The sequence below is a fragment of the Ascaphus truei genome, chromosome 5, assembly GCF_040206685.1.
Source record: "Ascaphus truei isolate aAscTru1 chromosome 5, aAscTru1.hap1, whole genome shotgun sequence".
NCBI classification, from domain to species: Eukaryota; Metazoa; Chordata; class Amphibia; order Anura; family Ascaphidae; genus Ascaphus; species Ascaphus truei.
This window is the reverse complement of record NC_134487.1, coordinates 49,452,445-49,596,623: the sequence shown is the minus strand read 5'-3', so window position 1 is coordinate 49,596,623 and position 144,179 is coordinate 49,452,445.

Here is a 144,179-nt window from a genome sequence, read left to right as displayed (position 1 = left end):
CAGACTCTCCTTCAAATGAAGCAGATCGAGTTCAGCTGCTATTCAGAAGCAACAGAAATTGTCATATCCTCTTATTGGGAGTAAAGTACCCCATATGACTAAATCAGAGAGAGAGCTACTAGATAGCTAGTATTAGTGAGTAGCAACCCTATTTCTTTGTCGGGTGTGGAGTAATCACGTCTACTCACAAGAATTCACCGTTCCCCTCTCCTCATGCCCATGCAGTGCACTTAGAAGAAGTATTCTGCATCCCCGTGCAGCGTTTCTCCGATAGCCATGAACTCCATCAAAAACAGAAGATCAGAAGAACAGCTGCTCCTTAAAGAAGTAGAACTCACCAGCCGAAAAAAGACATTTAAAGGAGGCGCATGCGCGATGGTGAGGGGAACGGTTGCCTAATCGTATAGCTCCCACCCCCGCCAAAGCATTTTTCAAAATAAAGCTAACCAAAACTACCAAATCTATTTAAAAAGAACGTTTACCGACGCCGGAATACACCGCGATGGCCCCGCCATCAACAAAAAAAAATCAACAAAAGATACCTGCGGAGGTATCTGAGTAGATCCTCATCCAGAGATGGGAGGGCAGAAATGGCGCCCGGCTCGGCATCAGGATCGGGATCGGAACGAGAGGAGGACCGGGAGGAGACACCAGAGCAATGGCCAGTACGGCGGTGCGATTTCGACCGGCTGTACAACGACATGAAGTCGTTATTTAGAGCCGAAATTCAAGAACTCCGACAGGAGGTACAGGGCCTGGGAACAAGAACTGGGGCCCTGGAGGACAAAATGGTGGCGGTCTCCTCCACAATTAAAAAATCAGACAAACGTGCTGCATACCTGCAAAACCAGATCACAGAGCTGGCCGAGAGACAGGAGGATGCTGAGAACCGGGACCGGCGGAGCAACATTCGCATCCGAGGCATACCAGAGGAAATAACAGAGATTGAAGATTTCCTCACAAGATGGATGACGAGTTTGCTCCCTGACACTCCAGCAGCTGAACTAATGTTAGATCGATGCCACAGGGCCCTACGGAGCAAACCGCTGGCGAATGCGCAACCCAGGGATGTGATCGCCAGGTTACACTACTATCGCACCAGGCAGGCAGTTTTTACGAAAGCCCGGGGGGAGGAAGCCTGTAAATTCGAGGGTATCTCGATACAGCTTTTTCAGGATCTGTCCCCCCTGACCCTGGCCAGACGCCTGAAGCTACAGCCCATAACCCGCCTCCTCAGGGACAAAGCCATCCGATACCGGTGGACCTTTCCGTTCGGCTTACTAGTCATCAGGAACAGAAAGGCCACCTCAATGAAAAACCTGGAGGAGGGGGAGGAATTCCTGCGTAGGCTGGGAATAACGACCGGAGAACCCAGGAGCCCCCGGGCAGAGAGAGAGCCGGGCAATGAGTGGCAGCAGGCGGCACATCCCGGAAGACTCGAGCCTCCAGCGAGCCGGAGAAGGAGTGAAAAAGCAAATAAAAAAAAAGAATGCTCAGCTCCAATAAAATGTTTTGTTACCAGTTTTGGTTGCCTACAAGTTATGGCCTACAGTTGGGACTCTCAGGACTGCTAACAGCTAGATGCGCTAGGTAGCGGAGTAGGCATAAGTAATGCCACAGCCTCACCTATCTAAGGCGGGATAAGCAGATTCTATTCCACGGGGTCAGACCTAAACCTGCAAAACAAAAGACTTACCAGAAATTCCGGTGACAATGGCTGCCCCGCAACCCGGAAGAGACGCGTGACACGCACCTAGGAAAGATGGAGGCATCGCGACTCGTGACGAGACAAAGGAACTGCACGGCCGGAGGAGGATGATCCCAGCGCGGGAGGACGTCCACTTCCGTCGACATCCGGCGGTGAATGAGCCAGGACCGGAAGGACGTCACTGGATATGGCCGTGCGGCCATCTTGGTAGAGGCGCCCAAGAGGGAAAGGAGGATCTACGTCACGAGACGGCGCCGGAACAGCCCCGAGACCGGAGAAACCGGATGTCCGCTGCAGCACACAAAAGAAGGCACAGCCCCACGGACAGATGAGCAGTGTCGCCCTGCCCGCAGACTCACCGGCCGCAGACTCCCCTTTTGAGGACACCCCGGCCCCGCTTGCAGACGCCCCCCCGATGGACAGGGCCAATACCTACCCATAACATAGACACGGGGATAGGACATGTCGAGGGAAGTAGGGGGAGGGAGGAATACCCAAGTGAGGCAAGGCAGGGTGGAGTAACACCACACAGCGGACAGCAGTAACGCCACTAATTAAAGGGGAGCAGGACCACCTAGTCTTATGCTCCAAAGTGGGGGGCCAGTAAGGAAGGGGCTCGGAGAGAGCTAGCATGTAAAAACGGCCGTAAAACACCGTGGGATAGATAGTGGCCACAGGGCACAGAGACACCACACACCACATAAAAGCTAAGGAATGGGAAAAGTCCCCCACATAGATAGGGTACACATGTATACCGAATCAGCTTGCAGTCCTGAAGACGCCGGACGTTCACACTGACTATAAAGAGTTGCCATAAGCATGGTTAAAATCTGATGGGGGGGGGGGGTAGCCTCCTTCTTGCCGTCGCCATGAGTCTCCTCATGGATACCTGGGGGATAGACCCCAGGAGATTCATGCAAGACCCCGGTGGGCCGGGGAAAATGGGTAAGGCTCAACCTCACGTGATCAGAGGTGGGCCCGCTCGAACCGGAACCCCACGTGGGGCAGTTCAGGTGCCCAGGGGATCTTGGTCCTCTGAGGTCACCGAAAGTTATCAAAGTTTATTTGTTGTCTCCCCAATGTTCCCATTGTGTTTACCGCAGTGTTTCTCCCCTGCGCAGATGAGCAGTATACAAAGCAGTTCACAAGATCATACTCTGAGGAAGTTCATGTCCCCACTAGAAAGAGGTAAAGCAGCAATTCCTATTGAAAACACCAATGGGTAAGGATTTTACTATCTTATCACACAACACAAAAGGTTTTAATAGCCCCCTGAAAAGAAAACTTGCATTCACAGACTACCGGAGGCAAGACCCCGACATAATACTACTCCAAGAGACCCACTTCTCAAGGACCAGTTCCCCCAAGTTCCTAGATAGCAGATATAGAACGTGGCTCTCCGCACCAGCAAACGTAAAAAAAAGAGGGGTAGCAACCCTATTACATAATCGCCTGGCATTCAATATAACTCTAACAAAAAAGGATAAGAATGGTCGCTTCCTGATAGTAGTAGGCGAGATGGGAGGACAGCCCCTCACAATTGCCAACGTATACGCCCCCAACGAGGGAGCCGATACCTTCTTCACGAAATTCTTCACCATCTTACATAGAGTGGCACAAGGCGGTATAGTTTTAGGGGGCGATTTCAACCTGACATTAGATCCCAACGCCGACAGGTGCACACCCAAGGCACCGAAGCACACACAAAGCAGAGCAATCTGGAACCAAGGCCTTAAGACAAATAGGTTGGTAGATATATGGCGGGAACAACATCCAGGAGCAAAAGAGTACACGTTCTATTCGCACCCACATGACAGATACAGCAGGATAGACTACCTCTTTGTGTCTAACAGAATGGTTTCGCATATCTCCCATACGGGCATCCATGATATTTCATGGTCAGATCATGCGCCAATTGAGCTGCGGTGCACAGACTTCAGACTAGACAGACCAGGAGCGACATGGAAGCTTAATGAATGCTTGCTAAAAATCCCTGAAATTGAAACAGAAATAAGGGATAAAATCAGGGTCTATTTTGAGGAGAATGTCGGTAGCGTGACATCCCAATCCACCCTATGGGAGGCCCATAAGGCAACTCTCTGCGGAGAACTCATAGGGATAGCCAGTAGGCGGAAAAAAGCAAGGGAAAAGAAAATTCTGATCCTCCAATCCGAGCTATCAGCCCTCTCCGCCCTACACAAAACTACCAAACAAGCGCAGACCTTACAGGCCTGGCGTGACACTAAAACTAAATTGCATCTGTTGATGTCCTCCCGAGCTGAAAAGGAGCTGACCTGGACTAGGCGACAATTCTATGAGAAAGCAAACAAGCCAGATACCCCACTTGCCAATAAACTCAAAAATTGTAACCGCAACTTCCATATCCAATCCATTCGAACCAAGAACGGTGACCTTACTTCTGATCCTAAACTAATTGTAGAGGAATTCAAAAAGTACTATGAGACCCTGTATGACGGGGCGAAGGTCTCCCATTGTGAGAACACTCATAGGCAGCTGAGGACGTTTCTAACTGAGGCAAAACTACCCAGCCTGGGCAGATTGGAAAGGGAGGCATTACAGGAAGACTTCTCAGGTGAGGAGATATCAGAGGTAATAAAAGCACTAAAGCCATCCAAAGCCCCGGGCCCGGATGGCTTCTCCAACCTGTACTATAAAAAATTCAGAAAAACCTTAGTACCTCACCTGGCCCGATTATTCAACTCGTTTTTAGATGGTGCCCCTATTCCTAGCCAAATGCTCCAGGCGTCTATAACAGTGATCCCCAAACCACGAAAGGACCCAGCAGACTGTAAAAGTTACCGGCCAATATCTCTCATCAATTCAGACACTAAGGGGCCTATGCAGAGAGAAGCGCCAATAAAAGTCTCCATTGTTACAAAAGCTCAAAATTTTGGCGTGTTTATTGTACCAAATGCAGAAACGACAAATGGCAATAAAATCGCAATGTTTATTAATGGCGAGTATTACCCTGTGCTAATGTCGCCATGAAGAATGGAGGTACCTAGATTTGGCGAAGATTACTTTGAAAAATATATTCACGCACGCACGCACGCACGCACGCAAACACACACACATATTATATATATATATATATGTGTGTGTGTGTATATATAATGTGTATTTGTGTGTGTGTATATGTGTGTTTATATATAATGTGTATTTGTGTGTGTGTATATGTGTATGTATATATATATATATAAATATATATATATATATATATATATATATACATATACACACACACAAATACACATTATATATACACACACATATTATATATACACACACACACACATATATATATATATGTGTGTGTGTGTGTGTATATATAATATGTGTGTGTATATATAATGTGTATTTGTGTGTGTGTATATGTATATATATATATATATATATATATATATTTATATATATATATATACATACACATATACACACACACAAATACACATTATATATAAACACACATATACACACACACAAATACACATTATATATACACACACACACATTTATATATATATATAATATGTGTGTGTGTTTGCGTGCGTGCGTGCGTGAATATATTTTTCAAAGTAATCTTCGCCAAACGTGTGTATATGTGTATGTATATATATATATATATATATATATATATATATATATATATATACATACATACATACATATACACACACACACACACACAAATACACATTATATACACACACACACATATGCACACAATGCAAACACACACACACACACACACACAGATGCACACACATGCATACATGCATACACACACATGCACACATACACACACATGCATACACACACATACACATGCATACATGCATACACACACATGCACACATACACACACATGCATGCATGCATGCATACACATACACACACACAATGCAAACACACACACACACAGATGCACACACATGCATACATGCATACACACACATGCACACATACACACACATGCATACATACACATGCACACATACACACACATGCATACATGCATACACACACATGCACACACACACACACACACACATGCATACATGCATACACACACATGCACACATACACACACATGCATACATGCATACACACACATGCACACATACACACACATGCATACATGCATACACACACATGCACACATACTCACACATGCATACATGCATACACACACATGCACACATACACACACACATGCATACATGCATACACACACATGCACACATACACACACATGCATGCATGCATACACATACACACACACACACACAATGCAAACACACACACACACACACACAAGGCACACAATGCACACACACACACACACAGGAGACAGGGACCGGAGCAGAAGGGGGGCAGGGACCGGAGCAGAAGGGGGGCAGGGACCGGAGCAGAAGGGAGACAGCGATCGGGGCAGGAGGGGGGCAGGGACCGGAGCAGAAGGGAGACAGCGATCGGGGCAGGGACCGGAGCAGAAGGGGGGCAGGGACCGGAGCAGAAGGGGGGCAGGGACCGGAGCAGAAGGGGGGCAGGGACCGGAGCAGAAGGGAGACAGCGATCGGGGCAGGAGGGGGGCAGGGACCGGAGCAGAAGGGAGACAGCGATCGGGGCAGGGACCGGAGAAGAAGGGGGGCAGGGACCAGGTCAGAAGGGAGACAGCGATCGGGGCATCACACACACACACCCCACCTTCTGTCTGGAAATGACGGCTCTGTAGGGAACCGGCTGCAGACCTATTGGATGGGAGCGGTCACGTGACCGCTCCTCCGCTTCCCCTTACTAACTGACAGCACTTTCCAGTGAACTGGACGGCTACTGCCGTTTTTTCCTGGCGCGCACAATTGGCGACTTCAGCGCTGAGAATTCAAGCACACATGCCGAATACCACACTTTGCCCTTCCCTGCATATGCCGAACCTAGAAACATGGCTAAATTTTTAAAAAACACGCTTCTCGCCAACACATTGGCGGGATGCTGCCGCCTAGCAAATCTCCTGGCGAAAATTTCAAATTTCGCCACTCAAGGAAGCCTCTGTGCATACGGGAAGCAAATTCTGCCGAATACATGCCGAATGGCATGTATTCGGACGACTCTGCATAGGCCCCTAAAATCTTCTCCAAACTATTAGCCAACCGTCTGAATTCAGTCATGCCGAAGCTGGTCCACCCCGATCAAGTAGGGTTTATATGCGGAAGGCAAGCTACGGACAATACCAGACGGATAATAGATTTAATTGATTTGGCACAGAAAAAACACATCCCGTCTATGGCATTGAGTTTAGACGCTGAAAAGGCCTTCGACCGCATTGATTGGCCCTACCTTACAGAGACGCTGCGAGTGTTCGGCATAGGGGGGAGAATGTTGGGCGCTATTCTGGCTCTCTATAGGGAACCAAGGGCGAAGGTCAGACACCAGGGCTTCCCCTCGGAAGACTTTCCAATAAAGAGCGGCACCAGGCAGGGATGCCCCCTGTCCCCACTTATTTTTGCACTATGTATAGAACCCCTAGCGGCACATATCCGCAACTCCCCAGATATAACAGGTATACAGATAAAAGATCAGTCACACAAAGTGGCCCTGTATGCAGATGACATTATACTAATGTTGTCCAAACTCCTTACCTCCCTGCCAAATGTCTTCAGCTTACTAGACGAATTTAATAAGATATCGGGGTTCAAAATCAATCAGACAAAATCAGAAGCATTAAACATCAACCTGCCAAAGGTCACAGAAAAATTAATAGAACTGAATTTTAATTTCAAATGGCAAGCATCCTCCATTAAATATTTAGGTATCTATATCACTAAAGAATATTCAGCCCTATACAAAGCCAATTACCCCAGACTAATTAGGACTTTGAGGGAGGATCTTCGGATCTGGTCAGGCCACACAATCTCGTGGATCGGCAGGATCCAGTGCCTTAAGATGAATCTCCTACCCCGAATCTTGTATCTGTTTCAGACCCTCCCGATACAAGTGATCAGGGATGACATCCTCCGCTTACAGTCCTCTATGGTGAAATTCGTCTGGGGTAATAAAAAACCACGAATAAAAAGTAGCATTCTCACGAGGCCAACAGTTAGAGGAGGGTTGGGGGTACCTTGCTTGATATCATATTTCAAAGCGGCACAATTAACCCAAATTATTCAGTGGCACATGCACCCAAGCCTGCGCAGATGGGTGGAGCTGGAAAAAGCATGCTGTGACCCTGTAGAGATACAAGACCTAATTTGGCTACCCAAAAAGACATATCTGACAGTGAGTGAGCCGCTGGCCGCAGTGAATAGCTCGTTGGCGACTTGGGAGAACACCAAACACAAGTGTGCACTGACAACCAAGCACACACTTATGACCCCGATTACGGGGAACCCTGATTTCGCTCCGGGTCTCTTACGCAAGAACCTTGCAGTCTGGAAAGCAAAAGGTATCACTAGATTACTACACCTGGAGAGACACCAAACTATTAAATCATTCGAACAAATCCGATCAGAAACAGAGATGCCCCACTCAGAATTTTTTAGATATCTCCAGGTGAGAGCATTTTATGCTAAAATCCCCAAACGCCCCAAACGCACAAATTTTGAGCAGCTGTGTTCCAGAGGCACGGACACCACGGGACTCACTTCTCGGATATACAGAGAGGTGGTCTGTCCTGGACGAGACGTAGACATTAAATTAGCGTATAGAATCAGATGGGAAACGGACTTAGGGGAGACATTAGAAGACAAGGACTGGTCCACTATAGTACTGGCAGCAGCGAAAAGCTCCATATGCACCACCTTGAAGGAGAATGCATATAAAGTCCTAATGAGGTGGTATCTCACCCCTACACGATTAGCAAAGTTTGTCAAAGGTTACCCCCCATTGTGCCCAAAACAATGTGGGGAACAGGCAGACTTGCTTCACATGCTGTGGGGTTGCCCCAAAGTGGCTCCTTTATGGGAGGAAATCCAAGATTGGCTAACGAGTATTCTCGGACAGTCGGTCCCCCTGGACCCTTGGCTGTTCCTGCTGGGCAGGCGCACTCGGGGAATAGGCAGACCGGCTCAAAAATTGATTGCACATTTTGCAACAGCCATGCGGTGCGAACTCGCAGCCTTGTGGAAGCTCCCAGACTTACCCACCATTCCGAAAATTCGAAAGAGAATTTGGTATATTTGCCGGATGGAGCAGTTGACAAGTCTGGTCAACGACACCGGCACAAATTTCCTTAAAATCTGGACCAAGTGGCTAGACCACTCCGATATTCCAGGGGTGAATACCACCACCATCATGCCATAATACACCTAAATGCATTCTCCTACGATGAGCCAGTACAGTCGGCGCGCAATAGGGGTACAGGTAGGGAAGACATCCATGGAACTCCCGCAGCTGAGAGCTGCTCCTAAGTAGGACAGCAAGAGTTGAGACGGTGAACAGGCAGAAGACACTGAGCTCCCCTCCCCCCCCCCCCTCCCCCACCTTCCCTTTTCTATGTTTGTGTGACGTGTTAAGTATGTGAGTTGGTCTACCCAGTATGTCTTTGTAAGAACGGAGGAAGGTGGAAACGAGAAAAGTTGGGTGTTGGTACATTAAAGAATGACATTGGGTTGGTAGACACTGTATGCAATGTACTGTTGCCCAACAATAAAAACCTTTTTGTGGGAAAAAAAAAGAGATTTAAAAAACTTTTTCTTTTAAATTACAATAAAAAGATACTAAAAGCGACAGAGAAGCCCAATGCTACATCCAATAGGACAAAAATACACAGTAAAATACTTATATATTCTCTTGAAAAAGGGTAATTTAGTTTAACCCTTTGGCCAAAGCATTGTAAGCCTGCGAGCCACGACAAAGCAGACTCAGTTCGCAAGTCCTAACACTACCAGATAAAATACTAATATACGTGTACCTCCATTAGGATTACAATTCTCATTTACCTCTATTAGGAGGGAGAAAGACCAACATTGGATCTATATCCAGTAGAATGAAAAAGACATACTGTACTGACTTGGGAAAAAGAGGAGGGTTCTTTTTGTCCGTGGATGCTCTATCTTTATTATGTTGTTAAAAAAAAAATCTTTATTATTTTCTCTAAGGAGCAGCTGTTCTTCTGATCTTCTGTTTTTGCTAAATTGTACCCTACTCTAAACGGGGAGAGACATGCTGTGCTAGTAGCTGCGTCCTCTCCTTCCCTCTGTAGCAAATCGACTTCAGCTGCTTTAAGAAGCAGCAGATATTGTCGTAGCCTCTTATCGGAAGTAAAGTACCCCGTACGGCAAAATCAGAGTTAGAATTACCGGGTAATTAGTACTAGTGAGTAGCGAAATCAAAACCTTAATTGTCAGTAATATAGCGGATCAATACTTATACTGTAATATGATATTATTAAATAAATGCTGTAAAGGTTTGAATGTTCATGGTAAACTGTACCTTGCTCTAAATTCTGAGAGATGTGCTATGCTGGAAGCTACGTCTTCTCCCTGCCTCTGTACTGACGTCACTCCTAAACTGACACGCACCTACGTTCAGTTTATCTCAGACAGTCAGCCTCTTTGACTGGTTGTGTTATTTACTTATTATTGTTACTAAATTACTTCTTCAGGGTCAATCCCCACTCATTGCTACTAGACTAGTGGCAGTGGGCATTGAATCACACAGATATAATAACACTCACAAGAGTGCTGTTCACAGGGTAATAATTATTGTGAGCAAAATAAAAAGGAGCATGTCCTTGTTTTTGCCCTCCTTCCCACCCGTTTATTACCGAGAGATGGAACAGTAGCTAGTTTAGGACACACTGTACATCTATTAAACACAAGTCAAGTACTGTGTCAATACAATCTCCAGTAGATGTTACATAATTGGTGGCTGGCTTGTTGCCATTTCCAACCTAGATATTATGGTGTGGCACTAACATGCATAGAAACATGGATGCTGGCTTGTTTGGGCCCCCAAATAAGAAGATGGTCAAAATAAAATATAAATACTTTTTGCCATATTTGCATGTTTCTGCAATGGATGTTGTGGTGGAGTAGATGGTGGCCGCATTGGCCAGTACCACTAGTACTAGTTGTACTAATTGACAACATCTCTATATGGGCATGGATACTGGAGATGGGCAGACCATTACTATTGCATTGTCTTTTTTAGGTGATACACTGGCGACACACTTTATTCGAGCTTGGCTAGTCCCACGAATTCGGGTATACCCGGGTGTATTGAGGTTTGTGACTGTTTTCTGCCCGAGTGCATTGAGGTATTTTCCAGGCAGGGATTGAAGCATTTTATTCCTGCTGGCTGCAATACTGCACAGTATATATATATATACTGCATTACAATTCATGAATTTATGCCATCTGGTAGACACGCGAAGCATTGCAGCCTATTAAATCCTAATCATTATCATTTAACAGATCAGCCACCCGTCAGCCAGGCATGAACCCAGGCTGGGAAGGCAAACGCAACGGGGCTTGTCAGAGGTGAGGAGCGGCGCATTCCAGGTATCTGCCAGGTACATACTGGGTATTTGCTCGAATAAAGTGTGTCGGTGCAGTATACTGTAGTTGTGGGAAAGTGGTGGCACTAATAGTGTTGTAATCGTAGTAATTAGCCCACTCCTGAGCCTCTTAAATGCTTAGTGCAGTGGCTATATGTTTTTGAGGAATCAGATGTTAATCCATCTTGATTAAAGTGAGCCTTTCCACAATACCACAGGACCGTTTATTCCTGTGGTCACTTATGATTGAACCAGCAGCACTAAACACTAACTCTGATAACACACTTGTAACAGGAAATATCAGTCACTGCACTGCCACCCTTGCAAGATCATGCCATGTTCTGTTTTAGCAGCCCAGTATTTAAGAGGTGAAAATACAGGGGCGCAAATTTCATCCATGAAAATAGAAAATATATATAACAAGAATAGTGCAACACTGTATAACAATCTTAAACAGTTTAAGTTAATCTTTGAATGTTAGACTCACGTGTTCCACGTGACAAACACGCAGTTTGGTTATATAGAGTGACCAACTCTGAATTCATCTAGGTAAATTGTTCACACCATCACAGATGATATCCCAAATGATCCACAAGAAAAAAAGAGGGAGGTGAACCCCACATACAAGACGAAAAAGCAAATATAGTGTAAAATGCTATAATAATAAAAAAAACACAAAGTAAAGCACTTGTCTTTGAGGTAGGCATTCAGACCACCCTGGGTCACAACACAGGAGCTAGACAGACAGCACTCCCAAAACAGCCCTAGATCCTGCTACATGGCCTATAAGCAGTCACTGGGACATTTTCTGGAGTGCTGTTTAAATGTGTGACCCAAAAAACACAAGATTCGCATTCAGCTGTAGCAGTTACTGCACCCTCTGGCGCATGCCAGCCGGTACAATAGCCCCGCTCTTTCTCTGCTTGTGGCTAATCCTTTTAAACAGTATCTGCTCCTGCTGCAGCGTTGTGTGTCCTGCTGCAAAGTGCCAGTAACTAGTATTTAAGAGGATCAGTGTCAGGAGGCAAGAATTAACTATCACCAACATATGCCTCCAACATGTCCATAGCACTAGTTGCATTAGAGGTCATGGTGATGATGGAGGGTTTCTGATAGTGATGGGGCTCCTTGATGAGTTCTGCTGCTGTTACTGCTTCGGCCACTGCCACCACCACTACCCCTATTATTTAAACCAGGGGTGCGCAAATTTGGGGGCACTCCCCACAGGGGGGGCAGGAGATTTGTCTGGGGGTGCAGGTGGTTGCAGAGGTCCCGCACTATTCCCCCAGGCATTTCAATTAAATGCTGGTGGACCGCGTGAGGCCTCTGCAACAATAAAACTTACTGGGATTCAGATGATGTGACGTGTTTCCATGGCAACGCAGTATCAAATGATGGAGCGGGGTCATGTGACATGAAGTCACAGGCGTCAAATGACGCCACGGGTCACATGACCCTGGAGCGTCTTTTGATGCAGCTGCAAGGTAGGAGGGGGGTGCGAGCTCCGGAGCAGGCAGACAGGGGGGTGCAGCAGGAAAAGTTTGCTCTCCCCTAATTTAAACCACCAAAAGCAACTTGACAAGTCAATGTGCATTGCTATTTTATTAATATAATAACTCCCGTGTAGACCCTGAATAGGGGCAAAAACATGTTCATCCTCTTTCTCCAACTCTTCCATTATCAACATTTTTGCTATTTTTTTAGGGTCTGAATGTGGGTTATAATATTGGATAATCGCCTGTAAAACTAAAAATTGGTGGTGGAAATGTGGGATTTCAGCTCTTTAAAATCTGTGACTGCCTTTTGTATAGTTTTGCACACATCTACCATATATGTTATTTCCTCAATAAGGTTGTCTGGTTTGGAAAATCTGAAAATATTGGACAGTCATTTCCATGCCTTGTTGCCATACTTAAAAAAAATTATTGTAGTGCTTCCTATTTATATGTGTAGCCTGTGTAGTTTTGAGGTTACATGCCTTTCTCATCCTGTGCAATAATCCCTGTTAAGGGCAGGTTTGCCAGGAGTAATCATGGGGTTTACGCTCACATTCCTGTGGTGTGTAGTATCTGGGGAAGGTAGTGTCATCAGGCTCTGTGCCCAATTACAGTGACACAGGGGTGGTGCCTATTGGAGCTATTTAGTGCACAACACTTCCTGTATTTAGCAGTGTGCCTCACCACCTATGAGTGAGGTGAGTCTGTCCAGCCAACTGTCAGGGCTCTGGCAGGTTTTGTGGCCCTCCCTCAGGGGAGTGATGTGGAGGACCGTTCCTATTACTCTATCAGGGAGTAAGGGAAGGGCAAGACCTGCTTTCAGTGCCCTTGCCTGGGAGTGTACGGTCTGGGACTTCCTTTGGGTTGGCAACCTATAATGAGCGGCTGAAGACCAGGCTGCAATGATGGGCAGTCTGCCATTGTCTGATAAAATAAAGTATGCTGTTGCCAAAGAACCCTTCTTGCCTAAGAGTGGAGTCATTCAGGGAGAAGATGCACATAGAGGTTCTCTTTCAGAGACTCCTCCCTACTACACTGGGGGTCTGGAAGAGATGGAGGCGCTGTACCATGAGTGAGTATAACTCAGCACTACCTCATAAGCCAGTCCTGATGCCATTCCCCATACCATCGCAGGAGACTCAGGGATTCTGTAAGCCAGCAGGTGCATCACACGGCACTTCATATAACAGGGGTCAGTTTCCACAGAAGGGGGTCAATATGAGATGGGCCTGGGCAAATACTGGTACATTTGGAGGCGCTGCTGAGATCAACAGGACAGGCTTTCAGCTAGGCAAACTGATATAGAGATATGTATGCTTCCAGGAAAGTGCTGCAGAGAGGAGGGAGCCTAGGGTAGTCAACGGTAGGATGTCTACTCGCAAAGCACACCCTAGATGCCCTGTATGGTGTGATATAGATCTGGAGACAGGGCTATTGCTGTGTGGTCACCTTGAGGCGGGTAGTCGCTTCATTCCTAAGGGGGTAGCCTTTTAACATGGTCAGGAACTTCTGGTAATGTCAGCACTATGTGTAACCGATGATAGGTGACGGGTTAAGTACAGTAGGGCAGATCCTAAGCACTTCTAGCCAGTAACCAGACTATACACCGCAGAGCACTTATACTGGACTGATACCGTGTGCAGCATACACAAGAGAGAGTTTAGCCTAGCATGAGGTAGTGCATTACAACTGAGGCATATACACTTGAGATACATACAGATGTGCACACTGGCATACTTTGTTGCATCAGCATGGCGGCGGCCCAGCAGAAGAGCACCATGTGTGCAGTGAGAAAAGAGATAAAAATGGCGGCTATGTGTGATGTGGTCACACGCGGTGCGGAGAGCCCACAATGGTGGTTCGCGCCAGAAATGAGAAGTGCATGTGCTGTGTGGACAGCGGAGGAATCGTGTGTGGAGACGCCTATAATGGGTAGGCTGTGGAATGGTGCAAAAACTATGGCCACGCCCCTTTTTGTCCTGCCTGAATTCTCTGGGTGCATCAGAGGAGGAGACCAGTGAGGACATTGTGATTGTGTGTGAGATGGCAAATGAAGTACCTGATTGCCAGTCGGTGATTACTACACAAGTCGAAGCTACTGTGAGTATGGACTGCAGAGTGATCCAAAATGGCGGCTCCCGCCAACCTGGGAGACCACGTTTTGCAGGGACTTGGCTGGGTAGTGCTGAGAAAGCTGTAGCCGTGCCCCCTGTACTGTGTTAGGCTCAGAGCCGATTCTGAGTCCTGACGTGCAGCTGAGTGACCCTTCTCTAAACTCCACCAGAGGGAGGGGTCACTGCACGAACCAATCAGAGCAAGCTACATTGAGTGAAGGAGGAGCCGATGTGAGCTCCCTCTCCTTCAGTTGCGCAAGCCTGGCGAGCGAGAGAGACTATTGTGATGTGTGTCTCCCTTTCCAAGCACAACTATTGACAATAGTATGGCGGACTTTGACATTCACACCTTCCAACTTCCAGAAGGCTTCCTGGTAGTGAAGACAGGTGGACGAGGAGTTCTCCGGTGTCATCATGCAGTGTAGACTACCGGGAGGCGAAGCCAGTACGACGGCGAGATGCCCACAATGCGGAATCCACTACTTGTGGGCCATGGAGCCATTTGTACCAGGGCACGCAGAGGCGGGAGGAGCTACAGCCATGCTGACGGTCGTAAAACCGCCAAAGATTAAAGAAGAAAAGGCTGATCCCGGAGAGTGGGGATCGCTGCTAATAGTGGCACCTGAGAAGGATGGTGTGGAGTGGAAGGAAAGAAGATCCGGCGCCACTGCGAGTGACAAACATCCAGGCTACTTCCAGGTAAGTTGAAAAAACTTTATTGGCACATTACACACACAAGTCTTGGAAGACGAAGCGCTGTTCCATAGCGTGAAACGCGTTGAGGGGGAGATCGTGTTGTAGCCTTGTGTGTGTAATGGCCCAATAAAGTTTTTTCAACTTACCCGGAAGTAGCCTGGATGCTTATCACTTGCAGTGGCGCCGGATCTTCTTTCCTTCCACTCATCTTCTCAGAAGGCTGCACGCAGGATACCGGAGAGCAGAGGAAAGCAGGACCCAGATCGGAGAGTCTTCATAGGTAAGGGATTTCCCTCCCAGCTCCGATTTACCTAGAGGTCCCCTACTGCACCCTCATTCTCCATCCTCTAGTTACTACCCCGACACCTACGGGTGCTTAGACCAACCACCGGAGCGCAGGACAGTCTCATTCTTTTAAGGATTCTGTGGAGGCCTGCAACCGCAGAGAGAACCTGGAACCTCGCTGTCGGTCACCTGCGGAGGTACCCTTACCTTCATCCCCATCATCATCGTCGGACAACGAGAATGTAAGCGGTGCATCGGTTGTGATGCGCCCACCGGCGGACCACTACAGCGGTGCTGCGGAAGAAGAAGAGCGGCTTACCAGTGACCTGGGCCCGCTGCACATTGACATCCCTCGGCAGAAAGCGCTGGTGAGGCCGGAACCACGAAAGAGTCCCACGGCTGTGGCGTATCCCAGTGCGGCAGAGGGACATCCGGAGATGGGACCGGAGGAAGAGGAATCCATTGCAAGCCAGCGGAGTGGTGAGGAACCTCCTTACTCCCTACAGGCTCCAATGGAGGCGGCCGTAGGGAAGGCCCCGACCAAGGCCCAAGCGGAGACGAGAAATGTTGCTGGACATCCGGTGCCTGACGTAGAGGTAGAGGAGGAAGTTCAAGGATGGGACGACCCCACCCAAGATGGCGCCACCTCGTGAGAGGATGGTGACGTCACTTCCGGTATCTCCAGCGGAGCCGACCGGAAGCGTCCGACAGCGGCATCCAACAGCACTAGTCTGTCCAGGGCACAGACGGACAGATAAATGCAGACTGTGCTGGGCCGCGGGAAGAATACAGCGGGTGAGTCGGCCACATCCAAAGCAACAACAGGTCGTGGCATTGCTAAATTACTACTCCATTTGCTGAAAAGTAAGGACACTTCCCCATTCCCATTGCCCAAGGCCAATGCCCCTGCCCCTGTCTTGCCTCCTGCGGGGTCACGTTCTAGCCAGGGTGGGTCAGTGGAGTCCCGAGATACATCGGAGGAATGGCCTGTGTCCACTAGAGACTGGGGGGACTGTATTACCTCGGATGAGGGATCGGGGAGGGAGGTGGTGCCCTATGTAAAACCGCCCAAAATGAATCCCACCATTTATACCCACATAGTCAGAGGGAGGTCAAAGCGCTATGGGGCTTCTACCCGTTATAGAGCTACGTCTGGGGTCTCATCTGGTGGGGATATGGAAGGGCATGAGACTGCTCTGGTTGGGAGAAATAAATTACAGGAGCATAGTACCAAGTGGTGGGCTCCTTTATATGAAGGCTATTCAGGTTTCCTGGACCGCACTTGATTTATCCTCATGCGGGGAGAAGTGGTTTATCATTGGTGGGATGTGGGGGTGTACTCGGCTGAGGAAGCCCAGGAGGAGCTAGTGAGAAGATGGTATGAAATTCAGAAAGGGATAGTTGTGCCCAAAGGATCTTCTATATTATATGATATTATAGCACCAGAAAAGCCTCTGTCCTGGGTACTGCCAGGTAAGGCAGGAAACAAGAAACTCATCAGGGTGAGCCGGGCAGGGAGAGCCATAGTAGCCCGGTATAAGCAATCGCATGGGATTGAGAATCCCTATCTCCCTGAACCCATTATGCAGGAGATTGAGGATAATAGGGACACCTGGCTAAGGGAAGCCATAGAGATTATCTAAAATCAAAAGTTGTTAGTCACTCTGCTTACCGCACAGAAGAGAGGGTGTGCTATTTGATGCGCATTTGGAGTATAGGCCGGAAAACACTTATAAGCAGAAGCTGGAGTACCAACCGGAAAGCGGACCGCCCAGATCTTATTTTATCACTATTGTAGATCACAACGGGTGAGAGGTGAAGAAACCTGATCCCAGGCACTATTATTAAAATTGGATTCTCTATTGGGAGTAATCCTAGGATGTGGGATGAGCCTCTGTATACAGTAATGCACTTATGATGTATTATGTATTTGTAATTGTAATTTTGTATTGATGTATAACTGTTGTACTGTTATGTTTTGCAGGTTGTTCATTTGAAGGAAGGCCCAGCAAATTTAGGACCAAGTGGGGAACATTTGATCCACCAGAGGGAGAGTGTAGCCCTGTGTAGTTTTGGGGTTACATGCCTTTCTCGTCCTGTGCAAAAATCCCTGTTAAGGGCAGGTTTGCCAGGGGTAATCATGGGGTTTGCCCTCACATTCCTGTGTTGTGTAGTATCTGGTGAAGGTAGTGTCATCAGGCTCTGTGTCCAATTACAGTAACACAGGGGTGGTGCCTATTGGAGCTATTTAGTGCACAACACTTCCTGTATTTAGCAGTGTGCCTCACCACCTATGAGTGAGGTGAGTCTGTCCAGCAAACTGTTAGGGCTCTCACAGGTTTTGTGGCCCTCCCTCAGGGTAGTGGTGTGGAAGACTATTCCTCTTACTCCATCTGGGAGTAAGGGAAGAGCTAGACCTGCTTTCAGTGCCCTTGACTGGGAGTGTACGGTCAGGGACTTTCTTTGGGTTGGCAACCTATAATGAGCGGCTGAAGACCAGGCAGCAATGATTGGCAGTCTGCCATTGTATGACAAAATAATGTATGCTGTTGCCAAAGAACCCTTCTTATCTGAGAGTGGAGTCATTCAGGGAGAAGATGCACATAGAGGTTCTCTTTCAGAGACTCCTCCCTACTATGCTGGGGGTCTGGAAGAGATGGAGGCGCTGTACATGAGTGAGTATAACTCAGCACTACCTCATAAGCCAGTCCTGATGCCATTCCCCATACCATCACGGGTGACTCAGGGATTCTGTAAGCCATCAGGTGCACCACACTACATTTCATGTAACAGGCGTCAGTTTCCACAGAAGGGGGTCAATATGAGATGGGCCTGGGCAAACACTGTTGCATATATTTAAAACTAAGACGTTTTCCCGACCCCCCAGTGCTCCCCACCACCCCACAAAAGTACTATTCAATAATGAGTTCAAAGTTTTATTTTCTATTTGAAGCTCTACTTTAGTTATGTCTTCATTTGACCTAGGGACTTTTTACTAATCTTTTGTTTCCTCTGAGAAACAGAAAATCAGTGAACCGCTCAACACAGCTTTTGCTGTTTCCCAAAAAAGAAACAGATTTGAGATATGTTGTATATTGTTGCTCAAATATAGTTTCCATTTGTTTAAAAATAAATAAAATGTTTGAGATTGACATTGGTTAATAAATATCTTGGAACCTGGAACCCCCACATGATCCAGTACTACCCGCCCCCCCTCCCCAAATCAATATAGACCAAAATTGGAGCATGATCTGAGAGGATTACATCTTCAATCTTAGCTTCCAATACTTTCAGAACAATGAGGATTTGGCTAAGAGATAGTCAATTCTGGACATATACTGTGCATTAGGTCTGTCTATGTATGATAGACACAAAATAACTCTTATCAAAGATATTAATGACATATAGGTTGCATATGTCTACTCTGGTATCAAAGATCTTAGCTTCTATTATGAGAATCCTTCCCTGATCGCCAGTGTATTTTGAAATACTGTACAATCAAATGCCCAATCTCTCTTCAATGTTTCATGTTCTACAGCTGAGAGATGCATCCCTTGTAGTAAGGCTATATAGGTTTTGAGCTTTTTAAGATTGGATAAGATCTTTCTTCTTTTATCTGGAACATTAAAGCCAACTACATTTCAAGAGATAATTTTAGCAATTTATATTAACCAGGGAGCCAGGGGTCCAAAGAAGAAAAAAAGATTCAAGTAGAATAAAAAAAATAAAATTTCTCAACACATCTGTGATCTGCAGCCCAACAATATTAAATCCAATATTATCCTCAACCTGCATTCTATTATTACAGAGAAAAAGGATGTTATTTTCAATTGTAAGATTGAAAACTGAAATACAATATTTCCCATCAAAAATAAAATAACAAAATAAAATATAAATACAAATAAATATAAAGTCGTCATTTTAAAAGAGGAACACATATTTGTGGTAACAACCAGACTTTACCATTTGAGAAAGTAGGTGATCCCTGCCTGCTCTATAAATAGATAGCAAACAAGGAAAAAGCTGCTTCTACTGTAACTTACCCTACAATGTACAGTATTGACCCCTCATTTAACCACCTCCCCTTTATTCCCACTGTTTACGATTCCTATACAAAGAGCCAACATACAGCTTAAGTCAAATGATAAAACAACAAACATTTATCTGTATTATACCGAAGATTCTCAGATATAGAAGCTATCATATTTGCGTTCCAATTAGAGTTTCCAGAAATGCAGCTTGTAGTACAGCTAAAAAGAAAATAAAGAACACACGTTTCACTAATAATAACTGTCTGGTCTGCTTTTGAATAATTGACGCTCAGCTTCACACGGTATATCCCGAATCTGATTGGTTGTAGTAAACCATATGACAGATTCTATTTTTTTTAAACGATGTGACGTCACTCCCTTGCAATGACGTCACATCCTTTGAAAAAATGAAATCTGTCACATGGTTTACTACAACCAATCAGATTGTGGATATACCATGTGATGCTTCACATGGTATATCTCACAATCCGATTGATTGGAGCAACGTGATGGCAGCCATCTTGTTTTTGGTGACATCATCTTAAAGGGAGGGAAGCACAGCCTTCCTGAATGGCTGGCTTCCCTCCCTTTACATGATTTCACATACTTTAAAAAAAGAGTCACGTGGTACACCATCCAATCGGATTGGAGGTGTATTATTTGACAGTCAAATGTGACTTCACAGGCCTTATATAAGGCCTGTCCTGTCTCATTTGACCTCAAGAAGACGGCTGGACAACATCCGCCTATGTAAACCTTTAACAAAGCAAGAAGACTGAAGAAAGAAGAGAAGAACAGAAGAAAGAAGAACAGAACTTACATGAAGTTGAGGATCATTGCGTCGTGGATCGAGATGGTTCCAGATACATCGGGAATCGGAGGGTGAAGACATCTATGTACATTGTATGTATGTAATTTTTATTTTTCAGGTAATTTGATAGAATTTTTTCCTTTTTATTTTGTTGCTTGTCCATTGACTACCAATGTCTTTATCTATGCCTCTTTAGGGCTATAGATAAATACAGTGACATGCAATGAACTTTTGGGCAAGTGCTTTGTTTTATATCTTTTATATGTACTTTTGTTAATTTGTTTGTATAATTATTGTTTTTTGTTGCTGATTGTTTATTGCATAGTTGTTTAATTTTGGTGTTTGGGTTTAATTGTTGTTTTTTTCTGTTTGCTTGCTTTAATTTTGTTTGTTTTTTGGTGCTTGCTTTATTTAATTCTGGTGGTTTTTTTAGTGTTTGCTTATTTTATTTCTGTTTTTTTGTGTTTGCTTTTTTATTGTTGTTCCTTTTTGGTGTTTGGTTTATTTAATTGCTGTGTTTTGTTTGGTGATATGATTTAATTTTGTATTTTTGGTGGTTGTGTATTTTTTAGGTTACCCATTTATTGCTATAGTGGCAAAGCATGCCCATATTATATGGGCATGCTTCAACACTGTGCCAATCAATGGGTAGCGAGGATGGAGGTGAGGGTAGTTGCCCCGGGGAGGGTGGTTAGGCCTCCAGGGTGGGTTGTGGGGGAGGGGTGTTAACCCCTTAATTATAATAGTGATTACTAACCGCTAAGGTGATTAAGGGGTTAGTGGTCATTAGAATGTATTTTTTTATTGTTATGTTGCTGTCAACGGAAGGCAAGGATGGCAGGGGTAAGTGCAAGTTGTATTTACTTATGCTGGCTGGCTTTATTTTAAATGGGCAAATGTGCTATTATCCATACCTGGATAATAGTAATTGTACCCATTACTGTACTGTATGTGTTGGGGGGGGGTCATGGGGGTTGTATTTATTTTAATGTATTGCACTGACATTTTTTTTAATGGGTAAAAGCGCTAATAGCCATCTTTGGTTAATAGCACTTTTACCTATTCCTGTTGTTGGTACAGAGAGTCGGTGAAGTTACTAGTTACTCCAGGATGGTGTTTATGTATTGCGGGAGGGTTGTGCGAGGGGTTAACCCCTTCAATACCTTAGCAATTGTAACCATTAAGGTAATGAAGGGTTTAACTTCTACTGCCACCCAACTGCAAGACCTAAACACCCACCCTGGGCCAACTACAAGCTTCACCCACCCCCTGTACCAAGACCAAATCAGTTCCTGCTTTTTAACCCTTTCATTACCTTAGCAGTTAGCCGACAAGGTAATGAAACTGTTTGCAATAATTTTTTTCTAGATATGGATAATAGATTATTTGCCTATTATTAAACACAACATTATCCATGCAGCAATAATAAAGGGAATAAAACAGTTCTACTTACCCCATGCAATATGAAGGGCGTCCCCATCAGCATACTGCAGGTCCATGTCCTCCGTTGCCAGAATAAACATAGCAAAATACATTCTAATGGCCCCTAGCCCCTTAATCACCTTAGCGGTTAATAACGGTTATAATAATTAGGGGTTAACCCACCCTGCCCGCCTACCCACCCGTGAGGCCTAAAGCCCGCGTCACATGATCGGGATATTTCCATTCATAGGAGGAGGTACCGGCACCCCATACCGGGGCCTGTTTCTTGGGAAGAAGGGGATCCCCAGAATTGAAACTAATGTACGGTTCAGCTCCGGAGACCCCCTGCTACATTACTGTAATGTTTGAAATTAAATACTCCCCCCCCCCGTGAAGTGAGAGGCACGCAGTTAGTAACTGATTCAGCCTCTTATTGCGCGTCTATTACAGAGTGGCAGACCCCGGTAGGAATCACACAGCAGGGACCCCTGTTGTGTTAATCCGATGGCCCATTATGTCTGCAGCAGCAAAACTTGTGAATATATTGCAGCCCTCAAACAGCACAACACAAAATGAACCCAGGCAAATGTTTGTTCTGTAGCGCTTTAAGGGCATTTATCGTGCATTAAACCAGTTATCATGTTTAGTGAGTAGGCCCCTATGTTTGTAATATATCCTGTGATTGATTAAAGGTTCCAGTAGGCTCCAGGCTGCTATCTCAGTGCTTACTTAATTCTCTCAGGTCTTTCGACAAGTCACTGCTTCAGAGCCATTTCAACAGTTAAGTAAAAGGGTGAGGATTTTTTCCCATAAGGTCACCTTCACAGGTTAAATGTAACTATTTCTGCAATTTCTTCGCTCAGTTAGTGTTTTGAAAGCTTTTAGGGAGAACTGCTCCACAAGACTGAGCAGACAGTCACGCTGACACATCTTCTCTGGTCTGCGCCTTACCATGCGTCCTCTTCGTAATTTCTATTTACACATATTTTTACACATCCTTACACAACTGTTTGAAATAGTTCAGAACTTGTAGACAATAATATATTTCATTTATTTGCTGCAAATATAATAAATAAAATATCTTCGCACAATGACAATGTTCTTTTCCATTGAAAATACATTTTCAGAACCCTTTGAGAAAATCATGCACTGCATTTTCTTTCTAAAAATATTATTTTATGTTAAAACTAATATTTCACTAACTCATAGAGATATGCATTTTTTTTAATCTTCAGTCAAGTCTTTGCACTGTAGGGAACCCATAGTAGTGCATGCACAAACTGACACAGCACAAACATTACCACCATACTGTGAGCAGATGTGACTGGTGGACAAAGCAGCATTTTTCTTTTATGAGGTTTTAAAGCTCCATTTTATGGTAAAAAGAATAATTTGAGCAGAAAACAAGCCACAGAGAATTATCTCAAGGGGGTATCAACCGTTGTAACATCACTAGCATACAAAATATTTAAATATTGTGATTTTTCTGAATAGCATAATATAGGCAACCAGATATAGTTTCTGTTATTTGAGAGAAACACATTTTCTTATAGCAGCACATTATCAGGAAACTCACTTTTTACACTAAATAAGGTTAATTCACAATGATTTCATACTGATTGACCCATCACAGTGTGCACTAAACATCTTATTTAAAACTAACTCTGATCAATTGAATTGCAGGGATTTCACCTGAACAAAATTGATATTAGCTGTCATTATTTTTTATCAGGCAATCACCAAAACAGTATTTAGTTTGTACTATGTTGTTCCTTTTGGAAATTATCAGTTGATGGCCCAGTGGTGAAAGTCAAAGCTGGTATTTGTATTTGTAGAGATACTGCAGTTAACATTCACCGCTTATTGATATTTGTGTGCTCTCTTTGATTATGCTGTCTGATAACTAGCTATTAATTGCAGAACTTAGGGATTTTAAACCCATTTTATCACATCTGACCTTGTCTCTATCATTGGAAACGCAACAAAGAACATGTATGAGTTCAAAGTATTGGCACTTTTCCTCCATGTTAGCAATGATGAGGAAAGCAGCTGTGAAGAACATATTAGATATTGATTTTCTTCACACTCTTGAATAGTCTTTAATTAGATTTAGCCTACAGACAATGTCAGTGTATGGTAACTACCAGCCTCAGTATTATCTTTCAGGTATTTGTAATTTATATTTAACCTGAATGATTAGATTCGGATATACATTGTTGCATTTTTAATTATACAACCTCTTAGTATAAAGAACTTTTTTCTATTCTTATCCTTACAAACACAATATCATATAAATTGCATGTTTTGTAAAACACCGGTATGGTGCAGTGTAGTCAAGACTAATTAAACACTGAAATCAATGTAAAAAAATTAATTAACTTAAATGCAATTTATTTTGTTTACATGAAGAAAGAATATATGACTTTGCTTCCTTCAAACGATATCCCATGGTTATCTAATTCTCAGAACATTTTTACTATGCCAGTTCTTAGAAGGTTCTATTTACTTAATAACATCCACAAAATTCTCAAATTAAGCAAATGAAATATTTGTGAGGACGCAGAGGTAAGCCTCTCCTGGACAGGGGTGGGCTGAGGCCTTGCCCTGTTAGGGTAAGGTATGCTGAGGAGGGGTGCTCAAGGCTTCATGCCTGGGGTTCTGCCTTCAGGGAATCAAGCCTGTGATGACTATACTGAACCAATAAAATCCAGTTATATCTTCTCTGTATGATGTCTGCTGTTTGAGACCACAAGAAGAGTTGCCTATGAGGACCTGTACCAGGATCCTCCTGGGCTGAAGGCGCTGCACTGACCGAAGAACCTCCCTGATAGCCTGTCCTGATGTCTCCCTATACCGCCATGGAGATCTCAGGCCTTCTGTTCTACCAAACAGGTTTGCACCAGCACCAAATTACACCGGTAGCTACATAATCTCACTTAGGTTGGGGGAAAAGGTGCTACACAGTATTAAACAAATTATACTTAAATATCTTGGGTGAGATTTATCAAAGACTTCAAGAATACTAGTGGTGTTAGGCCTCGCAGTTGTGTGGAGTTGCCACATTTAAGTGTTTATAATACGGGACACCGAAATCAAGTATGAAAGTGTGACATCATAATGAGTATTGAATAATTTGCAAATGCAAATCAGGCAGTGGTCTAACTTTGTTATTTTAATAATTTAGTATGACGACATATATAGGAAAAGGTAACTATTACACTCAAGTAGAAATTTATTACTTTTTTATGATTTCTTTTAAGTTCAGGTATTTCACGTCAAGGCACTAAAATACAGGACAATTATGCATCCCGACAGACCTTTCCGGGACAACAGGACTAGTCAATAAAATAATGTTGCATCCCTAAGTAAAGGGGACATAAACTGTATCTACGTACACCCAATTAGGTCTTCCACTCCCTTTGATTCTGGGTTCTTGTTATGACCCAGCGGTTTACCGAGTATTTATTTAATCATTTTAATGATGCCTTTACTTTTTTTTTGTCCACACCTACAGTATTTTATTATAACCCCAATAAACGCTAAGTTTTATTATCAATTCAATATATACAATACTTATGAGTATGTGAGTGCTTGTCCACGGGGGCTATTTCCATGCCTAGGCAAGTTATTGTTCTACTGTTTAATGGAGAAAGGCTTGAGGTCTCCCTGCTTGATAGACTCTAACATTAAAAGGGATACTGTTCCTCTGCTACACTCATCTGAGGAGCAGTAGATATATTAAAGGGTTAAATTAAAGATCTACCTATTGTAACTATCAGTTATGTTTTTTGCAGTGCTCTGCATTTTGTCTCTGCAGTGACACTGATATGCTGTGTAATGTGCCATTGTATTGTGTTATTATGCACTATTTTATGGTCTGAAACTTGTCCTGCATTTGTTGAAGCAAATTCTGAACCACCACGGTCAGATCCTGCATGTTCTTTGGGTCCGACTCCGACATCCCGGTTCTCTTTCTACAGCTCCTTCTCCAATTTAATATGGATGTTCAAATAAAAGTGTGCTGTCAATTCCCACGTGTTATAGTTACATAATTACATAGTTACATAGTAGATGAGGTTGAAAAAAGACTTCCGTCCATCAAGTTCAACCTATGCTAAATTTAGACAACAGATACTTTATCCTATATCTATACTTACTTATTGATCCAGAGGAAGGCAAACAAAAAGCCCCATTAAGGGGAAAAATTAATTCCTTCCTGACTCCAGGAATTGGCAATCGGATTAATCCCTGGATCAATATCCTTCCCATGATATTTATTTGGTATATCCCTGTATACCTTTCCATCTAAAAAGATGTCCAACCTTTTTTTGAACAAATCTATTGTATCTGCCATCACAGTCTCCATGGGTAATGAATTCCACATTTTAACTGCCCTTACTATAAAGAACCCTTTCCTTTGTTGCTGGTGAAATTTCCTTTCCTCCAACATTAAGGGATGGCCCGAGTCCTTTGTACTGCCCGTGGGATGAATAGTTCTTTTGAAAGCTCCTTGTATTGTCCATGAATATATTTGTATATAGTTATCATATCCCCTCTTAGACGCCTCGTTTCTAATGTAAATAAATCTAATTTAGCTAGCCTCTCCTCATAAGTTAGAATGTCCATCCCCTTTATTAATTTGGTGGCTCTTTTCTGCACTCTCTCTAGTTCCATAGGGCCTTATTCAGAGAACATTCATAAAAAAAATCGCCAGGGAATTTAAAATGTTTTTTTTTGGGGCGTTGCTATCACGGTATTCAGAAAGGCTCGAATACCAGTGATAGCAAAATGCCCACAATGGGCAAGTTGCTGCCAGCGAGAGCATCGAGCCTCTGGAAAGGCAAAAACCAGCGATTCATTTCTGCTTCAGAGAGAGCTGCTCTGAGAGAGCCGCCTCTCACAGCTGAAATGTCGCCCGAAAATTATTTATTTAAATATCCATTCCTTTAATAGTGTAGAGGTGCAGGGGGTCTCCGGAGCTGAACCACATTGGTTTTATGTCCGGGGACCCCCTGCTTCCTGAGATACAGGCCCCTTTATGGGGTGCCGGTATCTCTTATGCAAGGAAATGTCCCGGTCACGTGACGCGGGACATTTCAAAGCAGAGGGATACAGGCACCCCATAAAGGGGCCTGTATCTTGGGAAGCAGGGGGTCCCCGGACATAAAACCAATGTGGTTCAGCTCCGGAGACCCCCTGCACCTCTACACTATTAAAGGAATGGATATTTAAATAAATATTTAAAAACAGATCAATACACGCCCCCCCCCCCCCCCCTCCGCCCAAACCCATACAGTACAGTAATGGGCAAAATAACTATTATCCAGATATGGATAATAGATTATTTGCCCATTATTAAACACTGCATTAGCATACATAAATAAAGTAAATAAATAAAGTTATACTTACCACAACAGCAGGTCCCTCTGTCCTCCGTTGCCAGAAAGCATATATACAAAATAAATACATTCTAATGGCCCCAAACCCCTTAATCACCTTAGCGGATTAAGGGGTTAACCCACCCTGACCCGGGAGGCCTAAGCACCCACCCCAGACTGACTATACACACCCTATACCCATTGAGTAGTATAGTGGTACATCATACCCATATAATAATAATAATAATAATATGGGCATGATAAGCCTCTATAGCACTCAATGGGCACCGTAATAAAAATACAGTAATACACAAGACACACAGTAATAAAACCTAACTATACTCCCAAAAACACACTTCACTAAATAAAATCAGTAGCCAGCTAATCCAATCAATAGAAGCAATTACAACATCAACAATGAATTAATTAAACCATTACCCAATCAAACCAATTAATCCCTAAACCAACTCAAAATGAATAGTAACACTAACCAATGTAAACAATGAATTAATCCTACATTAATTAATGTAACCATTAAAAGACGAATAAATACATTAAAACTATCTCTGAAGTATCCATAAAACACATTAGCTAACAGAATATAACATTAAGTACAAGCGAACACCAATCGCAAACATTTTCTTACATTAACCATAAACAAACAATCACATCCACATCAATAAATGCAATAACAAGCGTGAAATGCCCCCCAAATATTGGCATAATAATGTATTAATCTGTACCCTAAAGTGGTACAGATTAATATATTATCACTCAATGTGCCTCCCCCAAAAAATAAAAAAGACATCCAAAGAATAAACCTGTAAAAAGAGACATTTACAAACATTGAATATCTTACTTACCATTAAAAGCGGTGGCCCTTCCGACTCCCGGGGTAACAGGAAGCTCACCTTGAAGGCCTCCAACAGAATCCGATGCCATCCGCCATGAAGATCCGGCTCAGGTACCCCAATCTTCTTTTTTCTTTCTTTACTCACCGTCTTCTATCTTCATCTGTAACCATTTCTTGTTGTTCTTTATCTTCTTTCTTCATCTGTCAATCCATAAAACCCCATTTTAAATCCCAGCCGATGCTGTCTCGCCGGCTTCTTGGGCTCAAATGAGGCGTCACGGCCTTAAATATGGCTTGTGACGTCAATTTTACCCTCACAATGGTTAACAGCCACCTGATTGGCTCTTAAAACCATGTGCAGACTTAATTTTTTTTTTGCCGTGACGTCACTTAAAGGGAATGATGCAAGCCAATCAGAATGGCTGTGCTTCATTTACCTTTAACATGACGTCAGTAAATCCAAGATGGCCGCTGTGTCACAAGGTATTTCAGCCAATCAGATCGTGGGAACCAATTCCACACGCTGATTGGCTGAAATACCTTGTGACACAGTGGCCATCTTGGATTTACCGACGTCATGTTAAAGGTAAATGAAGCACAGCCATTCTGATTGGCTGGCATCATTCCCTTTAAGTGACGTCACGGCAAAAAAAAATTTTAAGTCTGCACATGGTTTTAACAGCCAATCAGGTGGCTGTTAACCATTGTGAGGGTAAATGTGACGTCACAAGCCATATTTAAGGCCGTGACGCCTCATTTGAGCCCAAGAAGCCGACGAGACAGCATCGGCTGGGATTTAACATGGGGTTTTATGGATTGACAGAGGAAGAAAGAAGATAAAGAACAACAAGAAATGGTTACAGATGAAGATAGAAGACGGTGAGTAAAGAAAGAAAAAAGAAGATTGGGGTACCTGAGCCGGATCTTCATGGCGGATGGCATCGGATGCTGTTGGAGGCCTTCAAGGTACGTGAGCTTCCTGTTTCCCCGGGAGTCGGAGGGCCACCGCTTCTAATGGTAAGTAAGATATTCAATGTTTGCAAATGTCTCTTTTTAGAGGTTTATTCTTTGGATGTCTTTTTTTATTTTTGGGGGAGGCACATTGAGTGATAATATATTAATCTGTACCACTTTAGAGTACAGATTAATACATTATTATGCCAATATTTGGGGGGCATTTCACGCTTGTTATTGCATTTATTGATGTGGATGTGATTGTTTGTTTATGGTTAATGTAAGAAAATGTTTGCGATTGGTGTTCGCTTGTACTTAATGTTATATTCTGTTAGCTAATGTGTTTTATGGATACTTCAGAGATAGTTTTAATATATTTATTTGTCTTTTAATGGTTACATTAATTAATGTAGGATTAATTCATTGTTTACATTGGTTAGTGTTACTATTCATTTTGAGTTGGTTTAGGGATTAATTGGTTTGATTGGGTAATGGTTTAATTAATTCATTGTTGATGTTGTAATTGCTTCTATTGATTGGATTAGCTAGCTACTGATTTTATTTAGTGAAGTGTGTTTTTTGGGAGTATAGTTAGGTTTTATTACTGTGTGTCTTGTGTATTACTGTATGTTTATTAGGGTGCCCATTGAGTGCTATAGAGGCTTATCATGCCCATATTATTATTATTATATGGGTATGATGTACCACTATACTACACAATGGGTATAGGGTGGGTATAGTCAGTCTGGGGTGGGTGCTTAGGCCTCACGGGTGAGTGAAGGGGGTATTAGCCCTAAGGATGGGTGTTTAGACCTTGCGGGTGGGTAGCGGTTGGGTTAACCCCTTTATTACCTTAGCGGTATTAACCGCTAAGGTAATGAAGGAGTTAACTCCCCCCGCAACCCCACCGCAATGCCTAAACAGCCACTAAGGGCCAAATTCCCCCTTCACCCACCCCCACTAGCCACAGTATTGTATTGTATTGTATGTTTCTTACAGTAAGCTTGGCACGGGTGTTTAACCCCTTCATTGCCTTAGCGGTTAGCCGCTAAGGTAATGAAGTTGCTGTACATGCATGTTTCCTGCCACGGATGCATGCCGGGGGTCCGGAGCTGCTATTAATGGCTATCAGCTCCGGAGACCCCCGGCATCAATCCGAGGCAGGAAAGAGGCCTGATTTTTTCTAAGTGCCGACCCATCGCAGCTCATCGACCCATCTCACCACCAATTATCCAACAATTTTGCGGGGAATTGGATTTGGGGAGAAAATCATTTTTTAGGGCTGCGATGGGCCGCGACACCCGACTCGCGGGTTTCTGAATCGCGGGATTTTATCAACCATCCGAAAATGGTCTATAAGGGCCTGATCGCTGCTCATTCAGTGAATTTCGGATGGAGATAATATTTTGCGTTGATACAGGCCGTTATCGAGCACTTATCGAGGCTATCTGAATATGAGGCCCATTTTGAATATGAATACGATGCCCATTTTGGCCGATAAGTGCTCGGAAAGGGCCTTATCGAGGCTTTCTGAATAAGGCCCATAATGTCTTTTCTTAGGATTGGTGCCCAAAATTGTACTCCCTATTCAAGGTGTGGTCTTACTAATGCTTTGTAAAGGGGCATAATTATGTTTACTTCCCTTCCATCTATTTCCCGTTTGATGCAAGATAAGACCTTGTTTGCCTTTGCAGCTACTGCATGACGTTGGGCACTATTGCTAAGCCTACTGTCTACAAGCACTCCTAAATCCTTCTCCATCAAGGATTCCCCCAATATATCTCCATTTAATTTGTAAGTCGCCTTTTTATTCTTGTATCCCAAATGCATAACCTTACATTTATCTGTATTATACATCATCTGCCATTTACCTGCCCACGTTTCCAGTCTCTCCAAGTCCTTCTGAAGAGAAATGACATCCTGCTCTGATTCTATTACGTTACACAATTTAGTATCATCAGCAAAGATGGAGACTTTGCTCTCGATCCCAACCTCAAGGTCAATAATAAACAAGTTAAAAAGCAGGGGTCCCAGTACCGATCCCTGAGGTACTCCACTCACAACTTTAACCCAACCTGAAAAAGTTCCATTTATGACAACCCTCTGTTGTCTGTCCTTTAACCAGTTTTCAATCCAGGTGCATATATTATTACTGAGTCCAACTTTCTTTATTTTGTACACCAACCTCTTGTGTGAAACCGTATCAAAAGCCTTTGCAAAATCTAAGTAGACCACATCAACTGCATTACCCTGGTCTAAATTCCTACTTACCTCCTCAAAGAAATAAATAAGGTTAGTTTGGCAAAATCTATCCTTCATAAATCCATGCTCGCTATTACTAATAATTTTGTTTTCCATTAGGTATTCCTGAATATTATCCCGTATTAAACCTTCAAGTAGTTTCCCTACCATTGAAGTCAGGCTTACAGGTCTGTTATTTCCCGGTTGTGATCTAGCTCCCTTTTTATATATAGGAACCACATCTGCTTTACGCCAATCTTGTGGTACTGAGCCTGTGGAAATGGAGTCCTTGAATATTAAATATAACGGTTTTTCTATTCCAAGATTAACTTCTTGAGAACTCTTGGATGTATGCCATCGGGGCCAGGTGCCTTATTAACTTTAATTTTTTCAAGTCGCTTATGAACTTCTTCCTCAGTTAACCAATTGTTCCTTAATATGGAGGTTGTGGCTTCCTCCTGCAGCACTACTATTGAACTTGATTCTTCCCTGGTAAACACAGAGGCAAAGAATTTGTTTAATACCTCAGCTTTTTCCTTATCTCCAATAATCTGCCTAACCCATCTCACACTGAAAGGGTCCTATATTTTCTTTTCTCATTTTTTTTGTTATTAAGGTACTTAAAGATTTTTTTAGGGTTGACCTTACTTTCTATTGCAATCCTTTTTTCATTATCCATTTTTGCTAATTTAATTGCCCTTTTGCTATTTTTATTACATTCCTTATAATTCTGATACGATGTCTCTGTCCCTTCTGACTTAAAGAATCTAAACGCCTTCCTCTTCTTGTCCATTTCCTCCCCTACCTGTTTATTTAGCCACATTGGTTTTGACTTATTTCTTTTATACTTATTACCCAAGAGTATACACTGATAAGTGTGCTTTTCTAACAATGTTGTAAAGACTGCCCATTTATCTTCTACATTTTTCCCTACAAAAACATCATCCCATTGTATTACTACTAGATTAGACCTCAGTTTATTAAAATCTGCCTTTCCAAAGTTGAAGGTCTTTGTTGAACCCAAGTAATCCGTTTTTTGATAATTTATTTCAAATGAGACCATGTTATGATCACTGTTACCCAAATGTTCCAGGACTTGAATATTTGTTATTACTTCTACATTGTTTGATATGACCAAATCCAGAACTGCCCCTCTCCTGGTTGGTTCCTCAATAATTTGGGTCATATAATTGTCTTTAAGCACCCCCAAAAACCTGTTCCCTTTTGTTGTAACGCTAATCTCATTGCCCCAGTCTATGTCTGGATAATTAAAATCCCCCATGATGCAAACATGACCCAGTTTTGATGCCTTCTCCATTTGCAAAAGTATTTTAGCTTCCTCAATCTCACAAATATTTGGTGGTTTATAGCATATTCCCACAAACATTTTCTTTATACTTTTACCTCCACTGCTAATTTCTATCCACAAAGTCTCTACATTTTCATCATTCCCTTCATAGACATCATCTCTTATAATAGGTTTTAGATCCAGTTTAACATATAAACATACTCCACCTCCCCTTCTATTTGTTCGTTCCTTCCAAAAAAGAGAATAACCCTCTTATTTAACTGTCCAGTCATGAGTTTCATCCCATCAGGGTTTCCGTAATGCCTATGATATCATACTGCTCCCTTGCAGCTATTAATTCAAGCTCCCCCATTTTATCTGTCAGGCTTCTTGCATTAGCAAGCATGCATTTCAGTTTTTTTTCAGCCTGTACTATTATCTTATCTGCTCCTTCCTTTCTGCGCCCACTTTGTTTAGTCTTTAGAAGTTTTCTAGTATTATCTGTATTTACTATGGGTGTCTCACTGCTTGTCAAACTTGCACTTGCCCCCATTCTACCTCCATAGCACCTTCTATCCTCATCTATTCCATTTAGTTCATTATCTGTTTCATTCCCCTCCCCCCTCCATCCTAGTTTTAAATCTCCTGCAACCTTTTTAGCATTCTCCCCCTAGCACAGAAGATCCCTCTTCATTGAGGTGTAATCCGTCCCTAGAATATAGATGGGACCTCTCAGAAAAGGAGTCCCAGTGCTCTAAAAACCCAAACCCCTCCTTCCTGCACCACTTTCTTAGCCATGCATAAACCTCCCTGATCTCAGATCGGTAGCGCATGGCACTTGTAGAGTGTACACTTTATCTTCCTAAAAATATGTACACCTTGAGATAACGAACAGTTTAATGAAAGTTTTAGAACCGATCCCTTAACTCAGCAGTGTGCAAACTGGGGGGGTGGGGGCGTGAAATTGTCTGCTGGGGGCGCGGGGTTTAAAAGGCCAAGTCCGCTTCCCGAAGGCACTTAAATTAAATGCCAAGGAATCGGCGAAGGCCTCTGTACCTTGGCTCTGGAGATGCGTAGCCATGGCAACACGGCGTCATGACGCCAGAGCCAAGGTAAGAGGGGGGAGCACAGATAGAGTGGAACAGCTGGTACGGGGGTGCAGGAAAAAAAGATGGTGCTCCCTGCCTTAATCATTTCCAGGACATCCTTTGCTCTTGAGAAGAATCCACACTGCATGTCACGGTAGACCAGGTCTTATCTACACATTAATAACAGGATTCTGCACTGAGCACACAAGATGAGTAAAATAAATTGTAATTTGTTTCTTTTCAGACAAACACACAAATCTTCACAATATACACTTAATAAAACTCTTAATGGGATGGGAAAACGAAAACAAATGTCCTTGGAACGAAACAAAGTCACTGGGCACCCCTGTACGCATGCAAGTGGGTGCACAAATTGATCCGGGTAACAGTTCCTGGCTAGGGGCACAAGTTGCCACCCCTATATATCCGCCAAGGAGACAAAGTTCGTACAGTCCTTACAGGGGTTGTTCGATGTTAGGAATGTGAGCGCACAGCGCCTCAGACGGAGCTCACGCCTCTCTCCTTACACTGCTCAGATCCTTCCACTACAACCACGCAAGCCCTCTTCAGCTTCATCACTTACCCCTCGGCATGGTTGGACGCTCCACGAGGTTCTTCCTCCATGCTCTGCGCCACAGCCGTCGGCGCGGAATCGCCGTCCCGCTCGCACGTGCGCACCCCACGTTGCTTCCTCTCATGCACACGTTGGACTTACAGTGCACACACAAAAGCCCTTGAACTTATCCCCACTCAGGCTCCGCCCCCAAACACCGCATGGTTACAATCTGGCTCTTGCTGAGTGTCACCTGAGCTCTAAGAACAGCATCCAATGCTCTGAAGATTCCTGGGCTCCTCCAGGCACGCCCCCTCTCCTGGTTGGCTGTTCCAGCTTTATATACCCTCTCTGTTCTTTGCTTTCTCGCTCGTCATAGTTTTTGTATGGGTGTTTCACAGTGCTTGTTCTTTGATTCTCTCGGTTTTGACGCGGCTTGGCAGACTACCCCCTTTGGCTCTCGACTTCGGATTGTTCCTGTTTACGTACCTTCTGGCTCCCTTCGACCACGGCACTCATCTCAATTCCTCCATACGTCTCCTACACCTGATCTCGGCAACGGCAACGACCATTCTTCTGGGAAAATGGTATCGGCAATATTCTCGCAATACACCCCATCTGGCCTGGCACCATCTTATACCACAAACCGGACACGTCCCTTGCTCTGTCGGTGTGTGTATTCATACCTGCCACCTCAGTTCTAGGGACAGGTCTGGTCTGCGGGCTACTCCGGCGTAACACTCGAGAACTCTTAGCTTTAACGAATTCAAGAAGAGGGTGCAAATCTTTGCTACGATGTTGGTTAACCCCTCACACTCTGGAACCGCTAATGCTGGAACTTGGTAAAATCTTGTATGAATCAGGTGAATCTGACTGGGAATGGGCTGCAGGCATTTTTATAGGGTTAAGGGCCCTATACCTAACATATGCACCCAATCCTCTCGTGGGAATCATTTTTCCCACCTATCCCTGACTTGCAAGTACTTTGCAGAAAGGGATGAAGTTGCCTCCCGGTTTTCACAGAGCATGTGTCAACTTAACACCTGAACTCCTTAGCATACCGGGGCCAACCCCTTACCTGGTGACAGTAAGGTTTGGCCATCAAGTGTGAAGTATACGTAATTTACTCCGGTTTCCGGCACTTACAATATCCCGTCCATCCTAACACCTAGGATTTCTGAGGCTTTACAACTCCGGACTTCACATAGACATTGAGACACCAACTCTGCATGGTGCCTCTGAAGTACGGAGAGGAAAAAGCCCTCAGCCCTCAGCTCATTCATCCTGCTTTTCACATTTAAAACCATCAGTACAATACAGTTTATTAATAAAAGTATTTTCTGCTTATGCAACTATTATAAACTTTATATGTATGTGTATGGTTTCTTTCGTCCTAGCTGCACTCCAAAAATTAGAGTGCTAGCTAACTCCTAGCGCGAGTTAGGGCACTTAATTGAACGGGCTGTGATGTGGTCTGCAGTTTAACTTACTTCCCACGGCAATATGCGGTTCCCCTTCAAGTTAAGGAGCAAACAAGGCGACTGATACATTTTGACAGAAAACCACTTCAGCTAAACTGCAAACCACTTATTCAATTGACCTTGCGGTGTAGAGGTCTAGGGCTTAGAAAGTGATCCTTATACTACAAACCGGCCACCCATTCATAGACACGCTTTTTCAATCAGCGCTTGGTTTAGCGCTAGCAGCTCCCCCTTGTGTCACAAATACAAGTGGCACATTTTCATTCATTCAGTTACCTGCAGCTAGCTTTAGAGCTGCGAAACAGGGACACAAATAATAGTGTAGGGGAAGCCATGGTATTAGGGGGACAATACATTTTAACCCCTTCAGTCCCAACAGGCTGCAAAACAGGGACAATAACGGTAGTGTAGGGGAAAACAGGGGATTATGGGGATAATACATTTTGACCCCTTCACTCCCCACAGGGTTAGGGTTAACCAGCCAGGCATACTACCTTAAATCTTGGCCTGGTTAACCCCCTCCCACCACACTGCATTCCTTCCCCTGGTCTGAATAGACAAGGAACCAGTTTCACAATTTTTCTCCATACATAGTATATACAGTACATATACTGTACATACTGTACTTTGTATATGTGTGTATATGTGTATGTGTATATATATATATATAACATAAAAAAGGAAAACGTAGGGTGAAAAAATAGCACTGAGTGCTATTAATGCACTATTTGGACTTTTCTCTCCTGCTGCTTATTCCATAGGTGCAGCTTAGTCCGGGCATCAGTATACAGAGCTGACTTGCAGCACATTATAGGGCCTAATTTTTATTCATTTTCAGCTATGTGTCTTACCATCTCTCACCATTATTAAGAGGTTTATGTATAATTATTATATATTTTTTCTGTGGTCTGGACTTATTTACCATTCATATTAGTTATTATTTATTGCATTGGATCGGCCGATCTTAGTCACACTACTGGGGGAAAAACAATTTTTCCCCTGGTTTTGTTATGGTATATTTGCAATAATACATTGTTATCTTGTTTTGGTTCTTACCAGACCTATTGTACTTCTTTGGTGTTTCTATGCGGTGTCACATAACGATTTGTTATATGATCTGTGTGGGTCTGTTTTATGTGTTTTTTATACTTTTTGCTAATAAAGTCCATTTTTTTCTATTTTTCATTATACAGTGTTTGAGTGCACCTTTTTGACCCTACATTTTCCTTTTTTATGTTATATATTTCCTTTGGGTCGGTAGCACCACCAGATTGTCACTTTTTACCCTGACCTTTGGTTAACTGAGTACTTAGTCAAATAGGGGTGATTTGACTGCGGCATCTTTTGTGTCTCTTATATATATATATATATATACAGTGTTCGACAAACCTATACATTTGCTCGCCCCGGGCGAGTGGATTTAACCCCCGGGTGAGTACATATTGGCCCAAGCAGCACACGTTTGGTACTAGGTGGCGATTAGATTTTTTTGTGTGGCGAGTAGATTTTTTGGTGATTTGTCAACCACTGTATATATATATATATAGTGGTCGACAAATCACCAAAAAATCTACTCGCCGAGCAAAAAAAATCTACTCGCCACCTAGTACCACACGTGTGTTGCTTGGGCCAATGGGAGCTCGCCACGATGTTAAATCCACTCGCCCGGGGCGTGCAAATGTATAGGTTTGTCGAACACATATATATATATATATGTGTGTGTGTGTCTATATGAGAGAGAGAGAGTCAGCACACACTGAAAAAAAGGCCTCAGCAGAGGCAGGTGTGGTGCACGGTAAAGGGTAAATAGTTACAGTCTGTAAGCCCTAGAGATCCAATATACCGGCACAGCACAAGTGATAATCACAAAAAAAAATTATCGGGTCCAAAATGCACACACACATATATATACTGTATAGAATACCTAGATCAACACTCCCTAAAAAAATCATCTGCTTAGGTGCATGAAAGTCACGTGGTCTGTAAAAAAATTGCAGCATTCTCACATTATCAAAAAATGTACTGTGTACATATTAATTGTGAAATTGACATTTCAGTCCCCAATGGGATCTTTGTCAAGATGATTCTGTACACAAATAGTACTGTATTTATACCATTCCACAGGCATAACTTATGTGAATCATGTTACAAAACTTGAAAAAAGTTCAGCCAAGATGAACCATAAAAACAGCTATAGCAATACAAATGTGTAATACTACAATTAAGTTAATCTTGAACTGGAGAAAACTAGATCACACAAATGCCAACCTTAATCAAAAAATAAAGAAATTATTAAAAGAAGGGAGAAAGGCTTCAGTCAGGAATGTGACTAGTGAATTATGGGCAGGGTGTACGTATACTGTATTCGTTGGGCCGCACATGAAATCACATAAAATGTAAAAAAATAAATAATCACCATTTGCAGTGTTCCTTTTCACTATGCTCACCTCCATACGCTCCTCCTCAACATGCTCTCCCCACTCACTCTTTCTTTGCCAGGCTCTCTCCCACACACTACCTCTTCACCATGCTCTCCCAACACGCTCACCCCTTGCCATGCTTTCTCCCTGTTGCTCATTCCTCACCCACCTCTTCTGCCATGCACCCTCCTCACTATCCTCTCCACATGCTGGCTGACAAATTTTAAATGGGGGGGGGCACAACCAACCAGCCCAAATATCAAGTGGACACACATACATACTGTAACAGGGACTTATCACTGTTTGAGAGAAACTGCCTCTAAATCCAGCAGTGTGCTGGCTAATTGCATACAGGCAATCAATCAGATTCCACCTGGCTGATTAGGACTCTGAGAAAAGCCTGATGTGAGAAACAGGAGATTGATTCCTTAGCTCACATTTGGGCTGACAGAAGGAGAGCTGACAAGCCTGCACACAGACACTGTCTTGAGCACAAAGGCTGTGCTGAGATCAAGACACCCAGAGACTTATATTTCCTTGACACACTGTTACGCCGGTGCTGCCCGCAGACCAGACTCATCCCTTATACTGAGGTGGGGACGTATATGTGCACGCACCCGCAGCAGAAGGAGCGTGTCCAGAGTGTGGTGTTTCCAGGTGTGAATAGGTGTAGCAATACTTGCCGGTACCGGTACAGAAGAGACGAAGTCGTTGCCGTAAGCCAAGGTCAGGGTGAGAGAGATCCGGGAGGTCGAGGTCCAAGCTGTGGTCGAGGGATGAGAGAAGCTGCAAGGTCAGGTGGGAGCCGGGGTCCAGAGCCAGAGAGGAACGTCCGCCAAGCCGGGCTGCAACCTGAATTATGAAGAGCAAAGGGAAAGCCAGATTAGACGTCTGTAATCAGAGACTATGTCGAGCGATGTGAGAGAGGCCGCACAAGTACTATATATTGTGGCTGTCCAATAGGGAATGGAGGCAGACCTGGAGGAACATGAGGAGCTGTCCTGGATTGGTTCTATAATAAGCAGCCAGTTGGGGAGCTTTAGGGTTAAGTGGCAGCCTTTGTGAGATTTGGGGGCGTGGTTTCACTGCTAGTGCAGTGAATAAATTATCCTTGCCCGGTGCGCGCTTTGTAAGGTCAGAGAGCGTGCGCCCGGGACCCGAGGGAACCGCCAGAGCCCTGAGAGGCCGCGGGGCAACGTCGACCTGCCGGGAGTGAGGGGTCGGGTGAGCAGGTCGGGTGAGGAGGGGTCGCGCTGTGAGCGCTGCGTTCCCCGCATCCTCTCACACACGAACCTGGCAGAAACTAAAATGGAGGGCCACCTGCTTAAGGTACTTCCTAAGACTTTGGTGTGATAGGCTGGTAATGGGAATATCCCTCCAGTCCTGCAGATAGGGGCTGGGGAAGTAAGTTGGCCCTTACAAAGGGAGAGGGGTTTGTTATTTTGTTGTTTTTGTATGTTTTGCTTGGATAAAGGAATATGCTCAATAAAGCCAAGATATAAGTTCACTCAAATCGGTTTCCATTATATGTACTTCTGCTCACATATCTTACAAAGATCCTGCACCCTGCCTCGTAAAGTAAGATCCTGTCAGTGAAGTTTGCTTTTCAATTTTTCAATGTTTCACCTTGGTATTTAGAGCAAGTCCATTTTTGGTATTAGTGTGGATGCACTTTACTGTATGCTGTAATGTGTTTATTTGTAGATAATCAATGCGTGTACAGTATTATTGTGTAGTTTTGTATTGATGTTGTCCAATTAGTTATGTAGATTAGCATGAAGGGTCAAACTTCACCAATTGGATCTTACTTTTTTTTTATAGTGAAGAAAAAAGTCAAGCGCAAATAACATCACTTAAAACAATTACCATGAAATAATATACTGTCCTTAGAGAGTGCAGCTCCCGACACAGGATTCAGACCAAATCCAATCAGCAATCGAAGAAGAAACAGGTGCGCAAATCACATCAGGACATGGAAGAGAAGTAAAAATACCAAATAGTGCAATATTGTCAACCCCAACAATGAAATCAATGCTGATAGCTCTATAAAAATTTCACTCACGTGTACAACGTGATAGTAAGGCGTTGTGGTTATTAGAAGTTACCAACTTTAGTTTCCAGATAAGTACTCCAGATCCATAGAGAAGGAAGGGATATCCATATACAAAAAATGAAAAAGCAAAATAGTATAATACTGCTTTTAATATTAAAAACACAAAGTATTCCACTTACATAAGTGCCTTTGTGGTGAGCATTCAGACCACCCTGGGTCATATGGACAGACAATTGTTTTTCACAGTAACAGCATCTGCTCCGCGGCCGTCACAGCATACACTGGGCTGATATAGTAGTCCTCCACTCTGGATGTCACAAACAAAGTGCCACTCTGTAGTCAATGATTCACCCAACGCTCGTTTCCACATAAATGTCTTCCTTAGGGGCTAATCTACCATCCTGCACTGTATCCCTCCCTTAAATAACCCCCCGCATTAATTTTCAAATTGCGGAGAGTCACGTGTGACGTCATCACGTCCGACGTCGCGTCACGTAACGCGTCATCTCGCATAATTTAGCATATTCAATTTGATCAAAACTTTATTTAGTCCTGATGCGCCATCAGTTTTTGCAGCCAACCCTTTGGCATATAACTACATGTTATGTGTAACCCACCGCATTAGAATGGAATTGCGGAAGGTTACGCGTGACCTCATCACGTCACGTCTCTCACCACGTCACGTGACGCGTCACGACATTCAAACATTTAAAACTTTACAAAGTGTTGACACAAAGTTCACATAGCTATCAATTGGGTATAACCCTCTGATAGTTGATTTGCGGAACGTTAGTAGTGACGTCACCTCACATAACATCAAGCAATATATCAGGCTTATACAGTCCATGTAAAAAATTGCTACACAGCCACAATTAATTAAGCACAGATTGGTGCTAACTAAGGAAAATAGTAACAGTATTTATACAGTCAGTATAAAATAACATAATGTATTATCATAACAGGCATAGATTATATACAATAAACATTATCATAATTTATTAACATTTCTGTCAGTGCATCAGCAGGTAAAAAAGGATAATTTCCAAAATGACCTACAAAGACACTGACCGAGAAATGTAACCCACACAATTAACCTATTCTAGCTTTTGTTACATAACAATAGACATTATTTTGATGAATCCATAACAGCAATATCTAAAAATAAAGATAAAATAATTAGACATATGAAAGTTATTCAAAAAGACACCATTCAAAAAAGGACATTAATGGATATTAGAGAGTATAGATGTAATGCAGACCTCAAACCAAGAAAGCATTAATGTCAAAATCGACATTTAAGCCTCTTGGCTGTAACGTCCTCAACCTATGTATCCAAAAGGATTCCCTCTTGGATTGCGATTGAATTCTATTCCCACCTCTCCAGTGAGCAAATGTTTGTTCAATTCCCATATATTTAAGTCCAGTGAGATCAGAATTATGACATTTCTTGTAATGGAGAGACACATTATGTGTCTCCAGCCCAATACTAATATTTCGTATATGTTTTAATATTCTTACCCTTAAAGGGCGAATAGTTCTTCCCACATATTGATAGTTACAGGGGCATGTCAGAATATACACCACATACGTGCTTTTACAATTTATAAAACTTGTCATCTTTAAAGTTTCTTTAGTATTGGTGGAAATAAATGTGTCAGTCGTGTTAACCCCAAATTTGCAGGCCTTACATTTATCGCACTTAAAAAACCCTTTAGGCTTTCCAGTTATCCATGTTGTATTACCAATTGTTTTTTCTTTCCTTAAAGCACTTGGTGCTACACTGTCTTTTAGGGTTTTCGCCTTCGTGAAAACTACTTGCGGCTGTTCTTGAAGATAGTCTTTCAAGATCACATCTTGTTTCAGAACATGCCAGTGTTTACGGATGATAACCTGTATTTGGCTTGATTCTCTATTGAACTGTGTAATAAAGGGTATAAAGTTGTTGTTAATTTGTTTTTCTTTTGGGATGCCTAATAAACTTGTTCTTTCTTGTATTAGGGCTTTGTTCTTAGCTTCTTCTATCATAATTGGATCATAGGTTTTTTCTATAAATCTTTGCTCCAAAATTTTTGCCTGGTCCTGAAAGGTGTCTATCTCTGAACAGTTTCTTCTAATTCTTTCAAACTGTCCAAAGGGGACACCCCTAAGCCAATTCTTATGATGGCAACTGGAGTTAAGAATAAAACTATTGCAATCTATATTCTTAAAATGGGTCTTCGTTTTAATTGCTTGATTTTCTATATATATCAATAGATCCACATATGCGATAGACATTGTGCTACAGTATGTGTTTCTGTAAATGTAAAATTGTAATCATTCACATTAATGTATGCCAAAAATTCTGTCAAAAGAGGCTCTGCTCCATTCCAAATAAAAATAATGTCATCTATGTAGCGCCGCCATAGGACGACGTTTGCGCCATAGGGGTTGTGATTGTAAATAACCTCCTTCTCCTAGTTTCCCAGGAAAAGGTTAGCATAGCTAGCCACAAACCTCGTACCCATGGCGGTGCCACATATCTGCAAATAAAAATCATCTTCAAACATGAAAAAGTTGTGGGTCAGAATATATCTTATACTCTCTATAATAAAATCTACCTGAACTTTATCCAATTTATTATTTTCCATCAAAATAGTTTTGATGGCATCACAACCTTGGGAATGGTTGATCACTGTATATAGTGAACATACATCTACAGTACATAGTATAAATCCCTCCTTCCACTCTATATCTTGTAATAGGTTAATGATATGGGTCGTATCTTTCAGATGTGATTTCAACTCTATCACATAGCTTTGGAGGAATTTGTCTATGTACATAGATAAATTAGATGTTGCTGACCCAATTACCGATATAATCGGTCTTCCGGGAGGTCGTATTGGATCTTTCTGTAGTTTATGTAAAAAATAAAAAATAGGAATTTTTGGAAACAAAATATTTAAAAATTTAAATTCCTGATCATTTAATATTCCCTCATTTAGACCTTTATTTAATAACACCCCCAACTCTTGTGCAAATATTCTAGCGGGGTCTGTGGTCAGATGTTTATAAGTAATTGGATCACCTAATAGGCTTAAAGATTCTTCTATATAATATGCCCAATCTATGATTAGAGTATCCCCGTCTTTGTCGGCGGGTTTAATAACTATGTCTGTTCTTTTTGACAATAGTTTGAGAGTATTATTCTCTTTTTGACTCAAATTTCTCTTCTTTGACTGTTTATTTTCAATTTTTTCAAAGTCATTAATAATCAAATGATAAAATGTGTCTACAAAGTTACCTCTATCCCGATAAGGGTGAAAGGTAGACTTAGGTTTTAAGCCTGTATGGACATATTTTTAATTAGATCCAACTACCGTATCATTCCTAGGATCAGGTGAATCAAATTTTCTTTTTTAAAAATGTCTTTTTACTGTTAACTTTCTCAAAAATGTATTTGCATGGATAAATGCATTAAAGGAACTAAAATGAGCAGTCGGAGCAAACTTTAGACCTTTTGCCAAAACAGATTGTTCATCTTTAGATAGAACAATTTTACTCAAATTAAAAATACCCTGTGTATTATCTATTTTGCTCTCTTTGACTGTATTAGTCCCTCCTCTTGTTCCTCTTCTCTTTTTTTTTATAACATAGAGTTTTATTGTTTTTTATAGCAGGATAGGAACACAGCTTACATCCATTGTTTTCGCGAAATTGCCAATATCCATCATATTTAATATCACTGGTAAAAAAGTAATAGCAAAAATAACATAAAAGGGACAGAGGGGGGAAGGAAAAGAAGGGAATGGGGGGGGCATTCTCTTCACTGGATTTATTTTCTTCTAGATTTTCCTCACTGAATGTTCTCTATGAGTTTGTTCGAGGAAATATGTCTTTAGATCCTATGTGAGACTATCTAATTCCCAATTCTATTGGACTCGGGAAAGTACAGTGGCACCAAATTTGCCCAGACATCAGAAGAGAATGCATCTAGATATATCAAAGCAGTATTGTAAATATCTCAACCCCTGGGATATCTGTCTGGGCCAACTATGGCATCAAGACTTTTAGAAAATGTTTGCCATTGTCATTGACTAAACTCGTCAGCTTTTCCATCTGGCACACAAACCAAATCCTATTCCAAATTTTTGGGTTGGAAGGAATTTCATTCTGTTTCCAAAATGTGGTGATCTCGCACCTCGTCACCGTTGCGAAATGAGCAACTAATTTAAGTTCTGCTTTAACTAGGCCTGGCATTGGTCTGTTTAGAAGAAAAAGCCATTGGCCTAGGGGGATTATGAGGTGTAAAATCCTCTGGAGCCAATCTTTAATTTTGTCCCATAGGATGGCAATCCGAGGGCAGGACCACAGCATGTGTAACAGATCTGTGGACTCTCCACATTGTCTCGGGAACAATAGGGAGTATCCTGGTACAAAATTGGACAGCTAATTGGGATGAGATACCATATCATTAGTACCTTAAATGCATTCTCCTTTAATGTTGTGCACATCGATCTTTTAGCAGCAGCCATAACGAGCTGAGTCCATTCATCTAGATTTAGAACCTCTCCAAGACCTGTTTCCCATTTCGTCATATATCCTAATTTCTGCGTTACCTTAGGTCCAGAACTGACTACTTCCCTATATATTCACGACTTGAGTCCGCGAGTGTCACTCTCTATAAGACAGAGCTCTTCAAATGTGGTCAATGTAGGGTGAGTGTTGTGTTTGTTATAAATGTTGTAGGGTTTCCCTGGACCCACCCCCTCATTACCTCCGCTGCGGGGTGATCGCGGGTGCCGCCGGAGCCAAGCGGCAGACCCGACGGTTCGTCCAGCAGGTGGGGGCTAGTGCAGGGAGCGCTCTGGTACTCCGGAGGCTCTGCGGCGGCCCGAACGTGTTGGGCGCCACCATTTTGGAGATTTGCACATGTGCAGTGGAGTCTGAGTGCGGCGACCCCTCCAGGCAGATCGCACAAGTGCTGGCTAAGCGCATGAAGTGCAGCCAATCAGGAGAAGGCTCTTGGAAGAGACTACAAGTCCCATGAGCCTGAGGAGTGCCAACCTGATGCCAGGGAGCAATTAGGGTGTGAGGACTCCTCGAGGGAAGTGAGGAAAGGGCTGACAGGGGAGCACGTTTGGTCAGTCGGCGACAGGATAGGCTACGGGTAGGTGGTGAGTGTGCAGGGGTCAGTGACCCACTGCACTAGGCCAGAATCCCCATAGGTCCCAGTTAGGACCCTGAGACACCCTTCAGTTTGTGGCTGCTGTAGGGACAGGCCCTATTATAGGGAACCTGCCACATTAGAGCTGCCTAGATAGTTTAGGGACACAGCGGATGCTGCCCTCCCTAAGGAGAGGTCTGGGACCTGGCCTTACCAGAGAAAGAGAAATTATCCGGGTGGAATCGCCCCGGAAGGACATCACAGAAGGGGTCGGCAGACCCTTTTTGAAGATTCTGCAGGCCCGGGTGCAGGAGCGCCCGGCAGGTACCTTAATAAAGTGCACCAACACCTTATACTTTACGGCGCTGATCACGCCAGGTGGGAGAGTCATCTTAGGGACAATCGGTGGGTGGAGTGACTAAGGGACTCATTTGCATTAAGGTCACAGTGGTGGGTTGCATCCTGCGTGGCGTGTGGGCTAGTTGTGCTGTTAGTGAGAAAGGGTATGTTATGTTTTTATACATGTCGCAGTAATAAACATATGATTTTAAGTAAAGAGTTACTATTGTTTTATCATATCAAGGGCCTCATTCAGTAAAGGTTGATAAAAATTATCTCCAGGGCATTTAAATCGCCGTTTTTTGGAGCGTTACTATCACAGTATTCAGCAAGCCTTAATTACCGTTCATAGCAAAATTCCCAAAACGAGCGATTTGCTGCCAGCGATAGGATCGAGCCTCTGAAAAGGCCTGACCCAGCGATACATTTCTACTGCAGAGAGAGCTGCTCTGAGAGAGCCGCCTCTTCCAGCAAAAATCTCGCCCGAAAATTATGTTTTTTAATATACATTTCATTCATAGTGTAGATGTGAAGGGGGTCTCCAGAGCTGAATCGCGTTGGTTTGAAGTCCGGGGACCCCCTGCTTCCTGAGATACAGGCCTCTTTATGGGGTGCCGGTATCTCCTATGCTTTTAAATGTCCCAGTCACGTGACGGGGGACATTTAAATGCAGAGGGATACCGGCACCCCATAACGGGGCCTGTATCTTGGGAAACAGGGGGTCCCCAATATAAAACCAATGCGGTTCAGCTCCGGAGACCCCCTGCATATCTACACTATGAAAGAAATGTATATTAAAAAATATTTAAGAAACATCAATACACGCCCTCCTGTGCCCCCCCATAATGTAAAACATTATTTCTTTTTTAACATACAGGAATCATACCCAGGACCTACGGTAGTCCTCTGTGGTCCTGACGGATTTCCTCAGGCCTCACAGTGCACCAGAACCCCAGGGTCTGAGGGTCTACGGGTGGTTCCCGCCAGGCGCCATGGGCCTCCAGGTGGTCCCCGCGGGTCACCGTGGGCCACAAGGGGGTCAATGTGTGGGCCCATGAGTGTCTGGAGGTCCCCGGGTCAACCCCACAGGTGTCTGAGGCCCTCTGGTTTTTCCCAATGGGTCTGAGGGCCCTCGGGTTGTCCCTGTGGGTCCGCAGTTGTCCCCACAGCAGTGGGGACCCCGGTTCTTCCCCACAGGTGTCCCCCGTGTTCGACAGGTGGTACCCGTGGGCATCTGGGGGGTCCTCAGGTGGTCTCCACAGGTCCACAAAAAGAACATGGCAGCACGGCTTAGGTTTACAAAGTTGCATCTGAACAAACCACAAGACTTCTGGAACAATGCCCTTTGGATAGACGAGACCAAAGTGGAGATGTTTGGCCATAAAGCACAGCGCCACATTTGGTGAAAACCAAACACAGCATATCTGCACAAACACCTCATACCAACTGTCAAGCACAATGGTGGAGGGGTGATGATTTGGGCTTGTTTTGCAGCCACAGGACCTGGGAACCTTGCAGTTATTGTGTCGACCATGAACTCCTCTATATACCAATGTATTCTAGAGTCAAATGTGAGGCCATCTGTCCGAAAGCTAAAGCTTGGCCGAAATTGGGTCATGCAACAGGACAATGATCCCAAGCACACCAGAACATCTACAACAGAATGGCTGAAAAAGAAAATAATCAAGGTTCCCAGTCAAAGTCTAGACCTCAACCCGATTGAAATGCTGTGGCGGGAACTTGAGAGCTGTGCATAAACAAATGCCCACAAACCTCAATGAACTGAAGCAACGTTGTAAAGAAGAGTGGGCCAAAATTCCTCCACAACGATGTGAGAGACTGATAAAGTCATTCAGAAAACGATTACTTCAAGTTATTGCTGCTAAAGGTTGTTCTACAAGTTATTGAATCATAAGGTAAACTTAGTTTTTCACACATGGCTTCTCCATTTTGGCTTTATTTTTGTTAAATAAACCATGACACGGTGTAATCTGTCATGTATTGTTTTTCATCTGAGGTTGTATTTACCTAATTTTTAGACCTGCTAAGGAACAGATGATTGTTATTATGTCCTGATATGTAAAACCATAGAATTCAAAGAGGGTGTACTTTCTTTTTCACACAACTGTAAAATCCTCCCAAATACATATAAAACCCACCCAAATACATATAAAAAAAAACAAATGCATATAAAAAGCCCCAGATGCATATATAGGCACCAAATTCATATTTAAAATAACAAATACATATAAAAAGCCCGAAATACATATAAAAAGCCCCAAAATATGTACAAAGCCCAAATACATGTAAAAAGCCCCAAATACATATAGAAACCCCAAATACACATAAAAGATCCAAATACATATAGAAACCCCAAATACATATAGAAAACCCCAAATACATATAAAAAGCCCCACATACATATAGAAAACACCAAATACATATAGAAAAACCCCAAATACATATAGAAATCCCCAAATACATTTAAAAGGTCCCCAAAACATATATAACAAAAACAAAATACCTATAAAGAACCCAAATACATATAGAAAACCCCAAATACATATAGAAAGCCCTAAAAACATATAAAAAGTCCCAAATACAGTATATTAAAAAAAAACTAAATACCTATAAAAAAGACAAAGGTAAAGAGCAGTGTAATAAGCGCTGATGCGGTGGCTGTGAGAAATGACACAAAATAAGTGACAATATTATATACAATATGCTTAACATTTAAAGTGAGGGCTGCCTAGGTAAAAGGTTAACACAAACCAGTGCAAATAATACAAAAAAAGGGGGAGAACCGGCGCCTCTAAAATATAAAATCTGACCAAATTTAAAGTTCAACAAGAATGAAGAGGAGTCCTGGGAGGAATCTTCAACGAAGTCTCAATCGGGACAGACAAACATATAAGACAAAGATAAAAAAAGACAAAAGAAAAAAGATCATAGTGTAACTTACAAAACAAACAAAAAGCACTGAAAAGATTGATAAAAGGATTATTACAAATTTAATACAATGTAAAATAAATGAAACAACATACACATGTATGTGGGCTAGAGACACTAATAAGGCTGTAACACCCGGTAGGGGTAAAATTGGAAACCTACTTACAGCAATGCTGAAAAGTAAAAGCCCGTAGAGCAACTTTTCTTTAAATTCGGACCAAATCATCTGCAAAGGTGGAAACCTTGAGAAAGGGCGTTGCCTGAAACAAGTAGGTGTGTTGTGTTGCTATCTAGGGGTCTGTTATGATCCGTTTAATTAATAAATAATCTCATATTTTCTATATTGGCCTCCTCCAATTTTGTTGGTAGTGCTCTGTCCCCGTTTCTATTTTTTGCTTGTCCATTTCATGGACAGAATCAGCACGCTGTTGGAAAACTGCATCCTGGACTTCATGGAGGAAAGCATGGATCTTACTGAGTCAGTTATTTCAATACTTATGTTTTATATCAGCTTTGAATGGGACACAGTGTGTACTACTGTATAAATATGTGCTAGTTAGCACTAGGTACTAGTGCCTTAACCTTGGCTATGGGATGCTGATTAACTCCTTAACACTCACTGAAGTTGCTGCACGGGATGCTTTAATTGATTACAAGGATACAATTAACCTTTGAAGCACCGGTTCCTATTGGCAAAATATAGTTGGCATGTTGTTTGTTAACATAACGACTCAAAAGGCAGGGCAGAGTCGCGTCTATTATTAATTTATTACCAAAAAACTCAACATGGGTGTACACAGGTTAAATAGCACCTGTCTTGTATTAGCACAGAATTTGAGTTAAATTAACAGGTCTTCTTAAATTAGGAGGACCCATTCATAATTATGCGCCTGTAGGGACCATGTGTTAATCAGACTAAGAACTAGCATTTGAAACATACATTTTCTGATGCCATGGCTGCAATTGCTGCTCTATTGATGTGCAGCCGCTACCTGGCAATACTTGCCATTCATAAAGAAAGACCAAGACCTGAAGAAGAAGGGAAATCATTTATATGGCTAGAACATAATGGTACCGCCTCACATCTAATATCATCATGCTTGAGCTTATTCAGGCTGATCTAGATTGGAAATACACATTAGAATAGCTATACCTCCAATGATCAACCTCCTGTCAATACTAAGTTTTTGTGCCACAGGGTTATTTCAGGGTACAGCAGCTATATCTCTGGGCATTTGCCCACCTGCTTTTTCCTCAATTTCAAGCAGGTATTGAGGGCATTGCTCTCTAGAATTAAAAATATATAACCTTCCCTCAGGATCAACAAGAAATTACTAACACCACACACAAATGTTACCAGTTAGCTCACTTTTCACATACTACTAACTGTGGACTGCAGCCACATAGCACTATTACCTCCACAGAGGGACCAAGCTATGCTTAGAAACCAGAAATTCTTCCATTCCATAAATGTCCATCATTTGTGATGCATCACTTCTCATTACCAATCTGTCTGAACCCACTATTCCTTCATATTTCACCACTCTGCCATTTTGGTACTACTGAAGTATAGACAGCCAGAAAAGGAATGGTTTCTTGGTAAGTATACCCTTCTTCCATCAGATCGGTAATAGAATGCACCTTTGGGCTTCTTACAAGTCTGTCAAGGTCTGGTGGAGCATGTCTCTATGCTATAGCTATTGTCTGTAAAATTGTAGCAATATGCGGCACTTTCCTCAACATACTTGTGGAAAGTATGTTCAGCCTGAGGATGTGGAGGAAGATGAGGCAGAAATTGTCATCCTAATGGGGTAAGAAAGAAGGATAAAATATGTAATTCACCAATTCTTTACTTGTAAGTGCAATGATTCTTTAAAAAGAATGATATACCTTTTCAAGTTTTCTTAACAAAACTCACATGGTTAAATTTACACCTTTTTTTGAACCCCCAAAATAACCACAACATATATATATATATATATATATATATATATATAAGCATATGAGTGTCACAGAGGAGTGCTACTGAGCATGGCAATATATATTTAAAATCAGAGACAGAACATAAAACACAGACAGAGCTCAGTTTTTAGCACATCCAGTGAAACTCATACACGGTACAGTGCCTAAATATATATATATAAATATCGAGTAAAATTGTCTTTTAGTTTAACATTTTTGGCCAAAATTGTTGTACGCCCCTGAGCCAACTGCACGGCAGTTCACAATTCAGGGGTCCCTAACGCTAATATAAATTCTTAATAACCTGTGTAGTAACAGGAAGAATAATTTATAGTAAATCTGTCAACAATTGTTGTTCAGCTAGTCTTGGCTGTTTGGAGGGTGGCAACCTCCTACCTAATTGTAGCTCACCCCCTCCCACATTTAAATGGTTAAGGGCTCACTCCATAGCATCTTCCACTCAGGGGAACTTGCTGGCTTGCAGTATGGTTGTGACAACTCTAATACCGAGTGCTTTTCCTGGCAATGTACAGGTTATTAAAAGCTTCAATCAGACTTAGAACTTTGCAACTAATATTGACAGATTTACTATAAATCATTCTTCCTGTTACTATACAGGTTATTAAGAATTTATATTAGTGTTAGGGACCCCTGAATTGTGGTCTGCCGTGCAGTTGGCTCAGGGGCTTACAACAATTTTGGCCAAAAATGTTAAAATAAAAGACCATTTTACTCAATATTTATACATATATATTTAAGCACTGTACCGTGTATGAGTTTCACTGGATGTGCTAAATACTGAGCTCTGTCTGTGTTTTATGTTCTGTCTCTGATTTTAAATAAACTTACACCTTAACAGAAAATATCTTGTTTAATATTGTGTTATACATTTATTATTTAACATTGCAACACAACAAATATTTCTGTAATATATTACAGCTTTCCAAACATGATAAAAACGTGTAGTTTGTGCACAAGGCACAAATATGACTTACTGTACTAAATTTGAAAAGATCAACCTATGGATAAAAACAAAGTCACCAATAATTCAACAGATAGAGAAATATGAATTCTCTTACATGCTATTAGATAGATATGATACGATGTTATACAAAGAGATCAGGACTACAAAACTATTTGATAAGTGGAGTCTTTATTTGAAAATGTTATCAGTAGAAATGTTAAAAGAAATCTTATGACCTTTAGGGGTGCAACAGAGTTCCTGCAAGCTCAATTACAACGAGAGTTGCAAATGTTGAATGGATGTGCTTGATTCTACTTGGAAAAAAGGCTCTGAGGTCGGGGACACTGAGTAGGATACATTCCTGTGGGAAAGAAAGAAGAAAAATGGTTATCAGCAAGGCCTATACCCCAGACTATGAACATGCACAAATAGACAATGGATTTGCCAATGCACAATTTGAAAACAATGTCACTTTAGAAAGATGAATTATATTGGCCTATATTAGGCACATTCATTGTAAGTTGTACTACTGTAGCTGACAGTGCAGCAACATAAGATTGCATTTAAGGTAGAATAAAAGTGTAAAGAGTTTGCAAGCTGAAAAGGTTTTTAAAAAACAAGTCTACCCCAAAATGAAATGGGACAAAACAACCATACATTGCTTTCTCAGCTGAAAATATATATGCATTTCTCCTTGAAGAATATAGCAAAATGGAAGGGCACAAAGATGAAATTTAAGTAATTACAGTATATTGAAATATTGTATCATTAAAAGTGTATAACACAGTACTCACATATCAAAATGTAGCAATTAGCATAGACACACTAAAGAAAACTGTCCAGGTACACTGATAAAGAAGACAGGGTGAAGGTCATCCTCATCACCATCCTCCGCGTCCATGTCCTCCATTGAAAGGAACACAACAGTAAAAAATACAATCTAATGGCCCCTAACCTCTTAATTACTTTAGCAGTTTGTAACCTCTAAAGTAATTAGACCCGAATGTTCATGGCGTCGTCATTTTGATGTTCACGCATGTGCAGTAAGCATGGTATGCTTCTGCGCTGCGGACAGCTCGCGCATGCGCAGGGAGTTAGCATGGTAGCGTGCGAAGCCCGGACCTATCAGAGAGGGCTAGAGCAGGGGACTACAAGTCCCATGAGTGTTAGGACTGACCATTTGATGCCAGGGAGCCAATAGGACATTAGGATCCTTGCAGGAAGGGAATAGGAGGTTGCGCAGGGGAGCACGTTAGTCAGTCAAGTCCAGAAAGGGAAGGGGGTAGGAGCTGCATGTGTAGAGAGGCAAGTAGCCTCTACACTAGGCCAGAGAACCCCCCTAGGCCCCAGGTAGGCCCTGAGTCACACAGGTTGCTAAAGGGACAGGTCCTACAATAGAGAACCTGCCCCATTAGTGTTTATAGTCAGGAACAAAGTGGACGCTGCATTTCCCTAGCAGATGGACGCTGCATTTCCCTAGCAGAGGTTTGGGACCAGGCCTCTTCAGAGACAGATAAAATATCTGGGTGGGATCACCCCGGAAGGACGTCGCGGAAGGTATTGCATGTCTGTGGATCCTTTGTGAAGATTGTCTGCTGACCTGAGCACAGGAGCGCTCGGCAGGTAACCACACACAAAGTGCACCAACTATAACATTCTCTCATAGTGGCCGTGTGGTCACCACACACTGGGGTTTGGGTCTGGGACATTGAACACGGTGTGGGAAACACGGTGGAGGGTTGCGTCCTGTGAGACGCTTTGGGTAGTTGTGTCTCTAGTGGGAAGGAGTATATGATGTTTATGCATATGAGATTACTGCGTTGTGAAAGTAAAGGTATTTGTTATTTTACATCCAGGGTGTATATCATTGTATTGGTGTCCTGTGAGGGGCAACTCACACCTCATTGGGATCCCTCCCAGGTGGAGGCGCTGCATCAAGTAGAGGTAATATATCGCCCCAGGCTCTCTGTAGCAGGGGCTCAGGCCCTGTGAGCCAACAGGTTAACAACAGCATTAGTAGCCTTTCTGTGTTCAAGTGGAAACAGGGCTACAGTTGTATATTTAGAGTTTGTAAATGTTGAATATAAATGTGTATTTGTATATGGTATGTGTGTGTATTACACTAATGTTGCATGTTTGGTATGTGTGTATGTAGCACCTTTTCCCCCACCCTAAGTTATATCATGTAGCTACCGTGTATTCTGGTGCTGTGCATACCTGTGAAGTTGAACAGAAGGCCCTGAGAACTCTGCGATGGTATGGGGATGTCAGGATAGGCTCTCAGTAATGATCATCTGTAGCGTAGTGCCTCCAGCCAGTGAGGATCCTGGTGCAGCCAATATGGTACTCACTGGCAACTCAGATAGTGGCCAGTCAAGTAGCCACAACATAAGGGTCCAACTGTGTCTTTATTAGCATCATTCTGGTTACAGCATAGATGTTCCCTGGAGTAGACCCACCGACTTGAGGCCATGCAGGCCCCTCCTCAGTTCTCCTTCCCCCTGATGTAATGAGGGGTAAACACATCCACTCCACTGGGGGAGGGAAGGAACCTCCTGACTTCTGGGAGAGTGTCAGCTTATGTACCCCAGGGGAGGGGCTTCTAACCCTGCCCCATAACAGAGCAGGTCCGTAACTGACAGGCATCACATCATGGGCATGTAACCCAGCCAGTATCCTCCCCAGGGATTACACTCTCTGGTTGTTGTGAGGACAGCCCCTGGATACAGCAATAGTGTATCCAGGCTGCAACAGCAAGCTACAGTAGGCCTCAATAGAGAGCGTATCCACCACATTGCCTGTGTCTAACATGACATACTGTTAGGGCCAAAGGAAAGATAATAGTGGGAGGCCTAGGCTACATGTATATGGTGCGTGTGTGTGTGTGTGTGTGTGTGTGTATGGGGCATGCAAGCAGTGTCTGTAAGAGGATGGGGGAAAAGGGGGAGATGAAGGAGAGAGATCATGAGGGAGAGTATGGAGAAAGAGGGGATGGGTGAGAGGGAGGAAAAAGAGGGGATGGGTGAGAGGGAGGAGAGAGAGTATAGGTGATGGGAGGAGAGAGAGTATGGGTGAGAGGGAGGAGAGGGGGGGAGGGGAGGGAGGGGAGGGAGAAGGGAGTGAGAGGGAAGGGGAGAGGAAGGAGAGAGAGGCTGGGGGAGAGGGAGAAGAGGGGATGGGGAGAGAGAAGAGAGAGGGGAGGGAGAAGGGAAAGAAAGGGAAGCAGAAAAGGAGGGGGGAGAAAGAGGATGTGGAGAGGGAGGAGAGAGGGAATGGGGGAGAAGGAGGAGAACGTGGATGGAGGAGGGAGAGGGAGGAGAACGTGGATGGAGGAGGAAGGATAGAGAGGGGATGGGGGGGAGGTAGAAGAGAGTATGGGGAAGAGGGAGGAGACAGAGGATGTGGGGGAGGGAGGATAGGATGGGGAGACAGGGGAGAGAGGAAGCAGAGAGAGGAGGAAAGAGAGAGAGGAGGGGGAGAGAAAGGGGAGAGAGAGAGGTAGGATGGGGAGAGGAAGGAAATGCAGTATTTACTTATCACGTTAATTAACTAAAGGGCACAAAACAGCAGGAATGAAAACAAAATACCTAGCTACCTCTGGAGAAGTAATGAACATACTTGTCAGTTCCTTAACTACAGATTGGAGAGCTAAACTCTTTACCAATATTTAGCCCCTTTACCTCTGTAAGAGACACTCTACTGCAAGTCTCTCTCTCTGACCTCTTAGGCTAAGGCCCCGGTAACTCCTCTGCAACGCGCCCGCAAGATTGGCAACGCGTGCAGCTGATTCCCCGGTCTGCAGCTCACTACAGGAAGAGAGACCGGGGGGGGGGGGGGGGCGTGGTGGGGGAGTGACGGGGGCACGGCCATGACGTCACCCGGCAGGTTCGCCCTCATTGGCTGAACCGCCGGGGGTGTGCCTTATCACTCGTCGCGAGTCCTGCTCTCAATTCTATTGAGAGCAGGAGCAACTCTCGCCCCAGCGCTGCGGCCCCCCCTCGCAGCGGGCCCGGCGCCATTGAGGGGAGGGCTCTCGTCTGTGCAGCGTCCACCACAGCAGGCGCGGCAGTAGGCAGCGGGGGCAAGGCCTTAGGCTGTGGGCTTGGTCCAAACAACAGGCCCTGCATCCAGCAGCCCTGGGAACTTTTTCAACCAGCATCCTTGCGACGTTGGGGTAAGGCTCAGTTCTGTCAGGCTGTTCACTGTTTTTTAAAGCCCTTGCAATCAGTAGTTAACCGACAACCCCTAGCTGCTTGCCTAGCTAGGAGTTTAACCTCCTGATTGCTGGAGCGCATGCATACTGCATGCTCTCTCTAATGTAGACAGTCTGTGACTGTCACAGTGTATATATATATATATATATATATATACACACACACACACATGGCCGCCAACAGAAATCATGGGGCCCAGGACAAATTAAATGAGCAGACACCCCCCAACCCATAACGCACTTTTTACTTAACTGTTTTCTTCTTATTGTAATACGGATTTTTTTTACAATGCAATGTTTATTTTAATATATTTGACAAAAGACTAAGATACCCAATGCTACATCCAATGTGACTAAAGGCCTGGGGGGGATTCAGTATGGGCCTGGGGGGGGTTAAGTCCCACGTGGCTGCTGTCCGGGGCAGAAGGTAGATGCGGGGGGAACAATTTTGGCATGCGCACGCCACGGTGCACCCCCTCCGACCCACATTCCCCACGGATGCCCATGCAGACATGGAGACAGGACCAGGGGTGGGGAGCGAGGAAGGGGTCCGCAATTGGGGGGGTAGACCACCAAATGCGTGCCACTCAACCCATCCCTGGGTCCTGCATGCTGGACACCTGCTGTGGACACCCTGCTTCCCTGCACATGCACGCCGAGACCTCTCCTCTGCGCATGCGCACGGGGATCGCCGGCATTTTTTTAAGACATTTTTATTTATTTTTTATTTTTATAACTTAAATTTTATTGAGTATTACAGGCATATGGTACAACATAAAATATAAACCATCATGGAAATGATAATAATTTTAGCAAATGAAACAGGTAAAATGAGATTGCACAGCTTTTCGAGCCTTACTCGGCCGGGCGATTCAAGGTGAACGAAGTAATCAACAACACTATCCAATATATAGTAATATTAATAATATCAAAGGAAAAAAAAAAGAGGGGGGCAAGGAAAGGTAGGAAAGGGGTGGGGAGGCGGGGGGGATAAAGCGGATATAGCGAGGGCGCTACCTCCAGGGTGACCCACGGGCCGGTATAGAACCATCTCCTCCTAAACCGGTTGACTCTGAAGCACTGCTGACTAAGGGTCTGTTTGTATGATATAAAATGCGCATTCACCTCCAAAAGAGAAAGCACCTACATCGATTATAGCCAAATCGTGTTACTCTCGACCCCGCGGATATCTGTCTGTGCCAACCAGGGCGTCCAGACTTTTAGAAAATTGGTGCCAGTGTCGTTAACTAAACTCGTCATCTTTTCCATCTGGCATATAAACCACATGCGACTCCGAATCTTTGGGATACTTGGGATATCGGGGCATTTCCATAATGCTGCGATCTCGCACCGCGTTGCTATTGCAAAATGTGCAATTCATTTATTGTTTTCTTTGGTAAGGCCCGTTAATGGTCTATTCTAGAGGAATAGCCATGGGTCTGGGGGTATTGTGAGGTCAAAAATCCTCTGAATCCAATTTCTGATTTCCTCCCATATTGGAGAGATCCGCAGGCAGGACCACAGCATATATAACAGGTCTGCCGATCCCTCGCACTGCCAAGGGCACAGCGGGGAGGATCCCGGCACGTACCTAGATAATTTCAGTGGGGAGAGGTACCATCTCATGAGGACTTTATATGCGTTCTCTTTGAGAGTGGTTCAGATGGAGCTCTTTGCAGTGGCCAAGTATATAGCGTTCCACTCCTCATCCTCCAGGGTCTCCCCTAAGTCTGATTCCCATTGGGATCTGAAGTACGGTACCTGTTGTCCTGGCCCAGTCGGACTGATCTCCTCTCCGTATAACTGTGATGTAAGTCCCTTCGTGTCGGTCTCTGCCAGACAGAGCTTTTCGAAAGTCGTCAAAGGGGAGTATGGGGAAAATTTATTATAAAATGCTCAAAGCTGGAGGTATCTAAAAAATACTGAGTGGGGTATATCTTTTTCTATATAAACACACAAATAATCAGCAAGGATTATATAAAGCCCCCTATAATTGCACTCTTGATAGGTGATATTATAAGGAAAATGTCATCTCATAGGAGGCCACTAAATAGCCTATTCCCTAGATAGGGTAAGCCGCAAAGGTCACACTCTAATGAAAATAAAAAATACTTTAATAAACAATATAAAAATTGACGAGACACCATAAAAATACATAAAAATGCATGGACTAAAATCCCCATATGTGTGGAGGCACGAAACTGGGCTGAGAACTAGCAATGTCCAAAGCCACAAATATAAACTGACAGAAGCTGTGTGAAGCTGCGTGATCCCACACAAAACGTGTTTGTAATTGCTTGTGCATATTTACCCATTGCATTATGCAATCATATCAGTTCCAGATTTTGCATGTTACATATCAATTGCTATATGCCTGTACCAGTTGCCATTCTATTATTTATTTATTTATTTATTTATTTATTTATTTAACTTTTTGCCATTATGCAATAACAACAGTTTATATATTTCACATATAAATCTGATATGGCTACACTGGCTGACAATATCCCCCCTTCCCCCTCCTCCCCCCCTTGATTCTTTATTTGTTATGTTTGGGGCTATAGGGGCCTATGCAGAGAGCAGCGCTATTTTAAAACTCACCATTTTTTGGAGAAAATCGCGCAGAAAACAGCAGAAAATGGCGAGTTACGAAAAACGCGCCAAATTTTTTTTTCTATTTCTAAAACTCGCCTCGCGGCTGGCGAGAACCTCCATCTCACCACTTTTAAAAATATCCTTATGCAGAGAGGCGCGAACGGCATCTAGCGGCTGTTCGCGCCAATAAAATGGCGCGATTGTCTCCTTTTTGCCTCGCCAGGAAAAGTTGGCAAGAAGCTGCCGCTCGCGGCCATAGCAAAGGAAAAAAAAAGGCGCGAATTTTTTTTAACACATTTCTGCAGCGCGCATCTCGCCAATTTAAACTCGCCACACGCATTCATGTTAAACATAGCAGAATTCGCACATTTCTGCATATGGAGAATAAAACTCTCCAAAAAAGCTACTTTTTATTAAACTCGCCATTTTTAAAATTCGCTGCTCTCTGCATAGGCCCCTAAGTGTTTCCCCATGATGCCTCTTTACATATGTTTAGGCATCCATCATCTGCCCCACCCCTCCAGGGAGGGTATATAAGGTCTGACCATATCATGTTGCTTACTCCTCCCCCTTGAGAAAGCACGCTGTGACGTCCGAAATGTAAGTCGGGTAACGCGTGATGCCATTACGTTGACGCCCACGCGGCTTGTGGCAGGAGGGAACAAATAGCTCCGGATACTTTTCAGGGCTTCATCTGTCGGCACGCTAGACGCGGGATACTAATGTCAGGTCGTACATTGCCTCACTGAAGGTTACCAAGCATTTACCATCCTTTATTGCTGTGTACCATACAGTATATTATTTATTTATTTTGGCATACAATCACACACGTTTTGTGTGGGATCACGCGGCTTCACACAGCTTCTGTCAGTTTATATTTGTGGCTTTGGACATTGCTAATTCTCAGCCCGGTTTCGTGCCTCCACACATTTGGGGATTTTAGTCCATGCATTTTTATGTATTTTTATGGTGTCTCGTCAATTTTTATATTGTTTATTAAAGTATTTTTTATTTTCATTAGAGTGTGACCTTTGCGGCTTACCCTATCTAGGGAATAGGCTATTTAGTGGCCTCCTATGAGATTACATTTTCCTTACAATGTCACCTATCTAGAGTGCAATTATAGGGGCTTTATATAATCCTTGCTGATTATTTGTGTGTTTATATTGTGATTTTCTCCTTTGTACCAGGTAGTTTATTTTCATGTTTCATGGTTGTCTGTTTGGTGAAGCGACGTGCCCCCTATGTATTTTATATGTTTTTTTAACCTGATGTGATCAAATGTTTTGACCTTTCTATTGTAACCCTCCAGATCTTTAATCCGTTTATATCCTTTCTGTTTCCAACTTGAGATATTACTGCCTGATAGGCCTGGTGCGAACATGGGAATATTCCATATGTGGGACATCATAGTGTGTCTTGTCGTGAGGGAGTGCCTCACCTTGGAAGCCTCCCAGATCGATAATGAGTTGGTCATTGAGGAAAGCGGTATGTCAGCGTACTTTTGCGCTTTTTTGGGTAACCAAATCAAGCTGCTAAACTCTAATGGGGAGCAAACAGTACTTTCCAGCTCCACCCACCTTTTCAATTTTGGATTGGATTGCCATTGAACAATTTGGCTTAATTGAGCCGCTTTGTAGTATGATAACAGGCAGGGTACCGCTAGGCCACCAGCCAATACAGGTCTTTTCATATTTCATTTGTTAACTCTCGGTTTTCTTCCTCCCCAGATAAATTTAGAGATTTCAGACTGAAGTGAGAGTAAGTCCTTTAGTCTGAGTGGCACTGGTAGCGTCTGGAAAAGGTATAGGATACGGGGGAGTAAATTAATTTTGACGCTATGTATCCTACCTATCCAGGATATCCTCTGGGATGCCCACTTGTGTACAGTAGATCAGTTTTCAGTGGCTGGATCAGGTTGGGATAATTAACCTTATATATGCCTTTGGCCTCTTTGGTGATATGGACTTCCAGATATTTGATATATTTCTGTTGCCAATTAAATTTGAAATTTAGTTTTAATAATTTCTCGGTATGTCTAGGGAGATTGATATTGAGGGCCTCGGATTTGAATTGGTTTATTTTGAACACAGAGATCCTCGAAAATCTGTCTAATAGATCAAATAGATTTGGAAGGGAGGTAAGGGGCTTTGTAATAATTAAGAGGATGTCATCTGCGTATAGGGCCGCCTTGTGAGATAGTGAATATGCGTTTAACCCCGAGATATCCGGATTGCCTCGAATTTGCGCCACCAGTGGCTCGATACATAGTGCAAACAGGAGAGGAGATAACGTGCACACCTGTCTCGTGCCACTCTTAATTTGGAATGGAAGTGAAGGATAGCCCTGATGTATGACCCTGGCGGTGGGGCCTGATTACAGCAAGAGAATCTCCCCACTCATCCGATCCCCAAAGCCAAATGCCGCAAGCGTCTCTTTCAAGTAGGGCCAGTCTATCCTATCAAAAGCTTTTTCTGCATCCAGACTTAACAACATACTTTGATTCTGATTTATATTAGCAAATTCTAACAGATCAAACAATCGTCAGGTATTATCCGCTGGCTGCCTCCCTTTAATAAATCCGACTTGATCTGGGTGCATAAGTCTGGGTAGGATGAGACATAACCTATTGGCCAGTAATTTTGCATATATTTTGATATCAGTGTTGACTAAAGATATTGGCCTGTAACTTTTGCAGTCCAGCAGATCCCTACCAGGCTTATGAATTAGAGATATAGACACCTGTAGCATCTCCTGGGGGATGGGAGCTCCTGCTAGAATCGCATGAAAGATATGGACCAGCCTTGGGGCGAGTAATTTGACAAATTTCATATAATATAGCCCCGAGAAGCCATCTGGCCCGGGGGCCTTTGATGGTTTATGTTGTTTGATGGCCTCTGATACCTCTTCAATAGAGAAATCCGCGCCCAGTGTCTCCATCAATCTCCCCAGATTTGAGCTGGCTAGGAAATCTCTCAGCGCCTTGCTGGTTTTCGTATTGTGTGCCATTTTCTCTCCATTATATAGAGATTCATAGAACGAACCAAATTCTTCTACTATTTTCTAAGGGTTGGCTGTGGGGGTACCGGATTTTAAGCGTATACATTGGATGTTATACTTAGATTGCGTGTCTCGTAACATACAGGCCAGCATCGTATCCGGCCTGTTTGCTTTTTCCTTAAACTTCCTCTTTGACCAACTCCAGTGAGTTATCTGCCCTGGAGGTTAATAACATATTTAACTCAATTTTGGTGTCTTTTAATTCTTGTAGGGTTTGAGAGTCCGGGCTGCTTTTGTGTTTTGAGGAGAGGGAATGTAATTTAGTTTGGAGCATGGCAATTTTAGAATCTCTCTCCCTTTTTCTTCTGGCTGTGATGCTAATTAATGTGCCCCGTAATGTTGCTTTGTGAGCCTCACATAATACTAAGTGAGATTCGACAGAGCCATAATTTATATGGAAAAGCTGGTCTATTTCACTACCTATAGTATCACAGATCTTGGGGATTTTTAGAATTGATTCATTAAGCTTCCAGTTCACCCCTGGTCTATCAGCACGAATATTATTGCACCTTAGCTCTATCGGTGCATGGTCAGACCATGAAATATCATGGATCCCAGCTCGGGAGACCATAGGAACCAGTTGACAGGAGACAAAAAAGTAATCGATTCTGCTGTAGGAGCCGTGTGGATGGGAGTAGAACGTATAGTCTCTATCTGCTGGGTGTAATTCCCTCCATATATCAGTTAGTTGGTTAGCTTTGAGGCCTCTGCGTAGTGAGGTTCCTACTCTCTTGCTGTCTGAACCCACCCCCCCCCTGATCTATCGAGGTGTGGTTGCATAACCATATTGATATCCCCTGCGAGCATGATGCATCCTCTAGCGGTGGAGTTCAAGATCCTGAAGAAATTATCAAAGAAGACGGCATCCTGCTCACAAGGGGCATAAACAGAGGCCAGCGTGATACACTGCCCACGAATTGTACCTACCAGACTGATAAAATGACCATCTATGTCTCGCTTGGTCGACTGAACTACAAACGGAATTTTATTACTGAACAGAATGGCCACTCCACGTTTTTTGACAGATGCTGTGGATAAGAAGACCTGGGAGAAATCTTTATCTAAAAATTTAGGAGCGCTACTCTTGCTAAAATGTGTTTCTTGCAATAGTAAGACGTCCGCTTGTTTTCTCTTGTAATCGGAGAAAGCTAACTTTAATTGATTGGGCTATTAAAGCCCTTTACGTTGTTAGATATTAGCGTTAACGCCATAATTTTGTGTGTGTAAAGAGTATCTCCTTATCGTCTTTCAGCTCACCACAGTTGTCGTCTCTCGGTTTTGGTTGATCTTCTCCCGTGGAACGTCTATTTTCAGCAGCTCCCGTGTCCCGCCAGGACTGACACCTGCCCTCACTGGGGGAGGGAGGGGAGGGGAAGGGGGGACCAGGAAGGGAAAACAAAACGTGGGAAAATACGAAAGGAATAAAACAAAATACAGAAAATAAATTAAAAACAGATGTAAAATTAACCATAAGAGAAAATAACTGTGTATCAAGAGTTCGTCTCGGTGTACCCCGAGTGCAGCTCTTATGCCCTAAGGGCCGGTCATTTGATCCCAACCTGAGGCGCTGACGTCCTCCCCAACCTGGAACTGACCGCCCTGGGACTTGTCTGTGGCCCTGTAACGTTAAGGGCCAATAATTGAAACACATGCACGACGCCGGGGGCAAATCCCACCGGCGCATTTCCATCAAACAACTTACGTAATAACCTCAGCATAACTTTTGAATAACTTAACATTTAAAACTGCAGCCTGGACTAGTTTGCTGCCACATAACATGTAATATAGACAGCACTATATCGAGTAGGGTAAAGAGAACAATAACTGTTGGTTGTGTCCCAGCCCGCCTGCCCCTCCATGTTAGATAAATATCTCTGGATGTGTATGGTTCCAACCCACTATGAGTTATAGACCTTCTTTACTTCCCTATTGTTTGTCTATTACCCATTATTTAACTCATATTTAATAACCGACATGTACAGTAACATATAACAGCCATTTCTTAGTAACCAATAATCCGCGATCAACCATCTTCCTTACATATATTCGTGTATATTCGTTTTCTGTGTATAATCAACGCAATTATCCTTGCTGTTACAATACTATTCTAGTAACTGATTAACTTGTATTTATTTCTAATAGTATGTATCTACATATGTAGCTATGTGTATAAACAGTTATCAATGTTTACCTTTGTCCTCTATGATATCTATATATCTATGTCTATCTATGTTAATTTATTTATTTGTGCTGGTAACTCCTAAACCGTAGTCACTCAGCAGGCTCGTCTGGAACATTATCTAGATCGTATCTATCCTGAACGACCTTACTATAAACTGGTGTCTATAAACTGATTATATAACTAACTAAGTGACCTCTTACCTGTTCCACCACCCTCCTACTAGATCATGAAAATAACAGCTAACTTAACTAACTACCAACGGTTAACCCCGTTTGACTTGCCTCCCCTGGCCTTATGTGGGCATTGCGTAACCTGGGGCACGAGCCAAAATAGAAGTGGGGACAGGCAGCCATTCACTCCCCCCCTCACCCCCCCCCCCCCCGGCTGTGCTTCAGAACTCTCTTTATTTTGGTTGGTGTCGACTGTCACCCGTTGTCTCCCTCCACCCCGGGAGTTCCATGCGCGAGGGCCACCCCCCCACCTCCGCTCCCCCCCTCCTCCCTCCCCCCCCTCTCCCCCCTCCTCCTCCTCTCCCCCCTCCTCTCCTCCTCCTCTCCTCCTCCTCTCCTCCTCCTCCTCTCCCCCCTCCTCCTCTCCTCCTCTCCCCCCCACCTCCGCTCCACCCCGCCACTTTTTTTTAATGCCATGGGCACAGCCAGGCCCCCTGACTCACCGGGCCAAGGACACCAACCCCAGAAGACCCGTCCTTTTGGCAGCCCTGCACACACAGTAAATATAAAAGGTGCATATAATACACATTATTACCCTGACTGGTGTATTATCCCACCCATTATTATGCACCAACTGAAACATGAAAGTGTTACATCTGTCTGTATATGTGCATATATGTTGTGTGTCTAATTATATAATACATGCATAGTATGTATAGTGTACGGTATGTGTGACGTGTGCACATCTGTGTATGGTGCGTGTATCTGGTGTGCGCATCTATACACAGGCGACATGTTTTATCCGAGCACGGCTAGCACCGCAAGCCGGGGGATGCCCCGGCGTGCTAGCCACACTCCCTCAGCGTGCCGCGCATCACCGATGCGCGGTCACGCGTCATCGGGTGCCTGCGCCCCCTGCACGCGCGTCCAGGGCTCCCCGAGGGAGCCCTGGTGTCCCGCGATGTGGGGGACGGCGGCAGGGGGTTCCGGGGGGACCCGGCGGACCCGGCAGCGGGAGGGAGAAAGCCCCGATTGGAGGGCGCTCCTCCGCAGCTTCGGCGCGCGCCCGGCACCCTCCGGCGCGCGCCAGGTTACTGCTGCAGCCGAGAACGGGCAAATGCTCGAATAAACTCGGCCGCAGCAGTATATGGTGCACGTATTTGGTGTGCGCATCTGTGTATGATGCATGTATCTGGTGTGCGCCTCTGTGTAGGGTGTGTAAATATGGTGTGTTAGCTGCCTGGTTCTTGTGCCAGTTTCTTGGGCTTGCCCACAAGCTAAAATTTGCCAGCCTGCCCCTGCAAAAGACACAGCTAATTTATTAAATACAGTGGCTTCTTCCAGACTGCATCAAAGCACCTTGCATACAGCGTTTTCTAATGCCACTTAGTAATTCTGCCCCTAAATGTTGGGATGTGACATTATGACGAGCAGAGCACAGTACAATGGGTGATAAAATACAAAAACATAAAATAACAGGCTTCTTAATCATACAGAAAATGTACACATTGATACCATAGGTAAGTTTCAAATGTCTTTATAAAGGGTTACAAAAAAAAAAAAAAAGAAGTCAATGCTTTTAAACCAGCTACGAATTTTATATAATATAATTTCCTTTTTATAAAGAGAGAACAAAAGTCAGATATTTAATTGACTTAGTATTTTTAATTGGATTCCATTAAACATTTTTGTTATTTAAGTCAGTAAGGTTTGTCTTGCAGGTACAGTATTAGAAGAGATTCAGCATGGTTTGCCAAACTGTGGAGATGGAAATGAAGATACTGTATGGTTTGAAAGACGCCCACCTAACACAAGTTACAATTTACTTAATTTGAAGTATTCCTGCTGTTAACAAACTATTAGTAAGTCTTAAAATGTGCTGTAAATAAGTGAAAAGACAAATTTAAATGTTGTTTATTACTGAAACAAAAGTTTCAATTACAAACTCTTATGAGAAAAGTTTATAGGTGTAGCCAGGTCCTCCTTGTTCCTCATTGATCCCCCTTACATCCACTGTGGCTGGGGAGGTGCGCGGGTGCACCCTGCGAGAGTCGGGCGTTGCGGTCAGTTGGTGGGGCGAACGGGTCGCCGGAGTTCCTTGGCGGGACGCCGGTAAGGGTGCTGCCATTTTGGAATTAGTCTTGCATGCGCAGAAGCACTCGCGCATGCGTAGTCAGATCACAGTTGTGGCGGCCATTAGAGATAAGCTCCGCAAGGGGACTACAAGACCCAGCATGCCCCAGGGCATGCGCCATGTGGCGCAGCACAGCCAATAGGGCTGCAGCACAGTAGGGGAGATAGTAAGGATACATTTGGCGTGCTCTGGGCGACCACTCCAGTCGGAATAGGGACGCAGAGGGGAAAGGTAGTGTCTGGGTGCAAATGGCTCCCAGACTAGGCCAGATACCCCCTTCAGGCCCCAGCGAGGACCGGACTCACACCAGATTGTGGAGGACTGATAGGACTACACGCCGGCGCACACTAACACAAGCACGCAAAGGGTTAATACAATCAGCTACTGCACACCTGCGATACTCTCTGCCCCTACCTATCAGTGGACAGTCTATGTCTAATTACTCACTGTTCACAGACTTGTGCTGCTCTCTCATTGGCTATATGATCCTTATATGCTCAGCCTTCATCAAGCAAATTGGCTGAGCATAAACTTTGTATATGTTACGTTGTGCTTGCCTCAAGCATCCTGCTGCCCTGTTGTTGCTCTGTGCATTCTGTCTTGCTCTCTTGTACCTTTTGACCTCAGCTTGTACCTGGACCCCTGCCTTCTCTACCCCTGGACCCTGGCTTCACACAACGACCATCCAACTTTTCCAATCCTAGACCACGGCGAGTATCACGACCATTCCGACCTCTCCTACCCTGTCCCGGCTACAAGACCTTCACTCTGAACTCCGGACGTGGTTACACGGTTGTAGGTTGGTGTTTACCAATATCCCCACCTCAGCCTCACGGTCCCATCCTGTTTGTGTTGAGCACTCGTTACAAAGGGATGCATAGGGGTAAGGTAGTGTCTGGGTGCAAGTGGCTCCCAGACTAGGCCAGATACCCCATTTAGACCCTAGCTAGGCCCCCGACTCATGCCAGATTGTGGCTGCTAAAGAGAAAGCCCATAGCTAGGGACATTACCCCAGTAGCTGCCTATAGTCAGAGTATAGCACCGGTAAGACGCCACGCAGTGATTGCGGCCTGTGGTCTGGGACCAGACCACCTACATACAGAGACTCTTAAAGGGTGATACCCTCCAACTGGAGTTCACCCCACGCAGAGGCGGACGCCTTCACGGATGACGATATCGCTGGATCAATGGATCCTTGATTGTTATTTAGCAGCACCCGGGTACCGGAGTACCCGGGCAAGTACCTCACCTAAGTGCACCAACAGTTCACGTGGTAGCACTACTGCATACACAATTGGGTGGGCCAGGACATTGGGAAAGGACATCAGGGTATTGGTGCCAAGAACCTATTGTACTTTGGGGACTCTCACTTGGTGTATTGGGGTTGTATATGTTATATACTGTGTGGTACAGGCTGCCACTATATACATAGTGAAATGGAGAAAGAATCCGGCGCTACTGAAGACGGCAAAAAATCCAGACAAAATCCGATATGTGTAGATGAACTGGCTTTATTCCGACATGGCACACACAAAGAACACAGGCTACACCTCAGCCTCCCCCTCAACGCGTTTCATGCTATGGAGCAGCGCTTCGTCTTGGAGTGGGGAGGTGAGGTCTGAACCAAACATTTAATTAAAAAAGCCCGCGAACAGCGGACTGATTCACCTGACGTTATTCACATGCACCTGTGTGACTAAATGTATAGTTAAGTAGTCCACAGAGATACTCACAATACCAAATAAAAATACTTACTGCTGCGGCCACTTTTATTCTAAAACATCACCGCTTTTTTCCTGGCTTTTTTCTCGAATGCGACGCACTTCACCGTGTGCATGCCGCATTCATGTTGCGTTCTCAGCCGCGGGTCATGCGCGGTTGACGCGTGGTTGATGCGTTTATTGAGAATGGTTCGGATTTAATAGGTTGCAATTCTTCGCGTGTCCGCTAGATGGCAGATATTCATGAATTGTAATGCGCATGCGCTTCAGTAATGTGTCGACTTGCAGGTGTTTCGTTTAAAAAAGATACCACAGTGTGCTATTGTAAATTGGCCTTGAGACTGAAGGAAGAGGTTGCAATAATGTATCAATTTAGGCTTTTCATATTAAAGAAAGACAAAGACCAGTTCCGGTTACAGTATTCTCCAGAGACCCGCCGCCATGAGTGTTCAAGTGCAGCCCATTTTCCAAAAACCCGACAGAAGTTACGCATATTTGATATGGGCTGCGATTAATGCAACAGATGATAAGATGACAACAATTGTTCAAATTTATCAGTATTTTATCGAAAACTATGACTTTTACAAATTTTCACCAGCTCCTCATGTGTGGAAGCGTGCAATAAGGAAAAGGTTATGTAGCGATTCATGTTTTTATCGTATTGAGCCACAATTTATTGGAGGGTATTGGTGTGTATCACCGGCTTTTTCCTGTATCTATGATCATGCAGACGGCAAAAGGCGAAAGGTCGTGTTAAAACCAACTAAGAAATGACAGTCGCTGCCAAGCAATGCGCTAGCACCAGCACCGGCTTCCAATAACGGTCCCACCGTCAGTGACAACCCTCGCTTTCTGTCCAGCAAGCCTGAGCCGGATTTTGCGTGCAGTTTCGATCAAGCTTGCATGTACCTAAGCCATTTTCAGCTGACTGATGTAGTAGTCCCGCTGCCAACTATCAACGTGTATGATCAAGAACGCTGGACTGGCAGTGGCCCGGCTCCGGCACCAGCTGAATGGGAAATTCTATGGTGAGTATTGTTGCCGTATTATTTTCTGTGTTTTTTTTATTTTGACAATACAGTATCAATATCGGTGCGATTCAAAAGTCAAGCGATTCTCCTATAAGCAATATCATTGGCTGAGCGGCTTCTACAGTACTGCAGATACTGAAAAATTGGTGGAACGCTAGGCGCATGCGCATTGGAGCCTTCTTGAAACGCATATGCGTGTCATTGCATCGACGGTAGGCGTGTGCGCATGTGAACAGGAGACGCCCCCCGAGAAAATTATTGGTGGGACTGACTGGGAACTTCTTTAGGGGACTGACCATTACAGTAAAACTTTTCTTTTTGTTTTTCCTCAGAAAAGAAAACGGCTAATGGAGGGATTTCAATGGATAATATCGCATTGTGTAACAATGTCTGCACATTGCTGAATCGGATTTAAAAAACAACGTACCTGAGTCTACAATTTAGTGGCCGTTGTTATTGATTAGGATAGAATACTGTACCTGAAACAGTTTGCTGATGTTTTCCGACCGTAAAGTATACAATACTTTTTTATATACAGTATACTGTGTAATAAACCTGAAAAAATAAAAAGTATGCATTTATTCTACATGTATTACAGTACATACAGTATGTGTCTTCTATACAGTGCCAGTACATACAGTACAGTACAGTATGTGTCTTCTTTTTGTTTTAATACTCTTGTACTGAGCATGCCTACAGTATACAGTACAGTATGCCTGGACAGTAGTGTACATTCTAGAAACACTGTATTTTGTTACAGTATCAAAGGAGCCAATGGAACAATTTAAAACAAATCAACATGTTCTTTTATTTGTGGAGTAAGTACAAAAACATTTATTTAAAAATACTGTACAATGTAAAAACATTTTATGTGCACGGAAATTCAAAACATCAACAGGTGTATGGTTTACTGCTACAGTAGTGAAAACATTTATATATAGAAAGTATGGTTTACAGTCACATGTTATAAAAACAAATTCTTTATTCATAAAATATACAAAACACAACATCTCCTTTATTAAAGAACGGCAAGTCAAAACATATACAGTGGAATGGTGTGAAAAACATTCTGCACTACTACAGTCCTCGAGGGCAGCAAACAGGCCTGGTTTTCAGGGTAATCTTTGAAAACCGTGCCTGTTTGCGGGCCTCAGGGACTGGAATTGTGCAGATCTTGTGTACAGTAAATACAAACATTTTTTTATTAATACAAGTTAAAACACACAACATCTCCTTTATTTAAATACAGCAGGTCAAAACATGTACAGTACCGTACAGTACAGTTGAGCTCAACAGTATGGTCTTACCTGTGATTAAAAAAAATCTTTATTCATAAAATACAGTATACAAAACGCAACATCTCCTTTATTAAAGAAACATATACAGTGGGATGGTGTGCAAAACAGTCAGTCAGGCCTGCACCACTACAGTCCTCGAGGGCAGCAAACAGGCCCGGTTTTCAGGACAACCTTGAAAACCGGGTCTGTTTGCGGCCCTCGGGGACTGGAATTGTGCAGGTCCTGTGTGTCTGTACAGCAAGTTAAAACATTTCTGTATAAATACAAGTTAAAACACACAACAACATCTCCTTTATTTAAGTACAACAGGTCAAAACATGTACAGTACAGTTCAGCACAACAGTATGGTCTTACCTGTGATTAAAAAAAATTCTTTATTCATAAAATATACAAAACGGAACATCTCCTTTACACAAGAACAACAAGTCAAAACATTTGCAGTGGGATGGTGTGCAGAACAGTCAGGCCTGCACCACTACAGATAGAGAAGTCCTGCGGGAGGTAAGTGGAGCACAGCAGAGCAAATGCAGGGGCTGAACACCAAGGTGAATAAAAGTCCTTTATTGCATGATCGACATCATGGTAAATGGTAAGTAAAAATCTCTTACGCGTTTCAGGCGTCTGCCCTTTATCATAGAGAACTCTTTGATAAAGGGCAGACGCCTGAAACGCGTAAGAGATTTTTACTTACCATTTACCATGATGTCGATCATGCAATAAAGGACTTTTATTCACCTTGGTGTTCAGCCCCTGCATTTGCTCTGCTGTGCTCCGCTTACCTCCCGCAGGACTTCTCTATCTGACTATCATCAGCATGATGCACGCCAAAGGAACAGCCGACCCCTGCTAACCGTGAGTACCCCAGTCCGCTCACCTGCGTTCTGGGGCTAATGTTCCTTGTACCCCCACATCTCCTAGGGGGACATTATACTGTTCTTAGGTAATCAGATATTTTTCACTGATTTCACCGCTAGACACAGGTCCCGCCCGCTACAGAGGAGAAAGGGTTAACTGTATGGAACACACGGTATACATGCTTTAGAAGACGGCTTCTCCAACTTGTTATTTATTGTATGACATATACCTACAATTACTTCTACAAGGAATACCATATAACTGAGCACGGTACTGGGGATCCTTTCCCTATTTTTCACTGCACCACTACAGTCCTCGAGGGTCCGGTTTCAGGACAACCTTGAAAACCGGGCCTGTTTGCGGCCCTCCGGGACTGGAACAAAACATTTACTAAAAATTTTCAACAGTTGAACACTCACTCAAATGCGTACCCCACCATATTTTCCTTCCATGGCCGATGCCTTGCATGGCGCAAAACGCCATTAATGCAGTCTTGAATGCCTTTCATTACAGGATCTGTAATTGAATAAAAGCGCTGCAATTCCTCCAGAATGGTCTTTCTTAAATTGTCTGGAAGCGCCTTTTTTACGCAATTTCCTTCGTAGTTCACTCTGAAGGCCCAGTCGCAGTACAACGAGTAGGGCACATGGTGCTTAAAAATGTACAAGGCATACTTGTGGGGTGCACCAGCACTCATCACCCTATACTTCTCCCTGAGTACCGGTGGCAGATCGCGCAGGGGGATGTTGGGCACCGTATCGATGCTAGCGAATGTAGGTCTTCTGTGAGCGGGTGTGCTTGAGGTGATGGGCGAGGGTAGGTTGTCTGGGAGGAAGCTTTCCTCCTGTCTTGCTTGCTGTGTTGTCTCCTGGCGTGGACTTGACTGGGTTGTCATGTCCTCCTCAACGGCATACATGTACTCTACATCTTCTGGTTGAGGGGGTGCTCTTGGTGATGGAAGGGTGTCGATGCTCCCATTCATCACATCCATGCCACCCTCCTGCTCCGGCGTCGGGGAAACAGGGGCATGAACACCGAGCAAATTATGTATACCGCTATGTCATCCTCTATCTTCTCCATCCGTCGATCCATCCGTTGATCCATATGTAGCATCCGTTGCTCCATATTTAGCATGGTCTCAAGAAGCATATCTATCTTTCTCAGAGTCCATGGGGATAGCCACACTTATCCCATTCAGCATCCGGTCTAACGAGCTGCTTCTTGTGCATGGCGTGTGGACATCTGGGTGGATGGGTGCTACGGAGGATGAGATGGGGGTTCTATGGAGAGAAGCGGCAGTGTCGTCGAAGAAGGGTGGAGGAGGTGACCTGTGGATATCCGGGAGAGGAGAAGCGGCAGCATCGTCGAAGAGGGATGGAGAAAGTGACCTCTGGATTTCTGGGCGAGAAGCAGAGTCGTCTAAGCGCAAAGGAGAAAGTGACCCGTGGATTTCAGAGGCACCAGTGGCAGCGTCGTCGGATAGAACTGGAGAAGATGGCCTGTGGGTTTCCGGGAGGGCGGCGGCAGCAGCATCGAGGACGAGGAGTGGAGAAGACGGGCTGAAGATTTCCGGGACAGCGGCGGCAGAGTCGCCGAAGCGTATGGGAGGAAGTGGTCTGCGGGTTCGATGGGTTGGCTGCCATTTGTTTTGCGTGGAGTGTACATCACCGAATTTCTTCTTGACATAATAAGGCTGACGTCTATTAAAACCCTTAGCCTTTGGGGTCAACAGAAGGTTTTCTTTATTGGCCTTAGTCTGTCGCTTTGGCCTTGGCGTGGAAACGGCAACCGCCTTTCGCTTTTCCTGCGTCCATAGAATTGGGGTTGATCCATGGAAGCAGATGGCACAACGCAGTATCTGGACAAGGGCAATTTCAGATAAAGATCATCGAGTGGTGGGCTATGCAAAGTGCGTAACCTTTTATGCATGGCGGCGAGGTACAGGTGTTGAAAGTGGGCGTACTCTAATGTGAGTCATTACCGTATAAATACACCATCCATTTTGTGGATTCACTGCACATTGAATACACATTGACTAAAAATCGTATATACATTCTTGTGTTTGTACTGTATTTATTTCTACTCGCAGCAATGCCTGTTAAAAAGATTTCAAAGGATCTCAGCATGCGAATTAAGGAGATGTACACGAGCGGACACCGAATTGCCCCTATCCAACGCTGGTTAGCTACTTCTGGCCTCGTTGTGCCAGAAACCACCGTGAGCTATCATGCACACGGAAAAAACAGAGAATGCAAAATGGCACCAAGGGTAACTAACGCTTAAGTATATTTATACAACTTAAATTTTAAATTTTTTTTATATAAAATATTGTACTGTGGATCTACAGTACTGTATCTAATATTTTTGCTATTTCTGTAGATTTATATCACAACAGTATATATATTTTGTATATTTATATTACAACAGTATATATATTTTGTATATTTATACTACAACAGTATATATTTTGTATATTTATATTACAAAAGAACATATATTTTGTATATTTATATTTATATTACAAGAGTATATATATTTTGTATATTTATATTACAAGAGTATATATATTTTGTATATTTATATTTATATTACAAGAGTATATATATTTTGTATATTTATATTACAAGAGTATATATATTTTGTATATTTATATTTATATTACAAGAGTATATATATTTTGTATATTTATATTACAACAGTATATATATTTTGTATATTTAAATTACAACAGTACAGTATATATATTTTGTATATTTATATTACAACAGTATATATATTTTGTATATTTATATTTATATTACAACAGTACAGTATATATATTTTGTATATTTATATTACAACAGTATATATATTTTGTATATTTATATTACAACAATATATATATATTTTGTATATTTATATTACAACAGTATATATATTTTGTATATTTATATTTATATTACAACAGTATATATATTTTTTATATTGCTGCATATTGATACTGTTGAACTGTGCTGTAATGCTGTGCTTGTGGCCTACTGCACTGTAACTTAACGGATTGTTTTTCTTTACATTGTAGGGAGACAACGCTTCTCGTGGACAAAATAAGTGAGGAGAATGATGAGAGGAGTGCATTAAGGGTCAAATACACTCTGCAGGAAAATCACAATCTCACTGTATCCGAGACCAGCATAAAGAAGATGAGACGCAGCATTGGATGGAAATATGGACGTGTGAAATATGGACGTGTTAGTACTGGACAGTACAGGAGGAAAAAGTGTTGTTTAGGAAACTCTACTGTACCGCTAAAATTATTTATTCCATGTCATTACAGAGCGTACCGCATGATAAGGGACGTAAACAAAATAAAAACAGTGGTCCAGGCCCAGACATGGATCGACAGTGGGGAAACTTTCCAGGATTGCATCTTCACTGACGAGTCTACTGTGTCGCTGGAGAGATTTGCAACCTTTGCATTCCACAAAAAAGGTCGCATATCTATGAAGCCGAGGCCAAAACACCCTGTGAAGCTGCATGTGTGGGGTGCCATCTCTAGGCATGGACCACGATGCTTTGTCATCTTTGAAGGTAAAATATATCAAATATAATGTAGCCTTATGCACTGTACTGTACTAGTGTAGCCTTACTGTATGCACTGTACTGTACTATTGTGCAGTTTTTTGAGCACTTTTCTTTTCTTGTTATAGGAATCATGAATAAAGCTTTCTTCCAAGACAAAATTGTGCCTGAGATAGTGAAATACATCACACGCGAGTTCCCGGATGGTCACCATTTCTACCAGGACAACGATCCGAAGCACACCGCGTCAACAGCGCATATCCTTGAGTGCGGTATCAACTGGGTGAAGACGCCAGTGGAGTAAGTGCGGTAACCGTGTCTCATTTTTTCCCCACAGTTTTTACTATGTACTGTATCTCTTAAACTAATTGTCCTATATTTCCAATGACAGATCGCCAGACTTCAATCCGATCGAAATGGTCTGGCATCAGCTGAAGGACCATATCCGGAAAGTGGTGAAACCCTCCAAAAAGGACGAGTTGGCTTAAGGCATAATGAGTTTTAGGAACGATGTACTCACCGTGGAACGCTACAATAAATATATAGACCATATTGCGACTGTGTTGCCCATTGTGATCGCGCGTAATGGGCAAGCATCAGGAAAGTAGTACTGTACTGTAGTATTGTAAGTACAGTTTGATACAGGTAAGTATGGCACAGTACATACAGTACATATATACAGTAGTTCCAGTATAGACTAGTTTGACAGTACTAATTGCATACACAATGCCATAATGCCATAATACAGTATGCACCTACAGTAGAGTACAGTAATTGCTCAATTTTTTTCTTTCCAGAGAGAGCAGCACCAGCCATCTTGTTACATACTGTAGTATTTAACTGTAGTCAGAGTATACAGTAGTTCCAGTATAGACTAGTTTGTCAGTACTAACTGCCTACTAACTGCTCAATTTTTTTCTTTCAAGAGAAATCAGCACCAGCCATCTACAGTAGTACTACACATCACACAATGCCATAATACAGTACGCACATAACTGCACTAATTTTTGGTTTTCTTGTCGTTTCAGGAAAAAAGGATGGCCTGGGGGGAGGTGCGGTGTTGTGTGCAGTCTAATCTGTTTGTACAGTCAAATGTACAGTATATAAACAGCAGTAATGATGTACACAAAACCTCTCCTCTCTCAATGAGCTACTGTACTGTACACAGAATGAGGAACAAGATAAAGAAGGAAAAAATTATATTACTATATATATATATATATTATACATTATATATTATTAAATAATATTCTTATAAATGTGCATTATTCATGTTTATCCATGTTTTACAAATGTTTTCTAAATGTTTATCCAATTTCAATCTGCCAGAAGAACTTAATAAAGACTGCATTATGTTTTATGCATGATTATTTTTATATTTGTATTTTTTGGTTCCTGATAAAATAAAATAAATATTTATTTACATTACTGCTAATCATAATCATTGACAACACCCCCCCTCCCCACACCTACAGGACACCAATGAATAAGAATGAATGACAAAACAACATGAATCAGTTAATGGTTTTTTTAACTCTCAATTCTCACAATGCTGTGCAAATCAGATTTACATTTCAAATTCGAGAAGGGATTTTCCAAAGCGTTACCGTAAACAAAGCCTCAAAGGGTTGGGGGGGTTGGGTGAGTCATGCGTTAGCTCCCATCTTAAAGAGGATTACATGCAGGCGCAGTGAAGTGATTAACGCTCGGCTAGGGCCGGATTAAAACACAATGACTAGCTTCAGAAAATGAATGACTCTGTGGAGGGGGGGGGGGGAGTTGGGTGAGTCATGCGCAGTAAGCAGCTAGATCCCATCTCAAAGAGGATTACATTCAGAAAATTAATGACTCTGTGGAGGTGTCTGTCGATAAGAATTTGTGTGTGCGTGGGGGAGGGATGAAGGATTAGTTGTGCAGCAGTTCAAAGAAATTACATAGAGTAGAGTACAGTAATTTCAAAAGGCAGTCCATCATAATAATTTGATCCCTACACCCCCAAATACAGTACATAAAAAGCACACAAATCAACCATGTGCAGTCAAACGCACAGGGTCGCAGTCAAAAGCTACCGCACAGATTGAATATCATAATATCAAGATTGTTTTTGCTGGCGCAGGCTTGTAGATAAAATAACAATTAAAAAATTATAATTAAAAAAAAAAATTGTTTGGGCACTCAAGCAGTGGTGGGTGAAGTTACAGGCGCATGAGCAGTAATCAACTAGCTCCCATCCGAAAGAGGATTACACACAGGCGCATAGAGAGGTGATGCTCTGTGCAAATCAAATTCGAGAAGGGATTTTCCAAAGCGTTACCGTAAACAAAGCCTCAAAGGGTTGGGGGTTGGGTGAGTCATGCGCAGTAAGCAGCTAGCTCCCATCTCAAAGAGGATTACACGCAGGCGCAGTGAGGCTTTGTAGCTCGGCTATGGACGGATTAAGAACACAATATCAAGATTCAGAAAATTAACGACTCTGTGGAGGGGGGGGTTGGGTGAGTCATGCGCAGTAAGCAAATAACTCCCATCTCAAAGAGGATTACACGCAGGTGCAGTGAGGCTTTGTAGCTCGGCTATGGACGGACAAAGAACACAATGTCAGGATTCAGAAAATTAATGACTCCGTGGAATTTCAAATCCTTGAGCTAGCCTTGTGTGTGTTAGTGGGGGAGGGGGCTACAGGGTACAGCTGCATGAAGTTCAAAGATAATGACATACTGTACTATAATTTCAGTATGTACAGTAAAAAGCACACAAATCAGCCATGTGCAGTCAAACGCACAGGGTCACAGTCAAAAGCTACAGCACAGGTTGAATATTGTAATACAGTATCAAGATGGTTTTTGCAGGCTTGTGGAGAAATCTTTTTTATAATAATAAAAAAAAAAAATGGAATGTGATTGAAACCAGACACACGTTCAAAGGAATTGTGTGGGAGAGATGTACTGCATTGTAGAAAAGATAAGAAGTTGAAATACCCTGCAGTGCAGTTAATTATCCTGAGCGAGGAGAGAGCGCTGTATATGCCGAAATGTGACACTGTTACTGTACTGTACACACCTATGTGTTTCAACAATTTTCAAATGAGACATACTGTACAGCAGCACAGCACTGCAAATGCATGTATACTTTAAATATGAAAATTTTCAATTACTACGCGCGCACACACAGACTGTGTACTGACGTAGGTTGAACCGCGAAGGTATTAGACTTCCAAGACAACAGGTCGCAAATGCCCCCCTGAGTTTTTACACGACATTGCAGTACTGCAGACAGCAAGAATAAAATGCTAATATCACGAGCGCTAAAATAACGCAATTCACTCCGGGCAAAAAAAGAAAAAAACGCAAATAATCGGGTTTATCTGAGAGCCGCGGATCTAGCCGATTTAGACTCAGGTCGGCCGCCACTGTATTCAAGTATAGATTAAATTATCATGCTTATAATGTGAGAGGTATAAAGATATACATAAGTATCTATATTACCTAGACTATCTAAAGGTGCAGTGTTTGATTAGGGTTTGTTAAAACCATAGCAACATAATCTAGAGGCTAGCAGATAGAAATACTTACAACAGTGACACAAAGTAAATGTAATTCAAATCTTAAATAAAGTTAAACCATGATGAATTGGCTATATATAACTAAATCTTGAACTTGAATAATTGTGTCAAGAAATAAAGGATTGAATCATAACTTTTGGGTCAAAGGAAGAAACAAGTGGATAGGAAAAGGAAGGAGGGGATGGTAGGAAGAAGAAGAGAGGGGGAGGGGAAGGAAGGGAAAGGGGAAGGGAAAAGGAGGGGGGAAGAGAAAGATGAAGGGGAGAAAGAGATAAAAGTGATGAAAATGAAGGGGAAAAAAGAAAAGAAGAAAAGGAAAGGAGAGAAAAATAGAAACAGAAACCAGAAAAAAAAAAACAGCGGGCATAAGCAATGAAACAATCATATTAAATAACCCAATAAAAAATGGAGGAATGAGGGGCGTGGCCAGGAGGCTGAGCGAGTCAGCCGCAGATTGCTCTGCTCTCCCAAAAAAACAACACAAGAGCCGAAGAAAACCCCTTAAAATCAAGGATAAAAAATAACAAAGGCCACTCACGGGTCTAGGAAACAGACGGAGGGGTCTCTGGACAGCCCCAACCATGATAATCAGGAGAAAGTCAACAGCCCACGGGTCCTCCCTTTGCCTCCTGGGAGATCCAAGATGGCCACCGGGATCGCGTGGCAGAGGTAAACCACCGATCTCAGAGCCCCACAAAGGAGAAGGAGGTAGGGGGGAACCCTGCAATCAAAAGGCAGGGACTCACGATAGCCCTCTCCCGACCACCACCGCGCCTTACCTTGCCGGCCAGAGATGCGCTGCTGCAGCAGACAGGGTGGGGGTCGCCGCCCCCACCCCCTCACACAACCATCCCCACGCGCCCATGATCTGACGGCTGCCGACCAGAGGTGAGCTTGACCGGAGCAGGTACCTTCCCGTGTGGCTCCGGGGCCCTGTGAGCTCCTTGGGAGGGGGGGGGTGATCAAAGGGAAAGAGACTCACCGTTCGGTGCAGTCCTGCTGGGATGCGGCCGGTGTCCATCTTGGTCCACCCAGCCTGCACAAACAGTGCTGAGAGGTGGCCGGTGGCCATCTTGGTCCACCCACAGCACTCAATACATCTGAAAGTGCTAATGAAAACCACTCACTCTCCCTCTCCTACAACTTACCCTTATTGTGAGCCCCAACATCTTCTATAAACCTCCCACTGGTGCCAAGGAACAAAGGCTCAATTAAAAGCAATCATGGAACTGCTACCAATGTGTGTGTGATCAGGACTCCATAGGAATGAGGGGGCTTATTCCAACTTAATTTTTTTTTTTTTTTTTACATCACCTAAATATACTCAGCTCTATTCAAAGCCAAAAACTTACTAAGTAAAAACAACAAACATGCCATCCACTAAACAAAAAAAACCGGCGGCCCGGCGTGAGGCATCCCTTTTCTTTAAAAACAAAATACCAAAGATCAAGAAGCATCTACCGCAGGCGGAGACGCAGACTCAGATCTAGACTCTGGAGAAGAGCCGGACGCTCCACTTAACCGCAAAGAAATGATGGTGTTTGTACAAGAACTAAAAAGCTCTTTCCACTCTGAGATGCAGAGCTTCCGCCGCAGCATCAGAGAGGAGATTGCGTCCATAGGAGACCGCATTGTGGACTTGGAGGAGAAGGTGGATAACACCGCCCTTGCACAGGAGACCCAAGCGCAAGATATCGAGGAATTAAAAACTCAAGTCAAAACGATTTTCGATAAACTGGAAGATACGGAGAAACGGTCAAGACGCAATAACCTGCGGATCAGAGGTATCCCGGAAGAAGTGGACAACGCCCAATTGGACGCATATTTCCCTCGGCTTTTCATGTCCCTGTTACCCGAAACATTGGATGAAAAACTTCAGATGGACAGAGCCCATAGGCTTCCTAGACCGAAAGGCCTAGATCCAGCAAAGCCACGAGACGTGATCACACGCCTACACTATTTCCGTATTAAAGAGGAAATATTGAGAGCCGCTAGAATCACCCCAAAGATCGAGCAGGATAATGTTCCACTCCTCATCTTCCTGGACTTGGCTCAAACCACGCTAAACAAGCGGAGAATGTTTGCGCAGATCACCAACTCACCGCGGAACAATAAAATCCGCTATCGCTGGAGTTTGCCGTGCAAAATATTGTTCACTTATCAAGAGACGATGTACATTCTACTCTCACCAGAAGAAGGTGAGGAAAAACTACGATCATTGGGCTTACTCGAACCAGAGGATCCGGAGGCCTCTCAAAGGCCTCGTCATTCACCCAAGGCACAACGCCAGGCATGAGTGAAAACACCAACATCTGGCCGAGCAAAGACCCAACCCACTTGAAGAACTAGAGCTGGATACTTACTTAACTCCCAGTTAATATGGCAGACAAGCCAAGTTACCCACCAGTTCGAGTCATTCAAAGTTTGATAATCAGTTTGAACTAACCCGAACACTTAAAGGGACTGATATACAATGTTTGTTTGGAACTGTTTTCTAGATAAAAGTGTATGTGTAATATAAGTCTATATGTTGTCTATAATAGAATTGGTCCCCCAAAGTTCAGCTACCAATTCTTTATTACAGGCTAAAATATTAAAGGTTACGTTTTAGGTAACTTTCTCCATGTTATTTATCCCTCTCCCCCTGTAGACTACAAATGCAGAGTCTGCCAAACTATAGCTGCCAGTCAACCCTACTTAATGCTTCTAAAATTGAGAAAGGAAATGTTGATGTAAACAGTTATAACGTTCAATGCCCCCATTCTTGCTTTTATTTCCCTGATGTGTAAGATCACACACACAACCCACCCCATACTCTTTGGGGTGATTTTGTTTTCCCTTTTCGAAAGCTTAGGTCCTAAACAAAGGAGCACTGCGGCGCTGAGCCACTGGGCCACTGCCTGCCCCTCTCAGGTTCATTTAACCTGTGAGTGCGAGAGACTCACACCACGGGTTCCACTATGGCTGGTCCCCCCAAACAATGTTTGGAAGCCGGGGTCCTCAGTTTACCTCTCCCCTCCCTCTCTATCCCTCCCCTCCTCCAAGTTTTGCAAGCATTTGCCACTACCATGTAATAATATGTATATCTCTCGTTGTATATGTTCTCATACCAGATCGTTTCCGAAGACGGATGTACCGACTCTTCAACTATATGTAAGTTATCACTCTGTTCATTTGTATTATAAATCCCTGAACCACCACCATGCCGATTAATATAATATCCCAAAACACCAAGGGCTTAAACACCCCCCGAAAGAGATGTATTGCTCTTTCGGAAGCCAAAAGACTGGCAGGAGATATAATCTTGCTACAAGAAACTCACTTGAAAAAGGAGGATCAGTCACTGCTGTTCAGCAATGACTACCCTCTAGTCTACAACTCATCAGCTCCCACGAACAAAAATGGCGTAGCGACACTTTCCATAAAAACTTAAACTTCAAAGTAGATAAAATTAAGTGATCTCGCTGGGAGAATTCTAATTATTACAGGGTCACTGGACTCCACTGATATAACAATAGTCAACACTTATGCCCCTAACGAAAATCAAGAATCCTTTTTCCAGGAACTAACAAATTTGATTCTCTCTGTCCAGAAAGGCCTTTTAATTTTAGCAGGAGATCTAAACGCAATTATAGACCCAAATCTAGATAAATCCCACAGTTCCCCCCGCCACAAAAAATAGTTCCCTCTACCCGGGGACTTGTATCTATGACCAAAGATCTATTGTTGTTAGACTCCTGGAGATTAGTTAATAGCAATGTAAAGGATTTCTCCTTTTTCTCTCACCCCCATAATAGCTATTCTCGAATTGACTATATCCTAATAGACCAACAAATTAGCGATAATATTTCCTCAGCAGTAATTGCCCCCTCTTCTTGGTCAGACCACTCTACGCTTATAACCAGACTAGTAGGCCTCACTCCCAAAAATATTACAAGATCGTGGTCCTTGAATGAATCCCTACTACTGAACCTACAAAATTTCCAACTAATAGAAAAAGAACTGGCCCAATACTTTGAATTAAACAATACCCCAGAGGTTTCCTCTTTTACCCTTTGGGAGGCCCACAAATCAGTGATAAGAGGCAAACTGATTGCCCTGGCTTCTCAGAAAAAAAAATAAAAAACAAAACAAATTGAAACACTAACACAAAAACAAATCAGAATTAGAATTTATTCATAAGTCAAACCCATCTCGAAACAAACTACAGGCAGATCATCTCAGTGAGGGGAGAACTAAACCTTTTGTTGGTGTCAAACACAGAAAGAGCTATAAGATGGACCCAACAGAACTACTACGAAAAAAGTAATAAAGCTGATAGAATGTTGGCACGCAAATTAAAGCAAAAACAAGCTAAAGCTAAAATTCACAACATCCACACTAAAAATGGCTCAGTATCCCACAATCCCAAAATTATAAACGACGCATTTAAAGACTATTACACATCCCTATACAACCTACCAGGCCCAATGGGAGACTCGGCTAAAAACAAAAGAGCAATAAAGATTCGAAATTACCTAGCAGAATGCCGACTCTCCACCCTAGATCCGAATGATATCATAAACCTCGAAAAAACTATAGAGCCCCTGGAAATTATGGACGCCCTAAAATCCCTGAAAATTGGGAAGGCCCCTGGTCTGGATGGATTTTCTAATCTTTATTACAAGAAATATTCCATAATGCTCCTCCCATTTCTTACCAAAGTATTCCCCCTAGGGATATGCTTCGTGCTACCATAGTGGTAATCCCAAAAAAGGGGAAAGATCCTCTGCTGTGCTCTAACTACAGACCTATCTCATTGTTAAATACTGATCTAAAACTTTATGCAAAGATCTTAGCCAACAGATTAAATAATATCCTCCCTAAACTCGTTCATCCGGACCAGGTGGGGTTTGTTCTGGGCAGACAAGCCCTTGACAACACTAGGAGGACAGTGGATCTAATACATGTAGCACAAAACACAAAGTGCCCATCTCTATTACTCTCTTTAGATGCAGAAAAAGCATTCGATCGATTAGACTGGCAGTTTATGTCTGCTACGCTTTCGCAGATGGGATTCACAGCTAAAATACTAAACAGCATAAACACACTATACTACACACCAACGGCCATGGTGAGGACGAACAACTCCTTATCTGATCCCTTTTCAATATCAAATGGAACTAGGCACGGTTGTCCGCTCTCACCTCTGTTGTTTGCCTTAGCCATAGAACCATTAGCATGCCGGATAAGGATTAACCCCAATATTGCGGGTATTCCTGTTGGTCAGGAAGAATTCAAAATAGCTCTTTTTGCGGATGATATACTATTGACACTCTCAAAACCTCTTACATCCCTCCCTAACCTTTTTCATGACCTGTCAGAATTTGGCTCCCTTTCAGGTTATAAAATTAATCATTCCAAATCCATGGCCCTTAGCTTAAATCTCCCTAAGAATTAGTAAAATTACTCCAACTAAATTTCGACTTTAAATGGAATTCGAACCATATTAAATATCTAGGGGTCCAATAACAAAAGATTACTCGACTTTATACAAAGCAAATTTTAAACCCTTTTTTGTCCAGATAGCTAAGGATTTAACCACTTGGAATCCATATATAATATCCTGGTTTGGGAGAATAACCACCATTAAAATGAATATTCTGGAGGCGCATGCGCAGCGGCTAGGTGTATGGATGCCTAAGTAAGAGGCTCCGTCCCTGCCAGCACAAATTTTATATAATAAAAGCAAAAAAACCAGCGATTCGCAGTGACACACAGTGATACAGCAATCGGAACCCCCAAGGATGCCAAAGAAAGAGGCATCACGAAAAAGAACCTCCGTGGTGACCGATTATTTTCAGAAGGGAGAGCCGACGCAAGTAAGTGGAGGGGAAGACAGCGGGCAAATGGCGGGCTCAGACTCTGAAAGTGACAGGTCCGCGAGCAGACCCGCAAGCAGAGCGGGGACAGGGGACCAGGACTGGGTCACGAGGACAGACATGAAGGCATTCTGTTCAGAGATGAAGACCTTCTTTCAGAAGGAGTTATGGAAGCTCAGAAAAGACATTGACAGCATAGGGGAAAGAATGAACACACTTGAAAATAAAGTTGACGCACACACTAATTCTCTACAAAAAAATGACAAGTCTATGGCCCAATTGCACAAACCGATCTCTGACTTGCAAGACCGGCAGGAGGACTCAGAAAACCGGGCCAGGCGTAATAACATACGCCTACGAGGGGTCCCGGAATCCGTGTCAGACCCAGAAGAATTCACCTCAAACTGGCTCCAGCATATGCTACCCGATAAAAGTGAGGCTGAGCTACAGTTTGACAGGTGTCACCGGGCCCTGCGGTCTAGACCGCAACAGGGAGACCCCCCAAGAGATATTATAATTCGACTACATTACTTTAAAATAAAAGAAAGTGTGTGCCAAATTGCAAGAGCATCCACGACCCTGGAGTTTGAAGGGGTGAGACTGCAGGTTTTCCAAGATCTGGCCCCACAAACCCTGATCAAACGGAGAGCCCTTGCAGCAATTACCAGAGTCCTACGTGACAATGGGGTCCGCTACCGATGGCTCTTTCCCTTTGGACTGATGGTGATAAGAAATGGAGTGGCTTTCACCCTGAAACACTTAGAGGGGGGCGCAGAGTTCCTAGAAAAAATTGGCTTACCGGTCTCTCCTCTGAGTCCTGAGCAGAGGGGCCCTGCAGAAACTCCTGCACTGGAGGCTTCCTGGCAGCGTGTGGAGCCGTCAGGGAGCAAGCACAAAGATTGACTGTTTCCTCGCTGCTGATCATCCCCATGCCAGGAATTAAAGGAGCCTTCCCCGGTTCTAAACTTTGCTGAGTGAGATAGATGGATGGCCGATTCCCTCTAGTGGCGGGAAGAGCATGGTGCGGCCATTTTAATCACATTTGGGGACGAAGGCAGGAACAGTGATCCCCTGGTGGCGGGAAATTGAATCGCGGCCATCTTGCTCTAGTCTGTGGGAGACCGGGCTGAGGGAGACTCCTGGTGGCAGATGACGGCATAGCGGCAAATTGGTACCTTGAGGACAAAATGGCAGAGGGAGCCCCCTGGTGGCAGGAGGACGGACCGGAGCAGCAGGCTGAGCTGGAGGACATCCTTCAGTGAGGGACACAGAGTGGAACAGGAAGCAAGGGGACGGGGGGAGAAGGAGAAGGCCCGAGGCAGGAGGAAGCGCAGCAACACCACCAACAGCACCACATAAGTTGTTCACCCCAGGGGGGGGGGGAGGGAGACGAGAGAGGGAAGAGAGAGAGATGTCTGTGGAGGGGACGAGGAGGGGGAAGGGGGGAGGAGGAAGAGTTAAGGGGGGGAGTGGGAGAGGGGGAGGAGTTGAGACAGGGGGGGGAGGAATATAGAGGAAGGAGGCATGAGTAGGAGGGAGAGGGAATGAGAGGAATGAAGGGCAGGTGGGATGGGGAGGCAGATGAGGGGGGTGGAGGGGTAGGGACTGACAGGGGGGGGGAGAATGAGTGGGAGAAGGGAGATGGTGAATGGGTAAGAGGATTCCAGGCAGAGGAATAGTTGGCTTAGAGAGGAGAGAACATCCTGGCGAAAATGAGAGCGTGACTTCCCTCTGATAGGGGGTCGGGAGCTGAAGGGGGGTTGACATTACTTTGAGGTCAGGATGGGTATGAAGATAAGTAGGAGGGTAAGACTGGAGGTGTTTCCCCATCCTGGTGTAGTGACATACATTTAACATGTCTCTCCAATCCATACAGCCGAGATCTGCTGGGAAGATGAGTGGGGGACCCTGGTCTGCACTGCTGAGAGGGGTGGTCGTCAAGAGGGTTATCGCCGTATACCGTCGCTGCTCTGGGACCAGAGACTAATTGCACAATGGTTCCAGACCAAGCTGAGCCTCCTCTATGGAGCCAAAGAGACCAGTAGCGGGAGTCGGGAAGGGAGGGAGGGGTGGGGGTATGAGCGTAATGAAGGGGGCCGGAGGGGTCAATGGACCGAGACTTAACTTAATTTAGACTCTCAGCTCAGGCAACACAAGGTAACAAGTAACTTGAGGGGCTGACCCCCCCCCCCATGAGATGGACCGCTGAAAGGGGGGAAGAGGGGCAGCCTGCAGGGAACTCTGCCACAACAATGAAGTTTCCACCTAACATGAAGGGGGAAGGTACACAGATGGCCAGGGATGATAACAAAGGCATGTTCAGTTTCACTGTATATAGTTTCAGTATTATACCCACTCTGGTTTGATTGGGTACACAATTTACCTACAAGAAAAATTTGCTTAGATGTATTTAATAGAGTGTGCCGATTTAGGGACCACCTGGGCCGGCTGCCTGCGACTCAAGCTGTGCACGAATGGGTCATACCATCATGCACAGACAAGTCCCTCGGGCACCCAGCCACGGGAAGTGGTTGGGGGTAGGGAAGCCCCTTCTGGGCATTCCAGGGCGCAAGGTTAGCCCATGGGCCAAAGGACCGTTGCTGACCATGGTCAGCTTCGGCCCCTCAATTGTTTTGTTTCCCCCTTTCCTTTCCTTCCTTTCCCACCCACCCCCTCCCCCTGTGGTGCGGGCTCAAGCCCTGACTGAGGTAACTGAGCCAGTGGGTTCACGGGTTCAAGGTGCCTACAATAGAGGTAGCAATTGCAGCAGTAAAAACAACCCTGATACCCAATGTCGTTGACTATGGTCTCCCACAACACTAAAGGTTTAAATAGCCCGGGCAAACGTAGAATAGCAATAGCGGATTACAAGCGCAAGCAGGCTGACGTAGTGTTTCTCCAGGAGACGCACTTTAGCAGCAAAAGTGCCCCCAAATACTGGGATAAGAGCTTTAAAAGGTTTTATCTTTCCTCAGCAAGGACTAAAAGAAAAGAGGAGTGGCGATCCTGCTTCATAACAATATCCCTTTATAGAAGAGGTGGTGAAGAGAGATAGGGACGGTAGGTTCCTAGTCATTGTAGGCACAATACAAGCTCAGCCTATAACGTTGGCTACGATATATGCTCTGTGCGAGCAAGACCCCTCCTTCATTAAGAAGTTCTTCGATACACTGAGATCAGTTGCCAAAGGAGATATAATTGTGGCGGGAGATCTCAATGTGGCGATCAACCCAAGGCCCCCACAAACCTAACAAGAGAAAATATATAGATGCCCTACAGAAACGACTTCGGGACAGCCATCTAGTAGATATTTGGAGGGAGATGCACCCGCTAGAAAGAGATTATACCTTCTTCTCCTCTTCCTCTTATAGCAGAATCGATTACTTCTTTGTCTCTAGCAGACTGGTCCCGCAGATCCCCCATTCAGGGATCCATGATATTTCATGGTCGGATCATGCACCCATAGAGCTACTGTGCACTCAAAAATTTCTGGACAGGCCGGGAGCAAATTGGAAACTTAATGAGGCATTACTGAATGTGCCAGGGACCGAACAGATAATTGGCAAGGAAATAGATCAATTCTTTCAAATTAATACTGGTAGTTTACAGTCCCATTCAGTTCTATGGGAAGCGCACAAAGCAACCTTGAGAGGGACACTAATTAAATTAGCAGCTAAAAGGAAAAGGGAGAGAAACGAGAAAATCACCACCCTACAAACAAAGCTTAGGGATCTACTACTCAAACATAAACGGGATCAGGGTCCGGATATACTTAAAGAAATCCAAAACACTAGAATCAAGCTTAATCTAGTCTTGGCCTCCCAGGCAAACAACAACTGAGTTGGTCCAAGAGGCTATTCTAGGATAAGTCAAACAAACCAGATACCTTACTGGCTAACAAATTGAGGAATAGACACCCAAATTATAGTATCAGGGAGCTACGGCTAAAACTGGAGCCAAGACAGCTAACCCAAAACTTATAGTGGAGGAATTCAGGAGCTTTTATGAGGATCTTAGAAGAGTCATGAAGGATTTCCTGAAGGGCTCACACCTACCAAGATTGAGTAGTTCGGAGAGGGAAGTTTTAGGGGCAGACTTTACCATAGAGGAACTTACCCATGTTATTCAGAACCTCAAACCTTCAAAAGCACCTGGACCTGACTTGTTCTCCAACCTTTATTATAAAAAATACATTGAGCTCCTGGGGCCTCACCTCCTCAGAATGCTCAGTGCTAGAGGAGGCCGCGTTCCCGGAACAGATGCTCCAAGCATCCATCTCAGTAATATATAAGCCTGGGAAAGACCCATTAAACTGTTCAAGCTACAGGCCCATTTCGCTCATTAACACCGATATCAAAATTTATGCTAAATTACTGGCCAATAGATTAAGTCACATCTTGCCCAGACTCATACATCCAGATCAAGTCGGGTTCATTAAGGGTCGACAAGCCGCAGATAACACTCGATGGATTATTGATCTGATAGATATAGCCAATACACGTAAGATCCCAGTTATGATGTTGAGTCTGGATGCTGAAAAAGCCTTCGACAGGATTGACTGACTGTACTTGAGGGCCACGCTTGGAGAGTTTGGGCTGGGGGCGCGGGTGATCAACGCAATCCTGTCACTGTACCAAGGTCCGGCCGCCAAAGTAGTCCACCAGGGTTTCCCGTCGGACCTCTTCAAAATTAGAAGTGGCACTAGACAGGGGTGCCCGTTATCCCCCCTTCTATTTGCAATGTGCATGGAGCCCTTGGATGCCCAAATCAGAAATAATCCTGATGTTGGAGGATTCGAGGTAGGCTCACAGATGCACAAGACAGCGCTATACGCAGATGATGTCTTACTAACAATCTCAAGGCTCACATCCCTACCGAACCTATTCAACTTGTTAGGGAAATTCCATGACATATCAGGCTTTAAGATCAACCAATCCAAGTCTGAAGCCCTGAATATAAGCCTCCCGAAAGAGACAGAAAAGTTGATACAGATCAATTTTAACTTTAATTGGCCAAAACACGGAGTGAAATACCTAGGGGTAGTCATCCCCAAAGATTACAAAAGTATTTACCAAGCAAATTTCCCCAAACTGATCCGCGATCTAAAGGAAGAGCTGAGAAAGTGGGCGTCGTTTAAAATATCCTGGATCGGTCGGATACATAGCATAAAGATAAATCTCCTCCCACGCATCCTGTATCTGTTTCAGACGTTGCCGGTGCCACTTAGACTGACGGACATGCTCTCACTTCAGTCTGCTATTTCCAAATTCATATAGGAGGGGAAAAAGCCGAGAGTAAAGGGTATGATTCTAAAAAAAACAACATTGGAGGGGGGCCTGGCGGTTCCTTGTTTGTTATCTTATTACAAAGCGGCACAATTAAGCCAAATTTCCCAATGGCACACAAACCCGTATTCGAAAAGGTGGGTGGCATTGGAAAGTGAAGCTTGATCCCCAATAGAGTTGAAAAGCTCGATCTGGTTACCCAAAACAGCCTTGAAGCTGATGAAAAAGCCACTGGTCTCAGTGGCGAACTCACTGGCTATCTGGGAGGCCAATAAATTAAGGTGCACTCTGTAATCTAGAGGATCGCTGATGGCCCCACTCTGGGGCAACCCAGAATTTGCTCCAGGCCTGTACAGAAAGGAATTCACAATTTGGAAACAATTGGACATACATAGGCTCCGAGATCTGGAGGGGGGAAAAGATATAAAGCCCTTTGCACAAATTCGAGAGGAATCAAACATCCCCCCCTCAGAGATATTCAGATTTCTCCAACTGCGAGCATTCTATACTAACGTTACCCCTCGACCCCCACTAACCTGGTTTGAAAAGCTCTGTCTAGTTGAGACTGATACCAGAGGACTCATATCGCAATTGTACAGAGAAGTGATCGGTTCAGGGGTAAAGGTCGACCACAAACTGAAGTACATGGATCAATGGGAGAGAGATCTGGGTGAAGTAATAGAGGCAGAGGACTGGGCTAAGATAATTATGGCAACTGCTAAGAGCTCTATTTGCACGACATTAAGGGAAAACGCATATAAAGTTTTACTGCGCTGGTATCACACTCCCATGAAATTATCTAAATTTGTACCAGGGTACTCCCCGCTGTGCACTAGACAGTGCGCAGCAACAGCTGACCTGTTACATATGCTGTGGTCCTGCCCGAGGATTAGACCGCTTTGGCGAAAAATCAGAGATTGGCTCGAGAGGATTCTTAACCTTAAAATTCCCTTGGACCCGTGGTGGTTCCTGCTAAACAGGCCGTCACTGAGGTGGACTAAATCAAGTAATAAATTGGTTGCCTATTTCGCAACAGCAACTCGGTGTGAGATCGCAGCATTATGGAAACAACCCGAAATTCCTGCAATTTCCAAGATTCGGAATAGAATTTGGTTCGTATGCCAGATGGAGAAGTTAACGAGTTTAGTTAATGATACTGGCGAAATTTATCTAAAAACCTGGACGCCTTGGCTGGCCCAGATGGACATCCCGGGAGTTGAAAGGGATACCATCCTGCTTTGATAGTTGTAGATGCGTTTTCCCTTGATCGAGGCCTAGAGTAGGAGTTACTAGGGACAATAAGTGACAAGAGCACCCTTGACAAGTGCGCAGAGCGGGAGCATAGGCCCCCGGTCAGACGAGAGCGCTCGTAAGGGATTAGGACTTGGGAACACCCAGGAGATGAGCTCTCCAGATACTATTAGACCCGGTGGGAGTGAACCCCGCACCACACCCCCCTCGCCCCCCTTCTTTTCCTCCCTCTCCCTATGTTCCCCTTTTTCCCAATACCCGTTTTGGATAAATGTTAAAGTACAACAAAGTGTTTTTGTACAATGTCGGCGGACGCAATGATTGTACATGTATTCTGATGAAAAACTCAATAAAACCAAAGTTATAAAAAAAAATGAATATTCTACCCAGACTCCTCTATCTCTTCCAAACTCTTCCGGTTAAAATCTGTCAGAAAGACCTAAACAATATACAGAAGAAAATTTTGAAGTTTGTCTGGCAAAATAGGCGACCCAGAGTTCGTAGAGATATTCTTTATAAATCCAAATCAGAAGGAGGCTTAGCTCTCCCGAACTTACAAAACTACTATAGAGCCGCACAGTTAGGGCAACTCATTAGCTGGCATTCAAACCCAACCGAGAGGAGGTGGGTCGAGATAGAGGACCTGATTTGTTCCCCATGTAAAATAAAAAATCTCCTCTGGCTCAACAAAAAGTCTAGACCACCTGAGACCTACAAGAACCCAGTGATATCCTTTGCCTGTAATCTCTGGTACTCCCTCAAAACCAAGTTCCAACTAACCGATTCCCCTTCCCTTATGCAACCACTATTCCCGGACCCCTCCCTTCCTTTTTACTCAGGAAACCCGCACTCCCATACCTGGATTCAAAAAGGACTCACAAGAGTCAAGGATATCCTCACCCAAGGGATAGTCCCCCCATTCGCTTCGCTACAAATAAACCACGATATCCCCTCCACCGAATTCTTCAGATTTCTCCAGGTTAGGCACTATATCCAATCAGTCTACAAGCCAGGTCAACACCATGCTTTGACTTTGTTTGAGGACTGGTGTCTACCAACCCCACGCAAAGGGCATTATCTTTAGAATATATCACAGTTTATCTTCTACCAAGAACAACCAAACCCCCGATAACTATATGGTATCCTGGGAAAAGGATCTTAACGTCTGTATAGATCTCGATACCTGGACAGACATCTGGTAAGCTGCTTCCAAATACTCATCATGCATTGTAATTAAGGAGAATATTTCCAAGTTAATATTTAGATGGTATATGACTCCTGCCAGGTTGCACTCTTTTCTCCCAGGCGTTTCCCCTCTGTGCTGGCGCGGTTGTGGTGAAGTGGGGAATATACTGCACATATTCTGGGCATGCCCCAAAATCCAACAAACATGGACGGAAGTGTTCAACCTAATAAACAAGATACTAGAAATCTCTGTCCCTCACGACCCAGTATATATTACTAGGAAAACCAATGGCTAATATCTCCAAAAAAAAAGCTAGAGTAATATCCCAAATTTTAAATGCTACACGGTGTACAATTGCCAAAAATTGGAAAGAACTGGCCCCCCCATCCTTAAATCAAATAAACAACATAATTTGGCATATAGTCCATGTGGAAAAACTCTCAGCCTATCTGAACGGCTTTACCTCGCAATTCTCTGAGATTTGGGCTCCTTGGTTCCGTCATGCAGGTATATCCCCATATATAGACTAGAATACTTTGAACAGAGTGATACATGTGGTATTTAAATTGTCGAATACAGTGTGATATTGGTACAAATGCTACCCCTTCCCCCCTCCCCCGTTCTCCCTCCTCTCTATTGTTCCACAACCAGTTTATTTGTATTACTGTATCCCCTTTTCCTTTTGTGTAGTATGTTGTGTTTACCTCATTTTGTATGTTTGAAAATGCTCAATAAAAACTTAAGTAATAAAAAAAAATGGAGGAATACAGCAATTGGAACATAATGTAACACAACAAGAAGCAATTTATAAAAGAGGCAATTTATAAAAAAAAACATCTCAAGTCCCATTCTGTGTTTAGTCCATTGGGTTGCAATGTATTTAACGCAAAAATCCAAAGCGCTTCTCGCTGATGTAAGGTTTTAACCCTATCTTCTCCACGAGAAGGTAAGGGGATATGTTCCAGTGCTATGCATTGGAGAGATCCCACTGAACCCAATGGACAGGTATTGAAATGCTTTGATACTGGATGCAGCATGTCTTTATTTCGTATCAGTCTTAGGTGCTCTAAGATGCGAATCTTGAGCACCCTACTAGTGAGGCCAACATATTATTTGCTGCACCGACAGATAAATAAATAGATTACGAACTCGGATTGGCAAGACAAGAATGATCTTATCTTGAACTTGCATGTCCCATCCCGGTTGGAGATGTGTTGATTTGGTCGTATAGGGACAGACCTTACATCGTCCACACCTGTGAGAACCTTGTAATTTGGGAAAAAATTATGACATGGTTCTATTGGACTGATTGGACCGTAACATGATCGGTGATAAAGAATTCCCCAAGGTAGCCGCTTTGCGGAATACAATGCGAGGGCCGGTGCTAACCATTTTTCGAATCATGGGGTCCAAAGATAATGTGCCCCAAAGTTTTTTAATAATGGATTTGATTGCCCCAGCCTGCTCACTGTATCCTGTAATAAAGTAGGGCGCATCGGCACTCTCAGCAGAACCAGTCTGCCTGGAATGGCTCCTATCCATGATGATCAAGGAATCCCTATCTGTATTGAGGGCTAATTCAATGGCCTTATCGAGATCCTCTTGGGCATAGCCCCTGGACAAGTGCATGTGAATGAAGTCCGCTGTTCGCTGGCTTTTTTGTTTAAAGTTTTGGTTCAAACCTCACCTCCCAACTCCAAGACGAAGCGCTGCTCCATAGCGTGAAACGCGTTGAGGGGGAGGCTGAGGTGTAGCCTGTGTTCTTTGTGTGTGCCATGTCGGAATAAATCCAGTTCATCTACACATACCGGATTTTGCCTGGATTTTTTGCCGTCTGCAGTAGCGCCGGATTCTTTCTCCATTTCACTCCATATTCACCTTAACAGGTGCACGCAAGAGAAACAGAGGAAAGAAGAGTGTAGGACCCAGGTCGAGGAGCTGACAGAGGTAAGGGATTTCCCTTCGAGCCCCGATTTTGTTTAGTGGTCTGCATTTGCCCTTCATATTCTGCTCTAACATCGGCTGACACTGACACCTACGGGTGCTGAGACTGTTTACCAGAGCGCAGGACAGTTTTTGTCTCATCTGCCGCTATATATGTTAAGTAAAATCCGTTTTTATACACCTGCGTGTGTGATTACTGTCAATATTGGTTCCTGTTATGGCGCTGAGGAAAAATGGATGGAACAAAGTCTTGTGCAGAAATTTCTTCTTGTATGGATACCTCAGAGAGGGAGACAAGAGATATACAAGAAACACCACAATAGTGCATTACCCTTTAGACAATATAAGACATGGTATTTAAAGTATAAAGAGCATTTAATGGTTAAAACAATTGTGTCTACAATTGGTATAAAACATATACTGGATTAATAAACAGTAGATGAACTTCTGTTGAATAAATGAAAATGGAGGCTTCCAAGCGCTTGTGCTAAGTGAAGCCGTGCTGCTCCGACAATGGTAAAACTGAAATCCTACTCACCGTCCTTGAGTAGGACATGTTCAGTGGTACGGGGTCTTTTGCCAGGGGTTGCCGCCTGCTGTGGGGTGCCGGACGTCTGTTCGTTAGGTGCGGGGAGATTTCCTGGTATGCTCGTGGTCTCAATAACAGCCGAGTGAATTGCAAGCGTCTCCTCCGCTGACGTCACCGCCTGGTTGGTACAGCTACGGTGTCCCTGGATGACCACAAACCTTCCTATGCGTTTCGAAACTCCTATTCACGGGTTTCTTCGTCAGGGAATGGTTGCTACATGGGTTGTGCTTCCTTTATATGCTTCCGATATTCTAATTAGGTGATGGGAACACCCAAATTGACAGTTCTAATGATAGTCCAATGTGTATCAAGTTCTTTGATTACATAACACTATTGTTGGTAAGAGAAAGTTTTTGAATCAATCTATTTGCAACGATGGTAGCTGCAGGGATGAGTACCTTGCATAGATTACTTACAAAAATGACTTAAAAAGTGATTGGTTTACAATAAAAAATGACTTACAAATGGTAGATACAACAAATTCAATATACATATAACATCTGGTATGCATGTTTCCATTCACACTGAGACGCAAATTGCTTAAACCCTATAGAGAAGAGGTTTTACACCATGATTGATTGATATGTTAATACTGATCAGGGTGTCAGTGTGAATGGGACATACTATCCAAAGCCACATGTGTATGGTATACAGTATAAATTGTGCATATTACAATGATAGTCACTTAACAATTGCGATTACAGTTATATCACCAATTTTTTATATATATATAGACATTTAAGTATATATCTACTTGAAGCAATGCATATACTTTTCAGACAATTATTCAGTTAACTAATTAATTGATTAGTTAATGCCAGAAAGGTGATATGTTTGATGTTGTTTAATATTAACAATAACAAATATCATTTTAAACTGTGGTTCATATTGATTGGACCTATTTGGAAAGTGGTCAAATTTAGAGAGACACATTTTGTTTAGGTGGAACAACTTATTAGAATCAAGTGAAAATGAATAATGTGTTATAAGTGTAATAACTAATTTCTACATAGTAATGATTAATAATATAATAAACATAATTCAAAAATATTATATTTAATGGTGAATCTGTTTTATTCCCAATTGATCCTATAATTAATGTGCTAATACGGTGAAAAGAATAAGATGTGATATGAGGTGTGAAATATAATGATAACGTGATTATATAGTTTATGTGATTATATTATTTTGTGATTTATATGATGTTGACTGGCGATTCCACACTGGTTGGGGATGTCGGCGGACAAAGACTGAGCACCCCGCCATGTCATGTGGATATTTTTACTTGGATATTTTTACTTGAATATTTTTACTGTTTGAGAAGTGATGTTACCATGCTATTTGAGGAATGATGTCAAATCGAATTCCACATTTAGACCTTGGGGGCTGAGGGTTTTCAATTCAAATATCCAATAGGATTCCCTTCTTGAGATGATATTGATTTTGTCACCCCCCCTTTTTGCTAAATGTGGGACACTCTATGGCATGGCATTTGAGTCCCATTGGGCTTTGTGCATGTTTTATTTTGAAGTGGAGAGACACATTGTGGGCCTCAAAGCCTCTCTTAATATTATATATGTGTTCTCCAAGTCTTCTTTGCAATGTTCTGCCAGTGCGGCCCACATATTGTAAACCACACGGGCATTCTAGCAAATAGATTGCAAATTGACTGTGACAATTTATGTGTTCTGATCGGATATTCTTTAAATGTAATGTAATATTAATATTAGACTATCTTCCAAATCTGGTTGGAAGATCCCAGATCAACCCCTAAGGCAGCTCAAGGACTACCTTCATCAAAAGACTGTATCACAGGTTTTGTTCTTTTGTTTGTATAACATTGAATACACTAGCGCTTATTTACACTTATCATTTTACCCCTTTCAATATTGGTTCCTGTGACGTGCTTATCCCGCTACACAGGGATCCCTAGCAGGTGGAGGCGCTGCACCTAGGTGATGAAGCGACACCCCAGGCTCCCAGAAGCGGAGGCTCATGTCTTCTTATAGCCAAACAGATAACAGCAGCACTGGTGGTTCCTTTAGTACGGGGACAATGGGCTACATAGGTAAAATGCAAATATTATAAATCGATCCCTGTCACACAATTCTTCTCCAAGTTTATTTAAATACATTTGTAACAATATACCTGTAACTTTTCTCTTGTACATTCTGAGTTTCTAGTCCTGTGTAATGTATCGTGTTTTTTAGAATTGTATCACATTCTTTTCTTATATACTGTATAAAAATCATGTCTAATGTTAATGTTAAATGTCAATGTCCTATTTCTTTCCATGATCTACTGAATTTTTCTATATTAGATCATAATATTGGTAATGTGTTTTAAAATCCTTGGATCGAGTCTACTTTTATTTATAAAAATTCCAAAATGTATGTAATATTTAAAGATAAAGTATATGGACATTTTAATTAACTGTTTTGCTTTCCATTTTAATAGACAAGAAACATAAGAAACAGAGGAAAGAAGAGTGTAGGACCCAGGTCGAGGAGCTGACAGAGGTAAGGGATTTCCCTTCGAGCCCCGATTTTGTTTAGTGGTCTGCATTTGCCCTTCATATTCTGCTCTAACATCGGCTGACACTGACACCTACGGGTGCTGAGACTGTTTACCAGAGCGCAGGACAGTTTTTGTCTCATCTGCCGCTATATATGTTCAGTAAAATCCGTTTTTATACACCTGCGTGTGTGATTACTGTCAATATTGGTTCCTGTTATGGCGCTGAGGAAAAATGGATGGAACAAAGTCTTGTGCAGAAATTTCTTCTTGTATGGATACCTCAGAGAGGGAGACAAGAGATATACAAGAAACACCACAATAGTGCATTACCCTTTAGACAATATAAGACATGGTATTTAAAGTATAAAGAGCATTTAATGGTTAAAACAATTGTGTCTACAATTGGTATAAAACATATACTGGATTAATAAACAGTAGATGAACTTCTGTTGAATAAATGAAAATGGAGGCTTCCAAGCGCTTGTGCTAAGTGAAGCCGTGCTGCTCCGCCAATGGTAAAACTGAAATCCTACTCACCGTCCTTGAGTAGGACATGTTCAGTGGTACGGGGTCTTTTGCCAGGGGTTGCCGCCTGCTGTGGGGTGCCGGACGTCTGTTCGTTAGGTGCGGGGAGATTTCCTGGTATGCTCGTGGTCTCAATACCAGCCGAGTGAATTGCAAGCGTCTCCTCCGCTGACGTCACCGCCTGGTTGGTACAGCTACGGTGTCCCTGGATGACCACAAACCTTCCTACGCGTTTCGAAACTCCTATTCACGGGTTTCTTCGTCAGGGAATGGTTGCTACATGGGTTGTGCTTCCTTTATATGCTTCCGATATTCTAATTAGGTGATGGGAACACCCAAATTGACAGTTCTAATGATAGTCCAATGTGTATCAAGTTCTTTGATTACATAACACTATTGTTGGTAAGAGAAAGTTTTTGAATCAATCTATTTGCAACGATGGTAGCTGCAGGGATGAGTACCTTGCATAGATTACTTACAAAAATGACTTAAAAAGTGATTGGTTTACAATAAAAAATGACTTACAAATGGTAGATACAACAAATTCAATATACATATAACATCTGGTATGCATGTTTCCATTCACACTGAAACGCAAATTGCTTAAACCCTATAGAGAAGAGGTTTTACACCATGATTGATTGATATGTTAATACTGATCAGGGTGTCAGTGTGAATGGGACATACTATCCAAAGCCACATGTGTATGGTATACAGTATAAATTGTGCATATTACAATGATAGTCACTTAACAATTGCGATTACAGTTATATCACCAATTTTTTATATATATATAGACATTTAAGTATATATCTACTTGAAGCAATGTATATACTTTTCAGACAATTATTCAGTTAACTAATTAATTGATTAGTTAATGCCAGAAAGGTGATATGTTTGATGTTGTTTAATATTAACAATAACAAATATCATTTTAAACTGTGGTTCATATTGATTGGACCTATTTGTAAAGTGGTCAAATTTAGAGAGACACATTTTGTTTAGGTGGAACAACTTATTAGAATCAAGTGAAAATGAATAATGTGTTATAAGTGTAATAACTAATTTCTACATAGTAATGATTAATAATATAATAAACATAATTCTAAAATATTATATTTAATGGTGAATCTGTTTTATTCCCAATTGATCCTATAATTAATGTGCTAATACGGTGAAAAGAATAAGATGTGATATGAGGTGTGAAATATAATGATAACGTGATTATATAGTTTATGTGATTATATTATTTTGTGATTTATATGATGTTGACTGGCGATTCCACACTGGTTGGGGATGTCGGCGGACAAAGACTGAGCACCCCGCCATGTCATGTGGATATTTTTACTTGGATATTTTTACTTGGATATTTTTACTTGAATATTTTTACTGTTTGAGAAGTGATGTTACCATGCTATTTGAGGAATGATGTCAAATCGAATTCCACATTTAGACCTTGGGGGCTGAGGGTTTTCAATTCAAATATCCAATAGGATTCCCTTCTTGAGATGATATTGATTTTGTCACCCCCCCTTTTTGCTAAATGTGGGACACTCTATGGCATGGCATTTGAGTCCCATTGGGCTTTGTGCATGTTTTATTTTGAAGTGGAGAGACACATTGTGGGCCTCAAAGCCTCTCTTAATATTATATATGTGTTCTCCAAGTCTTCTTTGCAATGTTCTGCCAGTGCGGCCCACATATTGTAAACCACACGGGCATTCTAGCAAATAGATTGCAAATTGACTGTGACAATTTATAAGTGTTCTGATCGGATATTCTTTAAATGTAATGTAATATTAATATTAGACTATCTTCCAAATCTGGTTGGAAGATCCCAGATCAACCCCTAAGGCAGCTCAAGGACTACCTTCATCAAAAGACTGTATCACAGGTTTTGTTCTTTTGTTTGTATAACATTGAATACACTAGCGCTTATTTACACTTATCATTTTACCCCTTTCAATATTGGTTCCTGTGACGTGCTTATCCCGCTACACAGGGATCCCTAGCAGGTGGAGGCGCTGCACCTAGGTGATGAAGCGACACCCCAGGCTCCCAGAAGCGGAGGCTCATGTCTTCTTATAGCCAAACAGATAACAGCAGCACTGGTGGTTCCTTTAGTACGGGGACAATGGGCTACATAGGTAAAATGCAAATATTAAAAATCGATCCCTGTCACACAATTCTTCTCCAAGTTTATTTAAATACATTTGTAACAATATACCTGTAACTTTTCTCTTGTACATTCTGAGTTTCTAGTCCTGTGTAATGTATCGTGTTTTTTAGAATTGTATCACATTCTTTTCTTATATACTGTATAAAAATCATGTCTAATGTTAATGTTAAATGTCAATGTCCTATTTCTTTCCATGATCTACTGAATTTTTCTATATTAGATCATAATATTGGTAATGTGTTTTAAAATCCTTGGATCGAGTCTACTTTTATTTATAAAAATTCCAAAATGTATGTAATATTTAAAGATAAAGTATATGGACATTTTAATTAACTGTTTTGCTTTCCATTTTTATAGACAAGAAACATAAGTTAGCGATATGGGTTTGGCCCATATCCTTTTTTTTATTTTTTATTTTTTTTTGCTCTACCATTTTTAAATTCCAAGCTAGCAATGAATGTTATTTAGTCAATTCTTGCTTTTATTTTCTCCATCATGCTCTCAGGGGCTTCAATAAGTGTGTCTGTGTAATAGTGCCTCACATAGAACTATCGCAGTTATGTGAATAACAGCCTGAGGGTTAGACTCCGTTAGGCTATTTAACATAACATTAACCTATATTAACATTAGGTTAATCATAACACATAGCTGCTAAAAATAATAACTTAACCCAGTGTTACTTCTTGAAATAACGTACTGCATGGTTAAATAGTTCTACCCATTAGAGCTAGTGATTTGCAAAAGAGGTGTTCCTCATAACATGGCATATCCACTAAAAGCCATTCAGGATCTCGCAGTGACTTAGCCGGACGTTAAGTCTATGCTAGGAAGTTAAACAAGTCGTTGTTTTTGTATATAAACCACCTTTGTGGAAATGCGTTAAACTCAGGGAAAATAAAGTTCATGACTAATTTGTGCAAAATAACGCTATTTGCCCGATATAACAAAACTTAGTGTATCTGGCCATCAGTCTCACTCTGCTCCATCTTCCAGTAACTTGTATTGTTTCTCTATCGGTGCCTTTGACATTTGTCAAAAGGGTGAACATGTTTTTACAATCAAAGGTTAATAGTATTATGTTAATATAGAAATACAGATAGTTTATCGCTTACAACTGAACAACTAATAGGGTGTATACAATCCTTCCTTTATTAATAACCTTGTAGTCTTTTATTTCTGCATCCACATGAACACTAACACCGTGACATAACGTGTGGCAGTTGCCAGCTTGTGGATACTGCTCAATCCCCAAGGTGTTTCACTATTGCATTGTCAGCAGGATAACTAATAGACCTGCCAACCTGGTTTATACCATATAATGGAATAATAGGATATTGCATAGGGGGTCATATTTTTGGTTCGTACTTCTGGGCCTGGTATGTACTCTCTTATTTACTATACAGCATAACAAAAGAACGTTCACTACATCATTACATCTGTGCACACATTTCACTGTAGGAATGCAGTTTCAGTGAAATCGCAGCCTGTGCGCACATTGTTTGTTATCTTGTTAAAGGATTTTTTTCCATATGCCTATATTAACATTTTATTATTAACCTCTATTGATTGATACATTTATTTTCAACCATGTTTCTTTTTCAATCTTAAAGCTAAAGACCAAGCAATATCCTACATGTTTTTTTTTTTTAATAAATCCGTTTTGTACTATGAGAAAACACTTGTAATATTTTATTTCAAAAACTCTGAATTATATTTTGAATGTATTATAATGTAACCAGCCTTTTTTGTTTATATAGCAACCATTTACAAAGTCACAGATACTGGAGGCAATTCACTAAGCAGTGATAACTGCTTTTAAGTATGATAAATGGCTTTTAAGACCGATTCAGCCTCCTGCGTGATTCACTAAGCAGTGACAACAGTGCTTTATCGGCCTTAAAAGGCATTTTTTCACACCCAAAAAAAATTGGGGGAAAAAATCGTCCGATCAGACAAAAAACGGCAAATACGCCATTTTTTGCCAGTCAGCGCGATTCACTAAGCAGTGAATCATACTTTTAAAGCACGCTAGATTTTTGCACCAGCTAAAGGCAGACGCAAAAGAAATGGAACTATGAATAAAATCATTGTTTATGTGTTTTTCACCAGCCAATTAATACAACAGGCCAACGGGTGGAGTCTGGGGCCCTCGGGTGATCCCAGCCGGAGTCTGGGGTCCCCGCTGACCTGCGGTATTAATCGTGTGGCCAAAAAAACATAATAGGCAATACTTTTAAATAAATACACCCCCTTCACCCCCCTGCCACTTAACACATACAGTACATTAATGGTCAAATTTACTATTATCCAGATATGGATAATAGTGCATTTGTCCATTACAAATAAAACATTAAGATGCAGAAATAAAATAAATAAAACTTGCACTCACCCCTGCCAGACTGCCACAATGAAAGCCATCCTCATCCTCATCACCGTCCATTTCCTCTGTTACCACAAACAATACAGTACAATAAAAAATACAATCTAATGTCCCCTAACTCCTTTATCACCTTAGCAGTTAGTAACCGCTATAGTAATTAAAGAGTTAACCCACCCTCTCCCACTACCCACCCAGGAGACCTAACCACCCTCCCCAGGCAACTACCCCTAACCGTCACCCATTCATTGGTACAGTGGGTACACCATGCTTATATAATATGGCATGATTTACCACTATAGCAAGAAATGGTGAAGGAATAAAAAAAACAGGCCCAAAAAAACCCACATTACATTGCAAAATGAACACATTCCTAATGCCAATCAAACAACTGAATGGCACAGTGGGTGCATCATGTCCATATAATATGGACATGATTTAACACTGTGCCAGTCAATGGTCAACCTAAAAAAAAACAATCACAAACAAGATCCAATGCATTCAAAACAATCTGAAAATAAAATCAAATAAAGAAGTAAACACTCCAAAATTACCACCAATCAATTAATCAAATCCAAAATAAAGACCAGAATAAACAATTAAAACATCAAAACAAAACAATGAATAAATAAAATAAATATCCAAATCAACTGCATAATTCCAAATCAAAAGTCCAAAAATAAGCCAACATTTAAAAGCAAAGACCAATCAAAAGCCAGAAATAAACAATTTAAAACGCCACAAAAATCAAGAACACTACATCAATATGCACTATAAAAAACATACAAATTTAAAAACAAAGAACCAATATACATTTAAAATACATACAAGCAAACATTTGCCAAAACAAACATTGCTTCTTACTGTATGGATGTATGATGAATAGCCCTAATGGGTCATAAATAAATACATTTGCAATTAATGTGTGAAACAAAAATGCAATCACAATAAAAAAAAAAATACAAAAAAAACCTGTAAATGAAAAATAACATACATTCAATTTTTTTCCTTACCTTTTGATGTCTTCACCCTCCGATTCCCGTGATCACAGCAAGCTCTCGAACCAATCCACAAACCCAAACAGCAACGGGCCGCAGGTAAAGAAAATCCAAAGTCATTTTCTTCTTTCTTTTTCTTCATCTGTAAATTGTAATCCAATTTTGGCTCTTTCGGGGTCTTCTATCTTCTTCTTCTGTATCTTCTTCCTCATCTCACTGGATTACAATTGGATATTTATTTTATTTATTCATAGTTTTGTTTTGGTGTTTTAATTGTTTATTCTGGTCTTTTTTTTGGATTTGATTAATTGATTAGTGGTAATTTTGTTCTGTTTACTTCATTTGTTTTGATTTTGAGATTGTTTTGAATGCATTGGATCTTGTTTGTGATTGTTTTTTTTTTAGGTTGACAATTGACTGGAATAGTGTTAAATCATGCCCATATTATATGGGCATGATGTACCCACTGTGCCTATGAACGGTGAAGCGGGGGGGTAGTTGCCTGGGGAGGGGGATTAGGCCTTCTGGGTGGGTAGTGGGAGAGGGTGGATTAAACCCCTTAATTATTATAGCAGTTACTAACTGCTAAGTTTATTAAGGGGTTAGGGGACATTAGATTGTATTTTTTACTGTACTGTATTGTTTGTGGCAATGGAGTACATGGACGGTGATGAGGATGTAATTCATCATGGCAGCCTTGCAGGGGTGAGTGCAAGTTTTATTTACTTTATTTTTGCAGCTTAATATTTTGTTTTAAATGGCCAAATCGACTATTTTCCATATCTGGATAATATTAATTTTCTCCATTACTGTACTGTACTGTTATGGGGGAGGGTGGTATATTTATTTCCCGTTTTTTTGTTGTTTGTATTTTAAAGCACAGGATTGGTACCGCTGGCCAGCGGGGACCCTGGACACCTGCGGGAACCATCCGAGGGCCCCCATTGGCCTAGAGTAACATTCCTATGCTTTAAAAAAAAAACAACAAATGTAATGTATGTTATGGGGTTTAGGGGTTGTTGGGGGCACAGGGGGTGGATAGCACATACACTGGCGACACACTTTATTCGAGCTTGGCTAGTCCCACGAATTCGGGTATACCCGGGTGTATTGAGGTTTGTGACTGTTTTCTGCCCGAGTGCATTGAGTTATTTTCCAGCAGGGATTGAAGCATTTTATTCCCGCTGGCTGCAATACTGCACAGTACATATATATATACTGCATTAGAATTCATGAATTTATGCCATCTGGTAGACACGCGAAGCATTGCAGCCTATTAAATCCTAATCATTATCATTTAACAGATCAGCCGCCCGTCAGCCAGGCATGAACCCAGGCTGGGAAGGCAAATGCAACGGGGCTTGTCAGAGGTGAGGAGCGGCGCATTCCAGGTATCTGCCATGTACATACCGGGTATTTGCTCGAATAAAGTGTGTCGGTGCAGTATTGCAAGGTTTATTGGGGGCAATTATCACCAATAAAGCTGCTATTGGGCCTTAACCACTTCATTGCCATTGCGGCTAGCCGCTAAGGTAATGAAGCTGCTATAATTATTTTTTTAATAGTGTGCAGGAGCAGTGGGTCTCTTGAGCTGAACCGCTTTGATTTCTGGCTCAGGGACCCCCTGCTTCGTGAGTAACAGGCCCCGGTGTGGGGCATCGGATGCCAATGTCGCCGCCATTTTTAAAGCGTCCGCGTCACATGACACGGGACATTTAAATAATTGAGGAGATACTGGCACCCCATATCTGGGTGTGTAACTCAGGAAGCAGGGGTTTCCCGAGGCTGAACAAATGTGGTTCATCTCGGGAGACCCCCTGCTCCCGCACACTTAATAAAAATGACATGAATGCAACTTCATTGCCATAGCGGCTTGCCACTACAGTAATGAATTATTTTTTATTGATATGTGTGTTTTCATACTAGTTTACATAAGATGGGGTTTCCTGAGCTGAACCGCATTGGTTTCAGCCTCGGGGACACCCTACTTCATGAGATACAGGCCCCATTATGGGGTGCCATGTTCCCCATGCATGATTTAAATCTCCCGGACACATGACCCCAAAATGGGACCTGTATCTCATGAAGTAGGGGGTCCCCAAGGTTGAAACCAATGCAGTTCAGCTCAGGAAACCCCTTGCTTATGTACACTAGTATTAAAATGAATATTTATACTGTACGATCGCCTCTAAGAGCTGTGCATGGAGATGCAGCGTCTCCATGCAGTTCTTACAGGCTGCTTATTTTTCTATCAGCTATTGCGCTTTAGAAAATTAGGAACGATAGCAGGGGCAAAAAACAGAGGTGGAAAAATCAGGAGAAAGAACAGTACAAGCAATCAATATCTTTATATAAACATTTAAATTGTGTAGCATGGCTGGTCCAGATTGCCTCTCTACCCCCTATCATGTAAGCCCTTAGGAGCTCTAGGCTGTGACAGGTTATCCTGCGGGTATTGACCCTCTCATGCTGACTCTCTGAATGACAGAAGAGGTGGTGCCCCAAAAGTCTGTGCATACCCAATCATGATACAGACCTCGTGCCCTCCCCTTTTGGAGTTTCAGAGAGGAATTGCCAAATTATAGTTGTCCAGGTTTCCCCCTCCTTTGGGTGAGATGCGTGAGTTCTGCTCCCACCCTCTGGGGTAGGAGGCAGAAAGATCAGAGGCCTCCATGCCAAGAGAGCCAAGCCCCATCCAGAGGCCTGGAATCCTCTGTGACCCATCTGTATCCGCTGTGTGTACCATCTACAGTGACTGGAAATAAAGCCCCTTTGTTTTATATACCTCTGCCTGAGTCTACAGTCTATTGGGCAGGGGTGTGAAAGAATTCTGTTATAGTGGGGACTGTCTCTGGGAATCCTGGAGCTCACTGAAGATGAAGTCGCTGACACCATAAGCGAAGTCTGAATTCACCAAAAGCCTGTCCTGTTCCCCACACCATCGTGGAAAACTCAGCTCTCCTGGACCCTCACAGGTATGCAAGCACCACAAACATCAGTAGTAGCAGCAACATCTTCCAGAGAGTGGGGGAACATGTGTTACAATAATATATAAAAAAAAGTTTGCCAATCCTCCTGGCACATTGCCATGAACTAAAGAACCACAAACATAAATAATAAAAAATATATATAATCATTTGTTTTGATACATCACATGCCAAGTCTTCCACTCTTTTCATGACTGTATTTTGGTAAACGGAGATGTTTTCAGACATTTTAATGAACACTTGGGTTGCTACTGCTTTCAGCAAAAATGGACAAGCTCTCTTTCACTATTTCACCATTTGATAAGATTTTTCTTCCACACAAGAATGAGAGAAAATTTATATGAAGCTTTCATCATGCTCTTCATTTTTACCTTCTTTTTGACAAAAACGTTTTGCTGAGATGAAAGCCCCACCTTCTTCTTTGAAATATAATCTGCTCTCAGAGAAGATCCAGCAGGATACATACTGTTGAAGTCCTCATGTGTCTTTTTGAAGTGTCTTTTAAAAATATAATTCTTTGGCCCTACAACTATGGCAGAACAGATTAAACACAAAAGTTGATTGTCATGGGAGACCAATGTTTTTAACACTTTAAATTACCGGATCCTTTGATTGAACAAAACGTGAGATAAAAGAAATTGTGATTTATTTACACGAGAAACACACACAGCTTGATTTACAAAAGAACACGAATAAACACTTACTGGGATGGGGCAAAACAAAATGTTTCTGGAATGAACTTCACCGAAATAAAGTCTCTAGGCACCAATTCCCCGCTTAGAATACCTAAACAAGCCCCCTTCCCTGGTGGCAGAATATCTACCTCTGTCCTTGACATCTGGACATCTGCTGGGCAAACTGTTTATAATAACTCCTCCTAAAGTAACACTGTGATCTCTCACTGCCTTTGTTAAGTCCGGACTTCTGCCGACAGCTAGGCGACGCATCAGCAGAGTGTCTCAGAAGTCCGCATTTAAGGTATGCATGATTCACTCCCCGGAATTGCCGGTCATATACTGTGCATGTGAATCCCCAATGAATCCACTGCCCCGCCTGTCTGAATATTAATTTCTTTAATCTCATCATTTTAATGCACTAAAAAGAGAGGAACTTTCATTCATGACTGTGTGTAAAAGTTAATAACAAGGAAAACATAAATGCTTTACTGTTGGGTCCTCAGCAGCATTCAAACCAAATTTCATTGCGCCCGCATACTCCTAACTTAAGTAAGCTCCCTGCTTCTGTGCTGTGTGAAAAGCAACTGGTATTAAAACCCTTTGCAGTTTGGCAGTGATACATTGTTGCAATACTCAGAACTAATACATAACTGTGACTGCACTCATACAATGTAACTTAGTATAATAGTATAACTTACTCCGGTAGCATCTTTATCCAGTTGATACCGCTCGCAAGAATATGGGCAACAGACGCTGTATGTTTCGGGTCATTGTCCTGGAAGAAACGGTGACCAGATGGAAAATCATGCCTAATGTATTCCACAATCTCGGGGAATATTTGCTCTTGGAAAAATTCTTTATCCATGATTCCTGGAACAAGAAAAGAAAAAAGATAATGTACCAAATACTGTACACTACAGTCATACAGTGCATAAGGCCACAACATGTGAATTTGTGCATTATTCTACCCTCAAAGATGATGATGCCTCCTGGTCCACGTGTAGAGATTGCACCCCACACATGCATCTTCGCTGGGTGCTTGGGACGGGGCTTCAGAGATAAGCATCCTTTTTTGTGGAATGCAAACGTGGCAAATTTCTCAAGAGCTACAGTTGTCTCGTCAGTAAAGATGACATCCTGAAAAGTCTTGCCACTTTTGATCCATGCCCGTGTTTGGTCCACTCTTTTGAACTTGTTGGCATCCCTCATCACAGGATACACTCGGTAATGACAAAGAATAATTTTACAGGTACAGTAAAACCACCCTTTTACCTATTTTGTCACAGTAAGACACTTACTTTACACGTCCATATTTCCATCCCAATTACGTTTCATCTGCCTGATGCTGGTCTCAGATGCTCTTATATTGTGAGTTTTCTCCAGAGCAGTCTTGACCCCTGCTGCGCACCTCTCATCATTCTCTTCACTTATTTGGTCCATCAGAAGCATTGTCGTCCTACAGTGTAAAGGAAAACAGAATAATTTGTTACAGTAGGCCCCAAATTTTCTAGAAAATAAATTTAATGCTGACTATCCTTAAACCTTGCCCAACAAATCAAGCATCCCAATAGCTAGCACGGATGGTACTGTCCCATACTCAGTCAATCCTACCACACATTGTGACCAAGCACTGCCATCTACAGCACTTATTCCCTCATAACCTCTTAGATTGTAAACACTTCGGGGTAGGAATTTCCTTTCCTATTATCTGCTTTGCTGCACTTATTGCTTATTTGCTGTACTTATTGTATTATTATAATACAATATTATATTATAATAATGTACTGTATTCTTTGTGAAGCACTGATTACACTTTTGGCGCTATATAAATAAAGACATATAGTTCAGTGCAATATAATATGCAATGCAACCTGAAAAAGAATGAGAATGTGTGAATGTCTTTTATCGCTCTGGGGGAGGTGTCGATAAGCTGTTGAATGTCCTTCTGCTACAGTATGCTTTTTGAGGGGGGAAGGTGCAATTTTGCCAGTCCAAGTGTGCAGGATAATACACTGTTCAGTAGTTCAAAGACATCATTTGAATGGTTTTACAATAAACGTTCACTGCAGCACATGCTGTAAATAACCCCCCACAAAAAAATTAGACTATGCCACCTCATACAGTACATGTACAGTATACAGTCGAAATAAAAAGTAAGTGATTTTAAGAATTTAAAAATTGATAAAATATTAAAAACATGCATACAAGACATTATTAGAGTTATAGGACAATTTATTTTCTCTAAAATAATTTCTAGGAAAGAAGTACTGTAAAACACACTAATGCATTTTACCAGTGATAGTGTAATTACAGTCCATACTGTACAGTAAAGAGAACAAAAATACTTACTCTGTAGTGACTGTGGGATTCCACTTTACATTTTTTTGCCTTACCATGGGCATGATAACTTACAGCGCTTGTTATTAAATCGAGGCCCGAAGCAACTAACCAGCGTTGGATCTGTAAAATTCCGTGTTCATTCTTGTACATATCCTGTATTCTCATGCTGAAATCCTTTGAAATCTTTTTCGTCGGCATCATTGCTTTTATGTATTCAATCTGCATTGAATCAACAAAATGGATGGTGCATTTATACTTTAATTTAATGGGCCTCAGCCTTGCTCGACAGGTTTAGTACACAGTACGCCCAATTTTAAACCCCTGCAGCTCGTGTCCTGGCCCGCAAAAAAATTCAAATAGGGACACAGTGTATAAAAGGTGACACAAATTGCATAGCCTCCCACACGCTGATCTCTATCTGAACTTGCTCTTGTCCAGATACTGCATTATGCATTATTCAATCTGCATCCATGGATCAACCCTGATTCTATGGGAGCAGGAACCTGCTTGCTTCTGCCGTGCTGACCACGAGAAAGCGAAAGGCGGAAGCTGTTTCTAAGCCAAAGCGAAAGGACAATAAAAAAAATGTTCTGAAGACTCCAAAGGCTAAGAACCCTGGGCCTTATTATGTGAAGAAGAAAATGAAGAAGAAGAAATCTATAAACACCACATCAGTTTTGAGATGTACAGCGAGTGGACCCAACATGTAAATTATGAAGGGAATAAAACCAAGAAGGCTCTGCAGGAAAATTTAAGAAACACAATTTTAGAAGAAGTGCAGTGTTATTTTATTGTTACAGTAACACTCATGTTATGAGAACTGTGAGAGACAATGGCCTTTTGAGGCATTCAAAGACTTTTCTGTTTGATTGTAGTGTACTGTACTGGAGTTCAAAATTTATAGAAAAATGTTTTTAACATAAAAAAAAACTGTTTATTGTTTTAAATTGTTTCATTGTTTATTGTTTTTCATGCTTGGTACTGTATAATCATATCTTTCTATTAATGTTTTGCATGTGCATGTCCGGAGCTTGGTGAAGATAAAGTGCAGGATAACCCCCTCCCCCCAATACTGGCAGGTAAGACTCAGTGCACCAATCAATAACTATTATAGTTATACTGTATACAGTATAGTTACTGTATACTGGAATATAGTAAGGTACTGTACTGTATTAAGGTAAGTACAGGTACAGTAAGTATGATAAAGGTAAGTATGGCACTCAAAAAAATGTATATATATATATATATATATATATATATCAGGTAATAAAGAACCATAGGCACTCCCTCTGAATAGAAAAAATGGGTGCAAATCCTGTACAAATAAATAGGCAATACGATACCGCACGTGGACGAATATCAGAGGCAGCACTCCAAATGAATATCAAAAATCCTGTATTATTCAACAAAACATCATATCCAACATTTCGGTCCTCAAACGGGACCTTTGTCAAGGTGATGACCGTTTGAGGACCGAAACGTTGGATATGATGTTTTGTTGAATAATACAGGATTTTTGATATTCATTTGGAGTGCTGCCTCTGATATTCGTCCACGTGCGGTATCGTATTGCATATATATATATATATATATATATATATATATATATATATATATATATATATATATATATGTAACGGTTTTTGTGAACCGGCCTGACCCACCCAATCTCACATTGGCCCCTGTGGTCTAACCGGTCCCCATTACAGTGTGATAGTGTCTGGTGGTGCACCTGTTGGCTACAGGACTCCTGAGTCTCCCGCATGATGGTGTGTGGGGAGGACCCGTCCAGACAGGCAGCTGAGGTAGTGTGCTGAGTCCTACCTAGTTCCAGTGCAGCGCCTCCACCTCATCAGGGTCCCTTCGGTCACTTGGGGATGGTCCTGGCGAGGAACTCCTCTGTGGTGCTCCTCTCTGTACATTCACTCCACACATGTACACAAGAGGGTTTGTGATTAAGAGCATCTTTATTGCTTGAGGTGGGCTAGCTGCCCTCCACAATGGGGTATACTTAGCCCTCCATCTTCCAGCTGCTTACCTCCGAAAGGTACGCCTTCCCTTAATAGGTGGGTTCCCTATCCCCGCAGGGATCTCGGCCCTGTTCCAGGTCCCTGGTCACAGTTCTCTCAGGCAGCTTGTCTCTGTCTGCTTTGTGCTACCAGACTCACAGCTCTGCATTCAGACTACTGCAACAATGTTGCAGACCTCCATCTGCCTCTTACTGAACACAGCAGCACAGCAACAGGAACTCCTAACTTTGGATCAGTGCTGTGCCTTATGTATACTCTGGAGGCTGACACACCTCTGACATCACTAACCATGGAGTCAGAGCCTGTGACCACTCCCATCCATACATAGGGCACCTCACCAGGGTGTGAGGGCAAACCTCCATAATTACTGCTGGCATGCCCACAACTTACCAGGCCTTACTGTCAGCAGGAGAGATGACTGCAGCCATTTTACATGACCGCTACATATAAATATATATAAAACAAAAAGGAAACATCGCGGCTCCCATTATTGTGTAAAAATAATTTATTATTTAAAACTGCTAGATTACGGACACTCACTCAGTGTATAAAAAGGTAATAAGCAGTGAATATGAATAACTTGGCTCATCACCTGTTCTCCCGTTCAGTGCGCCGATCCACGTGTACTACTCTGGTAGCCTCCGTCGCGGAAGCCAGGAGCGTGCGCGCGCACTAGATAACTTCCTGGTTTTCAAGTTTCGCGACAGCTGCTCACCGGTTGATGTCACAGGATCCGGACGCAATTCAATATGCACGATATACAGTGCTCAGATAGAGGAATAGAGGGATGAGAAATCGCCAAGAAATAAAAAATGTACTTCCAAATAGATAAAGTCCATAAATAGGTCTTGCCCCACGCGTTTCGTCGCTGCATGCGACTTCCTCAGGGGCTAAGAATAAACTGATAACAATCCAAATATATAGTCAAATGCTTAATTGAATACTTCATGACACATGGGTCATGATTAATTAACTCCTTGGGGCTGGGAGGGGAAAAAAATGGAATGGAACATGAGGAAGGGAAAATAGGAATGAAATTGCATGAAAATACATACACATATAACACAAAACATAAAAATGTAAACTATACATAAAAAGTTAAAAAATTTAAAAATTATATATTTTGTATTTTAATATAAGAAAAGCACTCAGTTAAAACTAAATAAATATTACATAGTATAAAAAATGTAAAATAGAAGTGTTATTATCAATTGACATTAAATAATATCCACACAGTGATATAAATATGTTATTATGGCTATTAACATATAGCCTGATCTACATGGCAACATAAAATACACCTTAGCGTGCGGATAACAGCTATCAAAGAGGAAATATACTAAAAATAATCTTGTTACATTCAAATACACCAACCATCTAGAGCAGTGGTTCCCAAACTTTTTCGGTTCAAGGCTCCCCAAGGCAATCAGGATTTTTTCAAGGCTCCCCAAGGCGATCAGGATTTTTCCGCAGCGCCCAAAGTAAAAACAAAGGTGTATATACATACCTAACAGTTGCAGTGTGCAGTTGGTGTCTCTCTCAGACCTCTTTCTCTCTTTCTCTCTCAGACCTCTCTCTCTCTTTCTCTCTCAGACCTCTCACTCTCTTTCTCTCTCAGACCTCTCACTCTCTTTCTCTCACAGACCTCTCTCTCTTTCTGTCTCAGACCTCTCTCTCTCTTTCTCTCTCAGACCTCTCTCTCTCTTTCTCTCTCAGACCTCTCTCTCTCTTTCTCTCTCAGATCTCCCTCTCTCTCTTTCTCTCTCGGGACCTCTCTCTCAGACATCTCTCTCTCAGACCTCTCTCTCTCTCTCAGACCTCTCTCTCTCAGACCTCTCTATCTCTCAGACCTCTCTCAGACCTCTCTCTCAGACCTCTCTCTCTCTCAGACCTCTCTCTTTCTCAGACCTCTCTCTCTCAGACCTCTCTCTCTCAGACCTCTCTTTTAGACCTCTCTCTCAGACCTCTCTCTCTCTCAGACCTCTCTCTCTCTCTCAGACCTCTCTCTCAGACCTCTCTCTCAGACCTCTCTCTCTCTCAGACCTCTCTCTCTCTCTCTCAGACCTCTCTCTCTCTCAGACCGCTCTTTCTCTCTCAGACATCTCTCTCTCTCTCTCTCTCTCTCAGACCTCTCTCTCTCTCTCTCAGACCTCACTCTCTCTCTCTCTCTCTCTCTCTCTCTCAGACCTCACTCTCTCTCTCTCTCTCAGACCACACTCTCTCTCTCAGACCTTACTCTCTCTCTCTCTCTCTCTCACACACAGACCTCTCTCTCTCTCTCAGACCTCACTCTCTCTCTGACCTCACTCTCTCTCTCTGACCTCACTCTCTCTCTCTTTTACCTCACTCTCTCTCTCTCTGACCTCACTCTCTCTCTCTGACCTCACTCTCTCTCTCTGACCTCACTCTCTCTCTCAGACCTCACTCTCTCTCTCAGACCTTACTTTCTCTCTCTCAGACCTCACTCTCTCTCTCTCAGACCTCACTCTCTCTCTCTCAGACCTCACTCTTTCTCAGATCTCACTCTCTCTCAGACACACACACACACACACACACACACACACACACACACACACACACACACACACACACACACACACACACACACACACACACACACACACACACACACACACACACACACACACACACACACACACACACACACACAGACACACACTCTCTCTCACAGACAGACACACACTCTCTCTCACAGACAGACATATACTATCTCACAGACAGACACACACTCTCTCACAGACAGACACTCTCACTCTCTCAGACACATTCTCTCTCTCTCTCAGACACATTCTCTCTCACTCTCTCAGACACATTCTCTCAGACACACTCACTCTCTCACTCTCTCACTCTCTCAGACACACTCTCTCTCACTCTCTCAGACACACTCTCTCAGACACACTCTCTCTCACTCTCTCAGACACACTCTCTCTCACACATAGTACTAGAGCCAATCAGAGTTGGGATGTATTTCCCACGCTCTGATTGGCTACCGTACCATGTGAGGCCGGCCATGTTTCTTTTCATGGCGTCATCTTAAAGGCAATTGAAGCACAGCCATTCTGATTGGCTCTGCTTTCATTGCCTTTAAATGACGTCATCATTTTTTTTTGTTCAGCCAAATCACATGTTTTTCATGGCCCAATCAGGACCGTGGGAAACATTTGACCAAAATGTGACGGCATAGGCCTATAAAAGCCTATGTCGCCTCATTTTTAAGCTAGTCGCCGAGGAGGGAACATCTCCCCTCCTAAGAAGAGAAGAAGGGCGTTGCGTAAGAAGATGGAAGAAGACGGAAGAAGACGGAAGAAGCCGGAGAAGACCCTAAAAGACCAAAAAGAAGAAAAGAAGACAGACGGGACAGACGGGAAGGATTATAAATAGAAGAACAAGACACCGTTATGGATTGTAATAGTTTTTTATTTTATGGTTTACCTGTGTATTGGTTCCTGTGCTTCCGGGTCGCCTTGATTTCGGTGAGTGGGCATCTAATGGTGAGTAAACAAAAGAAAAAGAAAAGTTTATTATTTTTACTTTTAAAGTTTTTTTTGATTTTTCATTCATGTATTTTTTTTACAGTCCCATTTAAAGCTGCAGTTCAGTCTTTTTTTTTTTTTACATTTATTTTTTTACTTCAATAGTTTTATGTGTGCAATCTCTAATTACCTAAAGAACAGTATAGCTGCAGCTCAATTCGTTTTCCATGTATTGATAGGTCGAAATTTGGTGACATATTAAAAGCTGGCATTTGTTTATAATCTGCTTGACTGGCAGTGGAAGCTCATGAATATTCATGAGCATTCCTGCACTGACAAGTGCTAGAGGGAGGGCAGGGCTGACAAAGGGGTGTGCCAGAGCTTGTGACAGGACATGAAGGGGCAGTGCCTTAGCAAATGGCTGTTAAAATAGAATACAAGAAAATTGGTCTTTCAAAGTTGTTTTTTTAAAAACAGAAAATGCTAAAAGTATTTTTCCTTACTACAGAACTGATTTATTAAAAAAAACAAACATGCAGGATATTGACTGAGCTGCAGCTTTAATGCCCGTGAATGTATCTATGTATATACATACATTCACGGACACTGAATGGGTGTATTCTATTTGAATTTTATATGCAAATGAATTATTTTTTATGCTGTATTATTGCCCTGTATTTTATGTATATCTATCTATATGGATAGACATACAGGGATAATAATTGATTGGTTTGCTAATGTTTATGTTCTTTTCATGTATGACTAATGTATTTATCAGCTTTATTTTGTCATTGTTGTGAATAATGTAATTTGTATTTAGTTACAGGTTAATTGTAATGGCTTCTTTATGGTACTTAGATTAGAATGATGGTGGTAACTTTAAATACAAATTGTTTTGACAATGGTTTGGCTTTAGGAATTGAATAGGGAATTGTATAATTGATTTGTATTGTATTGTAATTGTTTGAGGAAATGGATTAATTGATTAATGCTACTGCACCGACACACTTTATTCGAGCAAATACCCGGTATGTACCTGGCAGATACCTGGAATGCGCCGCTCCTCACCTCTCACAAGCCCCGTTGCGTTTGTTTTCCCAGCCTGGGTTCATGCCTGGCTGATGGGCGGCTGATCTGTTAAATGATAATGATTAGGATTTAATAGGCTGCAATGCTTCGCGTGTCTACCAGATGGCATAAATTCATGAATTGTAATGCAGTATATATATATATATATATACTGTGCAGTATTGCAGCCAGAGGGAATAAAATGCTTCAATCCCTGCCTGGAAAATAACCCAATGCACTCGGGCAGAAAACAGTCACAAACCTCAATACACCCGGGTATACCCGAATTCGTGGGACTAGCCGCGCTCGAATAAAGTGTGTCGCCAGTGTAATTGTATTGATGTTGCTTAGTTTCTATTTGATTTTCATGATGGCATTTCTGGTTAGGGGACATTGTTCATATTGTATTTTATTGTAACATATATTTTGCATTGTGTTACATGATGCACAGATTAATAGCATCATGTACACACTCAATGCAATTGTGTGACATTTCATAGACATTTGTGTAGCTTCATTTTTGTTGATTTATATTTACAATGGCTGTTGGATTTATTTTAACATGCAATGTGGTTATTTTAAGATTAAAAATTAATGTTTTGATTTATGCATGTTTTATGTGTTTAATAATGGGCAAATAATCTATTATCCATATCTGGATAATAGTTATTTGGCACATTATTGTACTGTATGTGTTTGGAGGGGAAAGGGTGGAATGTATGTATTGAATGTATAGGTCAGGTTTATTTATTTTACATTCATGGTTGGTTCCTTGGTTCTGCGTGAGACCTCTGGAGACCACCTGCGGTATCCTTGGGTATCTCACTGGTATCAGGCTGCGTGGGTCCACGGGTGACACCTGCGAGGAAGAATCGGTGGCCCCACATCTGTGGGGGCACCGCTGACCCGTAGTGTGCCGGGAAGAACTGGTGGCATCAAATCCGTGGGGGCACCGCAGACCCGTAGTCTGCGGGGAAGAACCGGTAGCCTCACATCCATGGGGGCACCGCGGACCCGTAGTGTGCGGGGAAGAACTGGTGGCATCACATCCGTGGGGGCACCATGGACTAGTAGTCTGTGGGTAAGAACCGGTGGCCTCACATCCGTGGGGGCACCGAGGACCCGTAGTGTGCGGGGAAGAACCAGTCACCTCACATCCGTGGGGGCACCGCGGACCCGTAGTGTGCGGGGAAGAACCGGTGGTCCCACATCTGTGGGGGCACCGCGGAACCGAAGTGAGCACCTGTGGATCCCCAGACACCCGTGAGAACCACCGGAGGCCCCTCAGACACCTGTGGGTCTGACCCGGGCTCTTCCCGACATCCGAGGGGCTACAATGGGGACACAATTGTGGCCCACTGTGACCCGCAGAGACCACCAGGGGCCATGGCGCTTGGCGGGACCCACCAACAGGTCTCCAGAACCTGTATGAAACAAGTTGCTGGTACCCTGTAGGTATTGTATTGTATTGTATGTCTTTATTTATATAGCGCCATTAATGTACATAGCGCTTCACAGTAGTAATACATGGGGTAATCAAATAAATAACAGATAATATAAATAACAGATCATGGGAATAAGTGCTTTAGACATAAAAGTAACATTTTGGAAGAGGAGTCCCTGCCCCGAGGAGCTTACAGTCTAATTGGTAGGTAGAACGTACAGAGACAGTAGGAGGGAGTTCTGGTAAGTGCGTCTGCAGGGGGCCAAGCTTTATGTATCGTGTTCAGAATATCCACAGTGCTATTCATATGCTTCTTTAAGCAAGTGTGTCTTAAGGTGGGTCTTAAAGGTGGATAGAGAGGGTGCTAGTCGGGTACTGAGGTGAAGGGCATTCCAGAGGTGTGGGGCAGAAAGTGAGAAAGGTTTAAGGCGGGAGAGGGCTTTAGATACAAAGGGGGTAGAAAGAAGACATCCTTGAGAAGAACGCAAGAGTCTGGATGGTGCATAACGAAAAATTAGGGATGAGATGTAAGGAGGGGCAGAAGAGTGTAAAGCTTTAAAAGTGAGGAGAAGAATGGAATGTGAGATGCGGGATTTGATCGGAAGCCAGGAGATTTCATGAGGGGAGATGCTGAGACAGATCTAGGAAAGAGTAGAGTGATTCTGGCAGCAGCGTTTAGGATAGATTGTAGGGGAGACAGGTGAGAGGCAGGAAGGCCGGACAGCAGGAGGTTACAGTAATCAAGACGGGAGAGAATGAGGGCCGGAGTCAGAGTTTTAGCAGTCGAGCAACAGAGGAAAGGGCGTATCTTTGTTATATTGCGGAGGAAAAAGTGACAAGTTTTAGAAATGTTTTGAATGTGAGGGGCGAATGTGAGAGAGGAGTCGAGTGTGACCCCTAGGCAGCGTGCTTGGGCTACTGGGTGAATGATTGTAGTTCCAACAGTAATGTGGAAGGAGGTAGTAGGGCCAGGTTTGGGAGGAAGTATGAGGTGCTCTGTTTTAGCCATGTTGAGTTTAAGGCGGCGGAGGGCCATCCAGGATGATATAGCAGAGAGACATTCAGAAACTGTGGTTTGTACAGCAGGTGTAAGGACAGGTGTTGAAAAGTATATTTGTGTGTCGTCGGCATAGAGGTGATAATTAAACCCAAAAGATGTTATTAGGTCACCTAGAGAGAGTGTGTACAGAGAAAAGAGAAGAGGTCCCAGGACAGAGCCCTGGGGTACCCCCACAGAGAGATCAATAGAGGAGGAGGAGGTGTTAGCAGAAGAGACACTGAAAGGTAGTATGAGATCCAGGATAGAGCTTTGTTCCGAATACCTAGAGTTTGGTCTGTCAGGTGACCCGCCGGGCCCGCCGGGGGGGCACAAGAGTATGTGGGTAGGCGTCCCTTGTGGGTAGTGGGTGAAGGTGGATAGACCTCACAGGCTGGGGGGTTAGTGGGGGAGGGTATGTAGGCCTCCCGAGTGGTGGTTGAGGGTGGGTTAACCCCTTAATGACTGTAGCGGTTAATAACCGCTATGGTGTTTAAGGGGTTAGGGGACATTACATTGGATGTTTTTATTCTTGTTTCTGTTTTATTTATTTATTTAGTGTGGGGCTGTTGTGTGTGTTTTCTTTTTATTGTGGGTGGCTGGGTTGGGTGAAGGGTGTATTAGCCCAAACGGTGGTTTGTTTAGGGCTTGCGGGTGGGTAGCGGGAGGGCTTAACCCCTTCATGACCGTAGCGGTATTAACCGCTACGGTCGTGAAGGGGTTAAGTGCACCCGCAACCCCCCCGGAAGCCCTAAACAAACAACATGGGCCAAATACCCCCCTTCACCCACCCCCGCAACCCACAATAAACCTGGCACATCAGCTTAAGCCCTTCATTGCCTTAGCGGTTAGCCGCTAAGGTAATAAAGTGGCCTTAAAATGCATTTTTCCTGCCTCGGATGCATGCCGGGGGGGTCCGGTGCTGGTATTAATGGCATCAGCTCCGGAGAACCCCGGCATCAATCCCAGCCAGGAAAAAGGCCTAATTTTTTCTAAGTACCGATCCGCCGCTCATCAGCAGCCTCTCACCATCAACTTGCCTACTTTTTGTGGCATGCCGGATTTGCCTGAAAAAACACCATTCTAGAGTGGCGAATAGCGGTGCCACTACTAGAATTGAGCGTGGCGGAAAAATGGGCCGATGGCGGGGAAAAAAAATTGCCAAACACATTGGCGTTTTTTTTACTTCTCGTCACTTTTTCGCTCCTTACTGAATAGGGGTAGGCATTTTTGGCGTGAAACGGGCGAGAAGTGCCTTTCCGCCGCTTACTGCATGACCCCCTATGTCTCTCTGTCACACTCTCTCTGTCTCTCACACACTCTCTCTGTCTCTCACACTCTCTCTGTCTCTCATACTCTCTCTGTCTCTCACACTCTCTCTGTCTCTCACACTCTCTCTGTCTTTCACACTCTCTCTGTCTTTCACACCCTCTATTTCACACTCTGGAGATCTTATTTACCCTATATGTCTTAATTGCCCTCTACCTACACCGAAATAACTTGCTCTGCTTTCTTCCAGATCTGACTCTCAAGCTTCACACGGGAGACATTGGAACCCCCCCTAACCCAGAAGACAGGTAGGAAACACCTCCCCTCCAATGTATAACATTGCGGGAATGAGGGTACATGGACATTGAGGGACTGCGGATCAGGTAAGATCCCAGCCGGGATTGCTGCTTTAGATATTGAGAAGCGGGGGCATCCTGACACTGGTTAAGTGGTTCAGGAAACTATTCATCCACATCATGCTTTTATTTATAGATCCGACATTTCCACTCACTCTCACACTCTCACACTCTCACACTCTCACACTCTCACACTCACATAACAAGGACTAATTATAGTAAAATATAAATGTAATACAATAAATAAACATAAATTTCAAAAACAAATGTTGTTATTAGCTATTATTAGTTCAATTTCTCTAGTTAAAAAAAAAAGTGGGCTAGGGGCAGGGCTGGGGGCGGGGCTAGGTGGCGAGTAGATTTTTTTGGTTCGGCGAGTAGATTTTTGGGTGATTTTTCGACAACTGTGTATATATATATATATTTATATATTTAGGCACTGTACCATGTATAGGTGTCATTGGATGTGCACTGAGCTTTGTCTGTGTTTCATGTTCTGTCTCTGGTTTTAAATGTATTGAAACAGACACAAAAATCCGACGTTTCGATCCCCAGAGGGATCTTCTTCCTGGGGGTGTGCACGCTGTTCTGCTGCCCTGTTGGATGGTAACGTACTCTTTACATTATTTATGGGACTAGCACCAGGCCTTTCTAGATATCTACATTGGAGTGCTTGCTGCTTTTTTTTACCTACATAATCTATATATATATACAGGCATACCCCGGTTTAAGGACACTCACTTTAAGTACACTCGCGAGTAAGGACATATCGCCCAATAGGCAAATGGCAGCTCACGCATGTGCCTGTCAGCACGTCCTGAACAGCAATACCGGCTCCCTACCTGTACCGAAGCTGTGCGCAAGCGGGGAGACTATAGAGCCTGTTACAAATGCATTATTTACATCAGTTATGCACATATATGATGATTGCAGTACAATACATGCATCGATAAGTGGGGAAAAAAGTTAGTGCTTCACTTTAAGTACATTTTCGCTTTATATACATGCTCTGGAACCATTGCCTACGTTAATGCGGGCTATGCCTGTATATAATATAAAAAGAAAGGGACTGCGCTAACAAGTCTTGCAATAATATAATGAATCAATAATAATTAGAAAACAAACCCTATATCTGGGTTGCTTGAAAAATGTATATATAATAACTAAAATAATCACTAATGGCAACAGATGTGAACCAGCTAATATAAATAACCTAGGGCATTACTGTTAAAAAACCAAGTACAATTTATTCCAAAAAGCTCACAAATGGAAGATCACAAACAAAGTAAAAATAAAGGCATGTTATGAGATACGTGCTGTGTAATAGTGAAAGAGAGGCGCTAACACTAATAGTGATCACTAAAAATATACAGTGAATAAACTTAATAATCCAGTGATTACAAAATATTAACTCATACAAAACGTGACAATAACGTGACAAATGTAAATTGAATCAAAACCCCCTGCTGAAACCCAGCTGGCAGGGACTGGTTTCTCTGGTCCCCAAATTGTAGAATTCCGTTCGCAATCCAGGGGGAGCATAAAAGGGAAATAAAACAAAATAACAATCTACGTGTAGAAAATAAAACAATTGTGAATTCGCTATGTGATGTGTCTTGGCTCATATGCACATGCTTTCTGTTCTGGGCAGGGGGTGGGTTCGGTGTAACAGCAGGTATACTTGGTGCAATAGTACCGGAGTATCACAAATCAATGCCTAGACATCAGCATCACATGTGTGTGTACGTCCCTACGCGTTTCCTCAGCTGTACTCATTTCATCAGGGGATAGTCTGGATATGCTAGTTGCTACTATATATACCCAGAAGCCAGCTTGATTGAAAAATGCTATCTAGAATTCATGTGTTTTGAATATGCATTAATGCATGCTTGCAAATTACCTACATGCTAGTATATATTGCACAATATGCACAAAAAGAATAATGAAACACAACTCCATATATCAATAAATGAATAAACAAATGTTATACAAATATCATAAAAAAGACAAAAACTATTTTAGATATATACACAGTTAGTCCAACTCACAAGTGCAGTATTATACTATTAGTAAACTATATACAAAATTGAGAGGACTTTATGTAATCATTATTAGTTCATTCAAAACTGGCTTGTTTTAGAGGATAAGGATACATTATTTTCATATATTAGTATTAGAATTGAATCTTATACTCTAAAATAGATCACGATCATCATGATTTCAAAATATTATAGCAACGATGATATTATTTTAAAATAAAATTGAATAAAAAGGTGATTATAACTGGTATTACCTAATGAAAAGAAAAATAAGTTCATGAAATGGATATAGATATCACTTGATTGTGGAAACAATTATATTTTTTAACCCATTGATTACTGAAATAGACAGAATTAAATAATTAATTCTCCCTAGTATATATTTAGTGTAAATATAGAATGGGCTATATATAAACCAATTTAAATGCCCTTAGAGGATTTCCCCAGCCCCCAAATGGGGTTATAGCAACCTATCAACTTAAAATGAAGTAGTAAATGAATATTAGTTGTAACCTATAGAACCTCAATATGTAAGATAATTAAATTCTATTAATAACTCTATTGGTATGAATGGAAATTCTAAATGTAACGATAGAAGTTATTTTAAAGGATGAAGAAAGAAAGATGCAAGAAACGGACCGGACATGTATCCAAGTCACTAGTTGTCTCAAGTTAGCAAGCCTGTGCCATCCAGACATCGCAAATCATAACTCTTAATGTAGGTAATTGTGTGTTTCATGTTGATGTGATATATTAAAATTAAACTAATGTGAATGGTAAGTGAATGTGTGCTAATAGAATGTGAATAATATTAGTGCATAAATATTATAGTTTAATTGTGTATATAATCCCATATTGGTTGTAAATATACTATATAGTGCAAATAATTAATAATATTGCATATATATATATACCTATACAGTATGTTTAAAAATGAAAATTTATATTAGAAAGGAAACCCTCATGAGAATGCAACACAGAGGGAACATGTCTAGCATGTTCATCCAAGACCTCTATATTCCACTCCCCAATGGAGCGTAATATGAATATTAAATGACAGTGCTGGTGTCGATACAGTCATTTAAACCTTCAGGACTCAATGTATTACGTACATATATCCAATATGTTTCTCTTAAATTACGAGGTCTGTGTCTATCTCCACTCAATAAAGTAGGACTTATAACTTCAAAACCCATTATTGTTAGGGTAGAAGGATCTTTATTATGTTTCAAATTATAATGACGAGATAGACGATGTGTTTGCAGTCCATGTATTATGTTTCTGCGTTGTTCACGCAGTCGGTCGTCCATTTATCATCGAACGGCTGTCTAGCAGAGGTGGCCTCTTGCCCTTTGTCCTCGGGGTATATTTTGAGGAGATTGTTGAGAGGCTTGGCCTTACTGGAATACTCCTCCACAAAGCGGCGACAGTAGCCATAGAAGCCAAGGAAAGAGCATAGCTCCATGACGTTCTCAGGTCACGGCCAATTCACCACAGCTTCCAATTTGGCTGGAACAGTGGGGATTCCATCAGCGCACACAATGTGTCCCACATAGGTCACCGAGGTGTGACAGAACTGGCATTTGTCGAGTGACAGTTTCCGACCTTCTCGCTCCAGACGGTCCAGCACTTTAAGCAGCCGTTCTTCATGTTGTTCCAAGTTCTTACCAAAGATAATAATATCCAGGTAGACAAAGCATTCATGTCTCCAATGGTTTCTCCATTAGGTGCTGAAAGGTTGCAGGAGCTCCACAGATGCCTTGGGGCTTGCGCGTAAATTGATAAAAGCCCAGGGGACAGATCAAGGCGGTCTTCTCCTGGTCTTCTGCACTCATCGGTTCCTGGTAGTACCCAGATCGCAAGTCTAGAACACTGAACCACTGGCTCTCATTTAGGGCATTGAGAATCTCCTTGATGCGGGGAAGAGTGTACTGATCGGGCACTGTGCATTTGTTCAGTGTCTGGTAATTGACACACAATCTTACAGACTCATTCTTCTTTCCCACCACCATGATGGGCGAGGCGTAGGGACTCCAGGACTCGGTCACAATCCCTGCTGTCTCCATCTCTTGTAAGACAATCCTTACATCGTCCACATCCAGAGGGGCAATGCGATGAGAACATTCTCAGAAGGGTGTAGTGTCACTCAGCCTGATGGTGTGTTGGGCATTTCGGCTGCAGCACACATCCATCTCACTTGTGGAAAATATGGCCCAGCGTTCTTCCAACTTGGCAGTGAGTCGGTCTTTCCAGTTGGCCGGCAGTGTTAACTAAACAAAGTTGAATGTCAGCCCGGCTTGCTGATCGGACGCCACAGCGGCATTCACCTGAGGCATTTCCTCCACGGGGGGTGACGGGTATATTCGTCCCAATCTTAGCACCTGATCAAAGGCAATGGGAGATATATTGGATGAATACTTTAATTCTTCCAGGAATCTTGGAGGTCCACACCCGCACTTCTGGCACCAGCTTGTAGCCTCGCTGGGCGTCTTCCTCAGGGATCATCTCCAGAGAAAAGGTCTCAGCCTTGTCTCGGTTGGGGTAGCAGCACAATGCAGCCATGCGCTTCAATCCCCCTGGTGGTATCTCTGTTAACCCCGCCTGCAGGTTGAAGAGATCTCCATGTCCTCTTCCTGAAGGATAGGGTGGATGATCAGACTATCCAAAGGCAGTGCACTGGCTTCCTGAAGAGAGGCCCTGATTGAGGCCCTCACTATGTCGTGTGGGTTCCCAATATGATTGGGGAACTGGGATGCTCTCGGGGTTCGGGGCATACCAGTGCCTCCACATCCATAGGGTGTGATTTTCCGGTGTTCAGTTGAAGTATCTCCAGCCGAACCTTCACTACTCTGTCGATGGAGTAATCCTCATTGCTGAGTCTCCTCACTTTTATGTGCTCCGCCGACTGCAAGGGTCGATGTTGGTTGTAGAATTCTCGGTACACAATCGTTGATGCATGGACACCATCCATGATGACGCGTATGATGGCGACGGGTCCTACCCGACTATAAGCGTCTAGTGGTGGGGTTCCATCATTGGGGCTTGGGGCAGAAGGGTTTTCAGAGGGCGGGAAAGTGGTTTCTGCAGTCTGGACTTGACAGATAATGGATTGGCCTAATCTGAGTTTTTTTTGTTTCTTCTTTCTCCGGGCATTCCTTGGAGAAGTTGCCCTTCTGACCACAGCCGTAGCAGATGAGGCCACTGGTCAGCGCGGTCCTTGTAGGTAGGGGATACTCTCCCTGATGGTTTGGACTTGATGGAAGGTGGCTTGGATTGAGAGTCCTTGAACTTCTTAGCAGATGCTCCCTTTGGTTCACCCTTGAGGGTTCCTTTGGTCTTTGGGGAAGTATGCAGACATGTATATGCTTTGCCGAAGGAAACCGTCTGTCCACTCCAGGATGACCCCCACAGCTTTCCAGCTTGATGAAGAGATATATTGAGCGGTGGTGGTCCTAGACTATGCTTATTATGTTGATGAGGCTTTACGCCAACTCCAGGATAACCAATCTTACACTAAGTTACACATGGATCCAACTCAGTGTTTCCTATTGGAACTATATGAACTATTAGAGTTTGGCAGAATCCTTCAAGTACTTTCTGTACAAGAATATGAATATCTACACCAGGGCTGCACAACATACAGCCCGCGGGCCGCATGCGGCCCGCGACGGCCCCCCTTCAACCCCCCTCCTTCACCCCTCCTTCCCTGGTAAACTCTCGCGGCCGCATTCTGTGTCTGTGGCGTGCCCTCTAGGAGTGCACACCAGCAAACCAGCAAACGCGCGCTTCCCCTAATCCCCCTAACCCCCCTTCCCGGCTTCAGCAGGGGAACGCGCTCCAGCAGTAGCGCGACCTGGAACTTCCGGGTCTGCTACTAGAGCGCGCTTCCCCCTGCTTCACCTCGGCACCAATTTTAAATGAGTTTTAGTTGCTGCCATCGCCGTCATCCACCACCACCACCTCCTCTCCTCTTCTTCTGTTGCCGCCGGTGACAATGAATCTGTGGCCGCCGACGCCACCTCTGCTACCGCCGCCAACATCATCTGGTAGGCATGGGGTGGGGGGGGAGTCATTCATTCATGCGGGGGGCTGCGGGATGCTGACTTGGGGGGGATGCTGGATGCTGACTTGGGGGGGGATGCTGGGTGCTGACTTGGGGGGTATGCTAAATGTTGACTTTGGGGGGGGTGCTGGATGCTGACTTGGGGGCGATGCTGGATGCTGACTTGGGGGGGGGCTGCTGGATGCTGACTTGGGGGGGGGATGCTGGGTGCTGACTTGGGGGGGATGCTGACTTGGGGGGGATGCTGACTTGGGGGGGGATGCTGGATGCTGACTTGGAGGAGGGATGCTGGATGCTGATTTGGGGGGGATGCTGGATGCTGACTTGGGAGGGATGCTGGATGCTGACTTGGATGCTGGATGCTGACTTGTGGGGGGAGGCTGACTTGGGGGGGGGGTGCTGACTTGGGGGGGATGCTGGATGCTGACTTGGGGGGTGGATGCTGGATGCTGATTTGGGGGGATGCTGGATGCTGACTTGGGAGGGATGCTGGATTCTGACTTGGATGCTGGATGCTGACTTGGGGGGGATGCTGACTGGGGGAGAGTGATGGGAGGTGCAGGGGGAGAGTGATGGGAGTTGCAGGGGGGAGAGTGATGGGAGGTGCAGTTGGGAGAGTGATGGGAGGTACAGGGGTGGAGAGTGATGGCGGAGTGTGATGGGAGGTGCAGGATGATGATGAGAGGTGCTGGAGGAGAGACGACGATGATGACGATGATGATGATGATTTTACCTGTGCGGCCCAATTTTTTTTCCTTGGAGCAGTTCGGCCCTTTGCACTCTACGAGTTGTGCAGGCCTGATATACACATTACCCATCCCATTTTACCCATATTCCATCACCTCCCTAAAGTTCACAAGTCCCTTCTTCACCCCCCAGGTAGACCCATCATTTCTAGTATTGGCTCACTGGGGGAGCACTTGTCACAATATGTCAATTATTTTCTCCAACCCTTAGTCACCTCACTTCCCTCTTTCCTTCTAGATACCTCACATGTTCTATCTATTTTTTCTGATTTCACTTGGTCACCCACACACCTTTGGGTCACGTTAGACGTGTCTTCACTGTACACCATCATCTCTCAAGAACACGATCTCACTGCTGCATAACACTTTTTGGAATCTGATGCGACACTCGCTCCAGCACAGAACACCTTTTTGCTGGATGCCATCAGATTCCTCCTTACTCATAATTATTTCATGTTTGATGGGGGTTTCTATCTCCAAACGCGTGGGACCGCCATGGGATCATCGTTTGCGCCTTCCTATGCCAACCTCTTCATGGCGTGGTGGGAACATACCCACGTGTTTGGAGATAGGAACTCCTATCGACATCACATCATCACATATCACCGTTATATAGATGATCTCATTATAGTTTGGTCTGCACTGTTTCACAATTGCAAGCCTTTTTCGCTTACCTTTACACCAACACTTATAATTTGTCATTCACACACCAATATCACCATCACCGCATACAGTTCTTGGACTTGTGTCTTTATGTGGGCATCATGTTTATACAAACATTTTTCGCAAATCTAATTCAAGGAATACACTTTTGCACGCATCCAGCTGTCATAGCCCTAGTCTACTTAAAGGACTACCATATGGACAATTCCTTCGGAGTCGGAATTGTTCGACTATGGAACATTTTGACAATGGTTCTTATGACCTCATCAAAAGATTTGTGGATAGAGGCTATGACCCACTTTTTTATTACTCCATACAGCCGTCAGGCTATAAATATGTGAGGTCCGGGGGAACACCTCTCTCTAAAGGGGTTCCCCCAGCAACTTTACTTACCTACGCTCTTAGAATGGCCACAACCCACTTCCCTGAAAACCATACAGCGATTCTTGGGATTTGCGAATTACTATCGTAAATTCATCAAGAATTTTTCTTCTACCGTGGCCCCCATTACTGCCCTTACCAAGAAGGGAGCTAACACAGCAGTCTGGTCTCCTGTAGCTCTCCAAGCTTTCGACTCCCTCAAAAAATCTTTCGCTTCTGCTCCTATTTTGTGTCACCCTGACCCCGGGCTTCCCTTTACCCTAGAGGTAGACGCATCCGACGTCGGTGCTGGCGCCATTTTCTCTCAGAGACAATCCCCACAGGCCAAACTTCATCCCTGTGGGTTCTTTTAAAAAAAAAATTCTTCGGCAGAACGGAACTATGACGTCGGAAACAGAGAGCTCCTGGCTATTAAACTCGCCCTTCAGGAATGGAGACATCTTCTGGAGGGAACGGGGACCCCCATTTCGATCTTTACTGATCATAAAAAGTTACTTTACATTGAGAGTGCACGTCGCCTTGGGGCTCGATGGTCTCTTTTTTTTTCGAGATTTCATTATCTCATATCTTACATTCCTGGTTCAAAGAATCAAAAGGCAGACGCACTTTCACGTCAATTCCTATTTGAGGACAATTCCGAAGTTATCTCCGAAACAATCTTACCCTCCAAATATATTGTTTCGGCCAACTCTTTTGATATCCTGGATCAGGTCATGGCAGCACAATCTAATCTTCCGAGGGGCCTTAAGGTGCCGGTCGGCCGTCTGTATGCAGCTCCATGCTTCCTTAAGAAGATTCTTGAGTGGGGTCATTCTTCTAGGTCAGCCGGTCATCCAGGCATTAGCAGGACTTCTGACCTCATTGGTCGTACCTTTTGGTGGCCAACCATGTTGCAGGACATTTCAGAGTACGCAAAAACTTGTCCAATCTGCGCCCAGGTTAAGACCGCTCGTAAAAAGCCGTACGGTCTTCTACAACCCCTCCCTATACCAGAACGCCCATGGAGTAATCTGTCCATGGACTTTGTGGTGGAACTTCCAAACTCTAAAGGGATGAACACTATTTTGGTTGTCGTGGATCGTTTTTCCAAGCAGGCCCATTTCATTCCTCTCAAAGCCCTACCCAATTCCCCTACCCTGGCAGACATTTTTGTTAAGGAAATATTCCGCATTCACGGAATTCCTCTTTCCATCGTATCCGATCGAGGTACACAATTTGTCTCAAAATTTTGGCTAGCTTTCGCTAACAGGATGGATATCACCCTCCATTTTTCGTCCGGGTATCATCCACAAACTAATGGGCAAACCGAGAGAACGAACCAAACTCTGGAGCAATATCTCCGATGCCTCATCGCAGACAGCCAAGACAATTGGGTAGATTTACTTCCGTGGGCAGAGTTCTCCCATAACTCTTTAAAGAACAGCTCCACATTGAAATCCCCTTTTTTCATTAATTATGGTTTTCACCCGGGTCAGCTGCCCATCACCTCAGTGCCTCCCGGGGTTCCAGCGACCAAAGACCGAATCAAGGATCTTCAGGAATCCTGGAAAAGGATCCAAGAGGCTTTGAGAAACGCAACCAATAGACAAAAGGCACAGGCATATCATCTGGAACTTCCTCCATCCATGAGGATACCCTCCGTGTTCTATGTGTCACTGCTGAAACCTGTGTCCCAGAGTCCACGGTTCCATAGGACACTGATTGACCCTAAACCAGTCATAGTTCAGGGGCAGGAAGAGTGTTAAATTCAGTCTATTCTGGATTCCAGGAGGACGAGGGGTTCGGTACAATACCTGGTTCACTGGAAGGGCTTTGGTCCAGAGGAGAGATCTTGGGTACCCTACCATCAAATACATGCCCCCAGACTGCTGAGACTCTTTCACTCCAAATTAACCCAAAAGCCATATTGGAGTCGTCCTGAGGCCGCTCCTCATAGGGGGGGTATTGTGAGATCCGGGGGAACACCTCTCTCTAAAGGGGTTCCCCCCGCGACTTTACTTACCTCCGCTCCAGCTCTGCCTCCTCGCCGGGATCTTCCTTCTCCTCCGCTTCCCGCGGCGGCTAAAAATCTCGCACATGCACGCGCACGGCCGAGGACCTTTACGTCCTCCCTCAGGAGGAGTTCCCGCTCCCAGCTGAGGCCACACGCACCTCTCCCGTGTGGCGCACACACCTGATGCGCGTGCCCCGCTCACAAGCTGCACATCTCATGCAGCTGTGGTAAGTTTCTCCCTACCAATCCCCATCTTCCCTGGGGCCGCTCCCTCGTTACTCCTCTCTCCCTATTGGTCCTTCCTCCTACTTATACCTTGCTCAGCCATTCATTCTTTGGCTGAGCACAACTTTGTATGACCTGTGTTAACCGTGGTCGTGCCTGCCTCTGTTCCTGTCTCTTTGTCTCCTTAGTGATCCCTTGTGTACCGAACCGGCCTGGCTGTGGACCCGCTCTGGACTTCTACCCTTGGTTTGTATCCTGACCTCCTGGACTCCCCAATCCCTTTACCTCGGCTTGCAGATTCCAACCTACCTCCCGGCTCTGGACCCCAGGCTCTCGGTACCACCTATCTTCTGGAACCTTCCTTCTCGTCTGGCGAGTATCTTACTTTATCTTATACTCCCAGACGGTTCCAGACGCCTATTTTCCACTTTCCAGGCGTATCCCTGTAGCTGTGGGTGCAGTTTGTTACCCATCTCACCTCAGTTTAGGGGTCCCTCCTTGTCCGTGGTGAGCACAGCGTAACAGAATATTAAATCAATAATCAGGAAACATTGGACCATTCTCAATACTGATGTTCTTTTAAAGAACATGGTCTCCATGGACCCTAAATTTGTTTTTCAAAAAGCACATACATTGGGTAGCTTGGTCTCACCTAGCATGATTCACGATAAGAATGAGCACAAAAATATGTTATTTCATAGATCTTAAGGGGTGTTTTAGATGTGGGAAATGTAAGATATGTCAATATGTCCAAAAATGTAAAAGTTTTACTAACACAGAACTCACTAAAGAATACAAATTCTGTCATTCGTGACATGTAACACAGATTACATTGTATTTTCCATTTTTCTTTCCTTTCCTCTCACTTTTTCTTCTTCTTTTTCCCATTTCCTTCAATCCATCTCTTACTCCCCTTTTCTCCCTCCTTCTCTTCCTCCCCTTTCCTCCCCTCTCCCCTCTCCCCCTTACCCTCCCTTCCCACCCTTCTCCCCCCCCATCCCCCCTCTTCCTCTTTTTCTCTTGTTTTTCTTTTCTTCGTTTCATTCTGCTGTTTTAAATTACAATATTATATTATTTAATTATTCATCTATTATTTTTGTTGCTATGTTGTTATATCATTATGTACCATACCTGTATAAAAGTGACGAATCATACGAACTATAAAAGATTATTACCTTGCAGCCATTAAGTGGTTTAGAAAGATCATCTGTATTCCACAAACAATTATGATATTGCATATTGTTTCTTTATATGCTTTTTATTTCTTATTTTTCATATATGTATTCAATCTGTGGTTATTAGACATAGTATATACATATATTCAATATTACTTTGTAAGGCATCATGGTAGTATAGACTAATGTATTATGAGAACTTACTACAATTCATAAACTAACCTTTCTTTTATGAATTATATCTTATGGGATTACTTGGTATGAGCCCCAGTGCGTTGTAATTTGCATACATGTCTCTTAATTAGGTGCAACGCATCAGTCAACCATTAGAAGGGAGTTATAAATAACACCCTTCCTTCATGTTTTGTTACACTCCTTGAGAAAGGGCGAATTCGCCCGAAACGCGTGGGAGGATGCCTTTTTGATATGTTCCCTAGTATCTGTTTTATGTAGTTTCAATAAATTGTTTTTACCTCACCTAGTGAGTCTGATATCTACCGGAGCAGCGCTGATATCGATCTTCCAATCCCATGTATATGCTTTGTGCCCCTTTATTAAGCCCAAGAGTTCCTCGAAGGTAGGGGGAGGTCCTTGTAGTAGAGAGCACCACATCATGATCAATGTGATGGGTGGGGATTGCCCCACTGAGGAATTGTTTGCACCGGTACTCATCTACCATGGAGGTGGGAATGATGTTGTGGGTTCGCAGCTTCCAGAGGATTAGCTTGATCCGTTGAATGAAGATGGACAGGTCTTCTCCATCCTTTTGTTTGAGGCCGTAATATTGGGACACAGTTTGCTCTCATCTTCATCCTCTCATCTTTATCCTTTCCATGGATACGCACTAGCAGATCCACGATCCGGTGAGCCGAGAGGTCAGCGTCTTGATCGCATTGCATACTGACCATGGTGGATGCTGGAGTCAGATGCTCTCCATTATCCACTGTCGTTTCACTGCTTTAAAGCATGGCCATTCGTCAAGCACTTTGAACGTGTGTTCCCTCCAGGAATCGATCCCTTCTTCTCCCACAGGGGAAGGGGTCATCCCGGAGAAAGCCTTTAGTTTCCTGTAATTTTGCACTTGGGAAGACATAGTTAGGGCTTCCACTAGCTGCGGTAGAGTCACACCAAGTATGGAGCCGCCACTTGTTAAGCGACTATCGGTTCCAAGCCCTGGGCTAGGGACCGGCATAGAACTTCTTATCTGTCGGCTAGGGGAAGGTGACTGTGGGGGACTCCCGGCCCAGCTGGTGGCTCCATGCAGAGTATTTGAAGTGAACGTTACCCGGGGTAGGGGTACATCAGGTCTGGTCGGAGTACTAGTGGCCATATTTATGGTCCTCCACTCCCTGAGATTGTAAGGGGAGGAGGAACCTGGATCAGTGGGGAAGCCCTTGTGGAGGGTTCAGGAGGGGAGGTATCGTGAGAGGAGACCATCTGAGGGTATATAAGCGGACACCCTTGTGGCAAAATCTCTGGCAGGTATATAACCTGAGGGGCATCTTCGGGGCACATCTCTTGCTCGGTGGCCAGCACTCCCCTGACAAGCAGGGTCATACTTTCTGCTGATGATCCTGACATTGCCCATGCCAGGGGATCTTTTTACTTGGTCGTGGACAGCAAACATTGAGGTGAGGGCCGGAACCCCTTCCAACTGCGACCACATGTCACAGAGGTTCTTGGAGCTCTAAGGCCAAGTCAAGGACTTCTTGTTGTGAGGGCTTCAACATGGTGAGTCTGATTGGTTCACTAATTTAGAACTGCTGAGTAGGGCACCCAGGTCTGAGATCTCAGCAGCGCCTCCAATTTTAGCGCACTTTTCCCGACCCCCGAGAGATGTGTGACTACGGTGTGTGTGCAGGGTGAAATTCCTGTGGCTCACAGGAGGCCTGAGCCTCCACTGCTGGGAGCCTGGATCAATGCTCGGTAGTATCTTCACCTGTACGGGATTCTATTATGTAGAATAACCCCGTTACAGGACCCGCATGCAATAAACCACACACTTTGTGAAACGATAACAGTTTTATTGCATAAATTTCTATGAACTATATACATACACTACCACCACCAGGCCACGCATGGCCATACTCACCATCCCTCTGTCCCAAAGTACTGAAGGGGCCCTTTGGTACCCAACCACCCTGGCGTCCATACCTACCCAATGTGTGGTACAGCACTACCCACTAAAGTGTTTGTTGGTGCACTTGCAGAGTTGGGTACCTGCCAGGTGATCCCACACCCGGCATGCTGTGGAAGATAGGATCCACGGATGTCCTCCGTGAAGCCTCCACCTCTACATTGGTTGGGTCTAGCATGGATGGTACCACCTTAAGAGTCTCTGTGGTCACAGGTGTCTGGTCACAGACCAGGACAGCCGAGTCCTGTCTTGTTCCCTTTGCTGTGGTTCTACAGGGCAGTGTCCCTACCTATGGGTCTGTCCCGGCGGCAACCACAACCTTAGGGAAGTCGGGGCCTAGCTGGGGTTTAACGGGGCCTAGCTGGGGTTTAACAGGGGGTCTCTGGCCTAGTGCAGGTGCACATACCTCCTACACTGACCTTATCCAAGCTCCGACTGGCGTGGTCCCAGGCGTGTGAAATGTAGCAACTCTTGGTGCGGGGGAATCCAGCCGCCTGATTGGCTAAGCTTTGCCATCTGACTAGCAACTCCTGTGACTGCTGGGGATTGTAATTCCCCTGCGGAGTACTCATTGGAATGGCCGCCTGCTCATGCTGCTCCAGCGCATGTGCAACATGTCCCTCTCTCTGGTACCAACCCCAACATGGCGGCATCCTGTAGCGTTGCTCCCTGTGGGCCTCCCGCGACCTGCTCACCCGGCGACAGCCTCCTTGCAACCACCGGAGGCACGCACACCCTGCACTGGCACCCGCATGCCACTGCAACGCTCCCGGCACCCACCAGATGTACCCGCCGTCGCAGCAGAGATAAGGGGCTTACGGGGGACCAGGGGGACCCGGGCTACGATTCATTTATATCTTTTTTTTTCTACGAATGCACTTGTTTTAAAAGAATATGAGGTACTCTTTTGTGTTACATTCACTACATCACTTAGTGTTTGTGGTGAAGGACACAATCAACATATTTTCTCTATATATATTTTTTATCATTTATGTTTGTTTCTTTATTTCATGGCAATGTGCCAGGAAAATTGGCAAACATTTTTAATATATTATTTTAATGTTGTTTATATAAAGATATTGATTGCTTGTACTGTTCTTTCTCCTGATTTTGCCTCCTCCATTTGGGGTTTATGACGTAGTATGCAGGGGGAGAGCTATCGCATGTAAGGGCATTAGGGGGCTTATGCATACTCTCTTTGGTGCGGTGATATCAACACCAGAGGGGGAGTGGCTTGCAGGATTGACCATGAGTAGTTTCGTTCTGGGCTGGATATCTGTTAGGCCGAGCGGTCTGGATGTCTGTGTTACGCCGGTGCTGCCTGCAGACCAGACCCGTCCCCTGTGCTGAGGTGGGACGTAGGGATAAACGCACCCGCAGCAAAGGGAGCGCGTCCGAAGTGTGGTGTTAGTGTTGCCAGGCCAGGTATAGTAAGGAAGACAATACTTGCCGGTACCGGTAGTAGAGGAGGAGTAGTTATTGCCATTACCAAGATCAGGGATTGGAGAGTTGTGGATGGTCGAAGGTATAAGCCGTGTTACAGGGATGCCAGAAGTCATGAAGTCCAAGTAGAGCCGAAGTCGAGAGCCAGAGGGGGTAGTCGTCCAATCCGCGTCAATACCTGAGGAGTCACTGAGAGAGTATTCAAATGCTTCCATACAGAACTATGTCGAGCGACGAGTGATGGGAAGCACAGGCATAATAAGGCTGGGCAGGCCAATGGGAAAAGGGGGCAGGCCTGGAGGACTGCAAGGAGTCCTCCCTGATAGGAGGGAGGTGTTACAGCCCAGCTGAGTGTAATCATTGATTTGAATGGAACTGTGTGATGCTCGGGGGCGACGCCTCACTGCAGGAGCAGTGGTTAAAAGTGCTCTGTTAGGTGTGTGCTCTGTAAGCTGGGAATGCATGCACATAACGTCTGGGGCTGCCGTGCGTGTGTGCGTGGATTCGGTGACTGACGCGCGTATGCGCATGGGGACAGAGACAGATGCACGTGTGCGCATAGAGCGCGGAGCTGGGGACACACGCAGAGGCTGCGGTTCAACAGGCACCTCTTCGGTTGGTGCAATCCTGTGATGGCGAGGAGCCAGAGTGCCAGTGGCAGACAATGGAGGTATGTGGGAATTGCACTGCAGACGCTTGGACGCCTGAGTACCGACGGGAGAGGAGTAATGGTCGCGCTGACGGCGCTTAGACACCAGATTCCTTACAGTACCCCCCTCTTCAGGAACGGCCTCAGGACGGTCCTTAAATGGTTTGTTTGGAAACTTCTTCCTGAAAGTCTTCAGAAGAATCGGAGCGTGGATATCACGAAGTGGAACCCAAGACCTTTCTTCTGGGCCGAAACCCTTCCAGTGCACGAGGAACTGCAGTTGACCCCTGGATATGCGAGAATTGAGCAGGGAGTCTACCTCATATTCTTCCCTATTCTGGGTAATAACCGGATCAGGCCTACGGTTATTGTTGGGGAAGAAATGACTGGATACGAATGGCTTGAGTAGAGATGTGTGAAACACGTTTGGTATCTTCATGCTGTCGGGAAGTTGAAGCCGGAATGCTACCGAATTAATCTGTTCAGTTATCAGAAAAGGGCCCAGGAACCTCGGCGCCAATTTTGGGGAAGGTACCTTCAAATAAATGTTTCTTGAGGACAGCCATACCATATCCCCTGGCTTGTATCTGGGTGCCGGACGGCGGTGGCGATCTGCCTGATGTTTGGCCCGTTGAGAGGCGGTAAGAAGAGCAGACTGAATCTTTGACCATGCTCATTGCAGAGATGTGACACGGTCGTCTACAGCCGGGACTCCGGAAGGAATGTTGGAGACGAGAAGACATGGGGGATGAAAACCGTAATTGATGAAAAATGGCGACTCTCGGGTGGACTAGTTGGTAGCGGAGTTAAAAGCATATTCGGCCCATGGCAAAAAATGTGCCCAATCATCCTGAGAATTGGAAATGAAACACCTCAGGTATTTTTCCAGGGACTGATTGACCCTTTCTGTTTGACCATTGGACTGAGGATGGTAAGCTGAGGAAAAAGAAGAAGAGATCCCTAGTCTTTTGGTAAAAGTTCTCCAAAATCTGGATACGAACTGTGACCCTCTGTCAGACACGATGGACGAAGGAATACCATGAATGCGAAAGATGTGATCAGTGAAGATATCAGCAATTAAGTCCTTTGAGCGGGATAAAGTGAGCCATCTTAGAAAAACGATCCACCACCACTAAAATCGTATTCATTCCTTTGGACCTTGGCAACTCCACAATAAAATCCATTGATATGTGTGACCATGGACGTTCTGGGATGGGCAGAGGAAGGAGAAGACCGTGAGGCCTTTGATGAATTGTCTTGTTTTGCGCACAGACCGGACATGCGTGCGTATATTCAAAAATGTCTTTGGACATCTTGGGCTACCAAAAGTTGCGACGTATAAGGTCCAAAGTCTTTTTGTAGCCAGGATGACCAGCTGCTCTCGAGGCATGTCCCCAATCCAGAACCTCGGGAATGAAATTAGGTCTCACGAAGAGCTTGCCCCTGGGGACCTTCAGGTTCTTTGGAATGGACCATTGTGACTTGACGATCTTGTCAAAGCTTCTGAAGGAAGATGCGGCGAAAATCTTCTCGTGAGGTAAAATGGTCTCCATGGAATCTTCTGGTCTCTCTTCGGAAGAATGTTGTCTTGAGAGAGCATCGGCTTTGACATTTTTAGTCCTAGGAATATATGACAGTTGGAAATTAAATCTGGAAAAGAACAAAGACCAGCGGGCTTGCCGTGGACCCAGACGGCGAGCGTTCTCTATATATAATAAATTCTTATGGTCTGTGAGGATGGTGAACGGTTCCCTCGACCCTTCCAGGAGATGCCTCTATTCTTGAAGTGCCATTTTAACGGCCAATAACTCTCTGTTCCCCACGTCGTAGTTCCTCTCTGCTGAGGTAAATTTCTTCGAAAAGAATGCGCAGGGATGCAATTTTTCTTGGGGTGAAGGTCTCTGGGATAGAATGGCACCGGCGCCAGAATCAGAGGCGTCCACCTCCAACACGAAAGGGAGATCAGTGTTGGGGTGATGGAGAACAGGTGCGGACACAAAAGCCTCCTTAAGTGTGTTGACCAAACCAACGGATCGGCCCCCTTCTTCGTAAGGGCTGTGATAGGTGCAACAATTCTGGAGAAATCACGGATAAACTTGCGGTAGTAGTTCGCAAATCCCAGGAAGCGCTGGACGGATTTAAGAGAGTCGGGTCTAGGCCAGTTAGTAACGGCATTTAATTTGTCCGGATCCATCATGAAACCATCGCTGGAAATAATGTAGCCTAGAAACTGGGTCGAAGTCTGATGGAAGGTACATTTCTCCATCTTGGCATATAAGCGATGTTCACGAAGGCGAGAGAGTACGTAAGATGTATGAAAGATGTGGTCCTGTAAATCCTTTGAAAAAATCAGGATATCATCCAGATAGACTATGACAAAGTCGTTGAGTACTTTACGGAAGACATCGTTAATGAAATCTTGAAAAACAGCCGGAGCATTACACAGTCCGAAAGGCATCACAAGGTATTCGTAGTGGCCACTACGCGTGTTAAAGGCCGTTTTCCATTCGTCTCCTTGACGTATGCGTACAAGATTATAAGCTCACCTGAGGTCCAGCTTGGAGAAGACTTTGGCACCTTGCAACCTATCAAAAAGTTCAGTGATAAGGGGGAGTGGGTAGCGATTCTTTACGGTGATGTGGTTAAGCCCTCTATAATCAATACAAGGTCTTAAAGTTCCATCCTTCTTCTTTACGAAGAAGAACCCTGCTCCAGATTGTGAAGTAGATGGACGAATAAAACCTTTCTTCAGGTTCTCCTGGATGTACTCATCCATAGCCTTAGTTTCGGGGAGAGACAGAGGATAAGTCTTGGACTTAGGTAATGTGTAACCAGGAATCAGGTCAATAGGACAGTCATATGACCTGTGTGGGGGTAGAAGGTCAGATTGTACTTTATTAAATACGTCCAAAAACTGGTGGTAAACTGTAGGGAGGTTCGTCTCAGGAACGGTGGTATTCGCTAGGAGTCGCTGTGGTTCGCCTGACCTTGGTTCCCAAGTGATGGGGTTGGTGGATGTCCAATTGATCCGTGGTTTGTGTAGTTGTAACCATGGCAAACCTAGGGTTATGGGTGTTCCTGGAGCCTGAATTACGTGAGTGGATGCCCATCAATTCCGACCAAGGCGATGGGGATCTTTTTCTCCACGAGCGGTATCTGGTAGTGTTTGGCGAACTCTTGATCCACGAAATTGCCTCCGGCTCCGGAGTCTATGAAGGCTACTGTGGAGACGCGGAACTTACGGCCTGAGAGGTACACGGGTATAGTGAGTTTCTTAGGGAATCCTTTTTGGGGAATGGGGACGAGGAGACATAACACCCACGAAGAGCCCCTTCATACTCACTGGGTGTTCCCGTTTTCCAGAGATGGAGGACATTCTTGGGTCAGATGTTTTTGCAGGTCCGCAATAATAGCACAATTCCCCGGCGCGGCGGAATTGCCGTATTGGTGTGCAAACCCGTTGAACCACCAACTGCATCGGTTCGGACGAGTCCAAGGAAGGAAGGAGCGGTGAAGTGGACCTGGGGACTGTAGTAGTGCTGAGAGAGAGAGACAAAGAGGTTACCGAGCGAGTGCGCTGGCGCTCTGTGCGGCGTACCTGAATACGTTGGTCCACTCTAATCGCCAGAGTGATGAGATCCTCCAAAAGACCTGGCCTGGGTTGGAGAGCAAGTACATCCTTGATGCTGTCTGACAGTCCTTGCCAGAATACGGCGACATAGGCCTCCTGTTCCCAGTTGGTCTCTGCTGTAAGGGTCCGGAACTCTATGGTATATTCAGTCACCAGTCTTCGCCCTTGAGTAATCTGTAAAAGAGAAGAAGACGCCACCTCCCGACGTGCTGAGGAATCAAACACTTGCCTGAATTCCGTCTTGAAGGCTGAGTAATTCTGGGTAAGGTCATCTCGCCGCTCCCAGATGGGGGAGGCCCAAGCCAGTGCGCTACCCGTCAACAGATTATAAATGTAGGCCACCTTCTTTCGGCCAGTAGAAAACTGGTGGGGGGCCATTTCAAATTGTACCTCACATTGACTAATGAAGCCCTGAAAATCTTGAGATTCACCTGCGTAAGGTTTGGGGTTAGGAATCCTCATATCTAATTCAGTCTGGTCTGCGTCTTGTGGGCTCGACATAATGTTACGCCGGTGCTTCCCGCAGACCAGACCCGTCCCCTGTGCTGAGGTGGGACGTAGGGATACACGCACCCGCAGCAAAGGGAGCGCGTCCGGAGTGTGGTGTTAGTGTTGCCAGGCCAGGTATAGTAAGGAAGACAATACTTGCTGGTACCGGTAGTAGAGGAGGAGTAGTTATTGCCATTGCCAAGATCAGGGATTGGAGAGTTGCGGATGGTCGAAGGTATAAGCCATGTTACAGGGATGCCAGAAGTCACGAAGTCCAAGTAGAGCCGATGTCGAGAGCCAGAGGGGGTAGTCGTCCAATCCGCGTCAATACCTGAGGAGTCACTGAGAGAGTATTCAAATGCTTCCATACAGAACTATGTTGAGCGACGAGTGATGGGAAGCACAGGCTGGGCAGGCCAATGGGAAAATGGGGCAGGCCTGGAGGTCTGCAAGGAGTCCTCCCTGATAGGAGGGAGGTGTTACAGCCCAGCTGAGTGTAATCATTGATTTGCATGGAACTGTGTGATGCTTGGGGGCGACGCCTCACTGCAAGAGCAGTGGTTAAAAGTGCTCTGTTAGGCGTGTGCTCTGTAAGCTGGGAATGCATTCACATAACGTCTGGGGCTGGCGTGCGTGTGTGCGTGGATTCGGTGACTGACGCGCGTATGCGCATGGGGTCAGAGACAGATGCACGTGTGCGCATAGAGCGTGGAGGTGGGGACACACGCAGAGGCTGCGGTTCAACAGGCACCTCTTCAGTTGGTGTAATCCTGTGATGGCGAGGAGCCAGAGTGCCAGTGGCAGACAACAGAGGTATGTGGGAATTGCCCTGCAGACGCTTGGACGCCTGAGTACCGACGGGAGGTGAGTAATGGTCGCGCTGACGGCGCTTAGACACCAGATTCCTTACAGTCTGACGTCGGGGTGGGGCAAATGTGGAGCGCACGTGTTGCGTCCTGACGTTCTTGGCGCGAAAACACCACAGTTCTTCAGGTTTAAAAGGGAACCTAGGGAGAATGTTGAATTACTCTTTGATAAAGTACAGAAGTGTACGAAACGTGTAGGAGAGCCGTGTACCTCCTTTTTTTATTCATCTTTCAATAAACTTTTCTTGTTTTGGACCCTATTCCCTTGGCTATGTGCTGCTTTTTTTGCCTTACTGGATTCTACTACAGCGACTGGCACGCCACAGAGAAATCTTCTGATGTGGATATTCAAATCAAAGTACAACAAATGTGAGTACCTTCCTGAATGAGGACCTTGTTATAGATACCCACAATGAGGTTTTGGATGAGTGTGGAGTACCTCACCTTCTGTAAACCTTCAGGGGATATATTGCTAATAGGAACTGATCTCCTCAGGATTGGATATATATGAATTTATTTTTTCAAACAAAATCCACCATGGAGTTCGATGTTTATATATAAATGGTATTTTCTACAGGATCTAATTGCTTGAGCACCCTGACACTGTTTTTTTACTTTTTTCTATTACTTCAGTTTTACACCTGGTACTTTATATTAATAGAAAGCTTCAAGCTATTTTTATTTATTTATAAAAATGTTTTACAAGGAAGAGTTACATTGAGAGTTACCTCTAGTTTTTAATTATGTCCACCTGTTTTCAAGAATGAGCATTTTTCCCAGGGTGGTATACTGAGGCACAAAAATACTATTTCTCTCACTGCCTCCGTTTCAATTTCCTGAACATCCATTATACCTACTGTCTGTTTACCGTCCCTGTCAAATCGGTATGCATTTGCTATGGGATTATAAAAAGCCCCTTAAAAGAGTGCTCATTGTCATAAAATACTCAGGGGACTTATTAAAGGTTCGTGTAAATTGTCTTTTTTTTTTATTCTTTGTAAAGGCCAATTGGGCAAATTATTTATTTATGGTTGAAAGGGGTGAGATGGTAGGTTTTAACATTGCTGTACTAGCCTCTTGGCATGCAAGTGATTGAGTAGAGATGTTAGTTTTAGAGATTGTAGTATGTAAGGTAGAGTAACCCTTTAAAAGTGACCTATCAACTCAGATTTACACTCTCGCAGCCTCATGGAAGATAGGATGTATTTCATGGAATCTGTGATAGTTGACAAGTCCCTAAATCAAAGGAGCAGGACACTCCATCACCGATGTTCTGCCACTTTAAATGTGGCAGGATGATCGCTCAGTGTCCAGTTGCTGTCACTCACCATCAGGCACTCAGATTTTGCCCCAAAGCATTCTAGTACAAGTGAGGTGGAGGCAGCAGACACACGGAAGAGGCATGGAGTCATCTGGAAATTGATGTTATTTCACAACAGCTGCCCCCCACCAGTCCTCGCACACACTGCCCCTTCGTCCACCCTTTAACCCAACCTCATCTACCCTCTGCTTCCCTCCCTCCATCGACCTTCAGCTGCCCCCATCCACTCTGTTACTCTCCCCATCGACCCTCTGCTGCCCCCCAACTTCCCTCTGCTTCCCACATGTGCCCTCTGCTTCCCTCCTCCTCATCCACCCTAACATTGAAGAATCATACTGTAGGTGCCCTAGGAGAGGTTATGGTGCAAAGTTAAATGGTTGCTTGGGATCTTTTCGTGGTGCGTGGCACTAATTCTATCCAACAGTGAATGGCACACTGCCCTTGTGACCCCAAGTTATGGTGTCTGACTGATTTTAGTTCTTCTAGTTTGACACCTTTGTTGTAATCATTGTCCTCATGAAGGCCAATTGCATGCTGACCAATAATCAATACTTATTCAGTAAGCAGCGATAGCACCGATGTGGCTCTACTGCACGGAAAAAACATTGGTTAAAACTGTGCTTTCTGTGCGATAGAGCCACATCGGTGCTATTGCAGCTTACGAATAAGTCCCTAAGTGCCTTATTCTATATTTGCCATTTTCAGAACAAAAATGGCCACTTAAACAGATGAGGGTGTAATACCCCATTGATGTCCCCTTGTGTAGTGTATATATTTTGACACATTAAGTGGTTAAAAATATTTATACTTAAAGAATGTGCATGTGTATTATTTTTGTAACCTACCGGGCCATATGGACAATTTGGTTATCCATACCTTTTATATTTTATATGGTAAGCCAAATTGCTCTTCTGAAAAAGTAAAAATAAAATAAAGAGAAATTGTCTCATGTGGTCCTGTTATCGCTCTCCTCCGCAGTTAATTGGATATTATAACATACTGCAGTCAATTAGGTTGGAAAAAGACATACTGTATGTCCATTAAGGGAACCTTTGTTAAATTCTAATTGGGAGAGATACTCTTGCTATTTTTATAGTTATATTGATCCAGAGGCAGCAAACCAAAAACCCCAATGAAACATTTGCCAATTACATCTCATAAAGGGAAAAAATATCCTTCCTAACTCCAGTAATGGCAATCATATTTCTCTCTGGATCAATGCTGTTCTATATATTTTAACTTATTCAGCATGTCCCTGTATTCCTTTCCTTTCTAATAAGATGTCTATCGTCTCTCTGTACTGTATATGTCATGACAGCCATCATTAGTTTTCACTGCCCTTACTGTAAAGAACACTTTCCTTTGCTGCTGGTAAAATCTTTCATCTTATCTTAAAGGAGAAGTTCCCCCTTCCCCCATTGTTCAATTTTTTTTATTACTCCATCTCTTTTTTTTTACATGGATGGGAAGCAGAGGGTCCCCAGACCTAACTGAGATACATATCTGTAAATCTATAGCTGGTACACTCTCATCCAGGGGAAACAAAATGGTGGTTTTAATCTTTTGCATTACGCAGGAAAATAGTAAGCTGCAACATTATCCTTCATGGCTTCCTATTGACCAATGTCACAATGGGGGATTTAAATATGATATGAAAGACTGGCACTAGCTTTACAGGTATGTATCACAGGTACAAGGGGGTGAAAGAAACACTGTTCACCTCTGAGCCTGCTTCACACCCATGTAAAGAAAAATGGGGAGATGGTGAACTGCACCTTTAAGTGATGACCCTGTCTCATTTGTGCTGTCTACGGTATAACAAGTGTCTTTGAATGATTCTATAGGTTGGCATATACATTGAGAAAAAGTTTGTAAACCTGTGATAATTCTGGAAAATCCATAGATTTTCCATAACAACCTTCTTTAATCAAAAGCAGACTTTTAAAAAAATAAATAACCAATAGTGTTTATATTAGCCAGTTCTATGTCTTTGAAACAAAAATATGGGAATTAGACAAACAATGAGTAATTAAGAGTCAGGTAAGTGCAAAAGTAGTGAAAACCTGAATTTATCAGCTAAATTAAAGGGGGTAATTAGAATTAGGTGTTTATATAATTAGGTAAAACTTCAGGGAAAGTTTGGAAGTATATAAAGATCACAAACTTTGAGTTCGGTCTTCACCATACAGATGTGTGGAAATACGACATACCACAATCAAAATAAATCTCTGAGGACCTCAGAAAAGCAGTTATTGATGCTCATCAGTCTGGAAAGAGTTCAAACGGATTTGGGGCTCTACCAATCCACTGTCAAACAGTCTACAAAATGGAGAACATTCAAGACCATAGTCACTCTACTCAGGAGCGGTTGTTCTACCAAAATCTCTCTAAGAACAAACCAGCCAATCAACCAGGAAGTCACAAAGAACCCCATAGTAATATCCAAGGAACAGCAGTCCACTCTTGCCTTGGCTAATGTGAGCGTTCATGACGCAACTATCAGAAAAAAACGGAACAAGAATGGTGTTCATGGAGCAATAGCCAGGAGGAAACCACTGTTCTCTTAAAAGAGCATTGCTGCCCGTCTGAAGTTTGCCAAAGAGCACATAGATGATCCACAAGACTTCTTGAAAATGAGCTCTGGACAGATGAGTCAAAGGTTGAACTTTCTGGCCTCAATGAGAAATGTTTTTTTTTTTGGTGAAAACCAAACACTGTGTTCGAACAGAAGAACCTCTTTGCAACTGTCAAGCAAGGTGGTGGGAGTGTGATGGTTTGGGGCTGCTTTGCTTACTCAGGACCTGGATGGCTTGCCATCATTGA